Here is a 139,446-nt window from a genome sequence, read left to right on the forward strand (position 1 = left end):
CTGCTTTCAATCTCATCATGCTCTAGCCTTGATTGATCTCTAGGACTGCCCCAACTTAGGGTCAGGATCTTGCAGATGGCTCTGTTGAACCTCCTGAGGTTCTTCTCAGCCACCTCTCCAGGTCCCTCTGGATGCACCCATCCCAACCTCCAGACTTACAACCACACCACTCAGCTTGCTGTCACCTGGAGACTTGCTGAGGGTGCAGCAGCCCCGAAACGGGGCACTGTCACAAAGAGGCTGAGGCAACCCAGGAGAACCACCTGAGCTCTAGACAGAAAAGCCTTCACAAAATCAGGGAGTTCATTTTTTAATGAAAGGAAGAGTCATACAAAAACATCCAACAGCAGACTTTGGGGGAGCAACAGGCACATGCTGCCACAAAAGGGTTCCCTACTGTACAGGTAGCAGCCCTCAGGTCTTTACCATCTCAGCCTGGCTTTGCGCAGTGAAGGCACAACTCAGAGCCCAACAAACCCAACCATCAGTCATCTGAGTTCATGTTTTCCAATAGAAAGAGGGAATTACTTGCTGCTCAAGGCATTCAACCTAGTGCCTGTGCAAAAGGTGCTGTGGAGCTGGTCAGAAGGGAATGTGGTGCAGCATAAATGCCCTCTTTCAAAGCATTATCCTGCAGTAACAGTCTGCAGCATAGCTGTGCTCCGATCAGAGGCAGAGTTGCTCCATCCAGCCTGCACCTCACAGCAGCCACGTTCCCAAGAAGAGCTGCTCATGCTGGAAGGCAGCACATTAACCAACTCCAGGCTTTCAGAACCTCATTTGGGAGCAGACAGCACTTGCTTCACTGGCTGCAGCTATTTGCTGTTTCAAATTATGACCCTTGAGATTAAGCCAAGCCCTTAAACCCTCTCCTGGAAAAGGTCAGCTTCAGTCCAACAACACATTAGGAAAACATTCTGACACCAGGCCCAAGGACCCTTTAGTTGTTAGCTTTTCCAAAGCTATCCTATTAATGAGGAAATCGATTTTGTCTGATGTGTAAAACCAAACCAACCCAGAGAATATGGTACACTAGGCTGCAACTGCTGAGAGCTGCAGGTGGAGAATGCTCCCCCCCTCACTGCTGCCCTCCCTGCCCTTGTGTATTCATTTGTTTGCAACGGCAGAAAGCTGGTCCCGGATCCTTCCCAGACCCTCCAACATAGTGTCCAGGGTTTCTTTGCTCAGCTCCACGGTCAGTGCAGAGACAACAGGGCTGTTCCCACATAAGGCAACATCCTCCTGGACCTGCAAATAGGAATGCAGATGTTAGCTGTCTGAAAAATGAACTCCTGTGTCACTCTGGCAGTGTTTAACACATAAATATTCTCAATTTGGCACCCAGCTCCACCCTAGCCCTCTCCTGCACCCCCGTCAGGTACTGGAAGGTTGCTCTAAGGTCTCCCTGAAGCCTTCTCTTCTGCAGGCTGAACAACCCCAACTCTCCCAGCCAGTCCCCATAGGGGAGGTTCTCCAGCCCTCTGATCATCTTCACAGCCTCTTCTGGACCTGATTCACCAGGTTCCTTGTCTTTCTTGTGCTCGGGGGACCAGAGCTGGACACTGGACTCCTGCTGGGGTTTCACAAGAGCAGAGGGGAGATTCACTTCCCTCAAGTGGCTTCAAATAGAAGAGCTAAGACCTCAGTAATTTATCTTCTCCCTTTCTGCAGTGAACAGGAGCAAATATGCTGCCTTTTTGCATCCTCACAGAAAGAAAACTCTCCCTTACAAGAACTCCCCTCAAAGACGTCACATCCAGGCTCTGTGGTATGACAAAGATCACCCCGGAAAGGCTGCTAATTGCCCAGGAGCAGCAGGCAACAGCAGATGCCTGTCGGAAGCATTTCATAGTGCCACTGCTGTCAGGTGTTGGCCTTGGGTATTTGGGTCCTGCACCCTTCAGGGTCCCTGGCATTACCTTCAGCTGAAGCAGGCAGGTGGGGACTGCCATTCTGCTGATGCTGTCTGAAGATGTCTTGATGTCCACCCTCCAGTCCATGTCAACCAGGCGAGGCAGGGAGACTGCAATGTTAAAAAAACAGAGCAGTGCAGGATGGCAGCAAACTCGAGCACCTGAGACTACCACCATGTACCTGCTTCTCCAGCTCTGGCCCTGGCAAGCACACAACTTCAGTGCTGCTGTGTGGGCTCACATACTTTTTCTCTGCAATAAGCCAATCTCTGAAAGGCCTCCACAGGACACCAAACAGGATTCTCCCATCATAAAACAATCAGAGCAAGGTGGTGGTTGGATGGGACCTCCAGAGTTCATCTAGTCCAAGCAGTGGCACCCACAGCAGGTTGCCCAGAATCACAACACCTAGGTAGGATTTCCTAACCTAACACCATCCATCATTTCCAAGAGGACAGTCCAGTTACCACAGGGTTAAATCTTCATCTAACTAAGACAAAGTCATGAGTGCCGGAGCAGTGTTCCTGTGCTGTGCTCCAAGAGCCATACATCCACCCTTGCTTCTGGGTCATGACAACCAAATTAATGTGTTCCACTGGTCTGTCACTCTTGTTCTCATTCCTTTTAATGCACAAGAGTGTTAATTAAGGGTACAGGGAAAAGCAAGGACTGTCTTGGTTACACCAGGACATGGCTCAGATTAAGCAGCTGCTGCATTTACTGTATTGGCATTAGCTTGGTTGGAAGGGATCTCCAAAGGGCACCCAGTCCAACCCCCCTGCACTCAGCAGGAACATCCTCCACTACAGCAGGTTGCTCACAGGCTTGGCCACCCTAACCCTAAGCACCCCCAGGGATGAGGTTGCAACTCCCTCCCTGGGCAGCCTGTTTCAGCGTCCCAGCACCCTCCTGGTGCAGAACTTGTTCCTCACATCCAATCTCAATCTGCTCTGCTCTCATCTCAAACCACTGCCCTCATCCTATTCCTGCAGGCCTTTGCAAACAGTCCCTCTGCAGCCTTCTTGTAGTCCCTTCAGGTCCTGGCAAGCTGCTCTTAAGTCTGCCTGGTGCCTTCTCCTCTCCAGGCTGAACACCTCTATCTCCCTCAGCCTGTCCTCCTAGCAGAGCCATTCCAGCCACTGATCATCTTCATGGCCTCCTCTGGACCCTCTCCATCAGTCTTTGTCCTTGCTGTGTTGAGGGCTCCAGAGCTGGATGCAGTCCTCCTGGTGAGGTCTTGCTCAACAAGGCTGTGAGCCACCTTCTCTAGTGGAGGCTGTCCCTGCTGACTGCAGGGGGATTGGACTGGATGACCTTTGGAGATCCCTTCCAACCCAAATACCATTCTGTGATTCCATGTGCAAAGATGAACTATTTCTCCATAAAAACGCATCCTTTGTGGTGCACACTTACAGAAATGAACTGCGTGGCCTGCACAGGGAGGTTACAGTGCTTTAGCAATAGTTGCATTCTCTAAGGTACCAGTAGTAGCACAATCTGGAGTTGCTGGAAACAATTTAGCACAAGAGCACCAAGCTGGACACAAGCTTGTTGGTCTGGGCCAAGCTGTGTGCTGACACAACCACACAGCTTCATCCAAGGCAAACAGCTATGCCGTCATGATACGCCAGGAAAAGTGTGTCAGTGCTAAGGTCCAGTGAGCTCAGGAAACACTAACTGCATCAAGGTATCAGCTGTTACTTACTCTGACTTGCTTGTGCTTCATTCCTCCAAGCAGAGCTGTGAAAAAGATGAGCAGAAGAGAAAAACAGTATCAGCAGTGCTTCAGGGTAGCCTGTCCCTAACAGAAGGTCATCAGGCTGTTGTATTAAGTGCAGGACAGAGGCTGCCTGTGCTAGTGAGTGCTGTGGAAAGGCTGTCACTGGTGGGCAACGGTAGGCTATCTGGTGAAGAAATCTTGGTTCCCAGTTTTATCAAAGCAGAGTTTATCTGCCAAGCAGTGAGATGTACAAACATGCAGAGCTGCAGTCCCCTACTGCATATACTGGTGCACACAGAATCACAGCATGGTGGGGGATGGAGGGGACTCCTAGAGATCTAATTCACCTTCTCTGCTAAAGCAAGGTCACCTGCACCAGCTTGCCCAGGATCACAATGTCCAGGTGGCTTTAGAATTCCTCCACAGAAGGAGACTCCACAGCCTCCCTGGGCAGACTATCCCAGGGCTCCAGAACCTTCACACCAAAGTGTTTCTTTATATTAAAGCAAAACCACCTCTGTTCCGGTTTGTGCCCACTGCCCCTTGTCCTGTCACTGAGCACCACTGCAAAGAGCCCAGCCCCAGCCTCTTATAGAATCATAGAATCAACCAGGTTGGAAGAGACCTCCAAGATCATCCAGTCCAACCTATCACCCTGCCCTATCCAATCAACTAGACCATGGCACTAAGTGCCTCATCCAGTCTTTTCTTGAAGACTGACCCCTCCCAGGTCCTTTAGCTCCTTGATTGATCAGATCCCCTCTGGGGCTGCTCTTCTCCAGGCTCAATAGCTCAAGGGCTCTCAGCCTTTCCTCCTCACAGAGCTGCTCCAGGCCCCTCAGCATCCTGGCAGGCTCCACTGCACTCTCTCCAATAGTTCCCCATCTCTTTTGGACGGGAGAGTCCAGAACTGGGTGGAATAGTACAGGTATATTGCCAGGGCATCTGAGCCAAGGCAGTGAAGTGGCTGAGCATCCAGAGCTGTAGCATGTATCTACCACACAGGTGAGCTGTGAGGACAACAGGAGCTTTGCATCATGTGAGTGAGGCCCGCAGACATTCCGCAGGTCTCGGGAGAGGCCTCTGTGCCCATGGCTGTGTTTTGTTTGCCACTCCACTGGCAGAGCACAGGGCACTCAGGTCTGCTCGTCCTCACCTGCGTGAGGCTTTAACTTTCCAGCTGCGAGCACTCACATGTTCTCCAAGATTATCTTAGTGAGGAGGTTTTTCAGGTTTTGGTGGAAGGTTTCTGGGAAGAGAGAGAGGATATCTTCTGCCCTGGTCAGGCCACGGTACACGACATGCCTGGTGAGGCCGTGCAAAGCAGACACCAGCTGCGGGAAAAGGAAGAGAAAGCTGCGGTGGGTCGAAGAGCACCGAACGCAGGACTGAGCGGGCTTCCAACAGCGCCAGGGGCTCGGGCACTGCAGCGCTGCCGGACAGCCTGGGAAGGTAAGGAGCCCTCTCTGTCCTGTGCTCAGGCACAGCAATGCACTGAGCTTCTGCCTCCCCGGGAGGCCCCTCCGGGCCGCGCCCCGGGGGAACGATCGCTTTTACCAAGGCGTTTCTCCAGCCGCAGCGACCGCAGCGACCGCGCTCCCCCAGCGCCCCACGGCTCCGAGCCGCGCCCGGGCCGCACCGCCGCTCCTTCCCGCGCAGTCCCGCCTCTACGCCAACAACGGGAGGGCTCCCCCGGCCCTACCTGCTCTGCTTCTGCGGGGCTGAGGGCGAGGCCGGCAGAGGTGCGCAGCGCCAACGGGCCGAGGCCGGCGGGCGGGCTGGAGAAGCACTCTTGGCACAGCTGCCGCACGGCATCCTTCGAGGGCGCCTGGCGGGGAGCAAAGCGAGGGGGACGCGCTCAGCCGCGGCCCGGGGGAGCGACAGCCCCCGCCGCCCCGGCAGGCAGGCGCCGCGTCCCCGCCAAGCGGGCGGCCGCTCACCTTCAGCAGCCCCTGCAGCGCTGGCAGCTGCGCGGGCCCCGGCGCCGCCATCTTGTGCCGGCGGCGGCTGCGCGGGCCGCCGGGAGCTGTAGTGCCGCCGCCGGGAGCTGTAGTGCCGCCGCCGGCAGACCGGGGGCAGCGCAGCGACAGAGCGGCTTGGCGTGACTCCGCTCTCAAAACCGGGGCTGCCTTACAGGGTGAACGGTGCCCTGCCGCAGCCCGCGGTGCCAGTGAGCCCGAGCCCGCTAGTGTAGCGGTAACACCGCACCCGTGCTGAGGCAGCCCTGAGGCTCTCTCCTTACCCTCTCCCATCTACTGTGTCCAGTTCTGGGCTCCACCACTGAAGAGAGATGTTGAGGTGCTGGAAGGTGTCCAGAGAGGGGCGACGAAGCTGGGGAGGGGCCTGGAGCACAGCCCTGTGAGGAGAGGCTGAGGGAGCTGGGGGTGTGCAGCCTGCAGCAGAGGAGGCTCAGGGCAGAGCTCATTGCTGTCTACAACTACCTGAAGGGAGGCTGTAGCCAGGTGGGGTTGGGCTCTTCTCCCAGGCAAGCAACAACAGAACAAGGGGACACAGCCTCAAGCTGTGCCAGGGGAGGTCTAGGCTGGATGTTGGGAGGAAGTTGTTGTCAGAGAGAGTGATTGGCATTGGAATGGGCTGCCCAGGGAGGTGGTGGAGGCACTGTCCATGGAGGTGTTGAAGCCAAGCCTGGATGGGGCACTTAGTGCCATGGTCTGGTTGCCTGGCCAGGGCTGGGTGCTAGGTTGGACTGGATGATCTTGGAGGTCTCTTCCAACCTGCCTGATTCTGTGATTGTGTGACTGAGAAGCAGAACATCCTGGCAACTGCAAGGTGCAGCAAGATCAAAGGCAGAACATACTCTCAGAGCTGCCAGGACCCGAACTCTGCAATGGCAGCAGGCATGCAGTGGTAAGGATGAGAGAGGTGCTGTCTGGAACTGGAAACAATCAGCACTGTTTTCCAGCTCTCCGGTGGTGCTGTGGGCCACAGAGCTGTGCCGTGCTGCACCGCACCAGCAGCTCTGCTTCTCTGTGGGGTGCAGAGCTGCGGTGGGGACGCTGAGCACACGAGGTGTGAATCCAGCCGTGCTGTGCCAGCAGGGAGTGTCACTGCTCTGACTCTCACGCCCAGCATATGAGGTGTGGCAGCTCTGGTCTGGAGGAGGGCAGGACGATGGCAGGTACCAGCCACCGCCCTGGGCAATGGGACAGAGGCAGCCAGCAGCTGAAGTGTGCTCTGCATTAGCTACTTCCGTCTGGAAGCACGGAGATCTTGGCTTTACATCCTAGGTACTCCCGTGTCCCCGTTACCTTTGGTGACATTTTTCCTTTGGAATTCCCAGCATTTTATGGCTTTGGTGATTGTCCTGGAGTCCTGTACCCCTAAATTCCTCTCCTGCCCGGACTCCGGGGGGAAAGGGGAAAAGCCGCCTGGTTCCCCCCCCCCCTCGCCTGCCCTGCAGCCGTGAAGGGGGCGACTGCCCCATGAGTTCCCGCGCTGGAGCCAGGCTGGGACTGGCCGTGCGCTTTCGCGCCTAAGGTGTGGTAACTCTGCCCTTTGTCTAGCGAAGGTTATAACTATTGGGAGTCTTCCCACCTTTGGGGTTCCCGCTTTGGATTTTGCCCGTGCCTGGACGTATGTGTCTGCCTGAGCTCACACACTCCCCTCGCCTGGACTGCAGAGAGACCAAAGGATTCGCTTTCCTGTTAGGCACACCTTTGTGTGCTTAACGACCCTTAACGACTCCTGCAGCCGCTGGAAAGGAAGAGGAACACAGACCGCAGGAGCCAGCCTGAGTGAGTTATTTGGCTTAGCTTAATTTAGTAAGAAACCGCTATTAATTAATAGCTGAGGCCTTTTCCAACCTCTGACTTCCAAATATAGTCAGATTATTGATGGTATCCTTGTAGATTTAATTCTCATGTAACTGAACCTGTTTATTAAACTAAATTAATCTTTGTATATATAGTTGTGGGGGCAGGTTTTTGGGAAAATAAAAAAATCTCTATTTTTGATAAATTTTCGACTCGGCCACGTATCAATTCTGCCCTCCGCAACAGTGATCTGTGGTTGCTACTGCTCAATAAACTGCAGAACGGAGCTTGCATAAAAAACCTCAGGCCCTTAGGACACGCTGTAGATAATGCTGGAAGACAAGCCCGGAGGCTCCATGTGTGATCTGACTTTCAGCACGCTGAGAAGAGCACCTAAGCACTGGCATCCTTGTTTTGTTTCCTGCTGGCCAGCACACCCGGCACACGGAGTGACTTCATTTCTTGTCCCCATAATGACAGCATTGTACAGTGCCACAGAGCAGTGTCAGCTGGTGCCTCATAGTACCAGAGCCTGAACTGGGATTCACAGAATGGTCTGGGTTGGAAGGGACCTTAAAGCTCATCCTTAAAGCTCCCCCTGCCGCAGATAGGGATACCTTCCATTAGCCCAGGCTACTCAAGGCCTCATCCAGCCTGGCCTTGAACGCCTCCAGGGAGGGGGCATCCACAACCTTCCTGGGCAGCCTGCTGCATGGTTCCAGCACCATCCTGGTGCAGAACTTGTTCCACATATCTAATCTCAACCTGCTCTGCTCTCATTTCAAACCATTGTCTCCCATCCTGTCCCTGCAGGCCTTTGCAAACAGTCCCTCTGCAGCCTTCTTGTAGCCTCCTTCAGGCTCTGTCAGGCTGCTCTTAGCTCTGCCCGGAGCCTTCTCTTCTCCAGGCTGAACATCCCCAGCTCCCTCAGCCTGTCCTCTTAGCAGAGCTGCTCCAGCCCCTGATCATTTTCATGGTGTAATGAGTAAACACATCAACTGCTGCTGGAAATGCAGCCACTTAAGAATGCAACATGTCAGCTGAGTCAGCACACAAAATGACAATGCAGCTCCAGGAAGAGGGTCAGAAAAGGGGAATTGTGTAAGGAATCCCATTTCCTAGGAAAAATCAGCACACTGCATTTCCCATTAGACTTGGAAGAGCATTTGCCTCTGCTTTTAGGATAAGATCCACTGTGACTTTTAAGTTCTTATCTTTCAGTTATATTTTATTGGGAATTAGAGTATAAAAATCGATCACAGAATGTTAGGGGATGGAAGGCACTTCCAGAGATCATCCAGTCCAGTCCTCCTGCCAGAGCAGGAGCACCCAGGGCAGCTCACACAGGAACATAGGCAGGTGGGTTTAGAAAGTCCCCAGAGAGGGAGACTTCATAACCTCTCTGGGCAGCCTGCTCCAGGCCTCCAGCACCCTCACAGTGACAAAGTTTTCCCTTCTGTTCCCATAGCACCTCCTCTGCTCCAGCTGGCACCCAGTGCCTCTTGTCCTGTCCTTGGACACCCCAGAGCAAAGCTTGACTGCATCCTCCCCACACTGCCCTGCACACCTTTAGCAGCAGCAATCAGGGCAGCCCTCAGGCTCCTCTGCTCCAGCCCCAGCTCCCTCAGCCTGGCCTCACAGGAGATGTTCCACTGCCTGCAGCAGCTTGGTGGCTCTGGGCTGGGCTCTCTCAAGCAGTTCCTTGAAGTCATTCTTGAGCTGAGAGGCCCAGAACTGGACACAATATTGTAGATGTGGCCTCAGCAGGGCAGAGTAGAGGGGCAGGAGAACCTTTCTTGAATGCTCTACACTGAGTGATCTGAGGCAGGGGCTTATAGCTAAGCAAACAGAGTACTCAGACCATCCTTGATATTTTCCCTGTTTGCATTTCTAACAAGAAAGGCATTTAGGATGTTAGGGAATGTCATGGCTTGCACTCATCCGTAAATATTACAGAGCCTTTGTAGAAAGTGGGCTGTGAATGAGCCACAAAAAAAGATGTTGCATTTTCCATAGTTCATGCTAAAGGTTTTGTTTGTGGTTTTGTGGAGGCGTTTTGTCTGTTTGCTTGTTTTGGTGGGGGGGGTTCCCCCTTTATTTTCCCCTGGAGAAGGACTAACAGGAAGCAGAACTCTTCCAGTATCACCACTGATTCAGATTTGAAAAATAATTTAAAAAACCTCTTTCCTTCCTGGAACAGGAAATGTTAAATTAGGAATGGTCTACTTCCAAATACTGCTAAAAGAGGTGAGAATATCAGATTTCTTTGACAAGAAAAGAGCACTGCCTTTGTTTTGAAAAGGCAAGTATAGTGGAATTAAGAATCACAGAGTGCCACACTGGAAGGGACCTCATGGATCATCTGCTCCAAGCTTTCCAGGTGGCAGTGCAGCTGAATGGAGCTGGCCCACTAACCCTGTTCAAGCTGAGTAAAAACTGCTTCCCTTGGGAGACAGTTCCAGTGTCCAGCTGTGCTCATGGGGAAGCATTTTCTTCTGCAGTCCCATGGGAACCTGCCCAGCAGTAACTTGTCCCCATCATCCCTTGTCTTTGCCATAGGACTTCTTGGATAAAGGCAGTCTCCATCCTCCTGGTAGCCACCATTTATGTCCTGGCCCATGGCAATAAGGTCTGTCCTGAGCCTTCTCTTCCCCAGGCTGAACAAGCCCAGCTCCCTCAGCCTCTTCTCACAGGGCAGGGCTGCCAGCCCCCTGATCATTCTCCTGGCCCTTCTCTGAATACCTTTCAGCCTGTGCACATAATTTTTTGTGCAGTGGGAACAAACACTGCACTCAGTCCTCCAGGTGCAGTCTGAGCAGTGTGGGAGAATGACTTCTTTGTCTCTGCTCGTGGTGCCATTTTTAATGCAACCCAGCATGCTCTTGGCTTTCTCTGCCCCTGCAGCTCACCATTCATTCACGCCGAGCTTGTCCACCAAGAACCCCAAATCCCTTTCCACAGGGCTACTCTCCAGCCAGGTGGATCCCAGTCTGAGCTGCACTCCTGTGCTGTGTTGTGGAAGACACCAGACACCTCTCCCCTCAGATACTGGGGGGAACAGTCACACCCTGTCTGTTGTGCTGGTTTGTTCCCAATCTTCCATGGCTCTCTATTGCCCAGTGCCCTGTGATTTGATCTGTCTGCCTATTCCAGAGCACATCCTTCTGATGTCCTTTTGCTCCACCCTAAGCCCCATCTGTTTGTTTCTTTATTTCAGACATGAATATATCACTTTCTGAAGTGACATTAGAAACACTAAAGCACACAATGATGCTAACCACCTGGATTTTCACCACTTCTCTTACAGGCTCCAAAACAGTGGAAATCAAAACACTTTGAGGGTTTCACCCCCTCCCAGAAAACTCTTTGGTCTGTTCATCACAAAAAATTGAGAACCACTTTTCTTACAGCCCAGGTGTGGCCTTGAATATTGATTCTCTGTTAGAAACTTCCCTTCATAACCCTCTTTTCTCTTAAAGTCACAGCTTGAGAAAAGGATGCTTTAGTTTTTCACAGTTTGAAGAGAAGCTTCACTTTCACAAGGCTCACTGATCTGAACAGGGAAACCTCAAAAATGATGCAGTTCAAACCTCAGGCATCTTGAAGTGAGAACTTCAGAGTCTAAACATGTCCTTCAGTTGGAGTCATGAGAACTGCTGTGCTGGGACAACCATGCCCATTCCTCAGGAGGAGGTGGCTAGAGAAGAGCTTTGATTTTTTTGTCTGATGCATGGCTGTTGACTTGAGTCACCTTGAACTGAAACACAGAATGCTAAGGGTTGGAAGTGACCTCGAAAGATCATCCAGTCCAACTCTCCTGCCAGAGCAGGGATCACCTAGGACAGGTCACACAGGAACACATCCAGGAAGAGTTTGAAAGTCTCCAAAGAAGGAGGTGCCACAACCCCTCTGGGTAGCTTATTCCAGGAGCCCAAAACTGGACACAGAATTCCAAGTGTGGTCTCCCCAGGACAGAGTAGAGAGAAAGAAGAACCCCCCTGGCCCTGCTGGCCACACTTTTCTTGATGTGCCCCAGATGCCATTGGCTCTCTTGGCCACCAAGGCATATTGGTGTCCCATGGAATGCTTGGAGTTCAGCAGGACTCCAAGGTCTTTCTCTGTGGTGCTGCTTTCCAGCAGGGCAACCCCTAATCTGTACTGGTGCATGGTGTTCCTGCCCAGATGCAAGAGTCCATACTTGTCATTATTGAAGTTCATGAGGTCCAACTCTCCAGCCTGTCCAGGTCACCCTGGATGTGGACACAGCCTGATGGGGTGTCAGCCACCTCCAACAGTTTAGTATCATCAGTGAACTTGCTGATGGTACCCTCAATCCCCTCACCCACATCATTGATGAAGATACTGACCCAAACTGGAACCAGTTCTGATCTGAATGAACCTGCCTCAGAATGCTGAGACCAGCTTTCAGCTAGAGGAGGCAGCTTTCTGCCAGCAGACTTTCTTGGCTAGGCCCAGCAGCCTCCTCCTGCAAGCATGATCTACAGGATTGCTGGAAGCGAGTCAGCACCCCCAGCCCAGGGCACAGGATACAGGAGGATTTTATTGCAAGCTAGGTTTCCTGGAGGGAAGTCCAGCAGAAGGGGAGGCTCACATTCTCCCCAGTCCATTGTTCAGCCAAGCCTGGACTTTGGTCTTTTCTGTTTCTTTATTCAGGCAGTCCAGACTGGATGTGTACAGTGGGCACTGGCAGCGTGCTGCAGTGGCAGTGACTCCTTGCAGCTACAAGAACCCACATCTTCCTGGGGCAGCTGCTCATCTGGGGTCTTTCTGCCCTCTTTTCCCTGGTGCCAGATGCACACAAGAAGGTAGCTGCAGGCAGCCTGTATCCTGTGCACACAGCTGGCATTCCCCTGAGCAGTGCTGTATGCTGGAGCTTCCAGCTCATGATAAAAATACCTTGATGTCAGCAAAATGTCTTTCTTTGTCAGGGGTGGTAGAGGTGACAGACTGCTTATACTGCTTATACTCAACATGTTTATAAGACAGAAAGACGTTTTCTTCAGTTTATTTGACCATCACTGTGTGAGGAGAACATGGAATCAGATAATGGCTAGTTAGGATTGACCTCACCAACTCTGCAGCTCAAGCTGTGGCTACTTATCTGGCAGCAGCTTCAAGGAGAGGTTGAGAGTTGTTCAGCCTGGAGGAGAGAAGGCTTCAGGCAGACCTAATAGCAGCCTGCCAGAGACTGAGGGGGGCTACAAGAAGGCTGCAGAGGGACTGTTTGTGAAGGCCTGCAGGGACAGGACAAGGGACAATCGTTTAAGATGAGAGCAGAGCAGACTGAAATTGGGTGTGAGTAACAAGTTCTGCACCAGTAGGGTGCTGGAACACTGCAACAGGCTGCCCAGGGAGGTGATTGAGGCCCCATGTGTGGAGGTGTTCAAGGTGAGGCTGGACAAGGCTGTGAGCAGCCTGCTCTAGTGGAGGATGTCCCTGAGTGTAGGGGGGGTTGGACTGGATGCCCTCTGGAAGTCCCTTCCAACCCATTCTGTGAAATGACAATGACCTCTTAACCTTTTCCAGCTGCAGCCCTCTGCCCTTGGAAAATTAGTGACAGAATGAGGAAAGCTGTTCAGAAATGATGACAACTCTCCTATTTGTCCCCTTCATAGAGGACTCTGGGGGACTTCTGCCACAACTCATTTCTGGGAAGCTGATGATGCTGAGGACCTCCTGGCTCAGGCAGCTGAAGCAGAGGTGCTATGTTGTGGATGCATCCCATCATGGAATGCATTATGAAGCAAACCAAGAAAAGGTCACATCTGTTAGTCACAGCTCTTGTGGTTTGGCTCTTACTGAACACAAGGCTGTGTGAGAGCAGGAGCTGAGTGTGCTAGGGGCTGCCCTGTTACCAAGCGTGCTGCAGAGAGGATGTGTGGGGTTGAGGCCATGTCAAAAGAAAAGTTAAAGCCCTGGCTGTGTTTCACACAGCAGTCATTGCCTAAGTGTCTGTAGCCAGCATCGTTGGTGGTGTCAGTCTGCCTGCTTTCCAGTTCTCTGAGACCACAGGCATGGAAGAGTGGATTCCTCTCACACAAAGCTCACAGAACTCCATTTGCTTTGGTGCTGAGAGCAGATGTCTGTAAATTACCACTTGTCTGTGCAAGGCAAGGAGCTTTCTTTGCAAACCATAGGCTTCTCTTTTTGCTCTAACCACAGCTAAAAGGGAAAAGGAGCTGTCAAAGGTCACTTTTCTTATCTGTTAATCTAACCAAAACTCTTTCCTCTTCAGATGCCTTTAGCTGCAATCCTGTTCCACTCAGTTAAGCTTAAGGGCAGGATTTCCCTGATCTAGCTTTGAAAGCAGGTGTGCTTTGCATGATCTCAGCTACAGCTAAGTAAAATGAATCCCACCTGAATCCTTTGTCTCTTTCTGCTGGGCCAGCACTTCTAATTGCCAGCCTCCTCGGCCCTGCTGTGTGTTTAAGTCTTTCCAGCACCTATGCTGCTGCATAAAGGGGCCCTCACTCCTGGCACCCTCCTGAGACCACTCCTGGACTATGGCATCCAGTCTTGGGATTCCCAGTTCAAGAGAAACAGGGATCTGCTGGCTGGCGAGTCCAATGGAGAGCTATGAGGATGAGTGGGGGACCAGAGCATCTCTGCTGTGAGTAACGACTGAGCGACCTGAGGCTGTTTAGTCTGGTGAGGAGAAGGCTGAGGTGGGATCTGATCAGTGTCTATAAATATCTGAGGGCTGGGGGTCAAGAAGAATCACAGGATGTTAGGGATTGGAAGGGATCTCTGGAGATCTTCCAGTCCAACCAACTGCCAGAGAAGGACCATAGAATCTAGTACAGGTCACACAGGAACACATCCAGACAGGGCTGGAAAGTCTGCAGAGAAGCAGACTCCATACGCATCTGGGCAGCCTGTGCCAATGCTCTGGGACCCTTGCAGTGAAGAAGTTCTTCCTCATGTCGAGGTGGAACTTCCTGTGCTGCAGTTTCCATCCCTTGCGGGGCACAAGTGAGCAGAGCCTGTCCCTGTCCCTTCTTTCCTGGCCCCCAGTCCTCAGCTTGTGGTAGACATTAATTAGATCCCCTCTCAGCCTTCTCCTCTGCAGACTCAACAGCCCCAGGGCTCTCAGCCTCTCCTCATCAGGCAGTGCTCCAGGCCCTTCAGCATCCTTGTAGCCCTCTGTTGGAATTTCCAGTATATCCCTGTCCCTCTTGAATGGGGAGCCCAAAACTAGATGCAATATTCCAGGTGAGGTCTCACCAGGGCAGAGTAGAGGTGGAGGAGAACCTCCCTCGATCTGCTGGCCACACTCTTCCTAATGTCCCCCAGGACCCCATTTGCCTTTTTGGCCACAAGGGCACATTGCTGCCCCATGGAGAGCTTGGTGCCCACCAGCACTCCCAGGTATTTCTCCACAGGGCTGCTCTCCAACAGATCACCTCCCAACCTGTACTGGTGCAGTTTGTTGTTCCTTCCCGGGTGCAGGACTCTGCATTGATCCTGATGAGGTTCAGCAAGGTTTGTCTCTGCCCAGCTCTCAGTTTGCCCAAGTCTCATTGAATGGCCTCAGGTGTCTCAGCCAAGGCTCTCAGTTTGGTGTCATCAGCAAACTTGCAGACTCTGTCTGTCTCTGCCCTCAATGTAATCGATAAAGATGTTGAACAGGACTGAACCCAGCACTGATCCCTGGGGGACCCCGCTAGTCACAGCTCTCCAGCTGGACCTGGCATCATTGACTTCCACTCTTTGCACTCTATTGTTTAACCAGTTCCTAAGTCATCTCATTCTCTGTTCTTCTATCCCACACCTCCTGAACTTGCCTGTGGGATGTTGTGGGGGACAGTGTCAAAAGCCTTGCTAAGGTCAAGGCAGAATAAATACATTCACTGGTCTGCCTGCATCTACCCATTCAGTTAGGACATCCTAGAATGCTATCAGGTTAGCCAAGCCTGATTTCCTCTGGGTAAATCCATGCTGACTGTTCCTAATAACCTTCTTCTCCATGTGCCCAGACATGACCTCCAGAATGAGCTGCTCCATTGTTTTTCCAAGGATGGAGGTGAGGCTGACTGGTCTGTAGTTGCCTGGAACCTCTCTCTTGCCCTTTTAGAAGACTGGAGTGCCATTGGCTCTCCTCCAGTCCTCAGGCACCTCTCCTGTTTGCCATGATTCTGCAAAAACAATGGAGAGTGACAGAGTGACAACATCAGGCAGTTCTCTCAACACTCTTCAGGGCCCAGGGATTTGTGAATATCCAATTTCTGTAACCCAGTCTCCACTGACTAGTGGAGAGTCTTCCCTCCTCCAGGCTTTCTCTCCTTCATCCAGGGTCTGAAGTTCACAGGGGCTGGTCTGAGGAGTAAAGACTGAAGGAAAGAAGGTATTCAGCAACTCTGCCTTCTCTCCATCCTCAGTTCTCAGGCTGCCTTCTCACTCTGCACTGGGCCCACACTTTCCCTATTACTCCTTTAACTACTGTTGTATTTGAAGAACCCTTCTTGCTCACTTCTACTTCCTTTGCCAGTTTTAGTTCTAAGAGGGCTTTGGCCTTCCCTGTTGCCTTCCCACATGCCCTGACAACTTATCTACAGCTTTCCCAAGTGACAAGCCTATTCCTCCACGATCTGTAATTTTCTTTCTTCCATGATATCTCCTTTGGAAGCTCCTTGCTCATCCATGCAGGTCTCCCAGCACATCTACCTGAGTTTTTACTCAAGGGAGCACACCTATCTTGGGCTTGAAGGAAGTGGCTTTTAAAAACTGACCAACTTTCTTGGGCTCATTTACCCTCCAGAGTCTTAGCCCATGGGATTCCTTAAAGTGCAAAGTTAGCCTGCAGAAGTCCAGGATTGTAATCCTACTTATTGCCCTGCTTCTACCTTGTGTAACTCCACCATGTCATGATCACTGTCCCCAAGGCTGTTCCTGACCTTAACGTCCCCAACCAGTCCTCCTTTGTTGGTTAATACAAGGTCTGGCAATGCATCTCTCCTTGTTGATTCCTCCACTACCTGCATCAAGAAGTTATCACCAATACACTGCAAGAGCCCTTTGGGCATGCCTGGCTGTTGTGAGCTTCCCAACAAATATGAGGATGATTAAAATCATCTTATGAGTACCAAGGAGTGTGTTCTAGAGGATACCTCCAGTTGACTGTACAAGTCCTCATCAACATCTTCTTGGTTTGGTGGTCTTTAGTAGACACCAACAAGAGTTTCACTCCCCTTTAATTCTTACCCACAGGCTTTCAATCTGTTCTACCTGCACCCTTGGGTAGAACTCCACACATTTCAGTTGCTCTTGCACATAGAAAGCATCACCACCACCTTGTCTTGTTGGTCTGTCTTTCCTGAATAGTACACAGCCACTCATGACAACATTCCAGTCATGGGAGCTGTCCTACCATGTTTCAGTGATTGCAATTATGTCATAGCCATGCAACCTCACACAGATCTGCAGCTCCTCCTGCTTATCCCCATACTCTGTGCATTGGTACATAAGCATTTCAGAGAGGGAGGTAAGCCATACTCTTGCTAGGTGGCCATTCCCAGTCACTTCTGTGGTTACCATCTTATTAGTGGGCCCTGTGGTTTTATTGTTGCTTATAACACCATTATCCACCTTGAGTGGGGCAGCAGATTGAAGGCTGTCCTTAGGCTCTTCTCTAGTAAGCCTGGTTTCATCCCCTTTTCCCTTCAACAAGCCTCGCCAACTCCTCTGTGATGATCCTTTTCCCCCGTCAGAAAGGTGCACTCCACCTGCAGCCAGCAGACCAGGTGCCATATAAACTTCCCCATGGTCAAAGAACCCAAAATTCCACTGCTGTCAGCCATGTGCTAAACAGGTGTGTTCTCCACCACCTCCTGGGGGACTGGTGAAAACACCACCTGTGCACCCGAGCCTTCAAACAGTCACTTCCTTCAAGTCCTTTCTAACTGCCTTTAGACTTCTGTCTGCAGCCTCATCATTGCCAGCCTGCATAACTAACAAAGGGTAATAATCAGAAGGCTGCACCAGAGCAGAGAGATTCCTTCTTTACATCTCTAACCCAAGCCCCAGGGAGACAGCAGACCCTGTGGGATGGGGCTGAGCTGCAAATGGGCCTCTCTGTTCCCCTCAGAAGAGTCACCTACCACAATTACCCTCCTTGTCTTCCTCGTTGAAGAAGTTTTAAGGTGTGAGGGTGAATGAGAAGCCCTGGGTGACTCACTGAATGGATGCTTGTCTCCATCTTCGTTCCTCTCTACCTCCAGAGCCTCATACCTATTCTGTAAATGTATCTGAGGTGGGGGTGTAGGAAGGGAAGGGAGATATTTGTGACCCCAAGCAGGAACCTGCTTTCACCTACCCTGATCTTCTTCTTCTATTATTGCCAGCCTGGTGGCAGGAGGGCAGGGAACTCTCTTTTTCTTCATGTGTCTCCCAATGTACCTGCCTCAGGGGCAGTGCAGGGACCCCTCATTCCTGGGTGCTCTGTGGCAGGTGCTCTCATTTCCATTGCAGGCAGGGCAGCGCCTGGCTCCACCACTGTATCTCCATTTCAGCCTCCCTAATGCTCCTAAGCCTTTCCGCATGGTCTTGCAGCCTTTTAACTGCCCCGTGCGGCTGTGCCGCTTGGTTGAGCAGATCACCTCCCTGTTCACACGGCACACAGCCCTCTGCTACCAGAGAGAGGCTACAGCATTCCCTGCAGCCCGTCCCCTGCACCATCACATCCTTCAGCGGGAGCTCACTCTGGGTTCCCAGCTCCATTTCGGACCGCCTAAGGAGCACGGTCATCTTTCGCTGGGTGGAGACCATCGTACTTCAGCGGAGGTAGTGAACTCTATTTATGTTACTCGTGATGCATTTTTCTCAGCACCTGCCTGACTGCTGCCGGTATTTCTTCAGGCTGCCGTTGAGCCCTCTGCAGCCCGGCCCCGGGCGCTGCAGCACTGCAGCTGCTGGCTCACCTCCGCAGGCTCAGCGGCGCTGCCGCCTTCGCCGCCGTTAAATCCCCCGCGCTTCCCGGCAACGCCACCCTCTCCAGCACACACCCGAGCGATGCCTGCCAGTGTGGGCTTCTCCTTTCTTTCCGGGCTTCCCCGCCCGCAGAGCTCACCGCTCCGACGCTGTTGCCTCGCCGGTTGCAATCTGAGCCAGGCTCTTTACGATAGTGCCCACTGACAGGACAAGGAACGACAGATACAAGCTGGAACCCAGGAGGTGCCATAGAATCATAGAATCAACCAGGTTGGAAGAGACCTCCAAGATCATCCAGTCCAACCTAGCACCCAGCCCTAGCCAATCAACCAGACCACGGCACTAAGTGCCTCATCCAGTCTTCTCTTGAACACCTCCAGGGACAGTGCCTCCACCACCTCCCTGGGCAGCCCATTCCAGTGCCAATCACTCTCTCTGCCAACAACTTCCTCCTAACATCCAGCCTAGACCTCCCCTGGCACAACTTGAGACTGTGTCCCCTTGTTCTATTGGTGGTTGCCTGGGAGAAGAGACCAACCTCACCTGGCTACAACCTCCCAGTGTGAGGAGCAACATTTTTATGGTGATGGTGACAGAGCCCTGGAGCAGGCTGCCCAGAGAGGTTGTGGAGTATCCTTCTCAGAGGCTTTCACATGGATGTGCTCCTGTGTGACCTGCCCTGGGTGACCCTGCTCTGGCAGGGGGATCAGATTGGGTAATCTCTGGAGGTGCCTTCCAACCCCCAGCGTTCTCTGGTTCTCTGTGAGTCCTTCCACAGACACCTCACTTTCCAATGAAGTGTGGTGTGGTGGCAGCTCCTTTCATCTCTTTCCTCCCTCCTTTCCCACAAGCAGGAATGCGCCCATACATCAGGAAGGTCACAGTAAGTCTGTGTCATGACAGGGACATCCTTCGGTGGCAGTCCTAAAGCTTGAGAAGCATGGTTAGAGCAAACATCTTCCTGTCTTTTAACTATGGGGGGTGCACAGCTCTGCTTGTGCAGCTCTTTCCCCCACACCTGGAATGTATTGTCAAGCTTTGATTCCTAACCATGGCCGTTACTCTTTCAAACAAGATGCCAGCTTCTGCGCTTGGTTTCTTTAGGAGACCTGAGGATTCCTCTCAGCAGGAGTGTGCCATCTGGTCAGGCCACCAGTCTCTTCACCTGCAGATTCCTCAGGATTTTGGATGGCCCATGGAGAGCACTTCAGTTGTGATAAATCCCATCCTTGTTTCTGCTTTCAGTCTACCCATAGTGGTGACTTCCAGGCTGCATCATGAGCTGTGGATTGAGGCCACCACTCAAATTCCACTTCAGCAGTTCTTGCTCTGTTGTTTGAATAGCATGTGACAAATTAATGACAACAAACCTTTTTAATTGTTAGGACATTAACAGATGCCCCAAAGTGTTATTTGCTGGAATGGTGCCAATTCCCATCATATAAGGCCAAGTCCAAAGTCCTGCACCTAGGTCAGGGCAATCCTAGAGGTCAGTCCAGGCTGGGGGATGATGAGATTGAGAGCAGCCCTGCAGAGGACTTTGGGATACTGGTGGGGGAGAAGCTGGATAGGAGCCAGCAATGGGCACTGAGGCCAAGGGCAGCCTGGGCTGCATCCAAAGCAGCATGGCCAGAGATGGAGAGAGGGGATCCTGCTGAGATATCACCTGCAGGGCTATGTCCAGCTCTGGAGCCCTCAACACAGGAAAGACATGAACCTGATGGAGAGGCTCTAGAAGAGGCCAGGAGGATGATCAGGGAGTTGGAGCAGCTCTGCTATGAGGACAGGCTGATGGAGCTCAGGGTGTTCAGCCTTGAGAAGAGAAGGCTGTGGGGAGAGACTTGAGAATACCCCTCCTTGAAACACATATAGCAAGTGTTCTCATGTCATCTTGCTAGGAGTATCTAAAGAAAAACTCAAAAGTATTAAAAGATCACAACATGGGCTGCTGGGACAGCACACTTGTTCCAGAGAAGAATCAAAGTGGGTGTTGGTCTCTTCTCCCTACTAATGAGTGATAGGATAAGATGAAACGGCTTCAAGTTGCAGCAGGGGAGGTTTAGGTTGGACATTAGAAGAAACATCTTCACTGGAAGAGTTCTAAAGCACTGACAGAGGCTGCCCGTGGAGGTGGTTGAATCCCCATCCTTGGAAGGGTTTCACAATGGAATAGATGTGGTGCTGAGGGACATGGTTGAGCATCAGGCTTGGCAGAGTTAGAGAATGGTTGGACTGGATGATCTTAAAAGGCTTTATCATCTGAAAGAACTCTAGGCTGCTGTGAGCTCTTCTCAAATGCAACCCTGCTCCGAAGTTACCGTCTGGATTTTCTCTACAGGCAGCGCTGATATGTTATGGAGCATTAGCAGCATGAACTAACCCACAAGAGCCAACCGAGCAGCTGTGCTGTCGTGAAGCCTTCTGTGTCCTTTAAAACCCAGAAATCACAGCCCTTTAACCAGTGTCTCTCCCCAAGTCGGCGTCACTGGCTGGGTAACACTTTCCATGCCATTGCTTGTTGATTGCAACTAATTGCAGCTTTTAAATCTCTTTCCGGACTCCGAATTACTGATGATTGTTTTTCTTTTTTCCCCAGCAGTTCCTGATACCTGCTGCAGGCTGTGACAGCTCAGAGAATGAACTGCACTGGGCTGCAGCTGCCAGAAGAACCTTGAACCATGAGATCAGAATAAAACGAGCCCTGCCTTAGAATCATGGAATTGTTTGGAGAAGCCCTCCAAGATTACCCAGTCCAACCATGGACCTAACGCCACCAGGGCCTTTAAACTATTCTCCGAAGTGCCATGTCCACACGTTTCTTGAACACCTCCACGGACGGCGACGCCACCATCTCCCTGGGCAGCCAAAAAAGTATTTAAGCGGCAACCCCCCTGCCCCCGTCCCGTCCCCTTCACATTCCTGTATCTCGCAGAAGGGAGCCGGCGGCAAGCGCAGCGTCTCCCGCCCGAGACCCCGGCGAGACGCCGCGGGGTGGAGCCCGGGCCGGCCGCCCTGTGCCGGGAAGGGCCTCCGCAGCTCCCCTATCCTCTCCCGTCCCTTTCTTGCGCGGAAGGTCGGAAGAATTTAAACTTCCTGACTCTCCCCGACGGGACGGGGAGCGCTTTCCCAGCTAACTACGGAGGCGGGAGGCCCTTGCGAGGGCAGCCCCCAGCTCGGCTGCGCTGTGCTCAGCCGCCTTTTGTCTCTGCTGGGAGGAGCCAGCGAGAGGCAGTTTGTAAACGAGAGAGGCTGGCGGGGCCCGGCAGCGCCGGAGCGCGGCTGGGCGCTGGCCGGGCTGGCGGCATCGCTGCGGAGCGGCAGCGCGGAGGAGAGCGGAGCGGAGCGGAGCAGTCGGCCCGCGCCCGCCCGGCGGGGTGAGTGCGGGGAGACTTCGGTGGGGGCTGGCCCCGCTCGGAGCCGGCTGCGCGGCTCGGCGCCGATGCTGGCAGCCAAGGGGTGCTTGTGGCTGTGCCCGCGGGCATGCTTCCCGCGGTGGGGGCTTGCGGAAGCGAGAGGCTGCTGCTCTCGCCGTGCCTCCGCAGCGAAGCGCAGGCATCGAACCCGGTAAGTTCTGCATCTGAAAATACTAAAAATAGACCCTTCGGCCCCGTCGCGCTGCCGAGTGAGTCATTTCCAAAGCAAATGGCCCGGGCTCAGCCTTCCGCCCCCTTTCAGGAGACACAGCAGTTGTGAAAGAGGAGGTGAAGGGAAAGGGGGTTTTCTCCCCACGCTCTCCAAGTACACCGCATTGGCACGCAGCTGCTGCAGCGGCAGACAAAAGCTGCGAGGAACAGGCCTCTTGCTTTAAAAAGTGTAGCTCCGTGAAATCACAGAATGGTTTTGGGTGGAAAAGACCTCTAAGAGTATCGAGTGCAATCATTCTCTACTTGTACCCAGGCTGGCGCTAGCCCATGGCTCTCAGCACTACCTCTCTGCCTCTGAAACACCTCCAGGGATGGGATTCAGCCACCTCCCTGTGGTGCCATCCCCTTCTCTCTTCCTCTCGTATTTTCTCCATGCAGATGTCACAGGTGTCCCCGCAACCAGCACTCAGAGCCCTGGCAATATTTACAGTGCTTTCCATTTTCACGACTGTCATCTGCCTTCGACCTCTTTGACTGCCAGAATTGTCCCCTGCCTCCTTCCTCTCTGCCAGACAGCCGCAGCCACGTGTCATGCCAGCAGTGACCCCCCCCCGCCCCAGTCAAGGCAGGTTGTGGCTGGCAGTGCTGAAAAAGAATAGCCCAAAGCACAGCTGGTTTTTTTTCCCTGCCCTTTTCCAGTCATATGATGGTTTGGCCGTGGCACTGGGCTGTCTCGATGAGAGATATTTTTGTTTGTCAGCAGCAAGTGTTTCGAAGCAGCACTGCAGTTTGTGGTAGGGGTGGTTTCAGTTGTGCCAGGCTCATGGGCAGCTGCAGTAGCGTGCAAGAGCTGTCTGCAGCTTGCCCCCACCGCTGTGTGTGTTTCACATGGACACCCAGCGGTCTTCATGTGAGGTGCAGAACGTCGAAGCTCAGGTGTTTGCTGCCCAGTGTTTTTTCTAAGGCAGATGACACAGCCCAGGTGTGCAGGGGGCCCTCATGGTATAGGTAGATCAGTGGGATGTGACTATGTGCTTCCCCAAATTATGAAAGTGCCTAGCTAGGGGTAAAATCCTGCCCTCTGACCCCTGTCAAGAACTTTGTTCGTGTTTTGGCAACAAAAAATGACCTGTTGCTGAAAATAAGTGCAGGTAGTTATGCCAGCTGGTTTACAGCCATGGGAGTGAATCATTTCAGTCAGAAAAGACCTGTCAGATTGTCCAGTCCCACCAGTCTCTAGTTCTGCCAAGGCTGTTAGAGTACCATGTCCTTCAGCATCCCATCTCTGCCTCTTTAAAACACCTGCCGTGATGGAGATTTGTCTACCTGAGCAGCCTGTGCTAGCCTTTGAGAACTCTTCCAGTGAAGAAGTTTCTTCTAATGTCCAACCTCTCCTGGTGTACCTTGAGGCCATTTCCTCTCTTTCTATCACTTACTACTAGGGAGAAAAGCCAAATCACCACTGTTTGCAGCCTCCTTTCAGGGAGCTGTAGATAGCCATGAGGTCTCCCCTCAGCCTCCTCTAAACTGAACACCCCCAGCTCCCTCAGCTACTCGTCCCCAGCCCTGTTCTCCAGACCCTTCCTCAGCTTTGTTGCCTTTCTCTGGATCTGCTCCAGCCCCTCAGTGTCCTGGGAGTGAGAGCCCCAAAACTGAACCCAGGACTCAAGGTGTGGCCTCAGCAGTGTGGATTGTGGGGAGACAATTCCTGCCCTGGTCCTGCTTGGCCACACCATTGCTGATCCAGGCGAGGATGTTGGTGGCCTTCATGGCCACGTTAGGTTAGAGATTGTGATCTGTGATAGCAACCCAGATCTAATGGCATTTCTGTGTAGGTAAGTGGGGAATTTTGGTGGCAAAGCATTTGCACTCTTAACCTTGCTGCTCAGATTCAGTTTCTTCTATTAAAGCTATGCATATTTTTTAGACCCAAGAGAGATGATTGTGATTGGTTGGCCTGTCAGAGAAGGTGCAGAGCACTGATTGATACTGCAGAAGGTTTGCCTCTTTACTTTGAGCTGTAACATGTAAGAGATTCGAATCATAGAATGACAGAATGGCTCAGGTTGGAATGCAGCTCAGGGCTCATCTCCTCCCATCTCCTGCCGTGGGCAGGGACTCCTCTCAACTAGACTCAGCTGCTCAAGGCCTCATCCAGCCTGGCCTTCAACACCCCCAGGCAGGAGGCAGCCACAGCCTCCCTGGGCAGCCTGTGCCAGAGTCTCAGCACCCTCCTACTGAAGAACTTCTTCCTCAGCTCTAATCTAATCCTCTCTGTCTCAGCTTCAAACCATTGCCCCTTGTCCTGTCTCTCTAGACACCCTCAGGAAAAGTCCCTCTGCAGCCCTCCTGTAGGATCCCTTCAGTTCTTGGCAGACAGCTCTGAGGTTCCCCTGTAGTCTTCTCCAGGCTGAACACCCCCAGCTCCCTCAGTCTGTCCTCTTAGCTGAGGTGCTCCAGCCCTTGGATCATCTTTGTGGCTTCCTCTGGGCTCTCTCCAGCAGCTCTGTATCCTTCTTATAATTAACAAACTTGAACTACCTGAGTACTGGATGGAAACAACACAAAGGAAAGAGGATTCTCCTGTGTTCCAAAACATAAGAAAAAGCAGACCACACATCCCAAGGCACTGAAGGCTTCACAGTAATCTAAGCCAATGCAGGCTATTGGCACACAGCTCGTTCTTGCCAAGTGGCATGGACTTCTGTGACCCACCAGCAGGAGGAAAACTCTTGTTTTGGGATCAAAAGCAGTTGGTTATTGCTTGAGTCAAGAAGAAACTTTTCCAGCCACAGATTATTCAGTAGTTTTTCTAATGGAGTCATCCTGAAGCTGACTGAAGGAGCTGTCAGGTCAGGTAGGGTGCGTTGCACAGGGTTCTGTGTGGATTGTCCCTCCAGCTGGCAGTTCCAAGAGTGGGCAGGGCAGTCTAGGTGACCTCAGGGCCATAGAAGAGTCTATTTTTTTTTGCTGTTCCAGCTTCATAGCCCTGTTTCCTTGTGACAGTTGACAGCAGTGTTAAGGTGGCAGTTTTGCAGATGTCTTTGGCCTTCAAGATAAAATTCCTTGTCATCGTTTTCCTGTGGTGTGCTCATGAGCTATCTGATGTCAGCTTGAGACTGATAAGGCTCCCAGGGTGCTCTGTCAAAGTCCAGCCAGAGCACAGGTACTGTTTACTGACTCCTCAGTCCCTTTTGAAAGAATTTGATTCCTTGCATTTCCAGTACCCAAAGCCACAGAATGGGTGACCTATTTAATCTCTTCTTTGAGAAGTGCAGGTAGCTTCCATTCTTAAGGGAGGAGTGGGACTCAGGTGCATCACCAGAGGCAGAGAAGGAGCAAGGAAATAAACACCAGAATGCTATCTCTTCTGTAACTCCTTTTCACTGAGTCCAGTTTCTGGGTACCTGTACTGTTTGTGGGGGTTTATCACAAGTACCTGAAAAAGGTTGCAAGAAAGCTGAGAAGGGACTTTTTACAAAGGATTATAGTAATAGGGTGAGGGTCAGTGGCAATAGGATGAGGGTCAGTGGCTTGAAGCTGGAAGAGAGGAAGTTTAGACTTGAGATTAGGAACAAATTCTTCACAGGGAGGGTGCTGAGACACTGGAATAGGTTGCCCAGGGGGTACGCCTCTCTGGAGGTGTTGAAGGCCAGGTGGAGCAACCTGGTCAAGAGAGAGATGTCCCTGCCCGTGGCAGGGTGGTTGGGACTGTGCTGACCTGTAAGATCAGGCATTCTGTGTTTACTCACAACGTCTGGCCTCTGGTACTCCTTTCTGCTAGTGTGAATTCGAGCCTAAGTGCACCTTGACAGAGAACGTACTGGGTTCTATGCAGCAGGGCATAACAACCTGTTCTTAGTGTACAAGATGGAGCTGAGTGCAGCTCAGAGGGTGGAAAATTGTGTTGAGGACCTCAGCAAAAATCCAGTTGTGTTAGAGCTGGCTAAGGCTGGCTCCAGATGTCTAAGCAAAGCACTTAACTGCCATGCTTTGTAGCCCCAGGGTTAAAGACGTTGGGTATGCTTTTGTTTGTAATAGCAACAAGGGGGATGTGAAAACAGAGCAAGGAAAGAAGTGCGAAGAGCAGGGAAGCACAAAGACGGTCTCCTCCAAGGACAGACTGAGGGAGCTGGGGGTGTTCAGCCTGAAGAAGAGAAGGCTCCAGGCAGACCTAAGAGCAGCCTGCCAGGACCTGAAAGGGGCTACAAGAAGGCTGCAGAGGGACTGTTTGCAAAGGCCTGCAGGGACAGGATGAGAGCAATGGTTTGAGATGAGAGCAGAGCAGATTGAGATTGGATGCGAGGAACAAGTTTTGCACCAAGAGAGTAGTGGAACACTGGAAGAAGTTGCCCAGGGAGGGAGCTGAGGCCCCATGCCTGGAAATGTTCAAGGTGAGGCTGGCCAAGGCTGTGAGGAAGCTCTGTAGTGGAGGAGGAGGGTTGGCCTGGATGCCCTTTGCAGGTCCATTCCAATCCAAACCACTCTCTGATTCTAGGACATTACAACATACTTCTTTTTCTGAATGTTCTTTACTACAGCCTGTCCTCTTAGGCCATATCACACAGGCTTGCTCTGTGCCTTGGCTGATTTCTTACGTCTTTTCCTGAGGAACTGTGCTCTTCACAATACAGTTGTGCAGCTCCAGCCTCATTTGTAACTGGCAATCAACTCCAAAGGGTTTGAGTGGTCTGCTAAATACAGAGAAGCTTTTCAGTCCGTGATGCAGAGGTTTTTCCCCATCTTCATTTATTTCCTCTCAGTCTGAGCAGAACTTTGCTCTGAGTTTCAGGTTTGCTTTAACCTCAGGAACTCAAAGCATAACTAAGGGGAAAGCACCGAATTTCTTCTCTTACATGTGAATGTGTTTGAGATGTATTATGAATAAAGGCATGACGTGAGGTCAGTTTGAAGAGAGAGCATGCAAAAAGTGGAGGAGGAAGGCAGGGATGAGAGGATCTCGAATGGGGGTGAGTATGTACGAGGAAGATAAGGAAGGGAAGTTTTGGGAAGTCAAAGAGTAGCAGTAACAGTTTTGGATATGTATAATCACAGAATGCTTTGGGTGGGAAGGGACCTCCAAAGGACATCCAGCCCAACCCCCTGCACTCAGCAGGGACATCCTCCACTACAGCAGCTTGCTCACAGCCTTGGCCAGCCTCACCTTGAACACCTCCTGGGCAACCTGTTGCAGGATTCCAGCCCTCTGCTGGTGCAGAGCTTGTTCCTCACATCCAGTTTCAGTCTCTCTGCTCTCATTTCAAACCACTGCCCCCATCCTGTCCCTGCAGGCCTCCAAAGTGAACGAAGAAGTAGAAGCTGTGGCTTCTACTAAACTCCCACGACCAAAAAATGAAGAAGAAGTCCTATTTTCCCAGAAAGATCTACTAGAAATTTCATCAGAGCCTTTTTAAATCCACGCAGCCAGGCACTGCTCTAAAACACTGCATTTCACTACCCTGCAGGTGTTCCCAAGAGGCAGAGAGGTGGTGCTGAGAGATGTGGGTTAGCCCCAGCCTGGGTAAAGTTAGAGACTGACTGGACTGGAAGATTCTTTGATTGAGAGAGGACAGAATGGATTGGGTTGGAAGGGACACTAAAGAGCAACCAGTTCTGCCCCCTGCCATGGGCAAGGACACCTCTCACTAGACCAGGTCACTCCAGGTCTCATCCAGCCTGGCCTTTCCTCCAGGGAGGGGTTATCCCCAACCTCCCTTGGCAGCTTGTGGAGCACTGCCCTTCTCTCTCTCTCTCTGACTCGAAGCAAAGCCCTCTGCTCTTCAGCAGCAGCCTGCTTTTTGGTTTAATCTACACTGTGTTGAACAGCTTGCAACACTGAAAGCCACTCGAGAGAGAACCCAAGGGAGGCTTCTCCTAATCACAGCCAGATTGCCTCCTGCTTCCTGAAATCCCATCTCCCAGGGGTGTGCAGGCAGTCCCTCTGCAGCCTTCTTGTAGCCCCTCAGGTCCTGGCAGGCTGCTCTTAGCTCTGCCTGGAGCCTTGTCTCCTCCAGGCTGAGCACCCCCAGCTCCTGCAGCCTGTCCTCCTAGCATAGTTGCTCCAACCCCCTGATCATCTTTGTGGCCTCCTCTGGAGCCTCTCCATCAAGTCCATGTTCTTCCTGCAGGTGAGGTCTCAGCAGAGCAGAGCTGAGGGGCAGGGTCCACTCTCTCCATCCCTGGCCATGCTGCATTTTATGGAGTCTTACTATTAGGAGGAGGATACTGCAGATGTGAGGGAGTGTGCTCTGGAAGCCTTTGGGAGGACATTGTCTACTTTTGAACATTTCTGCACAATTCTCTCAGAATTTTCTCAGCAAAATGGAAATTGTTTCTTCCTGTGCTCAGAATTTAGCTCTGTGCTGTTCATTCCCAATAGCTGCAGTGGCCTGAAGAGCACCAGAGCTTCTTACCAACTTGTCACCATGGTCCAGCTCTTCTTACTGCAAGGGCAGCTTGTTGAGGGAAAAAGCCCAAACCTTGCACTGCACAGAACGCAGGCTGTGGGCATGGCCATCAAACTGCAGCTTCCTTGCCAGAGCAAAGCCTTACTGGCAAGACTGCCTTGCTCTGGAGAGAGCTTTGAGTGCCAGTCAGGTGAGAGGGGACAGTCTGGTCTGCTGGAAGCGTTCAGTGGGGTTTAGGTGCTTTGCTGGTATGTTCCCCTTGTGCAGGATCTGCAAACTCATTGTGCCCAAAAACGTTTCTAGTTTTATTGTTGCTCTGCTCCTTTGAGTCTTATGAAACTCAGAAAATAGGCTCTGGGCAGGGGTAGAGTCTCACAGACTTTGGTGTTTGGAACAGGTTGCTCTGGGAGGGAGTTGAGGCCCCATGCCTGCAGCTATGCAAGGTGAGGCTGGCCAAGGCTGTGAGCAGGTTGCTCTAGTGGAGGATGTCCCTGCTGAGTGCAGGGGGATTGGGCTGGATGCCCTTTGGAGGTCCTTTCCAACCCAAACCATTCTATGGTTCCCTGATTTCCAGGTCTGATAAGATGAGGGTCTGCTGTTGGGACATGTGTTCAGTTCTGGGCCCCCCAGTTTAGGAGGGACATTGAGATGCTTGAGCGTGTCCAGAGAAGGGCGACGAGGCTGGGGAGAGGCCTTGAGCACAGCCCTACGAGGAGAGGCTGAGGGAGCTGGGATTGGTTAGCCTGGAGAAGAGGAGGCTCAGGGGTGACCTTATTGCTGAGGGGAGGTTGTGGCCAGGAGGAGGTTGCTCTCTTCTCTCAGGTGGCCAGCACCAGAACAAGAGGACACAGCCTCAGGCTGTGCCAGGGGAGATTTAGGCTGGAGGTGAGGAGAAAGTTCTTCCCTGAGAGAGTCATTGGACACTGGAATGGGCTGCCCGGGGAGGTGGTGGAGTCGCCGTCCCTGGAGCTGTTCAAGGCAGGACTGGACGTGGCACTTGGTGCCATGGTCTGGCCTTGAGCTCTGTGCTAAAGGGTTGGACTTGATGATCTGTGAGGTCTCTTCCAACCTTGGTGATACTGTGATACTGTGACACCATTTGGTGGCTAGCCTGCCTTCAGAGCAGCAGTTGGCGGAAACTGCCATTACCTGCTTAGGTAAGATAGATTTGTATCTCTGAATCCCAAGCAAGTGAAAATAAGAATCTGAATCCCATCCTAAAACTGAAGATCTTGTCCTAAATTCCTGATGAGGCTGACATGACTGTGAGACAGGATTGCAGGCTGGGGTAGGGGGAGGAAGGACAAGGAAGGGTGTCTTATCTGCTCTTTACAGACAAGAGCCTGTTGATTATCTGTCTGAGTGTCTTTAGTAAAGATTGAAGAGATAAAGCTGAGTTTCCATGAGCCTGTTCCTTTGGTAAGATGTGCTCAGGAACTTTGTGCTGAGGCCTTGTGTAATGCCATGGTTCTAGTGCTGTGGAATCAGTCTTGTCAATCCATAGCCCAAGCTCAGCAGACATACACAAGGACATGGACCAGATGGAGAGGGTCCAGAGGAGGCCACAAAGATGATCAGGGGCTGGAGTAGCTCTGCAAGGAGGACAGGCTGAGGGAGCTGGGGGTGTTCAGCATGGAGAAGAGAAGGCTCCAAGCAGAGCTAAGAGCAGCCTGCCAGGACCTGAAGGGGCTACAAGAAGGCTGCAGAGGGACTGTGTGCAAAGGCCTGCAGGGACAGGACAAGGGCAGTGGCTTGAAATGAGAGCAGAACAGATTGAGATTGGATGTGGGGAACAAGTTCTGCACCAGGAGGGTGCTGGACACTGCAACAGGTTGCCCAGGGAGGTGGTTGAGGCCCCATGCCTGGAGGTGTTCAAGGCCAGGCTGGAAAAGTCTGTGAGCAAGCTGCTGTAGTGGAGGATGTCCCTGCTGAGTGCAGGGGAGGTTGAACTAGATTCCCTTTGGAGGTCCCTTCCAACTCAAACCATTCTGTGATGCTGTATGGTGGAAAAGAGAAGGTTTTGCTCTACATCTTTCATGTGCAGTTCAGTTACACTTTTTTTATTTGCTAGGGTACTTTTTCCTCCTCTTTCCTTTTCTTCTGCATCTCCACTCTTCGTACTGCCAGCTCCGTCTGGTCTTTGTAGTTGTCTCTAGGAGGATGAGAGTGCAGTAGGTGTGGTGCAGTAGGTTTGCCAAAGTTGTTTTTTTTTTTCTTTCTTTTCTTCTGGTGGTTTTTATCCAAGTTAACTTCTTCTGTTTCTGTGGTTTCCTTGGGACTCCATATTCACATGGAGATGATGGCCAGAGTGGAAGGTACAAGCAGTTGGTTATGGCCAACAATTACATGACAGAATTATCAGGGCTGGGAGGCACCTCAAGGATCATTCAGTTCCAACCCCCCTGCCATGGGCAGGGACACCTCATACTAGATCAGGTTGCCCAGAGCCACATCCAGCCTGGCCTTAAACACTTTCAGGGACGAGGCTTCCACCACCTCCTTGGGCAACCTGTTCCAGTGTCTTCATGCCAAAGAACTTCTTCTTGACATCTAATCTGAATAGCCCCTCCTCTGGCTTGGATCCATTCGCCCTAGTCCTGTCACTACCTGACACCCTAAAATGCCCCTCCCCAGCTTTCTTGTAGCCCACTTCAGGTACTGGAAGGCCACAGTAAGGTCTCCTCAGAGCCTTGTCTCCTCTGTAGAAATTCTGCAGAGAACTGTAAAGATAGAAGTTTACCCTCAAAATGTCTGCTTGTCAGAACTCCTTTGCAGGAGCTCCCTGTTGTATCCTTTTTGTTCTGGGCTGGTAGAAAGTGGGGTTTATTGTCTTGTACTGCACTTCTCAAACACCACCTTCCCTGCCCCAGCACGCTGTGTTTATTCATCTTCTCTTGCAGTGTTCAGCCTTTGCTTCTTTCTGCTGAACTCATTTCCTTTTTTCCCAGTTTCTACCATTTTATACACCCGAGTGACTTGCTGGAGTTAAAAGTAACTGAAGAGCTTCTGCTAGAGACTCAGGCACCTCCCTTCTTGCATCTCTGCTCATTGCAAAGGAAAAGGGACCATTCGTGTGCATCTGGCTGGTGATGCTGGGTTGTCATTTAATGGATATAGTGGGATAGGAGGCTGCTGTTGAAGAACTCTGGGAGAAAGCTTGCCCAGAGAATGTGGGAGATGCCCTGTCCCTGCACCAAAGTCAGGTTGAATGGGGCTCTGAGTGATGTGGCCTCCTTGAAGGTTCCTTGCTTACTGCTGGCTCCCTTCCAACCCAAAGCATTCTGTGCTAAGGTTTGCCAAATTTGTTCTCAATGGGATAGGATATTTTTCACCCCTCTCTTCTCAGTCTTCCTCTTCTCCTTTCTCATTGCTTTGCAGGGCTGCTTCAATTCCGTCGTCTTGTCACGACCTGGTGCTGGTGAGAACTTGCTAGCCCAAGGCTGGCTGTGCTTTTGCGCTACTCTGAGTCCTTGGGTTTGAAGATTCATTGACATCACTGAGACTGACACTTGGATCTTCAAGAGAAGAGGTTTTCTGACAGCCCTAGCCCACTCCACCTGACCCTATGACTGGAGGGTTCACCGTAGCTCCGTCCTTTGCTCTCCAGTTCCACAAGATGGGCTCCTTCAGAAGGCCCCGACCTCGCTTCATGAGCTCCCCGGTCCTTAGTGACCTGCCACGGTTTCAGGCAGCACGGCAGGCTCTGCAGCTGAGTTCCAACTCTGCCTGGAACAGGTGAGCAGCACCACGCAGGAAAACACATGCCTTACCCCCTCCCAGAGGCCAGCTTCTCGCTGCACGGCAGGCGTTGCTCCGCGTGTCACAGAGCTTTTACCGCAGGCAGGTTCCTCTGACGACTGCTGGGCTTGTGGCTTCCACCAGCACTTCCTACTGACAGCCAAACCCTGCCTGCAGTGATCTCATGCAGCAATGGCAGCTGGAGAAGCGGTGTGAGGGGCAACAAGCAAGGTGTCTTAATCTGATCTAATGGACTGTTGCTGCCAAAAAGTGGCTGTTTCCACCTTCCTCTCTGCTGCCCTGCACCAGCTCTGCACTCTGCATACCCCTCTTGCTTGCTGACCTAGCTTGGCTTAGTGATGACACACAAAAGTAGCTCTCCAGAAACATGATAGCTTGGTGGCAGTGCAGTGAGCTGAGGTCTGTGGGCTGTGCAGATGCCATAACTGGCTCACAAAAGGGAATCAGAGAATCCCAGCATGGTGAGAGCTGGAAGGGACCTCTGGACATCATCTTATCCAATGTCCCTGCGCCAGCAGGGCCACCAACAGACACTTGCTTAGGATCACAGTGTCCAGATGGGTTTTGAATGTCTCCAGAAAAGGAGACTCCACAGCCTCTCTGGGCAGCCTGCTCCAGCACCTTCACAGGACAGAAGGGAATGCCTGCTAAGAGAATGACACCTCCTCTTACTAGCCCAGGCAAGCCTTCAGACCTGCTAAGTTATCTCATGTGCTGTCACTTTGACTCCCTCTCCGACAGTCAGCAAAGTATGAGTTGGAAGAGCCTCTGACAGCATCTTAAAAGCATCAGCAAGGCTTGAAATTGAGGCTGCCTGAGGTGATGCTGGCTGCAGAACATCTTTCAGTGTCCTGCCTGATGCTGCAGATTAGGTGGTTCCTGCTAGCACCAGCAGATAATGCAGTGCGATGTGCTTGGCCGATACTGCCCAAAGTCTGCATCCAGCACACAGCAGAGATCCCCTAAAGACCTCCCTGGTTTGAACATGTTCTTTGTGTCCAGTCCCCCTGGAGCAACTTTCCCTCTCTAGGCACAGCTTCAGGCTGGTTCTGCTCTGCCTCCCATGGCAGATGCAGGTAAATAAGGAAGGGATGATTTTCACAGGGAGAAAAAAGAGTGGAAGTATTTAAGTGCAATTAACCTCTCCACCCCATAATAACCATTCAGCTCTTGTCAGCTGCCTCGCAGTGTGATCTGTGTTGCATCACACTGGTGGCTGTTATTGATGGGTGTTGTACTGTCTTGTTTCTCTTTTTCTTTGGCAGTGTTCAAACAGCAGTGATAAATGTGTTCAAGGGGGGAGGCCTGCAGAACAATGAACTTTACACCCTCAACGAGAACATCAGGTAGGTTGCTGAAATGAACAGGAGTTTTTGCTGCTGTTCCCTTGGTGTTTGTTTGGCTGTGCTCCCCCATAGAACTACAGTTAGGTGTTGGTGGGATGTTGGTGGGAGGAGCAGGAATCAAAGTAATGTTCAAGCACAACTTTGAGGTTTGAGGCTGGCTAACTTTGTGCTTCTCAGAACTGTGGAGTGCTTAAAACGAAACAAACACAGCACTGCATTGAAAAGCTTCATCTTCATATGGCAGTTGCAGAGCAAGGCCTGAAAATACAAATCTCAAAGGCAAAAAACCCTAAAAGCCTCACAAACATTTTCTAACCCTGATTCTGGTCACCACCAGCAGTATTTTTTTGTTGATTCTTCTGTGGTTTCATGTCTGATTATTTGGAAAGTTTGGTTAGCAACAAATAGGGCTGTAGAGTAGATAAAGAACAATTTATTCTTGCCTCATTTCTAAGTGCTGCTAGGAGGACTGTTGTACTTCTCCTCCCTTTGCTTCCCACTGCATCACAGAATCACAGAGTGATGGGGGCTGGAAGTGGCCTCTGGAGATTATCCAATCCACCCCTGCTGCTAGAGCGGCATCACCTAGAGCAGGCCACACAGGAGCACATCCAGATGGGTCTTGAATGTCTCCAGAGAAAGAGACTCCACAACCTCTCCAGCACCCTCACAGTGAAGAACGTTTCCCTTTTGTTTCCCTGGACTCGCTGTGTTCCAGTTTGTGTCCCTTGCCCCTTGTCCTGTCACTAGACAACTCATCCCTGCTCATTCATTGTGAATGCTATCACATAGGTCTCTACTTCTCCTTTAACTTGCCCCCCCCCATGACTGTTGGATTTGTCCTGCATGCCAAAATTCCAGTAGCTATTGAGGCTGAGTGTGTTCTAAGCCAGAGTCAGAACCACCCTTTCCCCTGCTTTCCATATCCAAGCAGCTTGCAAGTCAGGAGCCAGCCCTGCTTGGTCTACTCCCAAAGGTGAAAGTTTAGCAGAATTCCCTTGGAGAGCTGGCTGAGGGCAGTGTCTGTGCTGTGAGGGTAATTTTGTGTGCTCAGGCTGGCAGGCATCAAGAGAAGGCTCCAGGGGGGACCTTATTGTGGGTTTTCAGTACTTAAATGAGGGCAATAAGAGAAACGGGGGCAGAGTTTTGAGCGGGGCCTGTTGTGACAGGACAGAGGGTGATGGTTCAAAACTAAAAGAGGGAGAGCTAGGCTGGGGAGAGAAGGGAGAGTTCTGCTTGGCAGTGAGAGTGACAGAAGCTCCATCTCTGTAAACGTTCCAGATCAGGTCGGATGGGACTCTGAATAACCTGCTCTAGTTGCAGATGTTCCTGTTCGCTGCAGGGGTGTTGGTCTAGATGGCTGCTTCCAATCCAAACTACTCTGTGATTCTGCTGGAGCATCTCCCTGGGGTGAATTTTCTGTACATGAAAAGAAAACCCAATGTCGTGAGACTTTGGAAGTCCCCTTACCCACCACCTGTTGCAGACTTGGGGACCAGCTTTGTGTTTTGTGGCTTACCTGCCAGGCTGTTGCCCACCATGGTGGATGCCAGTAAGCCAGGCAGAATAGCTGCAGTGCCTGGGCTTGACCCCAGTGGCTGGACCATGCTCACTTCATGTTGGTGGATCTGGACTAGCAAGAGCTGGGTGAGGGACAGGAAGTTCTCTGTGAATTGTGTCCATGCATGTGAGCGTTGCTGGCAGTGGGAGGGAAAATGCCATCTTCCTCAGAGTGGCACTGCCAGGCAGCACTTGGAGCCACTCACCTTGAAATACATGATTAATGTTCCTGCAGGTGGCCTGGGCATTGGTTACATCTCCAAATGTCAGCCTCTAAATAGGCCACTTGAACGTTCAAGTAGCTGGTCCCTGTCCATCTAAGGAGCTGAGGACATGCATCTGCCTCTGTGTCTGTTTGCACACCTGCAGTGTGACACTTGTCACTTGCAGTAGCTCCCAACACGTTAGTTCCCTGTGCTTGAGGTGAAGCCCTTGCTTGACACTGGGCATCAAGCCAGACCTGTCAGCCAGCCAACTCTCCTGGTGCATCTTCCTTGTTCAGAGCTCTCCACTCTGCTCCTGGGTGGAAGCTGGCGAGTGCAGGGCTTGAAGAGGCTGCCAGGCTTTGCAGGAGGTGGCAGTGACAGGAGCAGGGGGTGACATTCTGTGCTGCCACCAGGCTTTCGTCTTGCTGTTATTTGATATCTTCTGAGTGGAATCTGCTCTGACAGTCACTTGTCACAGTCAAAGGAAATGTCAGGAGCACCACTGGAGCTGGGGGTGTTCAGCCTGGAGGAGACAAGGCTCCAGGCAGAGCTAAGAGCAGCCTGCCAGGACCTGAGGGGCTACAAGAAGGCTGCAGAGGGACTGCCTGCACACCCCTGGGAGATGGGATTTCAGGAAGCAGGAGGCAATCTGGCTGTGATTAGGAGAAGCCTCCCTTGGGTTCTCTCTCGAGTGGCTTTCAGTGTTGCAAGCTGTTCAACAGAGTGTAGATTAAACCAAAAAGCAGGCTGCTGCTGAAGAGCAGAGGGCTTTGCTTCGAGTCAGAGAGAGAGAGAGAAGGGCAGTGCTCCACAAGCTGCCAAGGGAGGTTGGGGATAACCCCTCCCTGGAGGAAAGGCCAGGCTGGATGAGACCTGGAGTGACCTGGTCTAGTGAGAGGTGTCCTTGCCCATGGCAGGGGGCAGAACTGGTTGCTCTTTAGTGTCCCCTCCAACCCAATCCATTCTGTCCTCTCTCAATCAAAGAATCTTCCAGGCCAGTCAGTCTCTAACTTTACCCAGGCTGGGGCTAACCCACATCTCTCAGCACCACCTCTCTGCCTCTTGGGAACACCTGCAGGGTAGTGGAATGCAGTGTTTTAGAGCAGTGCCTGGCTGCGTGGATTTAAAAAGGCTCTGATGAAATTTCTAGTAGATCTTTCTGGGAAAATAGGACTTCTTCTTCATTTTTTGGTCGTGGGAGTTTAGTAGAAGCCACAGCTTCTACTTCTTCGTTCACTTTGGAGGCCTGCAGGGACAGGATGGGGGCAGTGGTTTGAAATGAGAGCAGAGAGACTGAAACTGAATGTGAGGAACAAGCTCCGCACCAGCAGAGGGCTGGAATCCTGCAACAGGTTGCCCAGGAGGTGGTTGAGGCCCCACCCATGGAGGTGTTTGAGGTGAGGCTGGCCAAGGCTGTGAGCAAGCTGATGTAGTGGAGGATGTCCCTGCTGAGTGCAGGGGGTTGGGCTGGATGCCCTTTGGAGGTCCCTTCCCACCTAAAGCATTCTGTGATTCGTTGCTCCTCTCGTTATCCTCCTAACTCGTATTTCCAGGAGCAAAGGCAGTGCAGCCTTAGAGACACAGGCTGCTGCCAGTGAAGTGAGTGGGTGTTTGATAAAAAAGAATACATCAGGAATTACCAAGTAAATCATTTCAAGTCCTCTCTCCAGATTTCTGTGCCTTCAGGGGCATAAATGCTAGGCTCTTTGTTCATTTGGCTGGCTGGTTTTGGTTTGGGCTTTTTGCTTCTCCTAGATGTATGTCTTATAACTAGAGGACTCCATTCCTGTTTCATGTGACTTCATGAAACTTACACTGCTGCCTTCAGTCATCATTCGAGAACAGCCTCTGTGGGCACTTTTAAAGTACTTCCCTAAAGGTAAAGGCAGTGTAGCTGTGGCCAGAGTGACAAAATAACCAACCCTTTGTGGTGTGCTGGGCAGCAAATTGTGATTGTACCTGTAAGAAATGACCAGCACCAGCTGTTACTTCATGGCTGCCTTCCTTCTGTCTACAGACGGCTGCTGAAGAGTGAACTGGGATCCTTCATCACAGATTACTTTCAGGTATTACATGATTTGCTCACTTCCTTTTCAGGGTTGCTGCCTTCAGTTTTTTTACCCTATTAACAGTAAACAAATAAAGAAGAGGAGCCCTTTTTGCATGCATATAGGCAACATGCTTCAGTTGTGTCCCTCAGGGTCTGTACTGAGACCAGTGCTGTTCAGTATCTTCATCAGTGCTATAGACTGTGAGACTGGGGCATCCTGAGAGGCTGCAGGTGACACCAGGCTAAGTGGTGTGGTTGAGAAGTCTGAAAGATGGGATGGGTGCATCCAGAGGGACCAGGACAGGCTGGAGAAGTGACTGGGGAAAACCTCAGCAGGTTCAACAAGGCCAAGTGCAAGGTCCTGCACCTAGGTTGGGACAATCCTAAAGATCCATTCAGGCTGGGGGATGATTGAGAGCAGTGCTGTAGAGAAGGACCTGGGATGCTGGGGTAGGGTAGAAGCTGGACAGGAGCCAGCAATGGGCAGTGGCAGCCCAGAAAGCCAGTGGCAGCCTGGGCTGCATCCAAAGCAGCGTGACCAGAAATGAAGAGAGGGGATCCTGCCCCTCTGCTCTGATCTGGTGAGACCTCACCTGCAGGGCTGTGTCCTGCTCTGAAGCCCTCAACACAGGAAGGACGTGGACCTGATGGAGAGGCTCCAGAGGAGGCTACGAAGATGATCAGGGGGCTGGAGTAGCTCTGCAAGGACAGGCTGAGGGAGCTGGAGGTGTTCAGCCTGGAGGAGAGAAGGCTCCAGGCAGACCTAAGAGCAGCCTGCCAGGACCTGAAAGGGCTGCAAGAAGGCTGCAGAGGGACTGTTTGCAAAGGCCTGCAGGGACAGGATGAGGTCAGTGGTTTGAAATGAGAGCAGAGCAGATTGAGATTGGATGTGAGGAACAAGTTCTGCACCAGGAGGGTGCTGGGACACTGCAACAGGTTGCCCAGGGAGGTGGTTGAGGGCCCATCCTGGAGATGCTGAAGACTGGGTTAGATAAGGCCTTGAGCAGCCTGCTGTAGTGGAGGATGTCCCTGCTGGATGTCCCATTCTGTGTTTCAGTTTTTTGTCTGCAGCAGCTGATGGTGGCAGTGGGCTTTTTTAGTGCAGGACAGGTAGCCTCAGTAGCCATCCCAATTCTGGGTGTTTGTGCTCAATGAAGGATGTTCTTCCTCAGGCTGCTGGGACCCTGTCACGGTCCTGTAAAGAAAATGGGACACCTCTTCATAGTTTTCTTTCACCTTGTTTCTTTAGCACAGAGAATTCAGGAGTAGGTTTCCTGCCACAGGGCTAAGCAAAGGGGAAGAGATAACAGCCTTCAGCTTGGGGAGGGAGGGGAGAAAAGGAAGTTCCCTATCAGCAGGAAGTCAACCTGGCTACTGTTCGCCTTCTTTCAGCCCCATGGATTTAGATGCAGTCTGTGAAAAAGTGAAAGATGAAGGATGAGGGAAGACCTGGTCGATCACCACTGTGATTAAGTGTCCTTACCTCCTGCTGAGACTGTCCAGATAGGCCAAGCTCCAGATGTAACCACATCAAAGTGTGATGGGTGATTCTGAGAGCATTTGGTGTTGGAACTTGTTCAGTGTAGCGTTGATTAAAAGCAAGAAGAGGAGGCTGCTGGAAACGAGGTATTTGCTTTCCTCTGAGTAAAAGAGAAAGGTTTCAGCAGTTGCTGAAGCAGCTCCTGCTGCTGTGCACTGTGTTTAGGAAGGGGAAACAGAAGACTGGTGGTGTTTGTTTCCTATTTACTGGACAGAGGCAGGTGCTGGTTCTTAGGTAATGAGTGGGGCCTGGGGGCAGCCCAGCAGAAAGGCTGTCAGCCCATAGCACAAAGTGCCTGGCTGCAGCTGGGAAGCTGCTGGTGCTCCTGCTGACTTCAAACTGCCATTGAGAGTTTGGGCTAAATCATAGAATCAACCAGATTGGAAGAGACCTCCAAGATCATCCACTCCAACCTAGCACCCAGCCCTAGCCAGCCACCCAGACCATGGCACTAAGTGCCCCATCCAGGCTTTTCTTGAACACCTCCAGGGACAGTGCCTCCACCACCTCCCTGGGCAGCCCATTCCAATGCCAATCACTCTCTCTGTGAAGAACTGGTGACTTGGCATTGGGAAGGTCTTGATCAGGTACCCCGGTGCTACAGCAGTGGGCATGGTGTGCAGAGGTGGAGTGAGCAGGAAGGGTCACTGAATCCTGGGATCCTTTTGGCTGAACCTTTAAGATGATCAAGTCCAGCCATTAACTCAGCACTGCTGCCAGGTCACCACTACACTGTGCAGAGGCAACTTCATGCACCCATAAGCCTCAACAGGCACAAACCCGAGCTGGATCTTGAGAGGTGTGAGGCACTGTTGTGTGGCTGTGGCCTGGCTCTGAAAGTACAGCGTGGGCAGAATGAGGCAGGGGTGGGTTCCAGAACTGAGTGCCACAGCAGCCTTGTGTCACTGAGGAAGGGCAGCCAGCCGCTGCTGGGGACCCGATGGGTCTCAGCACTGCCATCTGGATGTGCTCTTCTCTTACAGCCTGCTGTCCAGCCCTGCTGCAGAGCCCTCCTGCCCTCTAACAGATCCACACGTGCACCTGACTTGGTCTTGTCTGCAAACTCTCTGATGGTGTCCCCCTGTGCTCAGGCCACACCTTGAGTCCTGGCTTCAGTTTTGGGGCCCTCACTACAAGAGGGACATTGAGGGGCTGGAGCGGGTCCAGAGGAGGGCAACAAAGCTGGTCTGGAGAACAGGGCTGGTGAGGAGCAGCTGAGTGAGCTGGGGGTGTTTAGTATGGAGAAGAGGAGGCTGAGGGGAGACCACCAAGGGCAGGCTGACAGGTCTGTAGTTTCCCAGATCCTCCTTTCTTTCTTATAGGCAAGTGTCACATTTGCTACCCTCCAGCCCACTGGCACCTCCCCAATTATCCAGGGCCTTGGGTAAATAATGGAGGTCAGCTTGATGAGCACATCTGCCAGCTCCTCAGCACCCTTGGGTGCAGCCCATCCAGCCCCACACACCTGTGTGGGTCTAAGTGGCGTAGCAGATCACTGACCTCTGCCTCATTTGTTTTGGTGACTTTGTTCTGATTCCCCTCCCTGGGGGGCAACACAAGCAAAGCCTTTCTAACCAGGTGTTCTGACCAAAAATGTTTAAGACCAGACAGGAGCAGCACTTTTGTAGCAGAGCAGATCTACCTTTGTCCTCTTCTGCAACACTCATGCAGATTGCCAGTTTCTGGCTGCTGAAGACGCTGAGGGAGCGTTAGGATACAGGTGGGGTTTAGGCAGTCTCTGTCTCTGCTGCCAAACCATCACTGTACCAGTGCTTTGTGTTTGAAAGAGAGAAGTCACTCACAGAGTCACAGGAGTGAAGGGCCTAGAGGAGTCTACTGAAGAGCAGCTGAGAGAAATGGGACTGGTTAGTGTGAGGAGGAGGAGGAGACTGATGGAGACCTTTTGACCCTCTGCAACTACCTGAGAGCACAACATTGAGAGTTTGGTGTTCTCTTCTCACAGGTCATTGGTGACAGAACCAGAGGGAACAGCCTCAGGCTGCACATGGGGAGGTTTAGGCTGGACTTCTTTCCACTGCAGGAGTGGTGAAGCACTGGAACAGGCTGCTCAGGGAAGTGGAGGAGTCACCGCCCCTGGAGGTGTTTAAAGGTCCTTTAGCTGTGGTGCTTAGCGATGTGGTTTAGTGGTGACCTTGGCAGAGCAGGGTTAGTGGTTGGCCCTGATCATCTCAGGGGTCTTTCCCAGCCTGCATGATAATATGATTCTATGGAAGAGCCTAACTCCCCTGCTAGAGCAGGGTACTCAGAGTCAATCACACAGGAACACATCCAGGCAAATTTGGAGTTTCTCCAGGGGAGACTCCACAACCACTCTGAGCAGCATGGTGCAGGGCTCCAGCACCCTCAAAGTGAAGAACTCTTTCTTTGTGTTTGCAGGGAACCTCCTGGGAGGGTTCTGGTGAGAACTCAGTTGTTCCCTTCTGAAGGAGATGTGTGTTTATAAAGCTGGTGTTTATAAGCCCTGTCATGTACATGAGCCATCTCCTTGGATCCCAGGCAGAGTGCAATGCCAGATAGCTGGGACTTGCAGTCCTTGCTGCAGAGCTGCCTTGAAGCAGTGCTGCATGCTCTGGGTTTTCCAGTACTCTGCAGCAAGGATGTATCTGTTCCTTACTCTGCCTTAACAGACTGAGCTCTTTAAGTCTGTCACTCCAAGTAGCATTTATTGCAGCTTAATTACTTCTGGAAGCTCTGCATGGAACCTTGCTGGTGCCCTTCAGCTCTCTGTGACCTGCCTGATGTCGTCAGCAGAGGCAGCATAATTTTCCTCCTGGATATTCACCTGTTGTAGTAAACTTGTTAGGGAGAATTTTCCCACAGATTTGGATAGCTAGAAAAGGAAGCAGCAGCAGTGAGGCAAGCCTGGATCCATATGAAGACTGCTTGTTGTCCTCTCTCTTTAGAGCAATCTGGAGTGGGACTGGTGAAGCTTGCTGTCATCAAGGTTTTTGTTGCTGGGGGGGGGACGGGGAAATGTGCACTCCTCCCTTCACTCTGGCACCCTAAAACTGTTGTTTAAGTCCCTGCTGCATGTCCTTCTGGGACATGTCTTTCTGGGTGACATGACAAGGGGTAATGGGCACAAACCAGAACCCAGGAGGTTTCACTTAAACATCAAGAGAAACATCTTTGATGTGAGGGTGCTGGAGTCCTGGAGCAGGCTGCTCAGAGGCTGTGGCGTCTTCTTCTCTGGAGATATTCCAAGCCCACCTGGGTGTGTTCCTGTGCAGCTTACTCTGGGTGAACATTCTAGAGCAAAGAGGTTGGTGCTAGATGATCCTTGGAGGTCCCTTCCAACCCCCACCAATCTGTGATTCTGTGAATCCAGCACCTCCCATGACACTCTCCATTTATCCCCTGCTGCTTTGTAAAGCCATCCTAACAGCTGAAACGATCCCCTGCCTCCCTTTCCTGCCTGCTCAAAGACAGGTGTGACATTTCTTTCCTTGGCACCAGGTTTCTGCTTCTAGCTGTGTAGGTTGTTGGGGTGATAGTTGGTGCTGGCTGAAGGCAGTGCTAGCCTTCCTCTGGACAAGTGCTGTCTCATGCCTGCAGCAAGGACTGCAGCAGCCCAGCTGCTGCACAAGGGGACAGAATTCACTCTTGTGTGACTTGCAGAACTGGGCCATATGGCTGAGTTCCTCTTCTGGGTCAAGCTGCTCTTGATTATTGTATTTCTCTCCTCACTGGCTGGGAACCCATGTTCATGCAGGTCTGCTAATTATTTCTGCTTCGTTTGGCACTTTATAGGACTGAGCATTCATGGAGCAGCTCCAGAGACTCCATGGCAACTGCCCAGCTTCATTATCACACAAAACATCAACTGTCAGCTCAGCCCTGTTACTGTGAGCCCAGCAGAGGACCTACTCCTGGGTGGCAGCAGCAGATACACCTTCTTTGAGGCTCTGCATGCATCTTCTCTGCCAATGTGCATGATTCACCTGAAATAGTGCCCTGGTGCCACTGTTCAAAGCATAGCTTGGAATGAGTGCAGAGCCAGGAGGCCCAGCTGTGAGATTTTCTCACACCTGCTGCCATGCTGGCTCCTCACAGGGGCATTGGTTTGGAGAAGACCTTTCAGACTGAGTCCAGCCAGCACCCTCCTGGTGCAGAACTTGTTCCTCATATCCAATCTCAATCTGCTCTGCTCTCATCTCAAACCATTGTCCTCGTCCTGTCCCTGCAGGCCTTTGCAAACAGTCCCTCTGCAACCTGCTTGTAGCCCCTTCAGGTCCTGGCAGGCTGCTCTTAGCTCTGCCTGGAGCCTTCCCTCTTCCAGGCTGAACACCCCCAGCTCCCTCAGCCTGTCCTCCTAGCAGAGCTGCTCCAGCCTCCTGATCATAGTCTCCTCTGGACCCTCTCCATCAGGTGAATATCCTTTCTGTGGTGAGGGCTCCAGAGCTGGACACAGTCCTGCAAGTGAGATCTCAGCAGAGTAGGAGGACAGGATCCCCTCGCTCCATCTCTGGCCATGCTGCTTTGGATGCAGCCCAGACTGCCATTGGCCTTCTGGGCTGCCAGTGCCAGTTGCTGGCTTGTGTCAGGTGTTTGTGTGCAACTGGCAATACCTTCAGAGAAAATATTAGCCAGCTAAGCTTTAGTGATGCTTTTTCAGTTGTTGTGACCCACGTGCAGCACCTAGCACTTGGTCTTGTTGACTCTCACGCAGTTGACCTCAGCCCATGGATCCATCCTGTCCAGATCCCTCTGTAGAACCTTCCTGTGCTCAAGCTGGTCAACACTCCCTCTCAGCTTCATGTCATCTGCATTTGCCTGGGGACACAGAGAAAACTGGCTTGGGTATAGGAGGAATTAGTAGCCTCCTCAGGCACCCAGTTCAGCTGTAACTGCAAAGAGATGGAAGGTGGCAACTAAACTTCTTTCAAGTGACTGTGCCCTTCAGACTCATTTGCTCTGCCTTCATCTGGGCTTGCTTGTGAATAAAAAAATTTCCCCTCTCCCCTCTGTGTTGCCTCTAGCAGCCAGGGAGAAAGCAGTAAAATGAGACTTGTAATCTAGACAAGATCTGATAGACAGCTGCACCATGGGCTGCCTTTATTGGATTGTATTGATTTGTCAGCAGACCCCGTGGGCTTTGGAAATGAAAGTGTAGCTGTCTGGCTTCATCCAAGAGGGCAGTGTTCAGGCTGAATCCATTTCTATGCCTGTGGTTGAGAAGGTTACATTTCCAGATGTTTTTAAGATGGGGACAGGGGAAAGGAAGTGTGGTTGGTGGATTGTTTGGTATATTTATTCTTTACAAAGTTTCTCTGTTCCATTGGAAAAGGGAAAAATCAGAGAGGAGAGCTGAAACATCTGCAGTAACTTTGTGGCTTTCCTGTACTTATTTAAACTCTTAAGGATGAGGTAATGCAATCTGTTTAGCAGGGCACGTTGCTGATAACACATTCATGGGAGGTAATGATTCCTGTTGTCTGGTTTTAATAGGTAGCACTGTGCTGCCCAGGAATCCACAGAGGAGAGCTGTAAACCAGAGCTGTAAACCAGAGCTGCCCCTCTCTCAAAACAGAAGCCATCAGTAATAGGCATTTCTCAGTAACAGTCATTTCTGAGCAAAGTAGCTGGGAAACTCCAGTGCCCAGGAAGGTTGTGTAAGTTCATTCAGTCGTGGATTCATTCAGAGAATACAATGGCTTGGGTTGGGAGGGACCTTCAAGATCATCCAGGTTCAACCCCACTGCCATCGGCAGCAAGTGGTACCTTCCACTAGACCAGGTTGCACCAGCCTGGCCTTGACCACCTCTAGGGAGGGGGCATCCACAGCCTCCCTGGGCAGCCTGTTCCAGTGTTTACCCACTCTTACTGTCAGGAATTTCTTCCCAATTAGAGTCTGCTCTCCTCAAACTTAAAGCTGTTCCCTCTCATCCTTGGGTTCCTGTCTCCACGTGGTCACCTGTGTTCAGAGCAGTGACTTCAGTGCACAGGACTGGTCAAGGCAGCTCGGATTCCTATACTGAAATTCCTAGGGTTGATTAACAGTGGAGCATTCATATTTGTTTGCAGCTTGGTTGGAGGGAGTCCAGAGGAGGCCACAAAGATGATCAGGGGATTGGAGCAGCTCTGCTAGGAGGACAGGCTGAGGGAGCTGGGAGTGTTCAGCCTGGAGAAGAGAAGGCTCCAGGCAGAGCTAAGAGCAGGACCTGAAGGGGCTACAAGAAGGCTGCAGAGGGACTGTTTGCAAAGGCCTGCAGGGACAGGACAAGGGCAGTGGTTTGAAACTGGATCAGGGCATATTTAGGTTAGACATTAGGAGGAAGTTCTTCTCAAGGAGAGTGGTGAGACATTGGAACAGGTTGCCCAGGGAAGGAGTTGAGTCTGGAGGCATTCAAGATCAGGCTTGATGTGGCCCTGGGCAGCCTGCTCTAGTTGGAGCTGTCCATGCTGCCTGCAGGGGCATTCAACAAGATGACCTTTGAGGGTCCTTTCCAAGATGATGCAACCTGTGAATCTGTGAGCTGTGTAGATAAGATGACTTCTGCATTCTGCTTGAGCTAGGAAAGGTCAGTCTTGTGCCTTGGATGGATGGGTTAAACAATGCTGTTCCATCCTGCCTGTTGCTCTTAATATGCTCTGTGACTCATTTGAAAGGAACCTACATGTTGTGTTATTTGGGGATCAGACCCTGCATTTTTGGGGTCAAGTTCTGGAAACAAACCAGTCACCTAGCAGGACCAAATTACCTTAATTACAAACCTGGCCATTAGTTATTTCTGCCTTGCAAGCACTACACAGGATTTAACTCTTACTACCTGACTTAGTGCAGGTGAGTGGTGTGTCCACGCCTTACATCATGAAGCTCTGGGTGCATATGAGGCTTGGATGCAGACCATCTCCATCAGAGCTTACACCTGGCTCATTTGCTCTGGGTGCAGATGAGGTTTGGATGCAGACCATCTCCATCAGAGCTTACACCTGGCTCATTTGCTCTGGGTGCAGGTGAGGTTTGGATGCAGACCATCTCCATCAGAGCTTACACCTGGCTTATTTAAGACAAGCAAGCCATTGTACCAAGACATGTAGCAAGACAGTTTCTTGCAGCAAGGTAACCTTAACTGCCTTGCCATGGGCCTCAGACAACATGACTGCACCTCTGCATCTCCTGTAATAGAAGTCTTTGCAGAAGGGACTCTTGAGGGTCCCCAGTTCAGTCTTCAGCTCACAGAATAACTGATCAACAGGAGCAGCATTGGGTGTAAACCCCCAAGAGCAGGTATGCTCCACCCCTCTGATGGCCTATCCCAGTTTGCTGGTGTCAGCTTAGTTTTGTGGTGACACACAGCCAGCATAAATCAACATTGAATGAACCTCTCTACAACCCCAGATTTTGGGTTTTAAGGTGAAATTGCATTAAATACCGTAGGGAGGAGATGGTTTGTACTCAACACTGGTGAAGTCACCTCACCTGCAGTGCTGTAAGCAACCTGCTGTAGTGGAGGGTATCCCTGCTCAGTGCAGGGTGGTTGGACAGGATGGCCTTTGGCATGGGCTAGAAGGAACCTTCATTCTATGGTCTGAGATCCCTTCCAACCTAAACCATCCTCTGAATCTCTTAGTCTGCATTTTGCATCATCTGGTCTGTGACAGTTCTCTCAAAGGACTTGCTCCTGCTGCCTCTTCTGGGGACTGCTCAATGCAGCAATAAAATAGCCTCATACAAAGAGAATAGATAGGACAAGAGAAATAAGGATTAGGGAGGTGAGCTGTGTAATTGTGCAGTCAGGCAAGCCCTGAGCTAGTGCAAAAGAAGAAGAGAGTGGGATGTTGTGGTGGCATTTGGCCTCTGATCACCTCCATCCTGTGAGTAAGGTACAGCTTCCAGGGCTGCCTCTTATGGTAAGAGCTGTTTTGTTTTCTTGACTCCCTCCCCATGAGCCAGGACAGATCCATTCTTCCCATTTCTGGCAACAGTGTTTCAGCTTTCTGCCCTGCCGGTGTCTGGCTGAATGAGGAGGAAAGGTAACAGATGCAGAGCACTCATAGCGAGGCCAGGTCTGATGGTGGTGCTGAGCGAAAGTGCTGCGGTGTGACTCATCTTTACATCTCTGCCTGCAGGGTAGATAACGTCTAACACAAACACCGCTCTGCTTCGCTGACTTCAAACCTCAGCAAAGGCAAACTCACGTCTCTCTTCTCTCTTGGCAGAACCAACTCCTTGCCAAAGGCTTGCTGTTTATAGAGGAGAAGGTTAAGCTGTGTGAAGGCAAGTACAGTCACGATCCCATTCTGAAAGGGAGCTGTGCCTTGGTGTTCGGCCAGCCAAGGGGCTTGGCATGCCTGGAAAGCACACAGCCCTTTCTGCTGCTGCCTCGCAGTGTGCACAGCCCCTGGGGAGCCAGCCTGTGCTGCAGCCCTTGTGAGGCTCAGGGGCAGCGCTGCTCGGGCGGCCGCACAGCTGCACCCCTCCCGCCAGCCACCTCTGTGGGGAGAGGAGGAGCGGGAGCTGTGCAGGGCGAACCCTTCTGGAGGAGTGATCTTGACCCCTCCCCAGGGGTGGGTCTGAACACTGCCAGGTGATGGTGGTTAGCCCACTCCCCCTTCCTAAGATCCATAAAAGCAGGGGGACTTCTATTCTTGCTCTCTCGCCCTGCCTCCCTGCCTGCCAGCATCACCATTCCTGTTTCCTGCTTCCCTTTGGTTTTACCACCTGGCCAGCACCCACGAGGGGACAAGCCCCACTGCCACCAGATCTGCTTGTATATTTACCTATTTTGTGTCTTGTTTTCCCTTCCCTATAGCTTTGTAACTTCCCTACCTCATTTTATTTACTGGTAAACTTTGCTTCTTTTAACTTCCAAATCACAGTCAGGTTATTTGTTTGGCTCTGCATGTCTTTCCCCTCTCTCCATCTAATTCCTTTTCTTTTGGGAAAGAAGGGGGAAGAGGGAAGGGCATCCTATAAATTGTTCTTGGTTCTGTCAACTATATTTGAGTCTCTGGGAAATTTAAGTCAGAACCAAGACAGGAGCTTAGGTGGCAGCTGAACCTGAGCTCATAGCAGTTCGGGGCCAAACGTGGATCCTGTTGCAGAACTGCTGAGAGCTGCCTTCTGCCTTCCATTTCAGCTCAGTGTAAGCACAGCTTACTGGGGTGTGCTTCTGGATGCTGAGCTAACAGGTGTGTATAAATGTAAAGGAAAAACAGGCATTTGAGTGGGAAGGAAATCCTTCAGGGAGGCAGCTGAGCACACATGAAACTGTTTTATGCTCCTGGGGTGCAGAAACTTGGTGCTGCAGAGCCTGTGGGTAAAGGGCAGTATGGCACAGCAGCTCTCAAGCTTTGGCTGTGGCAGGGAGGTAGTGACATGTCACAGAAACTAGGGGTTGGAAGGCAGAGATCATCCACTCCAACTCCCCTGCCAGAGTAGGATCACACAGAAGTGTCTCCTTGTGTGGCACCTTCTGGGTTCCAGCTTGTACCTGTCCTGTCACTGGGCACCACCAAACAGAGCCTGGCACCTTCATCCTAACACCCACCCCTCAGGTGTTTGTAGACATTGATCAGATCCCTCTCAGCCTTCTCTTTCAGCAGCCTGCCGAAGCAGAGTGAGCTATCTCCAGCACAGGTCTTTATTCTGGGCTAGGCTGCAGTTTGATTGGACCCAGTTTGGGAGCTTACAGGGCAGACCTCTTGCCAATCACCATCCTGCTGGATCTGGGCCCTTAAACACCAACAGTCACTCACTGTGTTGTGTCATTGTTGGTGCTGGATTCTTCTGCACTGTCCTTCACCAGGTGACTTCTCCACTCAGCCAGCAGGCTGAAGGACTCGGAGCCTGAAGGATTTGGGCAGTTGGCAGCCTCCTGCTTGAGGTATGCTTCTTCAGCATGCCCTGTAAGGGAGGAGCAGAGGCAGACTTGTGTGAGTACCTGCCTTGCCTCTGCCAGCTCTTTGCAAGGAGTGCTGTGCAGTTCGTTGAAGGATTTAGGTTCTGTAGCCATTGCATTATAGAACAGCTGTATAGAACAGTTGGGTCCCACCCAACTCATCTGGTCCACCACCATGCAGTCAGCAGGGCCATACTCAACTAGAGCAGCTTGCTCAGAGACCTGTTCAACTTGACCTGCAGTGGTCCCAGGGATGGGGCTTCTACCACCTCTCTGGGCAGCCTGGGCTGAGGTCTCAGCACCCTCAGAGTAAAGAGTTTTCTGCTTCAAATCTCCCTTCCTTTAGCTTTAAACCATCGTCCCTTGTCCTGTGACAGCAGGCCCTGTCCCCATCTTTCTAGAGGCCCTCTCTATGGATGTAAAGCTATTCCAGCAGCTAGTTTAGCAGAGTGAAAGTTGAGTTCCAGTCTGCAACAAGCTGAGAGCTGCCTGGCAGTAGTTTGCAGCTGCTCAAGGGGTTTGGGTTCGGTGACATTTACCAGACAGCAAACCCTCTTCCTGTGCCTTGCTTTTTTTCCTCCCTAGTTTGAAGTGACATTGGAGCCACTTTGCCCATGCTGGCTGGAATCCCTGCAGGAGATGATTCATGGACACCTTTCTTTCATAATGTGCAGGCTCCTTGCAGGTCTTGTGGCCACAGCAAGAACTTCTTGTGCATGCTTCTTGGTTAGCTCTGTCTTCCTGGAAAATTTCTGCTGCCCCAGTACTGAGAGGCAGAACAAAGTTCCTGCTGCAGGGCATGGCAACGTTTTACTGTGCCTGCTTTTCAGCTCCCAGCCTTTTACTCTGATGTGACTTTTCTTCACACAGGTTGTCACAGGCTCTTTAGTCCCTGTGAGATTCATGTTTTCTTGGAGAAACAAACCATGCTCCTTCTCTCTTCAGAAGGAGAAGTGATCTGTGACACTTTATTCTGCCCCCACACACCAAAGCCTCACAGTTGTGGGGAGGAGACAGAGGAGTGACAACTTTAAGCATTCAAAGAGTCCATTTCCTGTTGTCTTTTTCACTTACAACTGGCAGTCTCCGGTAATGGGGAGCTGCTGTGGAGGTGTTGGGCAGGTAGTCACCTGCCTGCCAGTTTTGAAGCCAGCATCATACCTGACACCATGAAGCCTCCCTCTGAACCTGCTGTGGCCATCAGTGGGTTCTCTGCTTAACAGGAGACATCTGCAGGATCTGATCTTGCTGGGTTTCTGCTCTCTGGCTGTGTCCTAAGTAGCACACTCCAAGAACAAGCATAGTGAAAAGCCACATGAAAGTCTTCAGATGGGGAAAGCTCTTCAGTACCTGGTGATGAGGCTCCTTTGAGTGGCTATTCCATGTGTGTCCCAGACTCTCATCAAACCATAGAGTTGGTTGGCTTGGAAAGGACCTCCAAAGGCCACCCAGTCCAACCCCCTTGCACTCAGCAGGGACATCCTCCACTACAGCAGCTTGCTCAAGGCCTTGTCCAGCCTCACCTTGAACACCTCCAGCCATGAGGCCTCAACCACGTCCTGGGGCAACCTGTTGCAGCATCCCAGCCAGCACCCTCCTGGTGCAGAACTTGTTCCCCACATCCAATCTCAATCTGCTCTGCTCTCTTTTCAAACCATTGCTCTCATCCTGTCCCTGCAGGCCTTTGCAAACAGTCTCTCTGCAGCCTTCTTGTAGCCCCTTCAGGTCCTGGCAGGCTGCTCTTAGCTCTGCCTGGAGCCTTCTCTTCTCCAGGCTGAACACCCCCAGCTCCCTCAGCCTGTCCTCCTAGCAGAGCTGCTCCAGTCCCCTGATCATCTTTGTGGCCTCCTCTGGGCCCTCTCCATCAGGTCCATGTCCTTCTTGCAGGTGAGGCCTCACTTGGAGGCAGGATCCCCTCTCTCCGTCTCTGGCCACGCTGCTCTGGATGCAGCCCAGGCTGCCACTAGCTTCTGGGCTGCCAGTGCCCATTACTGGCTCCTGTCCAAATTCTTCCCCACCAGCACCCCCAGTTCCTGTTCTGCAGGACTGCTCTCAATCTCATCAACTCCTAGCCTGGATTGAGATTTGGGATTGCCCCAACCTAGGTGCAGGACAGAGGCTTTGAAGTTTGTCAGGATCCCCATTGCTGTGTTTGTGCTTGGGAGATGCCAGAGTGGGCTCAGCTGCTGTAAGTGGTCTCCCTGTTGCTGTTGCTGCAGGGCATTTGATGTTGGCTGTGACCTTGTAATGGTGGTAAGGTGCAAGAGATGTTATTTTTTCAGGATCAGTATTGTTTATTAATGTTGCTACTCAGGACTCTGACTATCAGCCACGATTTTTAGTAACAACAGCTTCTTTGCAGTGGCCATGAAAAGCATTACACAGATGAGAAGGCAGGATCTAGAAGACTTAAGAAATAACTAGCAATAATACAACACACATTAAACTGGACTGGAAAAGCAGTTCTTGGGGCCAACTATACCACTTGCCCAGGAGAGGAACTCCAGAAGCTCCATTCTGCTTAAGGCAGAGGGCTTGGGTTCCATTAGAGAATTTACAAAGGTTTGCCAAAGAGGCTTTTCAGGTGTTGATTCACAAGAAATTATATCTCCAGACTCCTGGGGCTAGCTACAGTTTCAGACAGTACCCAAATACTTGTAGGGAGTTCTGTTGATGTCTTGATAGCCACTGAGGCTTCTGATTCTATCCAGGCTCTACAGGAGTGCCAGGGAGAGGCAGACAATCTCTGACCTGGTCCTGGTTCCTCTTGGACTCCAGATTCAGCACAGAGCTTTGCAGGGAGGCAGGAAGGATGTGTGGCAGATGTGCAGACAGGCACAGTGTCACACTGGCTAAGCAAGCCTATGGAGTCATAGAATCAAGCAGGTTGGAAGAGACCTCCAGGATCATCCACTCCAACCTAGCACCCAGCCCTGTCCAGCCAACCAGACCATGGCACTAAGTGCCTCAGCCAGGCTTTTCTTGAACACCCCCAGGGATGGGGACTCCACCACCTCCCTGGGCAGCCCATTCCAATGCCAATCACTCTCTCTGCCAACAACTTCCTCCTAACATCCAGCCTAGACCTGCCCTGGCACAACTTGAGGCTGTGTCCCTTTGTTCTGTTGCTGCTTGCCTGGGAGAAGAGCCCAACCCCACCTGGCTACAGCCTCCCTTCAGGTAGTTGCAGACAGCAATGAGCTCTGCCCTGAGCCTCCTCTGCTGCAGGCTGCACACCCCCAGCTCCCTCAGCCTCTCCTCACAGGGTTTGTGTTCCAGGCCCCTCAGCAGCCTTGTTGCCCTTCTCTGGACACCTTCCAGCACCTCAACAACGGTGTGGGGCAATTGTTGCCAAAGACAGTTTCTAGGCAGACAAACCCAGAGCACCAGGGCTTGCTGTTGTGTAGCAGAGGTAGCTTTGACAGAGCGTGGCAGGATGCAGCAGCAGTGAGGTGGAGCAGGATGAGCCAGAAGCACTGCTGGGAGGAGAGGGCCTGCTGTCTTTGCCTGCTCATCTCCTCCTGTCAGTGCATCCCCAGACTAATGGCCCTGTGGCCACAAAGCCAATCAGAATGGCACTTTGCCAGAACACACCAGATCAGCTAAACTCAGGGCTTGCTTACCCTTATTTGGGCAGAACACAAACAAGTGCAGAAACACAGTGTCCTCACATGTTTGCAAGTTTGGAAGGAGAGGAGACCTGGAGGCATCAGGGCCCTTTGTCTTGCTTCCCCCAACAGCAGGAGCGGGGAGAGCAGAAAAGCTGTCTGGGCAAGCCAGGACATGCTTAGGCCTACTTTGACCTTCCATGACAGACCTGCTGGGTTTCATATTCAGCTTCTCACATGCAGCTGTGCCCCTGTACATTGGAGCTCTGAGATTACACAACCTTTCATGGCAGAGTTGAAGCCTCCAGTGCAAGCGGGGCCTTACTCCACAGCTGAAACGAGCCTCCTGTTGTGCACAGAGCTGTATCCTTCCCAGCATACAGCAATTTATCATCACAACCTTGTGTCTTCATCAGTTAAGGCCACGTTTAGCTGAGTGATGTCCAGTTTGGGGCAGAATTGTGACTGCAAAGGGTGGGTTTGTGTTCCTTACTAGGGAATTAGAGTGAAACAGGAAAACTCAACTTGATTTTCAGTGGCCCTGTCACTAATGCTCTTGATCCTGCTCTGTTTTCACAGGTGAGGATCGCATTGATGTCCTGTCTGAGATCTGGGATCACTATTTTACAGAGACTCTCCCTACACTCCAGGCAATATTCTACCCAGTCCAGGTAATCTCAGTCTTATAATTCAGTCTTCAGTCATCTGAGGCAATGCTACTGCTAATGCCATGTGGAACCTTCTGTTCCAGCAATGCTGTTTGACCAGTGGCTAACTGGTCACAAAATCTTTAAGCTAAAGCTGTGGGGAAGCAGAGTTTGCCCAAGTCAATGTTAACTCTGTATGAAGGGCTGCTAAGATCTACTGGGCAAGCATGCTGCTTTGGGCTGGCTTTATTCCCACTTGTCTACCCCTCTGTCAGTGCTTAGCTAAGCTTAAAACACTGAAGCTGTTGCACTGTGACTTGTCTAGGCTGACACTCTGAGTATTTGTGTTCCTAGTTCTTCCATTTCTAAAGGCTTTGGACTGCTGACAGCTTGTCTTCAGAAGGATGAATCTGAAAACTAGATCAGAAGCCAATGTGTTTTAACTCACCCTGACTACTTAGGGAGGGTTTATCTCCCCCTCGTGCCTTTGGAGAATCTTCTGCTGGGACTTCTTTGAAGCTTTTAGTAAGGGGACAGGTAAATAACTGTGTGGAAGATGAAGGAACAACTCTGTGGAAGCCCTGCTTGCCCAGGGTATTTTGAGAGCTGTGTATTCCATCAGCAGTGTTGAGCTGAAGTGGTTTCTAATGTACTTTTAGTCAGGTTTTCCATACAAGCAGTCTTGTTCCCTCCCTCTCCTATTCTCATCCCCTCCCGTCAGAGGAAAAGTAAAATGCACCACAGGAGGAGACTGAGAGTCTTGGACATGCTACCCTGCTCCTCTTGACTTTTGCCTCTTCCACAAGACATACTTTCCAGAGCCTCTAAGAGTTCTTTTTCCCTTGTATGATTTGAAAGGGAGCAGGTAGAGCTCAAAGGTTGCTCTTTTCCTCTGCTCCTGTTAAAGCTGGCGTTTCCTGACAGACTCCTTGCACTGGCAGACACTAACCTCTCTACTGTGTTTGTTTTTTTCTCTCCTTGCTGCAGATGCTCCAAGGTAGGTGCTTGGCAGGTAAAAAAATGCACAATTATAATATCATCTCTGTCTCCTTTTGCACCTCATTCTCGGTCAGGGAGTGACCTTAATCTCGTTAAGCAGGGGTTGGTCTGCACTGCAGCTATCTGTGCTTTGGGGAAACAGCTGAGCTAGCTGATGCTAATAGACCCACCACTCAGCAGAAAATCTCCTCCTCTGCTCTTCAGTACCCCTGGTTAGAAAAGGAACAAAAATCACTGCACAGTGGCTGCAGCTTTTGGCAGTAACTCGGTGGTAGTGGTGAAAGCATGACAGTGAAACACAGATTGTTTGAAAGCCTAACTTTGTTACTGTGGGTCTCTGGTTTTGGTGCCTCAGTCACTCAAAATCATTTCAGAGAAGCTGTGGAGTAAGGGAAGTATTGACAGTTCATAGATGAAGAACTGAAAGGCAATGGACAGCATATTTAAAGCTCTATAGGCACCCAAATCCTACACAAATGGATTTAAACCACCAGCTCCAGGCTGAAGAGAAGAGGAGGCTCCAGGCAGACCTAAGAGCAGCCTGCCAGGACCTGAAGGGGGTACAGAAAGGCTGCAGAGGGACTGTTTGCAAAGGCCTGCAGGGACAGGATGGGGGCAGTGGTTTGAGATGAGAGCAGAGCAGATTGAGATTGGATGTGAGAAACAAGGAGGATGCTGGAACACTGCAACAGGTTGCCCAGGGAGGTGGTTGAGGCCCCATGCCTAGAGATGTTCAACCTTTAAAACACACAAGCTGCAGTATATGTGACAAACACTCCCAGTTCCTCCAGAATTATGTTTATCATGAACTTGATGAATCTCCTTTGGGCTCATACTTCTGCCCTGTAGCACTGCACATTGATTCTGCAGGTCACTTTGATATCTAGAGTTCCTCTGCATAAGCACAACACTTGGACACGCCAGAAAACCCTGAGAGAAACGGGCAGGAAGGTAGCAGGAGCTGTAATGTCCTCCTGCAGCTCCACATTACAAGCTTGTGGGAAATCATGTCATTTCTAACCAGCTTCATGAGCATTTGCAGCTGAGCCTTGCCACTTCTCAGGCCACCATCTCAAGGGCTGGACAAGGCCTTGAGCAAGCTGCTGTAGTGGAGGATGTCCCTGCTGAGTGCAGGGGGTTTGGACTGGATGCCCTTTGGAGGTCCCTTCCAACCCAATCCGTTCTGTGATTCTAAATGCTGCCAAGACTTTGGGCTCCAAGAGAGAAAAGGAAGAAGTAAGTAACTGCTCTTATGCCAGGCCAGTCCCCTAGTAACGAGACTGGGCTCTTCCTACACATGTGCCTATCTACGTGGTGTGTCCCCACGTGTGGAGAGAGCTCACCTTGCAGATCTCTCTTACCCAATTTTAGTTCCTCGTGCACTGGTTTGCTGGATGGGAAATTCAGCTTGTTGTTGGTTGCTCATCCTTTGCTGGAAATGTCACCATGATGATTTATCTGTGCTCTTCTGTGATCCCTCCAGTTGCCCATTCAGAATGAAAGTAAGTCAGCCAGAGCGTGTGAGCACCTCACCAAAGCTGGCAGCTGCAAGTATCACAGAATCACAGAACTGTCAGGGCTGGAAGGGACCTCAAGGATCATCCTGTTCCAACCCCCTGCAATGGGCAGAGATACCTCACACTAGATCAGGTTGCCCAGAGCCACATCCAGCCTGGCCTTAAACACTTCCAGGGATGAGGCTTTCACTACCTCCCTGTGCAACCTGTGCTGCTGTTTCACCACCCTCATACTAAAGAACTTTTCCCTAACACCCAATCTGAATCTACCCACTTCAAGTTTTGCTCCATTCCTACCAGTCCTGTCACTACCTGACACCATAGAAGTCCCTCCCCAGCTTTCCTGTAGCCCCTTCAGATACTGGAAGGTCACAAGAAAGTCTACTTTGAGCCTTCCCTTCTCCAGACTGCACAACCCCAACTCTCTCAGCCTGTCCCCATAGCAGAGCAGCTCCAGCCCTCTGATCATCTTTGTGGCCCTTCTCTGGACACCGTCCAGCACCTCCAGACCTTTCCTGTCCCAGGGGCTCCAGAACTGGGCACAGTGCTCCAGGTGGGGTCTCAGCAGAGCGGTGCAGAGGGGCAGGATCCCCTCCCTTGCCCTGCTGGCCACACTTCTCTTGCTGCAGCCCAGGCTCTGCTTGGCTCTCTGGGCTGCAAGTGCACACTGCTGGCTCATGTTGAGCTTCTCATCCACCAGCACCCCCAAGTCCCTTTCCTCAGGACTGCTCTCAAGCCAGGCACTGCCCAGCCTGTATTAGTGTCTGGGATTGCCCTGACCCAGATGCAGGACCTTGCACTTGGTCTAAGTAACTTCCTTGCTCAGCTGAGTCCAAACCTCAGGCTCCAAGCTGCTGCAGAAATATGACCTTTAAGTTGGTTAAATTGCTGTACAGAGGGAAACTATGTAAACAGGTCACTGGCTTTTATATAGCTGCAGCTGTTGATGTGAGTAGTTGGTGTGGAAAAAGTCTTGTTTTGTTTGGCACAGGGGGAGACTGCATTTGGAAATGGGGTATGAAGTTAATGGCACTAAGCTGCATGATAGGAGTAAAAAGCATGCAGCTGCTTCAAGAGAGCTTAGGGACTTGCACCAGGCTTTTCTGCACCTCCACATTGCTAACCACACAGCAAACATGCAAAGTGCTTTTACTTATGGCCAAGCTGCTCTCCAGACCATTGCCCTTAATTCGTATTTATGTATTGATGATGCTGCTAATTAGGACATTAAACCCATTATGATTTAATGATTAACTGCAGTTAATCCCTTCCAGCTAAATATTTCCATGTTGAGTGTGTTAGGGAGACCATAAAATGGTCCCTAAACAAACTGTGGGGCAGAGATTAACATGCTGGGAAGAAAAAGGGTAACTCTTCAGGCTGGCAAGCTCTGGGCAGGGCTGAGGAGGAAAATTCCTGCTATTAAGCTACACTGGGGTAAAGGAAAGTCATGGAAACATTTAGCATAGCAGGGGAAAAGATGGGAACACTTGAATGTCAAATGGAGTCCAACTGTGTTTAAATGTGTTTAAATCATAGAATCAGAGAATGCCTTAGGTTGGAAGGGACCTTAGAAATTGTGTTTGGATAGGTGTTTAAATAGGAGTGTGCCCAGAGACTGAGAGAGGGGATCCTGCCCCTCTGCTCTACTCTGCTGAGACCTCACCTGCAGGGCTGTGTCCAGCTGTGAAGCCCTCAACACAGGAAGGACATGGACCTGATGGAGAGGTCCAGAGGAGGCCACGATGATGATCAGGAGGTTGCAGCAGCTCTGCTAGGAGGACAGGCTGAGGGAGCTGGGGGTGTTCAGCCTGGAGGAGAGAAGGCTTCAGGCAGAGCTAAGAGCAGCCTGCCAGGACCTGAAGGGGCTACAAGAAGGACTGTTTGCAAAGGCCTGCAGGGACAGGACAAGGGCAATGGTTTGATTGGATGTGAGGAACAAGTTCGCACCAGGAGGGTGCTGGGACACTGCAGCAGGGAGGAAGTTGAGGCCCCATGCCTGGAGATCTTCAAGGCCATGCTGGACAAGGCTGTGAGGAAGCTGCTGTAGTGGAGGATGTCCCTGCTGAGTGCAGAGGACTTGGACTAGATGCCCTTCAGCGGTCCCTTCCAACCCAAACCAGTCTATAGTTCTGTGAATAAGGGATCCAACACAGACCAGGGACAGACCTAGGAGTATGCTATCCCAGCCTCTTTTCCCTGCCCAACCCTCCTTGGCTTCTCAACTCTGTGTGGCAAAAAACCCATGCCCCGAATCCATGATGGGCTTTGGAGGCTTGTGACTGAATTGGATGGCAGTTGGGCTTATGATTTCAGACTCTCTTGGTGAAATACAGGCCCACTCTGACTTCATTCCAAACTAGCGGTGCCTAAGATGAGATGTTACTCATCCCAGAGCTAGTGTGAGACAGAGATTGAGGAGAGCAAGCAAAGAGTGCCATGAATCCTCAGCCTGAGCTTTAAGACAGCAGCAAGGGTCTGTTGGTATGATGCTTGCGTGTCCCATTTACCAACTCTTGGATTCTGCCTTCTGTGTTTCAGGGTCAGGAGCTGACTATCCGTCAGATTGCTCTTCTTGGCTTCAGAGACTTGGTCCTGCTGAAAGTGAAGTTGGAAGAAATTCTCCCCCTGGTCCAGACAAAGCTCCCAGCTTCCATTGTCCAGATGCTGTTAATTCTGCAGGTGGGGAGTCTCTTCTGTCCTTCATCTGACTCATCACCTTGATCCCAGGCAACCAGCAACAGAACAAGGGGACACAGCCTCAAGTTGTGCCAGGGCAGGTCTAGGCTGGATGTTAGGAGGAAGTTGCTGGCAGAGAGAGTGATTGGCATTGGAATGGGCTGCCCAGGGAGGTGGTGGAGGCACCATCCCTGGAGGTGTTGAAGCAAAGCCTGGCTGGGGCACTTAGTGCCATGGTCTGGTTGACTGGCCAGGGCTGGGTGCTAGGTTGGACTGGATGAGCTTGGAGGTCTCTTCCAACCTGGCTGATTCAATGATCTAAACCCTGGAGAATGGGGAGGGTAGAAGGTGTGTTGAAGACAGGACCTGTACTTATTTGAGCAGAAAATGTAGAGCTGAGAGCTGTGTTTGAATGTGCTGAGCTTTTGTGGGAACAGGGAGGATGCCCCTGTGGAAGGTGTGGTTTCTGCTCTGCAACGTTTGTGTCACATTTTCCTGGTACCTCTGCTCCCTAGCTGGGAATAGTCCCAGGACTCCTTTTTCTCACACAAACTTTCATCCCCCGGCTTCTATGAATGCCCCTTTGTGCCCCAGTTCTCCTGGCTTCTCAGCTTTGCAATAACAGGATGAGTTTCCATCAGAGTGGACTTTGGAATTTGAAGGAGCTGTACTGCTGAGTGCCACAGGAGCGTCTCCTTGGCTGCCTGCGAGGCTGAGCAGTGCCTGTAAGAGGAGAAATACCTTCTAGAAGGAAGCAGAATGCAGTACACCTTCCAAAGGCCTCTCCCAAGAGACACAGACCTTCCTGAGGACTGTCCTCTTTACCCACACCTTAAGAGAATGTTTTCCAAGCCTCCCAAATGCAGCCAAGTACACAAGCTGCTTTGGGTTTGGACACTGCCCAGCCTAACAGGCCTGCAAAACATCATACTGCAGGCAACTCTTTGGGCTCCTCTCAATTTGATCTCTTCTCTGCTATACCTTATGAAGAGTGGTGAGGAATCAGACTCACAGGATGTTAAAGGTTAGAAGGCACTTCTAGAGGCACTCCAGTCCAGCCCTCCTGCCAGAGCAGGAGTACCCAGGGCAGGTCACACAGGAACACTTCCAGGTGAGTTTGGAATGTCCCCAGAGAAGGAGACTTAATAACCTCTCTGGGCAGCCTGCTCCAGGCCTCCAGCACCCTCACAGTGACAAAGTTTTCCCTTCTGTTCCCCTGGCACCTCTCCTCCTCCAGCTGGCACCCAGTGCCCCTTGTCCTGTCATTGGACACCCCTGAGCAGAACCTGGTTTCATCCTTCTGACACTGCCCTGCACATCTTTAGCAGCAGCAACGAGGGCAGCCTCCAGGCTACTCTGTGCTAAGCTCCAAGCCCCAGCTCCCTCAGCCTGGCCTCAGAAGAACGAAGCTTTCTGAAGCAGGCTGAGATTTGCTCTGTAGCTGAGCTGATCTGTCCGTATGAGTGCTCACTGCTCCGATGTCCCCAAGTTGCAGAGCTCCATTTCCTTGAAATGTTTGAATCAAAGCAGGTCTCAGAGCAACAGGTTGAAGGAAGAAAAGCTTCCTGAGGCTTTGCAGGAAGTGGAGGCTGTGCACATCTGCTGAAATGACTGCTGCATGGATTGGTGTTATCTGCCATCTTCACAGCCCGAAGCTCAACTGCAGAGCCTGCTGTTCCTGCATGCCTACCTGGGGAAAGAGCAGGGCTCTGTCCAGGTGGTGCAAAGGCTGTGCTGGAAAGAGACATTTCCTCCTAGAGCTGCCCTGCTGGAATGACAATGCTGTAGGCATCAGCACAGCAACAGAGTAATGACAAATCCTCAGTGAGGTCCTACCTTGTACCTTCCTACCTCCTGATTGGTAACAAAAGACAGCTTAACTGCCCAACGTTCACAGAGTTCTGGCTCTGACTTGAACAAGGAGGTGGACCTGGATGGCCCCTGAACCTCTCATCAGGCTTCTCAGCTGTGCTCATCCAGGTGCTCTGCTGATACAAGAAAGAAATGTTGGTCCTGGAGCATATCCAAAGAAGGGCAACAAAGCTGGGGAAGGGTCTGGAGAACAGGGCTGGTGAGAGGCAGCTGAGGGAACTGGGGGTGTTTAGTCTGGAGAGGAGGCGGCTGAGGGGAGAGCTCATTGCACTTTACAGTTGCCTGAAAGGAGGCTGGAGCCAGGTGGGGGTTGGTCTCTTCTCCTTATTAACATGTGATGCAAAGAGAAGCATGGTTTAGGCCCAGCTTTGGCAGCCCTAGAGAATGGTCAAACTCAATGACCATAACCATCTTCTCCAAGCAAACCAAATCTCTGACTCTGTGATATGGCTGGGATGCTGCAGTGCAGGGATGCTCGCCAGTCCTCAGGCCTCACTCAGAACTACGGAGGGATGGTGTTGATTTTTTTCTGTTTGGATTTCAGAGTGTCCATGAACCCAGCGGCCCCACCAAGGGCTACCTACAGCTGGAAGAGCTGGTCAAGCAAGTGGTCTCACCATACCTGGGGTTGTGTGAGGATCACAGCTGCTCTGGCAGCACCTGCTTGCTTGGTAAGACACGCGCAGCGCAGAGGAGCTGTTGTTGAGTGACTGGTGACTGAGGGAACTGTGGCTGCCCCAGCGCTGCACGCACAGGCACAAAGCCTCCCCTCTCACTGGAGACAGCCTGGGTGTTAGAGCTGCCTGGGCTCGTGTGTGCTGGGGGAGAAGCTGGACAGGAGCCAGCAGTGGGCATTGGCAGCCCAGAAGGCAAATGGCAGCTTGGGCTGCATCCAAAGCAGCATGGCCAGAGATAGAGGGCATCCTGTCCCTCTGCTCTGCTCCACTGAGACCTCACCAGCAGGGCTAGGTCCAGCTCTGGAGCCCTCAACAGAGGAAGGACATGGACCTGATGGAGAGACTCCAGAGGAGGCTACAAAGACGATCAGGGAGCTTGAGCAGCTCTGCTAGGAGGACAGGTCAAGGGAGCTGATCTAGTGGGGGATGTCCCTGCTGACTGCTGGGAAGTTAGACCTTTGGAGATCCCTTCCTGGCCTAACCATTCTGTCATTCCAGCTTGCTGTGGCTCAAGCTGCAGATGGCTTCTCAAGGGTATGGTTACCATTATCAGCCTGAGAAATTCTTTGCACATCCTGCTGAGCACCAAATGAGCCATTCTGGGTGAATGTGTTCCTGGCAGAAGCAAGCTGAAGTGTTGTCATAGCTTGGCTGCTGCCAGTGGTGGAGTTTTGGCTGCTCCCCAGACCCTGCCTGCAACAATCTAGTTTGTTTGCTGCTTTTCTGACTGATGCAAGCTTCCAAAAGTCTTTTATCACCCTCGGTGATGAGTGCTTTGTGTTGTGTTTCTCTGTTTCTTATGGTCTGCATAGAATCACAGAAACACAGAATCAGTCTGGTTGGAGAAGTCCTTTGGATCATCCAGTCCAACCATTCTCTAACTCTACCAAGGCTCTCTGAAACACCTCTGGGGTGGGGATTCAACCACCTCCCTGCGCAGCCTCTTCCAGTGCTTTCTTCTGATATCCAGCCTAAACCTCCCCTGCTGCAACTTGAAGACAACTCCTCTCATCCCGTTACTTGCAGCTAGGGAGAATGGACCAGGCCCCACTTGGCTCCAGCCTCCCTTCAGGGAGCTGTAGGGACCCAGAATTGCTCCCCTCAGCCTCCTTTTCTCCACACTAAACACCCCCAGCTCCCTCAGCTGCTCCTCCCCGGCCCTGTTCTCCAGCCCCTTCACCAGCTTCATTTCCCTTCTCTGGACTTGCTTCAGCCCCTCAGTGTCCTTCTGAGAGTGAGGGTCCCAAATCTGAATCCAGTACTCAAGCTGTGGCCTCACCATTGCTGAGTACAGGGGCAGTCATGGTGAAAATATTTAGGGTTGGCCCAGATATTTTCTGTGATTCTGCAAGGGCTTTTGACTTTGATATGAGCCCCTGCTCTTCTTTGAGGGTGAAGAGAAGCAGAGAGGTAGGGAACAGCTTTATCAGCTGCTCCAAGATAGATCACACCAGGTGTTCAGCACCATCTGCCAAGGCTGCATAGAGGGAGAGAGCAGGTGAGTAGTAATGCTGCCTGCTTGCCCCTGCAGCAAGGCAAGCCACAGCCTCAGCTCCTCTCTGTTCTTAAAGCTCTCAGTGTCAGATGGAGATGGTGCTTGGTGACCCGGGGCTGGAGAATGCATCTGCCTGCACAGTTTAAAGCCAGACATGTTTTCCCCTTCATCTTTCCACCACCCATCCACTAAGCATCCAAGACCCTACATCCTTCAATGCTGTGTCACCACCTTCACCCGTGCTCTGCAAGCACTGCCTTCCCCTTTGCAGCCCTTCACTGGGCTGTTGGGTGTCTAGTCCCAAAGCCAGACATGTGTTAGAGTGGGTCGTGCTGCAGCAGCATCAGGAATTTGCTGTTGGTGCCAGCTAGTGGCATCTCCTGGGAGACAATTTCCAGAGAAAGGGAGGGGAGCTCAAGTCCTCACTGAATGTTTCTTTGGGGATTTGTGTGACTTCAGTGTCACTGATATTAGTGAACTTGCACGACAGACATCCTACTCAGCTCTCACTCTCCTGGGCAAGAGAATCATAGAATCATAGAATCATAGGACCAGCCAGGTTGGAAGAGAGCTCCAAGATCATCCAGTCCAACCTAGCACCCAGCCCTGTCCAATCAACCAGACTATGGCACTAAGTGCCTCATCCAGGCTTTGCTTCAAGACCTCCAGGCACAGTGACTCCACCGCCTCCCTGGGCAGCCCATTCCAATGCCAATCACTCTCTCTGCCAACAACTTCCTCCTAACATCCAGCCTAGACCTGCCCTGGCACAACTTGAGACTGTGTCCCCTTGTTCTGTTGCTGGTTGGCTGGCAGAAGAGACCAACTCCACCTGGCTACAGCCTCCCTTCAGATAGTTGTAGACAGCAATGAGCTCTGCCCTGAGCCTCCTCTTCTGCAGGCTACACACCCCCAGCTCCCTCAGCCACTCTTCACAGGGCTCTGCTCCAGGCCCCTCACCAGCTTCATTGCCCTTCTCTGGATACATTCCAGTACCTCAAGGTCTCTCTTGAGTTGAGGAGCCCAGAACTGGACACGGCACTCAAGGTGTGGCCTGACCAGTGCTGAGTAGAGAGGCAGAATAACCTCCCTTGTCCTGCTGCCCACACTGCTCCTGATGCAGGCCAGGATGCCACTGGCTCTCTTGGCCACCTGGGCACACTGCTGGCTCAGCTTCAGCTGCTGTCTACCAGTACCCCCAGGTCCCTTTCTGCCTGGCTGCTCTCCAGCCATTTTATCCCCAACCCGTGGCACTGCTTGGGGAGCAGTAACTATCAGGATGCTGAAGGAAGTTCCTTTGCTGTGCTCATTACTTTTCGGCTCACTTCTCTTGTGAGCAGCTGCACCGTCGCCTTACAGCAGGATGGGAAGTGGCTCCTTGCTGGGGCAGAGGCAGAACTCCTTTCCAAATCCCCTGGCAGGGTGAACATCTGGTGGTACTTTGTGTTCCCCAGGGCCAGCCCAGCAGTTCAGCCAATGCTCTGCCAGCGCCCTGCTGCTGACCGCTGCTTTCTTTCTCTTGCAGAGAGGCGGCACTCCAGGTCCCGCCCGAAGACCGGAGCGCTGAGTTACTCATCCCAGGTGGTGTCCAGCAGGCAGCCCAGCGAGACGCCCCTGACCCCACTGACAGAGCAGGAGGGGGAGGCCTACCTGGAGAAGTGTGGCAGCATCCGTCGCCACACCGTCGCTAACGCCCATTCGGACATCCAGCTGCTGGCCGTGGCCTCCATGATGCACACGGGAATGGTGGCCGAGGAGCCGGACAGCGCCGACAAACGCCTCCTCCTGCAGCCCGGTTTTAGCCACAGGCAGTGCTCCAGCGAGCCCAGTATTGCTGATGGGCCAGAGGCAGGCCTGGCAGCAGGCAGGCAGGAGCCCGCGGAGCTGAGCTGCACGTTGGTCAGCTAGAAGAAGGCTCGAGAGGAGAGAGCTGGGCAGTGCCGTGTCGTCGCTGCTGGGAAGGGAAGACAAGTGGGAGCTCTGCTCGTGTCGGTGAAATGGCTGGGGAGGACCTCATGTCTTCTGGGCAGTGCTCTCCAGATTTCTTTTTCTTGCCTGTTTGGGCTCATTCTTGGTGTGGAGATACCAGGCTGCTCCTGAAGGCGAGCTGAGGGCTGCAAAGGTTCCACTGTTGAATAGCACATGTTGAATAGCCTTCTGTGAGCTTTCTTCCTCCACTGCTGCAAACACAGCCTCAGGTTTTTCTCTGGTTCCTTGGTAGGATGCAAATTGGCCTCTTTCTGCTTTTCTCTGCCTTTCCCAGCTTTCTGCTGCTTGTTTGCTCTTGGTTCCTGTCGCAGAGAGCTGGGTGCTAGACATTCTCTTTGCTTCTGGGGCGGTTGTGGCGGAGGGGACTGCATTTTTCTCTTGCAGTGGAACTCAGGGAGGAAAGCATTTGCATCCTGCTCAGGTGGCTTGTGAGAGAAGATCCTTGGGTTTGTCCTCCCACCGACATGGATGAAAAGTCCAAATCTAAAGAAATCAGACTTGGTTTTGTTGCCCAGACCTGAAGAGGACTGAGTACATGTGGGGTTCCCGATGAGGACTTCATATGTGTTTCATTTGGTTGCAGTCATCTTTAGTGGGGGGCATTGTGTAAATGGGGTGCAAAAGGAGGGGTGGGGTTTTAAATGGAGGACAAAATACAGTCCTATGCATCCTTGCGTTTGGCACCAATTCGCTTTCAGTTCTTCAGTGGTGGTAGACTGCAGCGAAAGGAAAAGTCTCGATGGATTCCCTTGGGAAGGAGACTCCAGGCAAAGTCTGCAGCTGTGCAGGAGACATCAAGGTGCTTCTTAGCACTGGGCTGTCACAATTCCAGATGGGAGGTGCCAAGCAGGGTTTCATCCTTGGGCTGTTCTGGTACTTCTAGCACTTGTGCATTTCATAAAACCATAGAATGGTTTGGGTTGGAAAGGACCTCCAAAGGTCATTCAGTCCTACTCCTCTGCACTCAGCAGGGACATCTTCCCCTAGAGCAGGTTGCTCACAGCTTTATCCAGCCTCACCTTGCAGATCTCCAGGCATGGGACCTCAACTCCCTCCCTAGGAAACCTGTTGCAGTGTCCCAGCACCCTCCTGGTGCAGAACTTGTTCCTCACATCCGATCTCAATCTGCTCTGCTCTCATTTCAAACCATTTCAAGGCCAGGTTCTGCCGCCCAGGCGTGCTTGTGTTGAAAAGCAGAGATTGAGTTGTGCTGGCTGCCTGCTCCTTGGAGTCCAGCAGAGGCCAGGGAGATGCAGCTTCAAGCAGTCTTTCCTTCAGGTGGACTCCAGGACAAGTTCCCCTCCTATTCATAAGCTGGACTGACCAGGCCAACTCATTCATTGCCATCTGCCCCAGGGCAGCTGTGGATCCTGGTGGAGCTTCAGAATCACTCTGGTAGACAGCCAGAGCTAGCAGACCATGCTGGTCTCATCTTGGCACAGGACCTCTGTGTGGGGCAGATGATGGCAGCCTGCTCAAGAGGCATTTCTTGCAGAATCACAGAATGGTTTGGGTTGGTTGGAAAGCCCTTTCAGATAGAGTCCAACCTTTAACTCTACCCGGGCTGGTGCTAACCCATAGCCCTCAGCACCAACACCTCTGCCTCTTGGAAACACCTCCAGGGACAGGGATTCAACCACCTCCCTGGGCAGGTTGAGAACCCTTTTCAGCAGCCCCTTGCAGTGATCTAAAGCCTTGCCTTGGTCACAGTGGGGCCTGTGACCTTTCTTGATTACACATTTTAAAGGGTTTTAAGGAAGTGACCAACCTGCAGCATTTCAGTTTGCTCTCATGAGTGCTCTTCTTCCTGTTCTGTAACCCATCTGCTTGCTGCAGGTACTCCAACATGTGCCTTAGTGAGCAGTGCCCTCTATCAGAGGGAAAGTTAGAAGGATTTCTTTATTTCCTGACCTGTTCTTGCATGGTCTTTAGAGCTGACAGGCATCCAGCCCTGGTTTTAACTTGAATTTCTGTTGTGGATGTATCATTGGAATTATTTGGATTTTGTGTCTGTTCTTTCACAAAACTTTGCACTGAGCCTCTCCAAACCATGCACTTCCCAAGATGTTTTGGGTTTGAAGGAGAATTAAAGCTGCTGACCTAACTTTTGTTAACTGAAGGGAAAAGAAAATAGCCTCTTCTGTAAACCACACACTGAAGGTCTAGGTCATGAGCATCATTTTTACAGACCTAGAGGGCCACTCTCTGCTGCTGCTGTTCTTTGCTTGCCAAGGTTTAGGCCACTGGAAGTGAAGAGTAAAATCTCTGTCCCCAGGGCAGAGCTGCAGTGTGAGACACATTTGGATTTTTGTAGAGTTATAGAATAGTTTTGGTTGGAAAAGACCTCCAAGTGCAACCATTGACCCAACACCACCACAGCCATCAAACCATGTTCCCAAGTGCCACACCCAGAGGTTTCTTGAACACTTGCAGGCATGGTGACTTCACCACCTCCCTCCCTGGTCAGCCTCTTCCGATCCCTGACCACTTTCATAGCAAAGATTTTTTTTCCTCATCTCCAGCCTAACCCTCCCCTGGCATAATTTCAGGCCATCTCCTCTTGTCCTGTCACCTGATGCTAGGGAGAAGCTGCCCTGCCTTGGCTGTCTGCACTTGAGGCAGAGAAGAAGCTTTGTGAACAGAGGTGCCACATGCACTGAACAGACCTTCTCTAGGGCACTGGCCAGAGTAACACAAGGTGATGGCATCCTTGCTGAGCAGGTCCTTGGCAAAGGGTTGAGACTCCTGGGAATGCAGTAGGATGAAGCCCCAAGCTCTTTCCAGGTGCATCTCCAGCAGTGTTGGCCTCACATCCAGACAATGCTGACCCGCACAGATTCTGCCTTGAAATGGCACCAGCCTGTTCTGTGTTTCACCTTGTGCTCATCACGAGTGTCCCTAGTGCCCCAGGATCCAGAGCCACAGCAGCCTTCCAGCTAAGCTGCAGCAGAGGCTGACTCTGTTCCCACCTCTTGATGCTGCTCACCAGGGCACTTTTTCTACCTCTGTCTGACTCTCTGCCCTGCTGTTACCACCTGAAAAGGAGATGATGATATTCTGGGTTCTAGTCTGGGGTTTCACCTCTGCACTGCTCACCATGTCACATAGCCATGACAGAGGCACAGGGCAGCTCTAATCTCATGGGCATCTGAGGTCTAACACCCCTCATGGTCATCTGCTTGAGAAGACCTCCTGGGAGAGCTGTCAGAGGGGCAGAAGAGATCTCTCTGGCCACCTCCCCAAGTCTGTTGCCTTTGAATTGAGAAGTACCAAAGGGAGTCCCTGTCCAGCACCCCGAGTCTCTCTGCAGTCTCCTCAAGGTCAGGGATCAATTGCCCAGGCCTGTACACTTCTGCCTGGCACTTCCCGAGGGGGCCTGAGCACAAAACTGCCCTTTCCCCTACATCCCCCATAGGTATGCAGCAAGTTTGCAGTGCCAGCAAGAAGAGTTTCCGCAGTTTCCAGCTAGGTGGGAAGCAACCTGGGTGATTTTTTTTGTCTTCTGTCATAGCCAACTGCCTCTGCTCTGCCTTGGTGTGGCCACACCTGGAGTATTCCATCCAGTTCTGGGCTCTCCAGTTCAAGACAGATGGGCAACTACTGGAGAGAGTCCAGTGGAGGCTCCAAAGATGCTGAGGGGCTTGGAGCATCTCTGTGACCAGGAAAGGCTGAGAGCCCTGGGGCTGCTGAGGCTGGAGAAGGGCAGCCTGAGAGGGCATCTGAGCAATGCTCAGCAAGAGATAAAGGACCTGTGGGGTCAAGAGGCTGGGGCCAGGCTCTTTTCATTAGTACCCAGCAACAAGATAAAGGGCAATAGGCACAAAGTGGAACATAGGAGGTGTCTCTTAGACACGAGAGAAACTCCTGTACTTTGATAGTGCCAGAGCTCTGGAGTAGGCTGCCCAGAGAGGTTGTGGAGTCTCCTTCTCTGGAGCCTTTCCAAACTCAGGGATTCACAGCTTGCATGTCTTCGAAAGGACTCTGCTGGAAGCAAGTCAAACCTGTTTTGCCACTACCGTTTGCCTCCCCCGTTACAGGGTCCAGAGTGAGGCGAGGGAGCAGACAGTGCAGGTAAGTCTGGCTGGGGGTGGAAGAATCAAGCCCCATGCCTCACATAACCCAAGACATGTCACTGCCTTTTGGGGAATGTATCTGCAGCTTACCTGCTGCACAGCACTTTGATTGGCTACACTCCTGATGCTTTCTGCCAGTGGACAGTTTTGTTTTCATGACAGAATGAAGGGAGGATGATTGGGAGCAGTGCACAGTTGGATAGTGGGTTCCTGACTGCGGCCAGAACGCGTTCCCGTCCTGCGTGCAGCGGCGACAGCCCTAGTTCACAGCGGCCGCCTGCTTTCAGCAGCGCAGCTCATCACAGCTCCACAGCTCTTTCTCCCTTTCCCTCTGTTTGGACTGCCGCTTACCATTGTGGGTTTTTTCCCTTGGGATTACCAACGGTGGTTTCGGAAGCATCTTCATACAGGGGCAGTTCCTCTGGGTGGCGGCGCAGTGGTCTGCCCGAGTTCATTTCGGCTACTTCTCCGCTGGCTTAGATGGGGTTTAGCAGTGCTCAGTGAGGTCGAGGGGTCCGCCTTGTGACCAAATGCGGTACTGCACCTTCCGCGGTCATGCTGCTGTCTGTTGTTCCCCCAGATCTCCCAGTTCTGTTTTTCCCTAGATTGGGTACTACTGTGTTATAAACACCCTTTGTGTAAATACTTACCATCTACCGGACACACGAACCAAATGAATAAGCTCCGAGGAGGGGGGGAGGGAGGGGAAATGCTATTTAATGAATAACAATTCATATTTAAGTTCCTTTCTTCTGCTTATTAATTTTCATAAACCGTAGCATTTCAAGTACCCTCAAATATCACCTTGTCCAACCCTCCCTGCAGTCATCAGGAACACCTGCACCTCGATTAGGCTGCGGGAGGAAGGAGCAGAGCAGACATCAGCACCCAGTGCCTGCAGAGACCCCCAGGGAGTCCCGTGCAGACCATGCTAGCCCCACCCATCTCGTTCCCTAGCCAGGAGCTGCAGGTGAGGCAGAGCTGGGAGCTGCTGCTCAGGAAGGCTTCAGGTGCCTCCACCATGCTCCTGTCCCTGGTGCAGAGCAGGGCCACCACTGCGCGGCTGGTGCCGGCCCCACCCGCTCTGGCCAGCACGGCGCTGTCGGTGCCGAGCGCAGCGCAAGCCGAGCACGGCGCTGCTGCTGCCGTGCCGCCGCCAGTGCGCCACTGCCAGCCTGCCTGCGGCCCTCCGGGCGCCGCTCCCCGGCTCCCTGCGCTGCCGTGGCTCTTGGTGGTCCCCCTGGGGAGTGGAAGCAGGGAGGGAGTTTGCGTACTGTGAGCCACAGCTGCTGCCAGCTCCCAGCGAGAAAGCCGCTGCGAGCCAGGCGGGGCTGTCCTTGCGTGCCCTGGGGCTGCAGCCGCCGGCTCCCGCAGCCGCCGGCTCCCGCAGCCGAGAGCCGCTGGCGGGCAGAGCCTCGTTTCGGGTGCTGCCCCGCATCAGCTCTGCCCTGCTGCCTGACCGGGTCTGGTCCGGCTGTTTCAAGGCCTTGGCAAAGGGCGCTTTGCCCACCCGCTCCCAGGGACAGAGGGCAGGGCTGGAAAGTGTTGTAGTGCTGGACACTGCAGTGGGACCGGAGGGCCTGGCTGACAGCAGGTAGAGCTGGGGCTTCTTGAGCCTGGGTGGCTGAAATGAGCCCCTGCTAATGCTCATGACTAGTGGGGACCTCTTGAGTGCTTCAGCTTGGAATTTGCGCGGTCCTAACTTCTGCTGCCGTGTGTGCTGGTGTGGTCTGCCAGCCCCGGGCTTGGCTGTGCTCAGCCCAGAGTCTGGTAACGGCGGGTGGAGATCAGCCTGGAGCTGAAATACAGGAGCTGTGTAAGGGATGCAGGGAGAGGAGCTATGGAGAAAAGGGCTGTGGAGTAAAGGCATGAGCATGGCAAAACCTCTGCCTGTTTGTTCCTGGCCATCACGTTTGAGCTCCCCTGACCCAGGCTTCTCCTGTGCAACGAACTCTGCTTTGCCTTGGAATGGCCCTGTGCTGCCTGCACTGGGTACAGTGCCTGAGATCTCTCTGGGTCTTGCTCTAGAAGGGAAAATAGAGTGAAATAATCACATGGGAATGTCTCCCTGGAAAAATGGGGGGGTGAGCAAGTTGGTCTTTGCTGATGTGAGGCTGGTGAAGGGGAGTGGTGGCTGGGAAGAGCTGCAGGTCACCACCTTGCCCTGCCATTCCCTCTCTCAGTTCATTACTGTCCCAGCTATGTAGCAACGTAAGGTACATAAGGAAGAAAACAATCAGCAATGAGGTAAAAAAGTAGGGTGAGAGGAGGATGAGCCCAGGTGGTGCTCATGCTGAAGGCACCCCTGAGGTGGAAGGTCCAAATTATACCTAGAATACATATCTATCAAATGCCCTAAACTCCTACCTGAGTACCCACCTTGGTGTGCTCTCCCCCCCACTCTGCTGCTTCTTCCCAGGTGGAAGAAGTGCAGGAGAGTGGACAAAAGCCATGTGGCCTCTCAGTCTATCACAGACACCATACTTGGCCTTGTTTTGCAGCCTGCTTTGTGTTTTGGTAAGCACAGGTCACAGATGCTGGGCATGTGCATCTCCCTTTTTTTGAGAAATAACTGAGGGTTGGTTCTAGGAATGTATTTATCTGTTGCTGTTGGTCAAAGATGCTCATCAAAATGCTTACGACCTACCAAACTTGTTTGTTTGCTGCTGCTGCTGCCTTACTTTTGTTTGCTATCTGTTTGCCTTTGGTGCCATGACACTTTGCAGGGCACATAGCTGGAGAACTGCCTCCCCACAGCCCTGACTGTGGAACTAGTATGTTTGCAGATGACACCAAGCTAGGAGCAGCTGTGGATCTGTTGGAGGGCAGGAGAGCCCTGCAGAGGGACCTGGCCAGGCTGGATGGGCGGGCAGAGGCCAATGGGATGAGATTGAACAAGGCCAAGTGCAGGGTTCTGCACTTTGGCCACAACAACCCCAAGCAGCACTACAGGCTGGGGCCAGAGTGGCTGAGAGCAGCCAGAGAAAAAGGGACCTGGGGGTGCTGATAGAGAGTAGCTGAAGCTGAGCCAGCAGTGTGCCCAGGTGGCCAAGAGAGCCAATGGCATCCTGGCCTGCATCAGGAGCAGTGTGGGCAGCAGGACAAGGGAGGTTATTCTGCCCCTGTACTCAGCACTGCTCAGGCCACACCTTGAGTGCCGTGTCCAGTTCTGGGCCCCTCAATTCAAGGGAGATGCTGAGGTGCTGGAAGGTGTCCAGAGAAGGGCAACAAAGCTGGTGAGGGGCCTGGAGCATAAACCCTATGAGGAGAGGCTGAGGGAGCTGGGGGTGTGCAGCCTGGAGGAGGCTCAGGGCAGAGCTCATTGCTGTCTACAGCTACCTGAAGGGAGGCTGTAGCCAGGTGGGGTTGGGCTCTTCTGCCAGGCAACCAGCGACAGAACAAGGGGACACAGTCTCAAGCTGTGCCAGGGGAGGTCTGGGCTGGATGTTAGGAGGAAGTTGTTGGCAGAGAGAGTGATTGGCATTGGAATGGGCTGCCCAGGGAGGTGGTGGAGTCACCATCCCTGGAGGTATTCAAGCAAAGCCTGGCTGGGGCACTTAGTGCCATGGTCTGGTTGACTGGACAGGGCTGGATGCTAGGTTGGGCTGGATGATCTTGGAAGTCTCTTCCAACCTGGTTGATTCTATGATCAAAGAGAAGCCAAACAACTGGGGCCTCTATCAAGAGATGGGGCTGTCGATAAAGAACTGGGGAGGCTTGGTGGCACATAGACACCTTGGACCCACCTTATTGCCTCCATTACCACTCCAAAGAGGACATGATTTACCACCCTCTAAAGTGGGCAACTATGGAGCAGGGGATTATATGTGTTTTAAGGCAAATGGCTGTGCAAAAAGTAACTTATGGCAATGGCCAACTGCCTTTTGGGCCCTGATGATGTACATATGAAACCAGCTCTCTTAAAGAACCTCACTCAAGGTGCCCCTTCTACACACACCCCCACACCGGGTAGAGATAGTAGGAATTACTATGATTGATGGACTCAAAGTGAATCAAGTTTTATTCAGGGGACAGGAAGCAAGCAAACAACGCGTTGGGTGCTGTGAAGAGAAATCTCCCCCTACAAGCACGAGTTAGATTCTTAGTGCCAAGCTTTATACTACACTTCTCTATATATGTGCATTAGCTATTCCAAGAAAAGCATACATATTCATTAACTATTCCAAGAAAGGGCAATCTTATGCTAATTATTTATTTGAACAGGCAAAAATGCAGGGGTCTCTTCTTTCCCTTTGTTGTTTCTTTTGGAGACACAAAGCCAGAGTCATCCTGCTGTATACATAGAATCATAGAATCAAGCAGGCTGGAAGAGACCTCCAAGCTCAGCCAGTCCAACCTAGCACCCAGCCCTGTCCAGTCACCCAGACCATGGCACTAAGTGCCTCATCCAGGCTTTGCTTGAATACCTCCAGGGATGGTGCCTCCACCACCTCCCTGGGCAGCCCATTCCAATGCCAATCACTCTCTCTGCCAACAACTTCCTCCTAACATCCAGCCTAGGCCTCCCCTGGCACAATTTGAGACTCTGTCCCCTTGTTCTGCTGCTGGTTGCCTGATAGAAGAGCCCAACCCCACCTGGCTACAACCTCCCTTCTTCAGTATCCCCTCTGTTCTCATGGTGTAAGTTCAGCATTCCTTGTAAAAGTTTTGTTACATAGTTAGCAGTACATGGTCAGCAGTCTGCTCTCTACGAGTTTGTTCTAGTACTGATTCTCAACAAGTGCTCCTTGTCTTTTCACAGGTTTCTCTGGAGGCTCTTTATTGTGTAAGAATAACTCTTTGCAGGTTCCTGCAAAAGCATTTCACAACTTTCTGGATTCACAGCAGTTAGGCTTGTTCATTGTCCTTTATTTTCTCACTGATGTGAATCTAGTCCCAGTTTATCACAGAATCTTCCAACCATTCACTAATTTTTTTAATGGTCTAAGGCACTTGGAAGATAGTGTCTCTTGCAAAGCAATGGTGGCAGCCCTAGAAACCCTGACTCGAGACATGAGTGAGCTTAAAGCCTCTGTGTCTGAACTGAAGAAAGGGGATGACACTTGTCCTTTGCCTTCCACATGGATCTCCACCCTCAGAAATACACATCCTCCTCCCCCTCCTCTTAGGAAACCAGCTTAAGCTAGGCAGGGGACATCCCAAGGGCCACTGTGGCAAACACTCTGTGAGGAAGGACATGGACAGATGGCATGGCCAGCCCACCTCAGATCTCTGGGCAAGAGTATGGGAACTGCAAGGTGGCAACACCAGTATTAATTCCCTCTCTCACCCAGGGGGTGGTTCTGCCAGTAACTCAGGCCCATGTGCAGTGTGTGGGACAGGCTGCCCTGGGAGAGAGCTGGGACCAAGAAGGACTTGGAATGTGAACTCTGATGTTCATCACTCTGGCCCCCAGGCTGCAAGTGCACACTGCTGGCTCACTGTGATGGTTTGGGTGTTCCCCGCCCCCCACACTTTAGCAATCAGCCAGACTGGGCTCAGCTGGCTCTGGGAATATGAAAGAAGCTTTTATTTACAGCTAGCACCATATACAAGCAGATAGTTACAGTATATACAGTTATAGACAGACATAGACAAGGGAAAAGCAACACAGAAACACAACTCCCCTCCCAGAGACCTGAGTCCCCAGGAGGGGCTGCCAACCACCCCTGCACCTTCCCCCTGCCCCTCTCAACCTTACCCCAGTCCCAAAGAAGAATGGAGGTTGGATGTGGCACTTGGTGCCATGGTCTAGCCTTGGGCACTGTGGTAAAGGGTTGGACTTGATGATCTGTGAGGTCTCTTCCAACCTTGGTGATACTGTGACACTGTGAGGTGCAGCCAAGAGGTGACCTTGGTGGCCAGCTGCGCCACGTGGAGAAGCAGTGTGCGCCTGGCTAATGAGAAATCAAGGCGTGATGTGTGTGAAAGCCTGGGTTGTTCTTGCCTAGAGCATGCTAATGTGTGTGGTCTGTGCTCAAGGCTATATACATGGAGTCAGAACAAACATGAAAGGGCTCCGGTGGGATCCACATGGAACCGTGTGGAGTCCCTCTGGTATCCCTCACCAACAGGTGGTGACCTGCGCCGTGTTCCTGTAGGAAGATTGTGGTTAACAGGGACCAAAACAGAACAAAAAGAGATTTTTCTGAAGGGAAAACCAAAATCTACCATCTTTGGAAACTCTCTGCAGTAGAAAAGTGGAGGAAACTTGCACCTTGATCAATGAAAATTCACCCTCAAGCCGACTGGCTTTGGAAAGCTCTGTTTAATACCTGCATGTTTAAGTTTAAATGTGGTGAGGCTAGACTCAGACTGCAAACATTATTCACAGACTCATAGAATTAACCAGGCTGGAAGAGACCTCCAAGATCATCCAGTCCAACCAAACCCCCCTACCTTATTTTACCGTATTTACCCTGAGCATCCAGCTATCAGCAATAAATTCCCTGATCCCCAGGAGAATTCGGTGCCTCCACAAAGCTCCTAAACAAGACAAGTTGGCTCCAGAGGGTTGTGAAACTCCTGCAACTGGCTTTGTTTCTTGAGCTTCCACTGGAGGTCAGTGCAGCATTACAGTTCCGCCTGGAATGAGGCGTCCTTTTCACTCTGACCTAGCACTACAGCTAAACACAAACCCCTGTAGAGCTGGCTTTAAACTAGATATGTGTAGTAACAAATATGGGTTTAAGAACTGTGTTTTGAGAAGTGTGGGCAGCAGGTCCATGGAGGTGACTCTTCCCCTCTACTCCGCTCTGCTGAGACCCCACCTGGAGTACTGCATCCAGTTCTGGAGCCCCTGGGACAAGAGGGATGTGGAGATGCTGGAGAGTGTCCAGAGAAGGGCCAGGAGGATGCTCAGAGGCTGCAGCAGCTCTGCTGTGAGCACAGACTGAAAGAGTTGGGGCTGTGCAGGCTGGAGCAGAGGAGGCTCCCAGGTGGCCTTATTGTGCCTTTCCAGCATCTGAAGGGGGCTACAAAAAAGCTGGGGAGGGACTTTTGAGGCTGTCAGGGAGTGGCAGGGGTGGGGGGAATGGAACAAAGCTGGAGGTGAGGAGGTTCAGAGTGGATGAGAGGAGGAAGTTGTTGAGCAGGAGAGTGGTGAGAGGCTGGAATGGGTTGCCCAGGGAGGTGGTTGAGGCCCCATGGCTGGAGGTATCAGAGTATCACAGTATCACACAGTATCACAGTATCATCAGGGTTGGAAGAGACCTCACAGATCATTAAGTCCAACCCTTTACCACAGAGCTCAAGGCCAGACCATGGCACCAAGTGCCACGTCCAGTCCTGCCTTGAACAGCTCCAGGGACGGCGACTCCACCACCTCCCCGGGCAGCCCATTCCAGTGTCCAGGTGTTTCAGGCCAGGCTGGATGAGGCTCTGGGCAGCCTGCTCTAGGGTAGGGTGTCCCTGGGCATGGCAGGCAGGTTGGAACTGGCTGCTCCTTGTGGTACCTGCCTGATTCTGTGATTTGGAATATCCCAACAGGGGTGTGAGAAGCTGAACTTGTTTGGGTTTGGGATGGTTTTGTGGGTTTGGTTTGGTTGGTTTTCGTTTCTGTTTTTTCTTTCCTGTGGCAGCTGTTTTTCAGGAGTTTAGGGTATTTCTTTTTCTGTGCAAAGTAAAATGACTTGGAATACAAAAGGAACAGATTCCCTGACATGTGTTCACAGCTGCAGAGAAATCATTATCTTCCAGTTCCTAGTCTCTCAGAAGAACAGAGACAAGCATGGTGCAGCACATGACCCATGGACTTGGGAGCCTTGGACCATGGCATTGTTTTTATGGTCAGGTAAACATGGACTTGCTCAAGTCTGAGCTTTCCTCTCTTATCTTTGTCCCCTCTCTGGTAGTAGGACATCAACACTTGCACTCACTCCTCTTGGCTGTGGCTTGCATGGAAAGGGGCAGATATACCTGAGTGGGATCCAAACTATTCCCTTTGGCTTATGGCCCTCAACATAGAGATTGAAATAATATACAAAGTGCCAGCAAAATCTGAGGTAAGTGGTGTAAATTTAGCCCAGACAATCTGCTTAGGCTGTGGGTGAACCCTTAGGGCTTGTCACATCTTTAGCTTTCTGGGGAACATGCAGCTCCTCTGCTATGAGCACAAGCTTCCAGGAGGATCTCCTGTTGCCTGCGTGGCTGGAGCACAACAGATGCTCAGACCTACAGCCCTGTTCTCCTACTGGCCATCAGAGACAGACCCTCTAACATGTAAGAGCAGAGAAGAACGAAGAAGGGAAACTTGGGCCCTGGATGCTACAACAGCTGTTTGACATAAATGCTGGCTGCAGGTGGGATGCGCTGCGGGAGGGAGGGAGGGCAGCAGCACTGAGTGGGCATCATTGCAGGAAAGAAAACTCCTAGCCAAACACCACAGGGCTCCAACAGTATCACAGTATCACAGTATCATTAGGGTTGGAAGAGACCTCACAGATCATCAAGTCCAACCCTTTACCACAGAGCTCAAGGCTAGACCATGGCACCAAGTGCCACGTCCAACCTTGCCTTGAAGTGCCCCAGAGACGGCGACTCCACCACCTCCCCGGGCAGCCCATTCCAGTGTCCAATGACTCTCTCAGTGAAGAACTTTCTCCTCACCTCCAGCCTAAATCTCCCCTGGTGCAGCCTGAGGCTGTGTCCTCTCGTTCTGGAGCTGGCCACCTGAGAGAAGAGAGCAACCTCCTCCTGGCCACAACCACCCCTCAGGTAGTTGCAGACAGCAATAAGGTCTCCCCTGAGCCTCCTCTTCTCCAGGCTAAACAACCCCAGCTCCCTCAGCCTCTCCTCGTAGGGCTGTGCTCAAGGCCTCTCCCCAGCCTCATCGCCCTTCTCTGGACATGCTCAAGCATCTCAGCATCCCTTTTAAACTGGGGAGCCCAGAACTGAACACAGTACTCAAGGTGTGGTCTAACCAGTGCACAGTACAGGGGCAGAATGACCTCCCTGCTCCTGCTGGCCACACCATTCCTGATGCAGGCCAGGATGCCACTGGCTCTCTTGGCCACCTGGGCACACTGCTGGCTCATGTTCAGGTGGGTATCAATCAGTACCCCCAGATCCCTCTCTGTTTGGCTGCTCTCAGCCACTCCGACCCCAGCCTGTATCTCTGCATGGGGTTGTTGTAGCCAAAGTGCAGCACCCTGCACTTGGAGCTATTGAAGCCATCCCCTTGGACTCTGCCCATCTGTGCAGGCGGTCAAGGTCCTGCTGCAGAGCCCTTCTGCCCTCCAACTCAGTCACATCTGCCCCCAGCTTGGTGTCATCTGCAAACTTGCTGATGACTGACTCGATGCCCTCATCCAGATCATCTATGAAGATGTTAAAGAGGATGGGGCCCAGCACAGATCCCTGAGGGACACCACTAGTGACAGCTACCAGCTGGATGTGGCACCATTCACCACCACTCTCTGGGCTTGTCCCTCCAGCCAGTTCCTAACCCAGCACTGAGTGTTGCCATCCAAGCCGCGGGCTGACAGCTTAGCCAGCAGTTTGCTGTGGGGGACAGTGTCAAAGGCCTTGCTGCAGTCCAGACAGACCACATCCACAGGTCTCCCCACAGCCACCAAGCAGTCACCTGATCATAGAAGGAGATCAGGTTAGAAAGGCAGGATCTGCCCTTCCTATACCCATGCTGGCTGGACCTGAGCCCTTTGCCATCCCTTAGGTGCGCTCTTATCACCCCCAAGATAACCTGCTCCATCAGTTTCCCTGGCACTGAGGTCAGGCTGACAGGTATGCCCCATCAGTGACTAGTGTCAGCTAGTCCAGCCAGTTTGCTTCAGGAAGAAGCAGGCATCACCAGCCAGGTGATACAGGGCCTGTCTACCCGACTTTGGTATGACAGTAGGAGTCTTGCTCGGACACATCAGTGGTCTGCCCAGAGGCTGTCTGCCTGCTGGCCAGGTGAAAACTAAAGGGGGAGGCTGGAGGATGCAGTTCATGTTCTGATCTCAGCTGCTGTCTGGGAGCAGCCTCAGCACAAAAGCAGCGTGCAGAGAGCAGGATGTTTCTGCCCTTGGGGTCTTCAGGCAGTTTCCAAATCCAGAGTTTCACTGTGTCTGTTCAGGTATGTTGTTCCTGCTCATTGATTCGGTTTCCAGCTATGCTGGCCAGAGAGCTCATCAGGAGAAGGAGTTGCAAACATCAGTTTCCTCCTCACCCTCTTGAAGTAAATGCTTCAAATTTCACTTTTGCATCCCTCCTCCCCCTTCAAGGGGAGGTGCTAGAGGCTGGTCTGGCTGTAAAGGACACTGTGCAGGGTTTTCAGGTTTCAGTGTAATTCAGGGTACATATATCTGGGTCAGAGCCACATTGGCAGAGCATTAGGTATAAGAGAGGCTGAACCTCCACTAAGCACTCAAACACAGATATTTTAGACCTGGCCATTTAGACCATGGAAGGTTTCTGGTCTTGGACCAATCTCATTAAAAACCACCTGACAGCTGTATCTGCTGCTAGTTTAAACCCCACCTTGTTTACAGGAGACTGCTCAATGTTCACGGGGGTCTGGAGAGGGCTTCAGTGGTCAGCAAGTGTCTGTCAAAGGTCTCCTAAAGCTCTGCATGGGTCTTTTAAAGGTCTGCAGGAGTCTGTACCTGTCTGCAGGTGTGCTGGTTTGAGGCTAAGTGGAATACTTTAGTGAGACCAATGAGATGGTAGGCTGTGAAAAAAAAACAGTGGTGACATCTGCTTCACTCATAGGCTTGCTGAGATGTGTGAGAACACAAACACAGATAGGAGACTCTGTCGGTGTGTGCTGGTGTCTGTGTTTCTTCTTCTCCTCAGGCTTTTGCCCTTCTGCTTGGATCTGTGTAATCATCCTGCTTCTAACCCCCTTGCTGATCCTCCCAGCTCACCTTGCATGTAAGGGATAAGGCAGGGGGGGGGGGAAAGAAGGCGGAAGGGTGGTTGGAAGCCTCTCCTGGGCACTCTGGTTTCTGGGAGGGCTGCTGTGTCTCTGTATTGCTTTTATCTTGAGTGTTCCTGCATACAGCTGTAAGCAGTTGTAATGTATTGGAAACATCTGCTCGTGTCTTGTGCTAAGCTGTGAAGAGAAAGCTTCATTCCTTAACTTCCAGCTGGCTGAGCCTAGTCCAGGTGAATTCATTCTAGGGCAGGGGCAGGTAGCTCCCAAACCATCACAGCAGAGGTCTCCAGAGGTCTCTAGGTGTATGCAGGTGCCTGTAGATGTCTGTACAGGTCTGTATGTAGCTGGAGGGATCTGTAGATGTCTCTGGGGGTCTGTAGACATTTACAGGGGTCTGCTAAACGTTTGTAGGTGTCTGTAGAGGGCTCTTAAAGGTCTGTAGAGGTCTGTCTGGGTCTTAAATGTGAGCAAGGATCTGGACATGGACATGTCTGTAAGTGCTTTTTAACTGTCTGCAGGGGTCTGTAGAGGTCTGTAAATACCTTTTAGGGGTCTGATATGTGGAGGGGTCCGTAGGTGTCTGTAAGGGTCTGCAGGTATGTCTTAAAGGTCCCTAGGGGGTCTGTGGAGGTCTGCAGGTTTCTATGAAGGTCTTTAGGGGCATTCAGGGGTCTGCAGAAGTCTGTAAAGGTCTGTCTGGGTCTGTAGAGGTGTGCAGGGGCCTGTAGAGGTGTGCAGGGGTCTGTAGAGGTGTGCAGGGGCATTCAGGGGTTTGCAGAGGTCTGTAAAGGTCTGTCTGGGTCTGTAGAGGTGTGCAGGGGTCTGTAGAGGTGTACAGGGGCATTCAGGGGTTTGCAGAGGTCTGTAAAGGTCTGTCTGGGTCTGTAGAGGTGTGCAGGGGTCTGTAGAGGTGTGCAGGGGTCTGTAGAGGTGTACAGGGGCATTCAGGGGTTTGCAGAGGTCTGTAAAGGTCTGTCTGGGTCTGTAGAGGTGTGCAGGGGTCTGTAGAGGTGTGCAGGGGTCTGTAGAGGTGTGCAGGGGCATTCAGGGGTTTGCAGAGGTCTGTAAAGGTCTGTCTGGGTCTGCAGGGTTCTGTAGGGGTCTGCAGCAGTCTGGAGAGGTGTGTATGTGCCTTATGAAGGGGTTACAGGAGTCTGGAGGGTTCTGGAGGTACCTTTTATCACATTATCACACAGTATCATCAGGGTTGGAAGAGACCTCACAGATCATCAAGTCCAACCCTTTACCACAGAGCTCAAGGCCAGACCATGGCACCAAGTGCCACGTCCAGTCCTGCCTTGAACAGCTCCAGGGACGGCGACTCCACCACCTCCCCGGGCAGCCCATTCCAGTGTCCAATGACTCTCTCAGGGAAGAACTTTCTCCTCACCTCCAGCCTAAATCTCCCCTGGCACAGCCTGAGGCTGTGTCCTCTTGTTCTGGTGCTGGCCACCTGAGAGAAGAGAGCAACCTCCTCCTGGCCACAGCCACCCCTCAGGTAGTTGCAGACAGCAATAGGAGCCTGCATGGGTCTGCAGAGGTCTCTGGAGGACTGCAGGGGTCTGCACGGGTCTGTAGGGGTCTGCAGACATCTACAGGGGTCAGCTAAATGTTCGTGGATGTCTGTAGGGGTCTCTTAAAGGTCTGTCAGGGCCTGCTGGGATCTTAGATGTGTGCAAGGACCTGGAGGTGTCTGTAGATGCCTTTTAAATGTCAACAGGTGTCTGCAGGGGTCTGGAGATATCTGCAGGGTCTGGAGAGGTCTGCACATTTCTCCAGGGCTCTGCAGTGGGGGTCTGCCCGGCTCTACAGAGGTGTGCCAGGCTTGGAGGTGTTTGCCAGAGTCCATAGGGTCCTGCTGGGGTCTGCAGGGGCCTGCTGGGGTCTGCAAGGGTCTGCAGGAATCTGGAGGGGGCTCTAGGTGCATTTGAAAGCTATGCAGTGGTCTGCTGAGGTCTACTGGGGTCTGTAGAGGTCTCTGTGGGTCTCTAGGGGTCTCCTGAAGGTCTGCAGGGGTCTGTTGGTGTCTGCAGGTGTCTGTAAAGGTCGTCAGGACTCTGTGGGGGCCTTTCAAATGTCTGGAGGGGGTCTATAAGCATCTGCAGGGGACTACAGGTGTCTGGAGGAGTCTCTGGGTGTCCACAGACATCTGTAGGGGTCTGCAGTGGTCCTTGGAGGGCTGCAGGGCACTCCAGGGTTCTTTAGGAGTTTGTAAAGTTCTTCTGCAGGGGTCTGCTAAATGTCCAGAGGGGTCTGCTGGGGTTTGTAGAGGTCTGGGGGGGGCTGAAGGGTTTTAGAGAGGGCAATAAAGGTCTGTAGATTTCTGTAGGGGTCTGTTCAATGTCTCAAGGGGTCTGTAGAGGTCTTTAGGGTTCTGCAGGGATCTGTTGAGTTCTCTATGTGTCTGTAGGGATCTCTTAAAGGTCTCTAGAGGTCTATAGCATCCTGCAGGTGTCTCTAGGGTTCTGTAGCAGTCTGCAGGGGTCTGTTAACATCTGCAGGGATTTGGAGGGGTCTGTACAGGTCTGTTAAACATCTGCAGTGGGCCATAGAGATCTGTAAAGCTCTGCAGAGGTATCTGGAGGCCCACAATGGTCTGTAGCAACCCCCATGGTGTATTAAAAGTGAGCAGGGGTCTGTAGAGGTCTGGAGGAGTCTGTAGAGGTCTGTAAGGTTCTGGAGGGGTCTGGAGGTATCTGTAGACGTCTCTGTTGTGGTCCATCAGGGTATGAAGGTGTCTGTAGGGGTCTGTAGATGTCTGCAGGGGTATCTTAAAATACTGCAGGGGTCTGTAGATGTCTGAATTAGTCTGTAAGTATTCTCTTAGGAGTCTGTAGGTGTCTGCAGGTGTCAAAGTTCTGTATGGGTCTGCAGGGGTATGATGAAGATCTAGAGTTGTCTGTGGGAGGTCTGCAGAAGTCTGCAGGGCTGTAATAAGTGTCTAGAGAGGTCTCTATGAGTCCCTAGGGGGTCTATGTGGTTTTAGAGGGCTGTGTAGGTGCCTCCTAATGAGTCTGTGGAGGTCTGGAGGGGTCTGTAGAGTTCTGTAGTGGGCTGCAGGGGTCTGTAGGTGTCTGCATTCCATTAAGGAACTCTTCGACTTCAGGACAGTTTTGTCTAATATCTCTTAACTGTGATGGTACCAAGAGAGACTGTGGGCACCCCCAGCAGGTTTGCAGGTGGCCTCAGGCTGAGTGGTGCTGTGGATAAGGCAAAGGGGCAGGATGGCATCCAGAAAACACCTGGGCAGGCAGGAGAGCTGGGCCCAGGTGAAGCTGCTGAGCTGCATCAAGAACAAGTGGAGGGTCCTGCAGCTGGGTGGGAGCAAGCCTGGCTGGCACTGCCGGCTGGGGGAGGAGGGGATGAAAAGCAGCCCTGAGGAAAGGGCTGTGAGGGTGCTTGGCAGAAGCTGGGCATAAGCAGAAAGTCTGGAGGAGTCTGTGCAGGTTGAGGTTTGGCAAGTGGGTGACTGGGTTTAACCTTGTAAACCCAAAATTCTACTTTGGTGTTGCAGAATACAACTCATAGTAAAAGAGTACAGCAGTAGATGCTGAGGGGCCTGGAGCACCTACTCTGAGGGGCCTGGAGCACCTACTCTGCCCAAGTAAGGCCACAGATGGAGGACTGGGGCTAGTTCTGGGCTCTCCACTGCAAAGATGCTGAGGGGCCTGGAGCATCTGTGAGGAGGAAAGGCTGAGAGCCCTGGGGCTGTTGAGCCTGGAGAAGAGCAGCCCCAGAGCAGATGTGACCAAAACTCAGCAAGACCTAAAGGCTGGAGGGCAAGAGGATGGGGTCAGAGTCTTTATAGTGGTGCCCAGTGACAGAACAAGGGGGCAATGTGCACAGACTGGAACCCAGAAGGATCCACCTGAACATGAGGAGAAACACATCCAGACAGGGCTTGCAAGTCTCCAGAGAAGAAGACTCCACAACTTCTCTGGACAGCCTGCTCCAGTGCTCTGCCAACCTCAAAATAAAGAAGTTTCTCCTCATGTTTAGGTGGAACTTGTTATGCTCAGGTTTATGTCTGTTGCCTTTAATCATTTGATATTTCAGTACCTGCCAGTATCTGAGTCAGCATCACTGGGTGGATGCAAAGCCATGTCAATGTGGTGCTTAGTGACATGGTGGACTTTGCAGTGCTGGGTTAATGGTTTGGACTGCATGGTCTTAAAGGTCTTTTCCAACCTAAACAATCCTGTGATTCTGTAGTGGCATCTGCTTCAGAGGAGATCAGGGCAGTACCAATGCTGGTGCCCCAGCAGCAAGCCCCAGGTCCCATTCCATAACCAGGATGTCCTGTGCCTGCAGAAACCCAGAGTGTTTCTTCTCAAGCACTTCCCCTTGGAACGTTTCAAAGTCATTCTGACCAGAGGAGCAACCTCCTGGGCATGGTTTAGTGTAGGCAAATCTGTCTTTAAACAAACAAAAACTCAGAATCATAGAATGGTTTGGGTTGGAAGGGATCTCAGAGATCACCTAGTTCCAAGCCCTGTGCTGTGGGCAGGGACTCCTTCCACTGGACCAGGTCGCTCAAGGCCACATCCAGCCTGGCCCTGAACACCTCCAGGAAGGGAGCATCCACAACCTCCCTGGGCAACCTGTTCCGGTGTCTCACCACCCTCACTGTGAAGGCTTTTTCCCCCTTATGTCCAGTCTAAATCTTCATCTGAAGGGGAAAAAAAGGTGTGTGTGGGGGAAGCCCCAAAGCTGTGTGGAAGCCTCCTTAGAAACTCTTCAGAAGAGAAGCTAGGACAATCCCCTTCTATGCTGACTGTAGCTTGTCAGTGCCAGCTGGAGGAGTAAAGCCTGCCCATTAGCTGCATGAATGCAGGGACAGAGCTGTTGTTTTCCTTCCACATTTTCCTTTACTGTCTCAGCCCTGGGCTTCCAGGGGGTTGTTTTTGCCTTTTGGCAGTTGTGGTCCTTTCAGCCTGGCTAGCATGTCAGGTTGCTGTGATCTGTCTGCTCAACATACAGCCTCTTGAGTGGGGGGGAGGAAAGAACAACAAGGCTTCTTAATCTTGTCAGCATGGCACTGGAAAGCTTGAGGGGACTGAGAATCATGGATGAATTTACAGCAGGAGTTTAAAAGTTGGTGTTCAGTAGAGTGGACAGAGTGGGCAACATGGAAATGAGTTCAGCCCAGTGACCTGCCAACAGAACCCCTGACCTCCCACCTTGTACCCTTCTTGCAGCCAACTCCTGAAGTCTCCAGTGAAATACTTACTGAGAGACACAGCTTGGGTTTGGGGGAGACTACCAACAGATCATAGAATCCCAGCACGGCAGGGGTTGGAAAACACCTCTGGAGTACAACCTCCTCTGCTACAGCAGGGTCACTCACAGCTTGCCCAGGATCACAGTGGCCAGAGGGGTTTGGAATCTCTCCGGGCAAGGAGACTCCACAGCCTCTCTGGGCAGCCTGCTCCAGGGTTCCAGCACCCTCACAACAAAGAAGTTTCTCCTCATGTTGAGGTGGAACCTCCTTGGTTCCAGTGCGTGCCCATTGCCCCTTGTCCTGTCACTGGGCACCACTGAAAAGAGCCTGGCCCCAGCCTCTTGCCCCTCACCCTTTAGCTGTTGCTGAGCATTGCTCAGATCCCCTCTGGGGCTCAGATCCCCCTCTGCAGGCTCAGCAGCCCCAGGGCTCTCAGCCTTTCCTGCTCGCAGAGATGCTCCAGGCCCCTCAGCATCTTTGCAGCCTCTGCTGGATTCTCTCCAGTAGTTTCCTGTCTGTCAGAACTGGCCCCAGGACTCCAGGTGTGGCCTCACCAGTGCACAGTAAAAGGGGAGAAGAACCTCCCTTGACCTGCTGACCACAGTTCTTAATGCACTCCAGAGGACCAATGGCCTCACATTGCTGGTTCATGGTGCACTTGTTGCTCACCAGCATTCCCAGGAGCTGTGGAGCTGCTTCCTGGCAGGTCACTCCTCACCTCTGCTGATGCAGGGGGTGGTTCCTCCCCAGTGAGCATTACTCTTTCTTGGGTTTATTGCTCCTAGGATCCTCCCTTACTCACAGCACAACGGCTTATTCTCAGGGCCGTGGCGGCCAGCTGCAGGTCTCAGGCACCCACAGTCTCCTGTACCCTGTGTCACACAGCCCTGTCCCCTCTGCCAGCACTGCTGCTAGCTCTGAGCAACCTGAGGAGACAGTGAAGGTTGAAGGAGGATGGGGCTCTGGAAGGGAACCAAGCAGTGGCAGCTGTCAGCCTCCAAGTGCTTCCCATGTTCCTTACCGTCTCCTCCAGCCTCTCAGAGCTGCTGTGTGGGAGGAAAGAGCAGCACCAGCAGCTGGAGGAAGGTGGGAGGAGTGGGAGGAAGAAGAGGGAAAAGCACCTGGGGGCTGAGAGCCAGCCTGGCTGTCTGGTCCCTTTCACAGCCCCCACTGAGTAGCCAGAGGGGCTGAGGAGCAGGTCGTGGTGTGAGCAGTGGCTGGTGGGGCAGTCCCCCCACTTCCTTCACCCTTTCTGTTATCCTGCCTTTCTCCATGCCAGCAGAAGAGCCACTGCTAGTACTGGACCACTCCAGCACCATCACTGCCTTGTTCCCTGTGCCTCCAAGTTAGTGATGGGGCCACGAAGCGAAGGTGGGAAGTGCCTAAGGACAGCATCATCTGTTGCCTCATCGCAGGACATCTTTGGGCTTGGACTGATGGTCTGTTCTGCTAGAAGAAGGTAAGACTTGTCCTGTGCCAGCACACCCATCCTGTCCCACAGCCTGTCCTGGTGTCTTCCCTGGGGAATCCGTGCAAGGAGAGGACCTCGAAGGTCTGCAACCCACCTGGGAGACTCGGGTGTGCTGAGCTGCAGTCATGCTCCATGTCCCTCTCCTGTGCCACCACCGACCTGGTGCCCACTGACCGAATGGTGTTCCTCAGGCCACCAGCTGCTTTGGGTGCCAGCACTGGCCCTGGGGCAAGGTGGCAGACAGCTTTGCGCCCACATTCCTCCATCGCTGGAGCCTCCACAGTGTCCCACTTGCCCACCCTCCAGCTGAACCTCTCGCCGCGGCTTCACAGCTCCTCTGCCTTTCTTTCCCGGGGTCTTCCAGTTGCCCCCGGCGGGGGCAGCGTTGGCCACCGGGGCGACCCCTCGCCCGCTCCCAGCACACCGACTTTCGGGTTTGACTCGCCGCCTGGGTAGCTCCTTTCTAGCTGGGGAGGGAGCAGGTGCTGGGGAGGGGGCCAGCGGCCCCTCTCCGGGGGCGGCAGCGGGGGGCGCTCGGGCAGGCCCGGCCGGAGCCGCCTTGCTGCGCCGCTGCCGGCAGGTGGCAGCCGCAGCCCGGCCAGAGCGCGGCGCGGCCAGCGGCGGGGCACGGCGGAGGCGCCGAGGGGAGCGGGACCCCGAGATGTCACCTGGCACAGCCCCCCCGCAGGCAGCAGGGACATCCGCAACTGGAGCTGGCTGCTCGGAGCCACAAACGGCCGGACCTGCAGTGTCCCCTGGATGGGGCTTCTGCCGCCTCCCTGGGCACCCTGCACCAGGGTCCCACCACTCTCAGCATCCATTTCTTCCTTCTGTCCAGTGCAGATCTCCCTCTTTTAGGACATCACTCCTTGTCCTGTCACAACAGGCCCTGGTCAAAACCCTGTCTCCACTTTTAAGTATCTATTCCCCTTTAAGCACTAAAAAGCCACCAAAAGGTCTCCCTGGAGCATTTTCTTCTCCAGGCTGAACAACCCCAACTCTGCTAGCCTGGCTGCGAGCCCTCCCATCACTGCTGCGTCCTCCTCTGGCCCCCATCCAACAGGTCCCTGTCTCTGCTGTGCAGGACACCTGCCCCAGCACTGCAGGTGGAGTCTCATCAGAGCAAAGCAGAGGGCAGGATCCCTTCCCTCCACCTGCTGCCCACACTGCTGGAGATCAGCCCAGGACACAGCTGGGTCCGGGCTGTCCTTACAGGGTCTCTCAGCAGCCTCCAGGGTTGGGTCCAGGCTGGGTCATGAAGCATGTGGTGATGCTCACCACTGCAGTCACCGTGCCCGTAATGGAGCAGAAGGAGAGAGATGTGCTAGGGAAGCAGGACCAGGGACTGGAGAGGGCAGCCCTTGCTCCCCTCTGTGATCGAGGTGCTGACACCTGTGGGGTCCCTATGTCAGCTCTTGCATTTTGGGCTCAAGGAGCGCGAGGGGGCTGAGAAACCGGAACGCTGAGCTCCGGGGAAACCTTCTGCCTTGGCTTCAGGTGTGGCCACAGGGCCCCGGAGGGCTGGTGAGGAACCTCTCCCCTCTTCTTGCACTTCTGCAAACCAGGATGCTTCAGGGTGGGGGCTGTAGGACCTGGAGTGCCAGGGGTGGGCAGCTGGAGGTGGTGCACTGTTCCTGGCACTGTGTTTCTGGGGGCTTTTCCCACCTGGGGAAGCTCTACCCCTCAGGAGGTGTATCCTGGTCTGCATTCTGCCAGGGGAAGCTCTGACCCTCAGGAGATGCCTGCTGGCCACCCCACTAGCCCCCCCTGCCATGCTGCTCTGTGCAGCCTCCTGCCAGCCTGGGCTGCACTCTGCAGTTCCCTCTCCTTTTCGCAGTGGGTTGTTGTTGTGGCCCCAAACCTTAGTCACGACTGGGCTAATCTATATATATCCCACGGATTTCACGATCTTTCCTTTGGAGCTGACCCTCCTCGGCTCCTTTGGCAGGTTGGTCCCTCACTTCTGCATGCCCTCCAGTTTCTCCCTCCCCAGAGCTATTTGCAGGGAGTTCCCTGCTCACCTTTTCTGCCTCTGGAGGAGGCAGAGGCATCATTATCCAGCAACTGCATCGGTCCTGAAATGTCTGTAATTCAGACCAGAAGCCACCTCAGGCTCTGTCAGCTCCCAACCTTTCAGGCTGGATTCCTGGGCAGAGAATGATGACACCACTTTTCTTCCAAACTGATTTAAATTCAGCCCCAAAAAAAACCTCCCAACAACCAAAAAAATCAAACCCAAGAGTCACGCTCAGGGCTGGGCTTGGCTCAGGACCTGGCAGTGAGACACTGTGGCTTTTCAGCTCTTGGTCACCATTCCACACTGCCTGTTTGGAGACCCTTGAGGGGCTAGAGCTGGTACCCACCGACATCCCCACCTCAGGTCCTGTTATGGTTTTATTAATCCCTTTGCATCCCTTGGGGAGTGGATCCTGCAGGGTGTGGCACAGGCACTTCAAAGGCTGAAGGACGCAAGCTGTGGCCGTGGTTAGGGACTTGTCCTGCCTGTGTCTGTGATGTCCTTTAATACCTTTAGGCTATGAATGGCACTGCAGGTTAACAGGGTTCTCGCTCTGCCCCTCATTTGCCAGCTTGAAATGCTCTTAAAAAATTTATTAAAGAGGAAAACAACCAAACCCAAACACTACTAAATGCAAAGAAATCATGAAAAAACAACAAGGAACAAAAGCTCTCAATCCTAGCTGAGCACTGCACAGACAGGAACCTGCTCTGACGTACATGAGCACCCCATAGGGATTAACTCTCTCCTGCCCAACCAAGCCAGCCTTCTAGTTTCTACTTTGCAGCACATTTCGTGAGCTATAAATGTAGTTAATCTGAGCCAGATAGGGAGATTAAAAGAGGTACAGGCTTAGTACCTAGCTGCAGCTGCCTCCACCTGGAAAACAAAACAAAACGAACCCCCACAACAAAGCCACTTCCAACCCTGGGCCAGGATTTGCCTGCCTGTATGACAGAGCCAAAGAAGCAGACCCTTCTGAAGCAGACACAAGGAACAGGCAGCACAAGTCTCAAGCAAAGCAAAAAGGAGAACCTCTCATTTTCCCCTTGGCTTTCCTGTAGTGCACACAGAGAAGGGAGACTCTTGCACGTCCACTGCCTGCTAATTCAGATTTTGCTGCCCTCACCTCTTAGCTGAGGTTCCTAAAGTCCTCTCCATCTCCTGCTTTGTTTATTCTGAGGTTCCTAAAGCCCCTTCTAGCTCCTGCTTCATTTATCCTGAGGTTCCTAAAGTCCTTTCTAGCTCCTTTCTCCTTTGGTTTCAGGTTCCCACCACCACCTAGGAGATAAATGGTGTTTATTAACCCCTTTGTAGAAAAAGCCCCCCGGGGGTGATGACCTGTTTGAAGCCACCTTACAGCCAATACCTGGAGCAGAAATTAGGGTGTGGGATTCTCTTGTTTGACTTCAGCCTTGACATCAGGTTTCCTCCTGTTCCCAAGCCTGCAGTGCCAGACCACTGCAGTATTGAACCTGCAAACAGTACCCTCCATCTTCTTGCCATCCTTGGTACCACATCAGAGTGTAGCCCGCAGAGCCTTGCCTGCCTTTCTAGGAGCAAAGCTGGGCTAAGTCATGCATGCTTTGGGCTAGCTGCACATCCTTCACTCCTGTAATGGAGCTGAGGAGGGAATTGCACCGAAATGCCTCTCTCCAGCTCCTGTGTCACAGCATCTATCTCAAATGGGAAGATCTGGTGTTTTTCCTGAGGTACCACACTTCCAGTTCGTGGGGGTTTGAGGGGATTTTGCCTCTTGCATCTGTGGGCAAGTCAAAAGTATCACCACAGAGCCACCTGCACAGGGGTACAGCCCATAGAAGGTGTCAGCTGGGAATATCAGGGACAGTGTGGAAGGATGTTTCCATTGCTATGAAAATTAAGGCACAGTGTTGCCTCAGTGTCCTTCTGACCACCAGCAGCAATTTTTGAGCTCTTTTTAATTGAATTTCAGGTCTGACTGGATGCCACTAGCACCTTGGAGTGCCTGGCTGGTGTCTGCCTGGGAGATGTGTAGACATCACTGCTCTCTTTCCCTGAGAACCAGTTGCCATGGCATGGCACAGGACTTGAGCAAGTGGCTCCACTGCATCTGAGACTGCTGTGCCAGAGGGAAGATCATTTGAGGCAGGTAGGTGGTAGATATGGTTCTGAATCTTTGGGTTCCTCCTAAAATGAGGTAGCATGAGGTAGCATGAGGTAAAACGAGGTAGCAATGTCCAGTTAATGCTGCAGGGATGCAGTCTGAGATGTTCAGGAGTTACATGGTGTGAAAAGTCAGGTGGCCCTCAAAAGTGAGTTCCAAAGCATGCCAGCAACCTTCTGGCTTCATCTTGGTGATCAGTTTGCTTTGGGTTTCTTGTGTTGGTGCCCTCCCCACATCAGTGCAGTGTGCAAGTGTTGGGGCAAGCACCCATAGGTGACATCCTGGGCTTTTCTGAGCCTCTTCTTGACGGTGCCAAAGTTCCTTGCCCTCTGCAAGGACCTGTCTCAGAGAGTGGTTTGCCATTGGGATGGGCTGCCCAGGGAGGTGGTGGAGTCACCGTCCCTGGAGGTGTTCAAGCCAAGCCTGTCTGGGGCACTCAGTGCCATGGTCGGGTTGACTGGCCAGGGCTGGGTGCTAGGTTGGGCTGGCTGAGCTTGGAGGTCTCTTCCAACCTGGTTGATTCTGTGACTTGGCAGTGCTGGGTTAGAGGTTAGACTTGATGACCTTTGGAGGTCTTTTCCTACCGAAACATTTCTATGATGACCTTAAATGTCTCTTCCAACCAAAATGATTATCCCATTCTATTGTGGCATGAGATGGGGGAGGAGGGCAAGTGGGAGAAAGCTGCAGCTCCACTAATTTCAGGCTTCTCTTGCTCCAAAGCTACTGTTCAGTGGCTTTTGACCAGAAGTGAGAGCTGCTCAGCAAAGATCAAGCAGACATCAGTGTGGTTCAATGTTTCTTGAAGGCTGTACAGGGAGGCTTAAAGTCCCTTTAGAGCTCCTAATTGCCTAACACATATCTAGCCCTAGAAAGCCCAGCAAGGACTGGTTCTCATCACAGTTTAACTGTCCCAAAACTCAAGCTTGAAACATAAAACCTTCCTCATCCCGTGGCCCATCCTCTTTGTGATGAGATAGGAGCATCACAGATCCTAAGTTAAACCTACTTTTCTTCCAGTGCTGCTCCTCTTCTCTCCATTTGCTAATCGTAAGCATGGAAACTTGATAGCCACAGACCTCCTGCTAGAGCCTTGCAGATCTCCAGATTACACAGCCATAATTAAATTGAGGAGAGCAGAAAGAAAGGAATTAATATTTTTTGGGGGGAGGAACATAAGAAGGAGGAGAAGGATGAGAACAACAACCTCACCCCCAGCAATCCAATCCATGACAATGAGTTTCAATGTATGGTGCGTGGCCAGTGACATATGAGTCACTTGAGCCCATCTTTGTAAGGGTAGCAATGTACGAGTAAAGCACCCAGCTGGCATGGTGCCACTGGCCCTCTAGATCTAGCAGAGCATTACAGCAGCCTGCCTTGGCAGCTAAAGCCTTCTTGTCATCGAGGCCAAGAGAAATCGTCATCCTGGTGCTGGGGTAAGAGTCATCTTGCACCTCAGCTTCCATTCCTGAGTCTTCTGTGGAGCAGTCTTCCATTTAATTTTTTTTAAATTGGCCACAACAACCCCAAGCAGCACTACAGGCTGGGGGCAGAGTGGCTGAGAGCAGCCAGGAGGAAAGGGGCCTGGGGGAACTGGTAGAGAGTAGGCTGAAGATGAGCCAGCAGTGTGCCCAGGTGGCCAGGAGAGCCAATGGCATCCTGGGCTGGCTCAGGAGCAGTGTGGCCAGCAGGACAAGGGAGGTTATTCTTCCCCTGTACTCAGCACTGCTCAGGCCACACCTTGAGTGCTGTGTCCAGTTCTGGGCTCCTCAATTCAAGAGAGATGTTGAGGTGCTGGAAGGTGTCCAGAAGAGAAGGGTGACAAAGCTGGTGAGGGGCCTGGAACACAAACCCTATGAGGAGAGGCTGAGGGAGCTGGGGGTGTGCAGCCTGCAGAAGAGGAGGCTCAGGGGTGATCTTATTACTGTCTACAACTACCTGAAGGGGGCCTGTAGGCAGGTGGGGTTGGGCTCTTCTGCCAGGCAAGCAGCAACAGAACAAGGGGACACAGCCTCAAGCTGTGCCAGGGGAGGTCTAGGCTGGATGTTAGGAGGAAACTGTTGGCAGAGAGAGTGATTGGCATTGGAATGGGCTGCCCAGGGAGGTGGTGGAGTCCCCATCCCTGGGGGTGTTGAAGCCAAGCCTGGCTGAGGCACTTAGTGCCATGGTCTGGTTGATTGGCCAGGGCTGGGTGCTAGGTTGGACTGGATGATCCTGGAGGTCTCTTTCAAGCTGGTTGATTCTGTGATTTTTGCTTCCTTGCTTTCACACCCTCCTTCAGTTTCTGTGATCCCAAGAAAGTTTGCAGCAGAAGTGATAGCAGCTACCCAAGTCTCTTCACAGACTCACAGAATGCATCAGGTTGGAAGGGACCTTTAGAAGGTCATCTTCACAGAAACATGGTTTGGGTTGGAAGGCACCTTTTGAAGATCATCTAGTTCCAACCACCATGTACTGGGCAGGGACGTCTCCAACTAGATCAGATTGTTCAATTGACCCTGAGTGTCTCCAGGGATGGGATCCCCACTACCTTTCTGGGTTACCTGTTCCAGTACCTCACCACCCTCACTGCAAAGAGCTTTCTCCTCATGTCCAACCTAAATCCCCTGCTCCGCTTTGAAACTCTGAGCTCTGTGGTAAAGGGTTGGACTTGATGATCTGTGAGGTCTCTTCCAACCTTGGTGATACTGTGATACTGTGAAACCATTGCCCCTCGTCCTATCACTCCAAGCCCTTCTACATAGTCCCTCCCCAGCCTTCCTGTAGGTCTTCTTCAGATATTGAAATGCTGCTATAGGGTGTCCCTCCAGGCTGAACAAGCCCCATTTCTTTCAGCCTGTCTTCATAGGAGAGGTGCTTCAGCCCTCTGATCACCTTTGTGCCCCTTCTCTGGACCCGCTCCAGCAGGTCCATGTCTTGTGTTGGGGACCCCAGAGCTGGACACAGTACTCCAGATGGGGTCTCACCAGACCAGAGTGGCAGAACCATCTCTATCTGCTTTCGTGGTTAGGTTGCCCACAACTCTTCAGGTTAAACCTCCACTTGGCTTCATGTTTCTGGGCTGAGGGAGTGGCTGGTTGCTGCCTGTTAGGGTTAGCAACCCACTTCCAGCCATAAAGTCTCTTTGATGTGGTGTGACCACAGACATCAGGCAGGCCTATACAGGGTCTCCATTTGGTGACCTGCATGTGACCAATGCTGAGCCATTACTCTCTGCAGTGAAATGGGGATTGTGGCTTGGTGGACAACGGTGAAGCCTTTGAAAAGGCTGGACTGACATCTCTCAGAAATTATACTGGTTACAGTAAGGCTGCTCCAGCTAGCAGGATAGATAAAATAGGCAATACAGGTGGCCACCAGCTCTGCTGCTTCGTGAGTAGCTTCCACAATCACTATCTTGATAAGCCAGCACAACTGAAACATAAAGAGGAGGCAGAAGCCTTCTGTGGTTTGGGAAGAGAGCTCATGGTAAATTAGTGTACTCCAGACTTGTGACTGTGAAGATACAGGAGCATCACAAATGGGCAGAGAGGAACCTCGGGAAGGTCAAAAAGGTCAAGCGTAGAGTTCTGCGTCTGGGGAGGAACGACTCCAGTACAGGGGAGGGATGGATCTGCTGGAAAGCAGCTCTGCAGAGAAGGACCTGGGAGTGCTGGTGGATAACAAGTTTATCCAGCAGTGTGCCCTCGTAGCCAAGAAGGACAATGGTCTTGTGAGGTTCATGAAGAGAAGCGTGGACAGCAGATCAAGGGAGGTTTTCCTGCCCCGCTGCTCGACTAAGGTCACAGCTAGAGGACTGGGGCTAGTTCTGGGCTCCCCACTTCAAAAGAGACAGGGAACTACTGGAGAGTCCAGTGGAGGTTATAAAGATACTGAGGGGCCAGGGGCATCTCTGTGAAGAGGAAAGGCTGAGAGCCCTGGGGCTGCTGAGCCTGGAGAAGAGCAGCCTGACAGGGAATCTGAGCAATGCTTAGCAAGATATAAAGGATAAGGGGCAAGAAGATGGGTCCAGACTCTTTTCAGTGGTGCCCAGTGACAGCACAAGGGGCAATGGGCATGTTCCACCTGAACATGAGGAGAAACTTCTTTGTGATGAGGAGCAGGCTGCCCAGAGAGGTTGTGGAGTCTCCTTACCTGGAGAAATTCCAAACCTACGTGGCCATTGTGATCCTGGGCAAACTGTTGTGGGTGTCCCTGCTTCAGCAGGTGGGCTGGGCTAAACGATCTCCAGAGGTCCCTTCTAATCACCACCTTGCTGGGATTCTCTAGTTGAGTGAAATTCCAAAGGGCAGAGCTGCCTTTTTCCCTGGGGAGGAAAGCCTGGACTAAGGAAGAGTTTGTGCGAGGTGCCCAATGGATGGTGAGAGCACAGGGTCAACTACATAGCCTGAGCATCTGTCTTCAGATCATCTTCCCCAAGAGATGGAGTGTCTTCTTACTGCCTCCAAATGGGAGTAACACATAAATCCCCAAAGGAGTGAGGGAATGATGCAATCAAGAGACAACTGATCTCATGTTTGTAGCATTGGGAAGGAGAGGAGTCCTCCCCCACATCTTAGCCGAGCAGACAGAGTGGGGTTTCCTCGATGGAAATCCCTCCACTGCTTCTCCAAATCCTGAGCTCCTGTGTGTGGGGGGTGTGCATCAGGCAGGAGAACAAGGCTGCCAACTGATTCTCCACTCAGTAGGCTCAGATGAAGACAGATTTGAACTCCACACAGATATCGAAAGGGAAGTTCTTCTCAGCAAGTGTAGTAGACTTGGCCTCAAGTGTCCACCTTTGCCCATCCCTCTCCCTTCTGGGGAAAGGAGGAAGCTCACTTCTGTTGCCTCTCACTACAGCTGTTTGTAAGAGGTTTTAGAAGGGAAAGGCTCAAGTATGTGGGCTAAGCACTGCAAGTTAAAAAATAAGCCAAAAAACCCCACCAGTATCTTTCACAAGTAGGCTGACAGCTTGAGGTTCACCCCAGAGTTGGTGAAGACCAAGACCTTCCTGGCTTTGTCCTTTCTTGGTAGCATTGTGCATGTGTGTGCAGGGCAAGTTAAGAAGTTCTCTAACTGGGAGCTCCTCCATGGTCCCAACCTTCTCAGCATCTTCCACCACATAACTGTCGCTGTGGGAGTCAGGCTTTTCTCCCAGACAATAGGATGAGAAGAAATGGCTTCAAGTTGCAGCAGGGAAGGTTTAGGTTGGAAATGGGGAACAATTTCTTCCCCAAAAGTGTTGTCAAGCCCTGGAACAGGCTGCCCAAGGCAGTGGTGGAGTCCTCGTCCCTGGAGGGGATTGAAAAGTTCTATAGATGTGGTGTTGAGGGGCATGGTTTAGTGGTGCCTTGGCAGCGCTGGGTTAATGGTTGGACTTGATGACCTTGAAGGTCTCTCTCAACCAAAACAGTTCTTAGGATTCTGCTCAGAAGCAGTTACAAGTCGTTGAATAATCTCACCCTGTGGCTGCCCCAGCACTGTCCTGTTGGGGAAGAAGCAAGAGAAACCTGAGGAGCATCTTCTCCCTTTGCTTTCCTACTTGCCAGGCCATGCCTGTTCTCTCTGCACCTGAGTGTGAGGAATCTTGGTGCCTGAATAGGTTTTGCCAGGAGGTAGAGGTGTGTTTGCATGTGTAATTCTGATCATTAACTACCTACCATAGATGGTCAGGGCTGCCTCCATCCTAAGAGTCCCCAGAGAACAGTGGCCATTCTTAGCTGATGTAGCCAGGGAGCAGGGACTGAGCCCTGGCCAGGAGGTGGGGATGGAGGACACCCTGTGGCTCTTCCAGAGTGGAATTCCCCAGTATCACAAAGACACCTCGCTGGGAAAAGGGCTACAGCCCCCACAGTGAGGCTGGAGCCTCCCCTGCTCTCACCTCTCCAGGGGTGAGAGATCTTTGGGCCAGTGCTGTCTCGGCTTGAGGGGTTCAGCAGTGGAGACACCCTACCAGCACCACATGTGACTGTAGGCATCAGCTACCCTGACCCTCTGGGTGCACCTGCCTGCTTGGAGGGACCTTGAAGGCTGCTTTGGATGAGGTGGCCTGAAGTGGGGAGGGCAGCTCCAACTAGTCCATGTCTCTCCATGAGAGAGCAGTAGGAAAATTCCTGGGGTTTCTGCTTCTCTAAAGCATCCTGCCAGCAAAACAGCCAGGCAGAAACATCTAGGAGGGGAAAAATATTTATATATATATATATAAAACCCCCCCATACAGATAGATGTACATACAAAATATACACATAAACCCCACAAACAGATACATAAATACACACATACATTTATGTACATGCATACAAAGAGAGCATCTTCTTGGTCATGTGAAGGATGAGGTGGAGAAGCTGGCTTTGTGTCCTGGCAGTGCCACAGGCTCCTTGGGTGAGTCACTCAACCTCCTCTTACCCAGCTCTAGACTTTAGAGGGTTCTTGTTTCCCTTTTGTCTTGATTCTTTTCCTGTTCTTCTCCTCTTCTCACATGTGCAGCTCCTTGGGCATTCTCTTCCTGTGTAGCTCCTGCAGATCTTGCTCAGCTGTTTACCTCCTCCCACAACATCAGTGACAATTCACTATTCAAATCCCTGTTGGAATACTGAGCATTGGGAGATATTATTTTTGGGAAGGGCAGGATGGAGGGGGGAGTAAGTGAGGGTAAAAGGCATTTTGTGCAAATGCAGAAATGCATCCACTGCCCTTTCCAAACCAGGCTGGAGCACCTCAGAATTAGGTAATAAATGTTACTTTTTGATGTGTCCAGCCCTGCTTTCAGCCATTCTAAGCTGAACCTTTTCTGCTGCAGCATCTTTTCTATCATCAATTAAAGGGAAAAAAAATAAGGGGGGGGAACCAAACTAAAAACTCAAACTACCTCCCTAATAATTCCTCTCCCACTGCCTGAATCTCTGCACCAGGGAGTTGTGAATAATCTCCTGGTGCAAGCAGCACACACACACACACACACATCTCCCTTCTCCCTACCACCACCCATGTAAAAATAGCGACAGAGCCACAAACTTCAGAGTAATCACTGCTTGATTTCAAAATATTTGCTGTGCTCCTGCCCTGTACTTTATCTCTCAGGCCTCTATATGTCACTAAAGCAACATCCGACAGCACCACGCCAGCTTCTGCCGGCTCCAGTGTGCTCCGCCATTATTAATGGCAACAAGCTCCATCCCAGAGGATTTAAAAACATACCCTCTTCTAAATATAGGCAAAGCTGCCTAACTACTACAGGGCAGAGGGAGAGGGACCAAAATATTGACACCCACTGGGTGTGGATAATTTGTTTTGATTTCTGCTCTTCTCCCCTATCTCCCCTCTTCATATGCCAACCTGTATGTTCCCCACACACCTTGGTGGCAAATCTCCTCTTATTTAGCGTGAGGAAATGTGACTGCAGCTCCAAAAGGAGTCTCCTTTGTTTATTTTTCCAGTCTGTGTCCAAAGGGTGTCAATGAGAGCAGAGCTTATGCAGCTATTTATAGCCTCTCACCAGGCTGCACCTTGCCAGCAGCAGCAGAAGCCCCACCCCGAGGTTGGGGAGGATATGGTGGGGCAAGGTCCTCTGGGGAAGGAAATGAGTGCAGGGGGTAGGCTGGAGGGTAAGTAGAGGCAGGGAGGGGAGTGGAGGAGGTTGACAAAGCAAGGGGCATGGGAGAGGGGAGGAGAGGCACTTGGCAAGGGATGGCAGCTGGGAGCATCAAAAATTATTTGGGGAGATATTCAAGGAGGGAGGTGGAAGCATCCTGGGACTACCCTTGCCTGGGACCTGGGGATGCTTGTGGGGCTGGAGACAGGGAGCTCTGCCTCTTGTGAAGTGGATTTGCGGGCTGCAGGAACATCCTATCTCACCCAGTAAAGCAGGAGAGCTGAAAAAGGAGCAGTATTGGCATCAGACCTGAGAGGAGGGAGTGACTGGCTCCAGAGAGAGCCTTAACTGGGACTGGAAGGCTCTGGGCCACAGGCGATGGGGTGCATGGTGTGTTCCCCACTATCTGGGGGAACCCCCTAGTCTGGGGTGCAGGAACAGACAGGCAGAATCGTTCCCTGTGTGCAGCAACCCCAGAGGGTTTCAGCATCTCCCCCTCAGCTCTTGCCCTTGCTCCCCTCCCCACCACTGGTCTCTCTCCCTGGGGCTCCTGCCTGCATACTGCATCCCACTGGGGACACGTCCCCTCTGCCCACGGGTGGGTTTGATTCATGCCTGGCTTTTATCTGCAGGGGCGGGGTGGGAGCACCTCCCTGAAAGGGGGTGAGGGCAAGGTACGTGATACTGGAGTGGGGCTGGGAAGCAGAGGAGGGGTGAGATCCAGAGGCCGGCTGTGGGGCTGGGAAGCAGAGGAGGGGTGGGAAGCAGAGGCAGGCTCTGGGGATGGGCTGTGTTCTGTTGTTGTTAGCATCGAGAAGCTTGCCCTTGGTGCAGTCTGCAGGGCTTGAGGTGCTGACTAAGGAGCAAAACCCTGAGGGTGGGGGAGAAGAGGGGGGAGCAGGGAAGGGATCCCGCATTTGGGAGCGTGTGTGTGCGTGCCTGCTCTCCCCTGGGTAGGTGCTCAGAGCTTAGGGCCACCCCATTCTCCTAAGGGGGTGCAGGGAAGAAGCTGCAGCTTTGTGCCCGAGGTACTGCTTGAGCTGGCAGGGAGAGCTGGGCTGTCCAGATGGAGGGATGAGAGGGAGGCAGGGCTGGGAGGGAGGGGGGAGCAGGGAGCTAGACACCTACGCAAACACAGAGTGAGAGGAGATCCTTGGATGCAAACACAGACACAGGCGTCCTCCTCCTCCTCCTCACATGCCCCTGATTCATTTCCACATGCCGTACACGTGACATGCTAATTCAGGGCTACTACAGAACTCCAGGGCGAGAGAGAGAACAGCAGACAGAAAGAGAACCCAGGCAGGCACCAAACTGCAGATTTTTTGAGAGGGGGAGAGAATAGGGGGATTTGGAGCAGCTCAGCTGTATCCCCCCTGCCCAACCCCGCGCTCCCTCCATGAATGGCCAAGAGCAGCAGTCCTCACCAGCAAGCCCTTTCCACCTCCACACGCCCCCGTACACCCACCCCCGCACCACCGGCAGCGGCAGCAGCAGCACCTTGTGGGAGCAGCTCCACGTGCCCCCAGCACGATGCCAGCACACATCCCACCCTTCCCTGGGACACGGGGTTCCAGCAGCTGCAGGCTCCCCGTGGGCTTGGGGCAGAGTGAGCTCCCTGCCTCCTCCTTGGATGAGCTCGAGTTCTATATTTAAACACAGGCGCATCAAGCTCTACGTGCTGCTGCTGGGGTGAGGAAGCTCCAAGCATCCCCCTTGCAAACCCCAGGGATCCCCAAGGTGAATGCAGTTCTTTGGCAGTGGGGTGGGAAGTGCACTCCACAAAGAAATGAAGGTAGCCCTCACCACTGCCTCCCAGTGCTTGGTGCCCCTGACTCTTCCTGAGCCACCACAAGCCACCTGCCCTCCCCAGCTCCAACAGTCACATCCCCACTGTGCCAAGGATATGATAAAGAGGGGAAAGAGAGCAGCCCTAAATGCAGCCCTGGTTGTCAGTGGGGATGAGATAGGTGTGGCAATCCCACCACTACAACCCTACCAGGGCACAGGAGAGCACAGGTTGATCCTCTCTATTTACACCTTCACTCAATTTTATGTGGCACCTTCCACTCCTGCTATGCCGGGTCCAAAGTGACTGACCCCCCTTGGACTCCTCGTTTCTAGCATGCAGAAATAACGTCACCACAAAGAGCTCTGCAGCTTGTTGCCAGCCGGCTTCCTCCCACCCCTTCTTTAAGGCTGCAAAGACCTGAAGAGCTTCACCTCCTCAGGTGCAACCAGCTGTGCCAGGGCCATGTGCAGGTGGAAACAAATCTCTTTCTTCAGAGCACCTTTGCCTCAGCATGGGTGGGTGGGTACTCTCATCTCAGCCATCCTGGGTGAACCAAAGGAGGGGAGCAGGTGCCTGGTCCCCCTCAGAGCAGGTGTAGTGAGCATGAGTTGTGCTTGGGAGTGGTGGTGACTAGCAGCAGCAGGGCTAAACCTGTCCCCAGCAAACAACCCCTGATGATGGGTGGGGCTTCTAGCACCCTTTGGATTTAACCTCGAGCCCCTCCCTGCTCCCATTTCAGTAGGTCAGTGGTGATGGTGTAGTCAAACCAGCAGAGAAAAGAAACCCGGGTAAGGAGATGCTATTTGCTCCCAAGGGGCAGGTTATTGTGTCTGGGCAGCAGAGGGGAAAATCCCTAAACCTCTCTTTTACTCCTGCATTTCTGTGGCTAGGGAAGGGTACTGGCAACATCAGTGAGGAATTACATCTCAGCAGAGGCTTCTTTGTGTAATGTCTTCACTAATTTAGTGGCCATGAGACAAAGGATTGAGTGGAGTCGATCTCTTTCTGTATTATCAAGCACCTTTGGGGCTGTAGTGGAACCTTAGGATGCTTTTGCTCGCTGGAGTAACCCTTCAGATGTCTCTAACAGGAGCTTTACCTTCTCTTGGATGGAATCTTAGACTGGATATCAGAAAGAGTTCTTCATAGTAAGGGTGGTGAGACACTGGAACTGCTTGCTTAGGAGGTTGTGGATGCCCCCTCCCTGGAAATATTCAAATCCAGGTTGGATGAGGTCTTGAGCAACCTGGTGAAATGTGTCCTTGGCCATGGCAGGGGGGTTGGTCCCTTCCAACCCAAATCAGTCTACGATCTTGTAAGTTGTGACTTTCAAAAGCACAAGGGAGAAATGTGGGGTGTAGTCCTGGTGGTTTTCTCCTGTGAGCAGGCAGTGGTTATGATTTTCTGTTTTCTCCAAGTGTTGACTCTCCTCATTTTGGGAGCTAGAGGAGCTGGGTCTTGCCCCAAGAAAGACATCTTAGCATGCTACTTTCTCCTTCCTGCATTCCTGAGGAGGAAAGAGAGATGATCTAGTTTTCTGGCTGCTCTAGGGAGTGAAGGGGATTTCTCTGCAAGACTGAATATTTTGAACCAAGACCTGGGAGGGCTGAGTATCTTGAAGCAAGAACCTGAACACAGATTCTCAGCAACCTGATTTAGCTGCCAGAGTGTTTGATTGGAGACACTCTGCTTGCTCAGGAGAAGAAACCTGCATCAGTTCATGCAGAGAGAGGAGAGGGGAAGGTGGAGAGTGCTCAAGTTAGATATTCCATCTGAGTATTCTGAACTGACAGCCATGTGAAGTAAAACAGAAAATCCCACAAGCTACCTAAGGCTGGCTGGAAAACAAAGCTTTCTCTCCAAGGCAGAAGCAGCAAAGGTCACTCAGAACACCCACCACAGTGTGTATTTTTAAACCCTGTGATGTCCATTCTCAGGGGCTCTAATCATCATCAGGGCTTCCCTTTAGCAGAGAGGCTTGGACTAGATGATCCTCAGAGGTCCCTACCCAACCCCACCATGCTGAGATTCTGCCAGCAATCTCATTGTGTGTTATGGACAGACAGGTAAGGGGCCAACCCCAAAATGCTTCTAATGATGTAGACAGGGAGTTGCATGGGAAGGGTTCACAAATACACACACACACACACAAGTGTGGGGGGGTGTTATTTGATGTCTAGCATCCTGTCTCCTGATAGCATTGCCCTGCAGTGATAGATGTTCCCCAAACCCAAGGAGGAAATCCCTGACCAAAGAATGTGGAACTACAAATGAAGGTGATCTGCGTGCTCAGGCTGAGCGTAACGAGGTACCCCACACACATTCTGGGGAGCTGTGCCTCTCCTTGCCTCTGGTAGCAACCAGATTGCACCTTTGCCTATCTTTGCAGGAACAAAGATCTTGGGTTTGTGTTGTGACTCTATTAATAACCTGCCCTTCCCTCATGCCAGCAATTTGGTTGATTTCTTGTTTATTGCTTTTTCACCTCCTCCCATCAATAATCCAGCCACAGAGCCCCCAGGAGTTGGAGAACCAACTACTCGTCTTGCCTAGGAAAGCAGTGATGGGAGCCCCAGCCTTCCCAGGTTCTCACCCCAGTTACAATCCTGGGGACAGCAATCACACAGCCAGCCTGTCACAGCAGGGCCATCCACTGGCTTTGGGAGGTCCATTCTGGCTTCTGTCTCCTTGGGGGTTTGCTACAGAGACCAGCTGCAGGATGGGCACCTGTTAGTGAGGGCCATGGGTAGGTTCTGCACTGTGGCTCTTGCCTCTTCTCCTCCATTGGATTTGCACTTTCCAAATCAAAGTGTTGCAGCTGGGATGTCTCAGGTGGATTAGGTCAAAGAATCATAGAACCACAAACTCACAGAATAGTTTGGGTTGGAGGGGACCTTAATGATCATCTAGTTCCAATCACCCCCGCCATGGACAGGGACACCTTCTGCTGGACCCGGTTGGCATGGGGTTCTTTTTGCCTCTCAGTCCTTCTTGCCATTAACCTGTGACCCCAGAAAATTCCACATCAGGGACTTGGAAAGGGTGAGAAGAGAGAAAAGGCCACGAAGAACCATCTTTACCCATGCTCTCCAGCCATATAGGTCAGGCAGAAGCAATTTCCCATGCTCTACCTGTCCCAGGGATGAGCTGAGCTGCATTCTGCGTCCATCTCAGCGTCCTTGCTCAGTTCCATTAGCTAAACCTTTCTTGAACATCTCCAGTTCCTGCCCCCTCCCTCCCTCCTTCGCAAAACAGCCCTGCCTTGGTTTTACGTGTGCTTCGTTTTCTCCATGCTGTCCTTCCCGCTCATCCCGACCCCCCCCCCCCCCCCCCCCCCCCCCCACTGTTTGGGGGTTTTAAAGCCCCTGGGAAGGTTGAAACAAAACCTTTTCTTGCCGGAGCGCTTTGTTTGCCAGGAGGGTGAAGTGGAGGGAGGGCGGGGGGTGTTCGGCAGGGAGCAGGGAGCGGAGCGAGGCCAGCAGGGGGCCGGGGCTGGGTTTGATTCATAAATCCGCGGCGGCTCCATTGACAAAAGCACGGCGCAGGAGCTGCTGAATGGGGCGCGCCGCTCCCACCGGCGCGGGCTGCGCGGCGGGGCAAGGAGGGCTCGGAGGTGGCCCTGCGCTCTCTTTAACGAGGTGGGGGAGGGGAGGGAGAGGTGCAGAAACTGCTTCAGCTCCCAAAGGCTGCGCGAAGCTGTCAGAGAAGCTTTGGATCGCAGAAGCTCGGAATTAGAGAATCCTAGAGTCAGAGCATCCCAGAATCCTAGAACCCTTGAATCAAAAGATCTTGGAGTCCTAGAGTTAGGGAAGCCCAAACCCCTTGACTCACACAACCAGAGAATCCTTGAGTCATAGGATCTCAGGACTCTAGAATCCCAGAGTCACGAAATCCCAGAGTCCTGGAATCCTAGAATCACTGAATTCTGGAATCTTGGAATCCTCCAATAATAGAATCCCAGAATCCCTGAGTCCTTGACTCATAGACTCACAGGATCTTGGAGTACCAGAGTCCTAGAATCCTTGAGTTTTAGAATCCTAGAATCCCATAATCATAAAATCATCCGATCCCAGAAACCTCGACTCAGACTCATAGGAGCTCAGAATCCTGGCGTTATAGAATCACAGAATCCTAGAATCATGGAATGCCAGAATCAGCAAATCTTAGAATCTCAGACTCCTCAAATCCTAGAATCCTATAATTCCAGAGCCACGGTATCCTAGAGACCCAGACTCCCATAAACCTATCATTCCAGCAAGCTGGAAGGGAACTTTGAAGGCAATGACAGCAGCCGTGCCAAAGCCATCTTTGCATTATTGTCCTCATTAATTTAGTCAGCCATGAGACAAAGAGCTTAGTGGAGCTGATCTTTCTGATGGAACCCCAGCATGGTGGGATTGGAGATCATCCAGTCCAACCCCCCTGCTAAAGCAGAGGCACCCACATCATCTTGCCCAGGATCACAATGGCCGGCTGGGTTTAGAATCTCTCCAGAGAAGGAGACTCTGCAGCCTCTCTGGGCAGCCTGCTCCAGCACAGCACAGAGAGCTGGAAGTATCTGGGGGTCTGTTGGATGCTGAGGATACTTCTGCTCACTGCAGTAACCATACAGACATCTCTGTGAGGGCAAAAAGCATCTTTGCCTTCTCCTGGACAGCATCTTTTGACCCTGGGGGCTGTTCAGTGAGGGCAAGGCAGGAGGTTTCTCCAAAGCTGGATGCCACCCCCTCCTTCCCGCTCTCCTCCTCCCATCCCAAACCATAACCCAAATTTCTCCTCCAGATTTTAAAGGTACAACACCCAAGATGCTGCTGTGGGGTGTATCTGGAGGTGCCTTGTAGCAAAGTTCCGCTGCTGATGGCTGAAGTCTTGCTCTCAAACAGATTTCCCAATGTGAGTGAGAAAGGAAAGTATGAGGGAAGCAGAAGCTTTCCTCACCAGGCAACTCTCAGGAAATGGTTGTTGCATTGGGTTTTTGGGGTCTTATCTTCCCAATCCAAAATGGAGCCAGATGTGGTGGGAGGCAGGTTAAAACTTCACAGTCAGACCTTATAGAATCACAGAATCATTTAGGTTGGAAAAGACCTTTAGGATCATCCAGTCCACTCCTTTTCTAACTCTACTTCAAGTCAGGTGCTGAACCATGTCCCTCAGCACCTGTGTCTTTGTAACACCTGCCATGATGGGGATTCAACCACCTCCCTGAGCAAGCTGTTCCAGTGTTTGAGAACCCTTTCAGTAAAGAAGTTTCTTCTAATATCCAACCTAAACCTCTCCTGGTGCAATTTCAGGCCATTTCTGCTCATCCCATTACTTGTTCCTTGGAAGAAGAGACCAACACCCACCTGGCTCCAGCCTCCTTTCAGTGAGTTGTAGAAACCCAGAAGGTCTCCCCTCTCAGCCCTCTATTCTCCATACTAATCATCTCCAGTTCTCTCAGCTGCTTCTCACCATGATGTTTGAGGTAGTAGAGCAAATGCTGTAGTTTAGCCCTGAATATGGGCTGAAGCAGACAGTGGGATGCAGGCTGGATGCCTTTCACTGTGGTACCAGTCTGGCAAGGCTTTGATAGTGCCAGAGATGCTCATGACTTTGCTTTTGTTAAATTCCAGATAAATCCCCCCCACCCTTGAGTTTCCTGTGCTCTGTGCAGTGACTTTTCCCTTTGGAGTTCAAGTTGTGAGGGTAACTCTTCTTCACATGGAGAGGAGGGGAAAAAGTCATCTTCCTTTGATCTACTCCTCTCTGATGAGACCCTACCTTGAGTAGTGTGTCCAGCTTTGGAGCCCCTGTTACAGGGCAGGTAAGGATGTGCTGGAGTGTGTCCACAGAAGGGCCCCGAGGATGCTCAGAGGGCTGGAGCTGCTCTCCTTGTGAGGATAGGCTGAGAGAGTTGGAGTTGTTCAGTCTGGAGAGGAGAAGGCTCTGAGGAGACCTTCTTGTGGCCTTCCAGTATCTGAAGGGGGCTACAAGAAAGCTGGGGAGGGACTTTTCAGGGTGTCAGGTAGTGATAGGACTGGGGGAAATGGAGCAAAACTAGAAGTGAGTAGATTCAGATTGGATGTTAGGAGGAAGTTCTTCACTGTGAGCGTGCTGAGACACTGGCACAGGATGCCCAAGGAGGTGGTGGAAGCCTCATCCCTGGAGGTTTTTAAGCCCACACTGGATGTGTCTCTGGGCAGCCTGATCTAGTGTGAAGTGTCCCTGCCCATGACAGGGGGATTAGAACCGGATGATCCTTGAGGTCCCTTTCAGCCCTGACAATTCTGTGATTCTGTGACCTGGGGCTAAACACGGCCCTTAGTTTGTGTACTCTGCTACCTGGGTCACATGTGGTCTCTGCTGCTCCTAAACCCAGGAGCTGGGCAGCCTATCCAGCCTGCAAATCTCTTGGTGGTTCTTCCAAGAACTGAACCTTCTGCAGTCATTCTTGGCAGTCTTTAAGCACAGGATTTGATTAAAACAGCTGAGCAGAGCAAGACATGTCAGTCTCACCTACAGTTATGTTTGGTGACTTACCTTGGCCATCCCTCCCTCCCCATTCCTAACTGTTCTTAGCCTGCTGTCTTCTTGCAGGCTCTGCTCTACTTGACCCCGAAGTGCTGCATGCAGCAAGCTGCCTCCTTTCCCCGTCTTTTAGGTGCTCAGAAGGTTTGTTGCTGCACAGGTAGCATGGTGCCTCCCTCTTCTAGAAAACTCCAATATTTGCCAGACTGCAACACTTGGGAAGACAGCAAGAGAACACTGAGAGAAACATCACTTCTCAACACTATCTTAAGGGTGTCCTGCTGGCATTGGCTCCTGGGAATGGCACAGTAACAAGTGAGGAGCCTCATAAATAGACCTGAGGCACTTTCTTTGGGTGTGCTATAATTAGAACCACAGGCAACAAATTGGAAACCCAGCATTTATCTGCATCTCTTCTGAGGGTGGTGGCTGTGGTGGCTGTAGCTGTATTGATTAGCTGTTGGAGCAGCTTGGGGAAGCTGACATCATGATACAGGACAAAAGATGGAGTGTAGAGTGTTTAGTTTCACAGGATCCTGGCATGGTGGGAGTTGGAAGGGACAAACAGAGATCACCCAGTCCAACTCTCCTGCTAAAGCAGGTGCCCTGCAGCAGCTTGCCCAGGATTGCATTGTCCAGGTCAGTTTGGAATCTCTCCAGAGGAGGAGATCCCCATGACCCCTGTGCTGGGCACTGGTGAGGCTGCTCTTCAAATACTGGGTTTGAATTTGGACCCTCACTACAAAAAGGACATTGAAGTGCTGGAGTGGATCCAGAGAAGGACAATGAAACTGGTGAAGAGTCTGAAGAACAAGGCTGGAGAGAAGCGGCTGAGGGAACTGGGGGTGTTCAGCCTGGAGTCGAGGAGGCTGAGGGGAGACCTCATTGCCCTCTGCAACTCTCTGAAAGAAGGCTGGAGTGAAGTGAGGGTTGTCTCTCCTCCTTAGCATTAGAATGTAGAGAGGAAATGTTGTGAAATTGTGCCAGGAGAAGTTTAGGTTGGAGATGAGGAAAAATTTCTTTGCTTCAAGAGTGGTCAGGGATTGGCACAGGCTGCCCAGAGAGGTGGTAGAGTCACCATCCCCAGGGGTGTTTCAAGAAACCTGTGGACATGGCACTTGGGGACATAGTTTGATGGCCATAATGGTGCGGGGTTGAAGGCTGGAACTCTTGGAGATCTTTTCTATCCAAAACAATTCTATCATTCTATGTCTGCCTGTCTCAGAGCCCAGGATTCTTACTGCAACTATTGCACAAAATGAACCTTTGCCTCTCTCCAGTGCCCCAGTAAGGACCTGTACTGACACAGCTTCAGAAAGTTCAGACAGTGAAATTGTTTAATTTATGAGAGCAACATATACAACAGGCTTGGGATTGCTGGTGATAAAGGCACTGACTGCAAGATGATTGATCTCAGAATTAATAAATCCTGGGTAACATCTGGCACAGCTGGAGACACAAACCTTTGCCATAGCTCCAGAAATGCAGCCAGAGTTCAGCCATCTTCTCACCAAGAAAGATGTCCCTGTCTTGGGTGGAGGAGAAGGAGCACAGCCCATTGATTGTCCTCATCTCTGTCTTTCTGCTGCTGCACCTTTTGCTGCTGGCCCTAGTGCCCCTGCACCCTAAGAGATGTTCCTCTTGGGGGTTTTTATACCATAGCCCTATCTGTCCCTCCTTCCAAGGTGGTGCTCAGCATGATTTGGGTGAAGGAGTAATGTTGTCATCTCAGTTTGGCTCATTAGCATACCAAGGACAGTTAACTTTGATATTAAAACTCCATTTAATTAGGCAAAGGTTTTTGCTTGGGCACCCTGGCCCTCAAAAAGTGCTTTGAAATTGGGTGATTATGTTATTTGAGCCCTGCTTCATCAGTTTTAGCCAAAACAGGGCCAACTTATCTCCACAAGACTCCCTTCTTCAGCTCTTTGGCAGCCAGCTTCACAGATCTTCATTTAACACAAACACCTGCTGATGGCAAATTACCTTGGTCCCCAAGCTTGCCTTCAGCTTGCCTTCTCTCCTGGGAAGCTGGGCACTTAGCCCACCAGACTTCACAACCTCTCTGAGCAACCTGGCCCCATCCTCTTGCCCCTCATCAAGTATCTCTTGCTGAGCATTGCTCAGATCCCCTCTCAGGCTGCTCTTCTCCAGGCTCTACAGCCCCAGGGCTCTCAGCCTTTCCTCCTCACAGAGATGCTCCAGGCTCCTCAGCATCTTTGCAGCCTCCAATGGACTCTCTCCAGTAGTTTCCTGTTTCTCTTGGACTGGAAAGCACAGATCTGGACTCAGTGTTACAGGTGTGGCCTCACTAGGGCAGAGTAAGGATGAATGAGAACCTCCCTTGACCTTCTGGCCACACTCTTCTGAACAGCAACAGAGCTTTTGCTGTTGTGTTTGTAGGAATGGCAGGAATTGACAGTAGCCTGATGGTCTACATCTCTGTTGTCTCCTGCTTATTGGAACAGGTGAGTAAGGCCATCTGGCAGAAGGAATCTGGGGAAAAAAGGGATAAGTCAGGATAACTTTTAGCATGATGTGTGTAAGATCATTACTTGAACACAGGCCACACCTAGTTTGCACCCTTTTGCTGTGTGTGGCTTTCCCTGCAGTCCTCCATGCTTGTTTCCAGTGTGCCTACTGATGTGCATGGAGGTGGGTGCTGGTGTGCAGGTGAGTGCCTCGCAGTGGCACAGAGCCCAGAGGGCAGGCTGGAAGCTGCATTGCAAACAGCATATGCAACACAGTTTTCTATCTCCAGGGTTTCCATGCTTGCTTTCAGCCAGTCTCTGTTTCCCTGCTTCCTGAAAGGAAATTTAATTCCCTCTGAGTGAGGTTCTGGAACATCCTGTCTTCCTCTGCTCATACCGTACCCCCCCAGAACATAGAATCACACAATGCTTTGGGTTGGAGGGGACCTGGAAGATCATCTAGGTCCAACCTCAATGACATGGGCAGGGACATCTTCTACTAGACCAGGTTGCTGTCTTTGAACAGCTCCAGGGAGAGGGCATCCAGTTGTGGTGTCTCGCTTGCCCCGGGTCCTTACACTGCATTTGGTTCACTCTTGTACTTCCCTCTCCTTTCTCCTCCTGTGTTTGCGAGGACCAGCATGGAGCCCCAGAGAACAGCTGGGGAAGATCTGGGGAGGACAAACATGAAGGGAACATGCACAATGAGCAGGACACCTGAAACACAGCACTCCAAACCTTGGTTGTGAAGTCTGTGAAGACCATCGCTAAGCTTCTTCCATTCCTCCTCACTGCTTTTCATCCACTCCCTTCCTTCTGGCTCTTTCTTTTCCAGTGCTCCAGCTTCCCTGAAGTCCCCTCCATTACTTTGTACCTCCATGTCTTCTGACAGCTTCCTTTTCTTCTCCATGCACTGTTTGTAGTTATCCTTCCTCTTTTTCTCCTGGGCCATCTCAGCTTTACCCTTCTTCTCACCCCACACTCCAAGGTAACTTCAGAGGCAAGGAGAAGCATGGCAGTGTTTGAGTCCTGGTTGAATGAAAATGCCATACAAAGGGAAAGCTTCAAGTGGCTCTGGTCAGAGCTGGGAATGGTGCCCATCAGAAGGGCAGTGAGATGGACTACATTATGCTTACATGGAGGGAAGGGAGGGAGTTTTTCTAGGTTGTTTTCATCACTGCCTACCCACCCTTCATCCTTCACCAAGTCTCTCACCACATCTCTGGGCCAGGGCCCCAAGTCTTTTCCCTTCCCTTTCATCTCCTGACACCTTTCAGCCCCCCTCCCTCTGACCTCTCCACAGCTCTGACCTCTCCTGCAGACTCTTCTCTCTGCACCCACCCTGCTTATCCAACACACTTGCCCCAAAGCCTTCCCTTTGTTCACCACCATCGCCCCCAAAACGGCAAATATGTGGAAACTCCACAAGGGTTTGTGTTGAGGAGGCTTTGGATCAGTGACTTACTGAGGCAGTTGACCAGGTTGCTTGTTTTGCTTTGACTTCCCTTGATCCAGGTAACCTAATCCTCATTTGTTTTCATTGTTGGTTTTTTTTCATCTGTCTCCTATCTTCCCTCCATGAGTCATGACCAGTTTTTCCTGACTGCTTCTGTTTCTAAACCAACACTGGCCTATTTGTTTTGGAGCATTCACCAGCCCTGGTTTTAAGCCAGAGATAGAGGGATCTGGAAAAAGGTGGCCTTGTAAAGCATAAGTTGCATCGACACTGTTCCCTTCCCAAAAGCTGTTGGTAGAAGTCACCTGTTCCGGGCACAGGTGCGACTCAGATGCAGCCAGAGTCACCTGGAATCACCTGGAAACCTTCTGGCCTCAGCACATGTCTTACGGCTCAGAAATAAGGATGGAGCCCCTGCTTATACCAGTGCTAGACATGGAGTCACCAGCAGGCTGCAGATGCACCCATATCTGTGTGGTTGTTCAGCCCGAAGACAGCTGTGGGGAGACCTTGGAGCAACCTGCCAGTGTTGAAGTGGGCTACAGGAGAGCTACAGAGGGACTTTTATAGTTGCATGTGCAACAGGACATGTGGTGATGGCTTCAAACTGGAAGAAGCTGAATGTAGATAAGCTATTGGGAAGGAATTCTTCCCCATGAGGGTGGTGAGGCACTGGAACATGCTGCCCGGAGAAGTTGTGGAGGCTGTGATAAGCCTGGTGGTGCTCAAAGCCAGGCTGATTGGAGCCTTGAGTAACCTAATCTGGTAGGAGATGTCCCTGCCTAGAGCAGAGAGTTGGAATTAGGTAATCTTTAAGGCCCCTTCCAACCCAAACCATTCTGTGATGACATGAAATAAAGGGACTTGTGAGATGCCCAGCTGAGGATGCTTCTTGCTCAAACCCCTCTGAATTTGCCCCAAGTGGCATTATGCCAGGGAGGCTTCATCAGCATCATGACAATCACCTCAAGGCCACTTTCAGCATCTGGGTGTGTTTTGTATTTCCTCATTAAGCAGATGATGATGATGATGATGATGCTTGTTCCTCACCAGAGCAGAGCAACCGAGGTTCCCCAGGTTGGACCTGGACACACCCGGTGCTGAGGTGCCTCCACTGGTGCTGAGCTGTGGCAGTGATTAATCATCTAGGCCCTGCTCCTCCAAACAGGCATGAGTTGGATGTTACTCCTCTGAGTAATCCCTTCAGTTTCCAAATGGATTAGTCACAGCCTCAACGCCTGGCACGTGAATGATGTTTGCAGGGCGAGAGCCCTACTTATGGCCTGCTCTTCCAAATTATTGGTGTCTAGCCTGGTGCCTCTGTTCCTCAACAGCTTCACCCATGCTTGGAGGAGAGAATAAAAAAGTCTTCAGCACTCCCTTGGACTGTGAAGGTTGCAGAACAAGGTGTGGTGTGAACACATGGCTTATCTGTTAGGGCCAAGGAGCTGGTGAGGGGATTGGAGGTCTTATGAGGAGAGGCTGTAGGAGCTGGGACTGTGCAGTCTGAAGATGAGGAGGCTGAGGGGAGACCTCATTGCTCTCAACAGTTACCTGAAAGGAGGTTGGAGTGAGGCTGATGTTGGACTCTTCTCCCAGGCAACTAATGACAGGATGAGAGGAAAGGGCCTCAAGCTGTGCCAGGGGAGGTTTAGGTTGGCTATTAGGAAGGATTTCTTTTCTGCAAGAGTGGTCAGGCTGCCCAGGGAGGTAATGGAGTCACCATCTCTGGAGGTGTTCAAGAAATGAGCAGATGTAGCACTTTGAGACATGGTCTAGTGGTCACAGAGGTGTTGGGCTTTTCCAGCTTTGATGATGCTGTCTCTATGATGTATAGTGTAGACCATGGAGGGACACAACTGCATCGTGCCATGGGTATGGACCTGCTTCAGGTTTCCAAGCTCAGTGCTGTCAACAGCTTTTACCATTAGAATCATTAAGGTTGGAAAATACAAGGTCATCAAGCCAAACCATGCCCCTGCTTCCCAGCAAGGTGGTTGAATCCCTATCCATGGAGGTGTTTAGAAGACATAGAGATGTGGTGCTGAGGGACATGGTTTAGCACCAGCTTTGGTAGAGTTAGAGAATGGTTGGACTTGAGGATCTTAAAGGTCATTTCTAACCAAAACCGTTCTATGGCTCCATGATCTGAAAGGTCTTTCCAACCAAAATTGTTCTGTGATCTGGGAGGTCTTCTCCAACCAAGACCTTTCTATGGCTCTATGATCTGAAAGGTCTTTCCAACCAAAATTGTTCTGTGATCTGGGAGGTCTTCTCCAACCAAGACCTTTCTATGGCTCTATGCTCTGAAAGGTCTTTCCAACCAAAATAGTTCTGTGATCTGGGAGGTCTTCTCCAACCAAAACCATTCTATGGCTCCATGATCTGAAAGGTCTTTTGCAACCCAAATGATTCTACGTTTCTGAGATCCATCTTGCATCAAGCAGTGTAAATGGGGGTGGTGGGTTGGGTTTTTTCCTCCCTCTCCTCCTCTTTCTTTCTGCAGATTAAATCAGTTTTGCCAGGTGAAGACAAGATGGAGCCCCAGTAAGCAGCTTGTGGATTTAAAATCCCCCAGCCTTTAATGAAATTCCTGCGGGCTGCTGTGTCCTTCCCTTGTGAGCTGAAGCTGCAGGCACGCAGGCCGGGGCCACCACAGTTGTGAATGTGCCATCGCCGCGCATTACCGCCGCTCTGCTGCATCGCTGTGGCATGAATGGGGGGTGACATGTGCATGCCCACAGGTCCACGTGAGAGAGGTGGGGGTGAGGAAGGGAGGATATTTTTAAACCTGAATGTAAGAGGAGTGTGTGTGGAAAAATAAAAAAGGGGAAAAAACCCACAACAAACCAGAAAAACCCAAAGTGGAAGCTGCTATCCTAAAATAACCTCTTGTCTCCTGCCCGCCCACCCCACTGCCCCCACCCCCAAAAGAGGAAAATCATCAAATTACAAACTGAATGTCTGGCTGTTGGCATTTAGCATTCATTCTGGTTGCCCCCCTCCTGCCCCCCACCCCAGAGGGTATCAGTGGATTGATATCTTCTGATCTCTGGCGGGCTACCCTTCGGTGGCTGATGCTTGGGCTAAAAACAGAAAGATGCAACACAAAAGATACCGCAGTCAGCTCGAGCAGGGGGGATATTTTTAGATCAGAAAAGGGAAAGGAGGGGAGAGAGAGAGAGAGAGAGAGAGAGAGAAGAGAGGCTGGGCTTGGGTTTGCAATCTAATTTGGTCTCTCTCTTCTCCCCCCAGCCCCCCCTTCCCCTCCTAGTTCTCTCTTTTTATTTTTTTCCCCTCTCTCTGTTTTTGCTGCTGCTCCATCGGTGGTATTTTCCATACAGCCTGATTCCTCGGCCAGGGGTTTGCTGGAGGGGTGGGTTTGGGGAGGGGGATGATGGAAGGGGTATGGGGGGGGGTGGGGGGGAAAGGACCAGTAAAGCCAAAGCCAAGCTGAAGATTCTGGAGTTTTATGGCTCATTCCAGCTAGTGGCTTCTCTCTGCCAGTTGAATTAATTTGATACTATTTTTGAAAGTCAGTGTTTCTAAGGGAGACCTAATGACGCAATGACGTCAATGCAGGTCAATAGCACACACTGGAGGCACTGACTGTGCTACTGGGAGCCAAGGGCTCCAGCAGCCACAGCCGTTCCCCCCCCCCGCCTCCCCGTCCCCAAACCATCACAAGCGCCCCCCCCACCCCTCCCCATTACCCACCCCCTGGGTTGTTTGCACCTTGCCCCCCGCACCCCCCCAAAAAAAACCCCCAAAAACAAGCAACCAAAAAAACCCAGTAGAAAATATCCACGGTGAGACGCAGTGCAGTGGAAAATAAACCATTAAACCCCCTTCTCTAACTGGGCACTGAAAGGGGGGGGACACGCAGAGGCAAGCAGGGACACGCGTGGGGCTGCAGCCGGGATGGAAATAGCTGCGTGGGTGACGGGGAGCGGGAGGGTGTCCCGCGTGTGTGTCTATGTGTGCGTGCCCCTCCATCGGTCCGAGCATCGCCGGGGGCGCTGGGGGGTGATGAGTGGGTGTCTCCCCCAACCCTGCAGCAGCTGAGGCTGGGGGCGGTAGGGACCCAGTGGGTGTCCCCTACCCTCCATATTACCGGAGAGAGCCGAGCGGGGGCTGAGCGGATCCCCCCCGCAGCAGCGGGGCTGGGTTGGGGGGGATGCGGGGGCGGCAGGCGTGGGCGGCAGGCGGGGGCTGAAGGAGGGAGGAGGGAGGGGGCTGCTTCTCCCTGTCTCCAAGTCAGCCTCTGAACACCGACTGGCTGCCTTTTTTTTTTTTTTTTTCTCTCTTTCTCCCGGCTCTTTTTTTTTTTTTTTTAAACTCTTTTATTTTTTTTCCCTTTCCCTTCTTTTTTCTTTTTTTCTTTTTACCTTTTTTGGCTCCTTTTATTTTTTCTTCTTTTTTCCTCTCTTTTTATTTTTGTCTCTTTCTTTTTTGCTTCTTTTTTTTTTCCCCCCTCTTTTTTCGTCTCTTTTTCCTCTTCTATTTTTTTGACCTCTTCTATTTTTTTCCCCACTCTTTTTTTTCCTGCCTCTTTTTTTTGCCTTGCCTCTGTCGCTCTCCTTTTTTTTTTTTTTTAATTGCCTGCCTTTTCTTTTTTTTTTTTTTTCCCTCCCTCTCCAGCCTTTTATTTATTTAATTTTATTTTTCCTCCCCTCTGCCTTTCTCCTGGACGAGTGCAGGCAACACATTACGCGAAACCCTTTTGCGATCCACAGCTCTTAAAACAAACGCTCTGGTTTCTTTAGACAGCTCCTTCCCAGCCTTTTAGCTCTTCCTTCCCCAGCCCCAGATTCCCTAGAAAACCATCTGAGGTGGAGGGGGGGGAAAGAAGGGAAAAGCTCTTTTTTCTTTTGGAAGGGAGGGAATCGTTCTCTTTTGGTTTTGTTTGGGGATTGTTTTTGCTTTGGGGGACTTCTTTTTGTATTTATTTTGGTTTTGGGGTCTTTTTGCATACAAAACTAAGTGAAGAAGATTTGGCAAGGTAGGTTGCTCTCTCCGTCTGTGTGGTGTGTGTGTGTGTGTGAAGGTGATTTTTTTCCCTTTGGCTTTTGGCAAAGTTTTGTTCTCCCGTTTCAGTTGTTTAGATGGTTTTGTTGTTGTTGTTTTTGTCGTTGTCATTCCCACCGAGTAGACTTTTCAGGCTGTGTCTTCTGCTTTGTGAAAAGGGGCCAACGTTTCATCCACATACCCCCCACAACCCCATCCTTCCTTCTCCTCAAGAGTTTGTGTCGTGTGTCTTGTGTGTTCCATGCTCACACAAAAGGCATGTGAGGTGCTGAGCTCCAAGATTTAAGACCTCAGCACCACCACCACTTTTTTTGCAGCAGTTTTCACTCTGTCACATTTTGAGGTGGGGGGGGGGGGGGGGTGCAGAAGGAAGGGATCCACTTGCTAACAAGCTGACAAATGAAACTTTAATTGCAGAAAGAGTCTAAAGGTGGAGGAGGGTGGACGGGACTTGATGGTGACTGCAGAGAGGATTTGCTTCCGCGGGACTAGGATTATAGTGGAGTTTGGGGGTGAGTGGGCTGGGGGTAGGGTGACACACACAGAGACTAAATAATAAGAAAGTAAATGATGAGAGAAAATGCTAATTAAAGTGCTGCAGGCAAGTGAGAGGCTGTTGCAAGCTCAAGCCACCTGTAGAGGGAAATCTTTATACATAGTAATTTCTGATCGCTGATCTATGGAGGAACTCAAATTGCAGCTTCGGAACTTTGCCGCTTGGCGAGGTGGAAGGTGAGACGCTGAGCTGCTCCAGCCCTTCTCAGAGGGGTGGTGGTGGGGTGGGATTCGGGAGCTGCAGAGCTTGTCAGCTCCGGAAGAACCAGAGTTTAGCAGCTCCTGAGGCTCAGTCTCCACCTTGGCTGCAGCCATCTGTGGTGCATCTTCGAGGCTGCTGCACTCAGCGTGGTGGTTACCAACAGATGTCTTGGCTGAGAGGAGTGGGTTGGGTTTGTTGCTAGTTTCAAGCAAGTTTCTCAACCAGGAGATGTTGGGAGGTCTTTACTTCATGGCTGAGGGGATCCCAAAGGACCGGCTGGTCTGAAGAGCTCCTGTGCAAAGAGCAGTAATGAACAGCTCATGCTAACTGTCTCAGGGCACCGTGGGAGGCAAGCACCACGCCTTGTGCTCTGCCTTCTCCTCTGATGAGCCTCAGCCTGACCTCAGAGGGGGCTCAAAGTGCAACTGTGGGGTGATGGCCTCAAAAGCATGGTGGCACTGGAAAGCAAAGCTGTGGCAGGCGGTGCAGAGTCCAAAGTGGGGTGGTTTGGAGGTGGTACTGACCCTGCTTGCGTGCTCATCCACTGACTTGGCCCACTGCAGTGAAGGAATGTAGGCCTACCAGGAATGGGATGAGGGTTGTAAAGCCCTCATCTCTTTGTTCTCTTGCCTGTTGCACCATGGGTCCACTTGTTCTGCAGAAAGGTGGAGATCTTAAGTTAGCTTGGCCTTGAGTCACCTCTGCAGCCATCTGTTCACCCCCTCAGCTGTCATTTGCCTACCCAGCTGAGAGAAGGTGGAGATGCTGTGGTTTGTTGCTGTGAATCTTGATGCGTACGTCATAGGGGTCAGCTGATGAGTGAGAGCTGCAGGAGGCAACACACCATGGGGTGATGACACACCATGGGGCAGAGCCGCTTCTTACCTCTGCATAGCGCTCCAACAGCTGGAGTCCATCACCTCTTTTAGGTCCAACCTGTGCCCTCAGAATATGATCTCTGGTTTGATGACCTTTATCCTCTCCTGCCAAAAAAAGCAAGTTGTTCCCAGCCTGTCATTTTCTGAGGTTTTGGATCTTCGTCTGTTTTCTTTTCGCTATTCCTGGCCCCCATTCTCAAATCTTTTGACTGATCTGAGTGGTTTGCAATGGCACCAGGTTTAAAGAGCTTCAGGAGCTCCTTGCTTGCCACTTCAAGGGTACAGCCTGTGACAGGGTGAACTCTTTATAATGAGTTTTCATTAATTCCTTGCGCTTCCCTTTCTCTGGGAACTTCTGAGGTCCTACACATGGTCTTCTCAGTACAAACTCTCTTTAACCCAGATCCTCTCACATCCACTTCACCTATGAGTCACTGCACTTTCTAGTCTACAATTACATTTGCATAGCTTGTGCAACAGAGGGAATTCTCCAGCTTGCACACAGCTCATCCACCTTCTGCAGCCTTCCAGATGCTGGCTCTTTTCATGTCAGATGTGTGTAAAAGGCTAACCACCACCACCACCACCTCTTTTTTTCCCCCTGTCCTGTCCTTTCTCTCTACTCCCATTCCCTTCTAGTCCAACAACTTGCATCAATGCAGGACCTTGCCCTGAAAGTGCTTATCTAAGTTTAGAAGCTTATGCTGAAGATTATTCCTCATTAAGGTTCCTTCTGCTTTGCACGTTCCTGTGCTTGTCTTGATTTTCCTCCTGCCAATCTATGTCCTGTGATGCCACTTCTCTCAAGGAGGCTACATATGCTTATGAAATTATTGTTCAAGGGATGGTAGCAAATGTCACCATGTTAAGAGTGAAAAACCATGTAGATGGGGTCATTTCCTCATTTCTCTGTTTCTTCTCTGGACTGTCTTCAGTAGTTGCATAGTGCTTGTAGAGGTCTAGATATGGTCTTCTTCACAGCAAATGGGCAGCTGAGCTAGCACTTACTTATGAAAAACCTTTGAAGAGTACACCCCACATTACCTTCTCTACTCCACAAATAAGAAAACAACCCTCTCTTCTACTTAACTGTGCATGTAGTAGAAGGACCAGATGGAAAAGTCCATGCTGGTGATGTAGAACTATGTTTTGTTGGACATCTTCTGCTATTTTATGACCAGAGATTAATTAGGCTTCAGTTGTGCTAAATACCCGTGCTTTATGAGTGGTTACAGGGAAAAACAAAGCAGATTATGGCTTGGGCTGACTTTGAGTTGATAGAATAATGAAGGAGAGGGCACAAGACCACCAACCATCTGGCAGAAGTGTTGCTCTCTCTGTTTCATTGCAGACCTCTCTGAAAGACAATACAGACTTCGTGGCCACCCACATGCAGTCTCACTGCCAGGTTAGTGCACCCTTTTTCTCATTTCAGAGTGCTGGGCCATCTCATTTAAACTCTACTAGTACCTAGAAAGGATGGACCCAGATGATCCTTGAGGTCCTTTTCAATCTGGTATTCTGTGATTCCAATGGACTCGATGATCTGAGAGGTCTTTTCCAGATTAAACAGTTCTATGATCATACGATTTGTAAAGCTTGTATCAAGCCAAGGCAAGTGGCTCCACTCATCTGTATACACCACAGAGGATTTTGGATGCTCCATGATGGTTTTCCCCTTGAAACATGAGGATCACCAATAAGGTTGTGAGGTTATCTCACCTTGTTGTGATGCAGATTTGTATTGTATAAGAAGCTTCTTCTGCTGTTCAAGCATAGTCATCAGCTTCTCTTTGGCTGCTGAAGCTAATGACTATGCTTGTGGTTGAGGCCTCATCCCTGAAGACATTCAAGGTCAGACTTAGTGGGGCCCCAAGCAACCTATCCAGTTGGAGCTGTCCCTGTTCACTGCCAGGCGTTTGGACAAGATGACCTTCGAGGGTCCCCTTCACCCTCTGCATTTTGTGATTCTGTGACTCCCACTGGGAATGTGAGGCCGCACATCTTGCTCTTGCCACTCATGATCTTCCACTCTTCTTTGTTCTACTCAAATGTGGAACTGGATGATCTTTAAGGTTCCTTCCAACCCAAGCCATTGTATGATTCTGTAAGACCTCCTTTCTATCTACTTCTATCTCTCACTGAGATCTCATGAAGTGATCTTTCTGCCACTTGAGCCTTTCCGCTCCCCTTTGTTCTAACCAAGATCTCCTTCCTATCATCTTTTGTCTGTTTGTTAACCATGGTCTTACCAGAATGATCTGCCTAGCTGGAACATTCTTCTGCAAATTCAATCTTTCCAGGTCTCTACAAAACCATGAGTCACTTTGTTCTGTTCTTCATGGGACTGTGACTTTGTTCTATGCCCTTCCACTTGCATTGCAACCTTGTGGGGCAATGTCTCTGCTCCATTGTTTTGTGCAGTACCAACCACATCGTGGGTGGCAATAATCTGTGGTTATTAATTCTTTTCTTCCCCCCTCAGTGAGGATCATCTTTATTTTAATGCCACAACCTCTGTTTTCAGGAGTTGTCTCCCAGCAAGAGTGTTCCATGCAATTGCTTTTTGACGCCGCGTCCAACAGAACAGGAGCTTCACCCAGGATTGCCAATAGCTTATTATAATAACAACCAATACCTTCTCATAGTAATTATGTAATTAATGTTATATAACAATTGCAATAATAATCTTGTAAGACTCATGTTGAGAATTTTAACTCATGACATGTGTTGCTAATGTAAGGAACAATCAGGTAGGACAATCATCAAATCACAGAATGTGAGAAGCTTGACTCCAAGCTCCCAGCCAAAGCAAGGTCACCTAAGCCAGGTGACACAGGACTGCATCCAGAGAAGGAGGCTCTCTGGGCAGCCTGCTCCAGGGCTCTGCCACCCTCACAATAAAGATGTTTCTCCTCATATTGAGGTGGGACTTCCTGGGTTCCAGTTTGTATTCTTTGTCCCTTGTCCTATCACAGGACACCAGCACAAGGAGCCTGGCACCTCTTTCTTAACACCCACCCTTCAGATATTTATAAATATTAATAAGATCTTCACTCAGTCTTCTCTTTTCCCAACTAAACATCCCCAGGTCTCTCATCCTTTCCTCATCAGACAGATGTTCCAGTTCCTTCATCATCCTGACAGGCTCCATTGGAAACTCTGTAGTAGACCCCTGTCCCTCTTGAAGTGGGGAGCCCAGACAGATGTGGTCTCACCAGGGCAGAGTAGAGGGGGAGGAGAACCTCCCTTGACCTGCTGGCCACATTTTTCTTGATGCACCCCAGGAGTCCATTGTCCTTCTTGCCCACAAGGGCACATTGCTGTCCTATGGGTAATTTACTGTCCACTAGGACTTCCCAGATTCTTTCTCCATGGAGTTGCTTTCCAGGAGGTCAACTTCTCACCTGTATTGGTGCATGGTATTCCTCCCCAGGTGCAGAGCTCTACACTTACTCATATTAAAGACAAAAAGAATTAGGAGCTTTCAAAGCTGAGGGCTCAGCATCAACCCTGAGCAACTACTCCAGAGTGGTTTCTGTGTGCAAACCTTGAACCCCTCAGCACATCATGGCACAGAATGTCCCTGCCTACACAGCCCTGCAATAATTGCACTCACTGCAAAAGCAGCACCAAAGTGTTGATCTCTGAGGGGTGTGCAGAAGTTTGTATCTCATCAGCTGGATCTGCAGCACGTACTTAGAGCAATCTGGTCATAGCCTGTGCATCTCTGGTGTTCATCTGTAGCCTGGATCAACAGTAGTGGGGGCAGCAGTAGCAGGGAAGTGACCCTGCTTCTGTAAGGGGCACTGGTGAGGCTGCACCTAAGTTCAATTTTGGGCCACTCTCTCCACCAAGGATATTGAGCTGCTGGAGCAGGTCCAGAGAAGGGCAACAAAACTGGTGAAGGGTCTAGAGAACAGGGCTGGTGAGGAGCAGCTGAGGGAACTGGACATGTTTAGTCTAGAGAAGAGGAGGCTGAGGAGAGACCTCATTGCTCTGTACAACTCCCTGAAAGGAAGTTGCAGTGCAGTGGGGTTTGGTCTCTTCTCCCTAATATCAGGTGATAGGACAAGAGGAAATGTTGTGAGATTGTGCCAGGAGAAGCTGAAGTTGGAGATTAGGAAAAAAATTCTTTGCTACAGGAGTGGTCAGTGCTTGGAACAGGCTGCCCAGGGAGGGACTGGAGTCACTGTCCCTGGAGGTATTCAAGAAACACATGGATGTGGCACTCTGGGACATGGTTTAATGTCCATAGTGGTGTTGGGTTGAATGTCAAATTCTGTGACCTCAGAGCTTTCCCAGCTAAAACAATTCTATGATTCTGTGATCTCCAGATACTCTGCTAATACTCTGTGAGTTATGTGTGATGCTTTCTTCGCTATCCAGTTCACATCATGAGCTGGGTAAGTATGAATACACATCCCATGACGTTGAGAGAGTGTCAATGTAGCCACCACAGCAAGGAAGAGAGAAGCAGCTGCTACCTGCCCTTTGCTTTGGTGGGCCTGCTGGGGAGGCACTTGGATGATGATAGTGATGTCACCAGCTGGCTGCCATGCAGTGTTGTTCCTGAAGACCATCTTGAAGGGCTTGTACTCTTCCAGTATTGAAGTGTGTCCTTCCTCCTGTTCATTTTATGGCATGTCTTTGTCTTCTTGGTGATAGCTGTTTGGTCCAGTTGCTGTCACAGTTTTCCTTAGGGAAACTGAAGCGTGTCTTCACCTTGTAGATGTTTCCACTCCCATGCCCAGTGACATGAATTACCTCCTCCTGATTCATGATCCAGCAGTGCCATGTACCAACAGCCATAGTCACTGAGCTGGCAAAGTTAGAGGAAGAGAAGGATTCTAAGTTCCTAGAGCAAAGATTCATCAGCTGGGACAGTAAAAGCCATTGATTCATGGCCAGCTGTTCCTCATGGGACTTCCACAAGCTCTATGCAAGCTGATGGTTTGTCAGTCATAGTCAAGGAACTAGTGGCTTCATTTGCAAAGACATTTCAGATCTTGCAAAGACCCCTCAGATCCAAACAGAAACAGCTGGGACCCAGATAGAAACATCTCAGATCCAAACAGACCCAGCTCTGACCTCAGTGCCGTTTCTAGGGCTGAACTTGCTGTTAGTGGATGCAGATTAGCTGGTGGTGAAAAGAGAAGTTCAAGCAAAAAGTCATGTGTGGTCTAGACCTCATGGTCCAGCTGTGTTTTAATTCTCCTTGGTACTGGAAATCACTGTGCCAGATGTTTCTGCCCTACTGAATGGGGCTGTCTGGAGCCTTGGGCTGTAGGTGTGAGGTCAATCATAACTGTAACTGGAGAAGTGGCTGATATAATCACTCTGCCATCCTGGTTTGACTCTCCCATCCATTGGATTTCCTGGCTGAGCAGTGATCTTATGTTGCCATTTTCCATAGCCAGAACTACCTTCACAGACTTATAGGATGGTAGGGGCTGAAAGGGACCTCTGGAAGTCATCGAGCCCCAATCTCCTGACAGAGTAGAGTCAGCTAAAGCAAATCACATAGAAACACATCCAGGTGGGTTTTGAATGCCTCCGGAGATGAAGACTCCACCACCACTCCGGGCAGCCTGTTCTGATGTTCTGTAACTCTCAAAGTAAAGAAGTTCCTTCTGATGTTTAGATGAAGCTTCTGTGGTCAAGCTCATGCCCATTACCTCTTGTCCATTATAAGGAGGAACACATCAAAAGCAACAAATGAGAGAAGAGCAGAGTTACAGGAGCATTTAGGGTAGGTTAAGAGTTCACAACACCGTGTCTTCACAACCCTGGGCATCTCACCTTGTCTTTCACCTCAGCTCAACAAATGTATTTTCTTTTTTCACCCCACTGTCTTCTTCCTTGAGAGAACTTGATTACTTTGAATGGATCCTTTGGCTTCATGTTCTATCATCTCAGTTAACAAGTGCTTCCTAAGTTAATACCGCCCCACTCCATACCCCACTGGCTAGCTTGAGGTAAAGATTGACACAGATTTCTTCATTGCTTCCTTCTCTCTCTTTTTTTCCCCTACCAGCACAAGACCATGTGTAATGCACCTTGAAGTGTGCATTACAGACCTGTAATGCCAGGCGTGGGCACGTTACGTTAAAGATCATGGGTCTTATTGGTGAGGAGTTCCATCATGAGCTTTCAGAAAGAACACTCTGAAGCTTGATGGAAAAATGAAATCTTGGCAGAAAGACTCATAGCAGAACTCCTCAAAGGTTGTGCTCCCTGCTTCTGAAGTGTGATGCCTGCTCACTGTCTTTCTTCCATAGGTTCAACTCGTATGGTACGATTTGCTTTTGGCTTCATCCTCAGCCTTGAGGCCATAGTCCTCCACCAGCTTCATTGTGTTAATGATTCTCTCCCTTTCATCCCTGTTGCACAGAAGTATGTCTCTGGGGTCTGACTTGGTAGCCATTGGAGGAAGACTCAGTTTCTCTCTTTTCCATGGTGTTTCTCTGTAATGCAAAGGGGAAGGCTAAAGCCACCAGACAAACTGTTGTTTCAATCCAAAACTGCTGCAAGTGTTTCACGCCATTGGTGTCAGAGGACCTTAGCACATGAGTTGCCTGGTTTTGATGGGGTCCTGGTCTATGCATCAAGATTCTCCAAGAGTCCCACATATGAAGGTCCAAGTCTTAATAAGTCCCTGATCTTCTGACCCAGGTGAGACTTTCTTTACTGATCTAACTTGCACAGCCTCTTGTTCTTTTGGTGGAGGAGAAGCACTCTTCACCTCCTTCTGCTTCCTTGTATGCTTTGGTCTCTCTGATGATTTCTATTACTGTCCTCTGATGACTTTGATTGATTACCTCAATGCTGTAGATACCTTCAAGAACATCCTGGTTAGGTAAGTAGGCCTCATCTTGTCTTCATTGCATGGGTTGGTAAAGCAAGCGTAAAAACGTGGGCGCTTCACCTAAAGTTTGAGGAGAACCTCAAAGCTATCCAAGGGAAAAACAAAACAGAACAACTTTCCATGAGGCATTCCAGCATTACTTGTGATAGAAGAGGAGGAGCTAGCTCCTGATCACCTGTTTTAACTAGCAATTACTCTTCTTTGGGTCTTTTCTAGCTTATACTTTGCCACCTCTGACAGCCAATAGATGCTTGTAGAGAGCTTGCTCTAATGTATTTGTTTCTTTGTGGTTGTTCTTTCCTGTGGGCACTCTGTTTTCCTCTAACAAGAGTTAACTAGTATAAGTTATTGATTGACCTGACACAAGGTGAGTTATATTCAAAACACTGAGAGGTTTTGTGAGTTCCTGGTCTATCTTGGTGGCACTTGACTCTGTTTCTGGTTGTCTTCTGCTCTCTTTATGTTTGGAATGTAGCACGTGTCACACAGCTGCCTCAGTTGAACTAGGTCAAGACTGTTTGTGGGAGTAAGACTGGGTTAGGAGAGTATGTTAAGAGTGATCACAGACATGAATCAGCCTCTGGTTTACAGGTCAGAAGAAATCCAAGGTTCTGAGGAGATAACACTTGAAATGCTGATAGGCTCTTCCCCCCCCCATTTTGCCATGCTCCATCTGGCTGATTTTTGTCTTGAAGAGAGAAAGTGAAAGCCATCTTCCAGAACAAAAGGAAAGAGGTGGAGCCTTGATCTTGCTGGATCGGAGCTCCAAATGAGGACTTGCAAACTGAACTCCTTTGTGGTGGATCATAGTTTTGTTGAGCAGCAGTTTTGTGCAGGCTAACATTGTACTGTTAATAATGATAGTAGGATGTATCAAAAGTGGTGGGAGGGCTGGAAGCCTTCTGCTGTGAGGCCAGACAGAGAGTTGGGGTTGGTCAACCTGGAGAAGAGAAGGATCTCGGGACACCTTCTAGTGGTCTTTTGGTACTGAAAGGGACCAAGCAGAAATCTAGGGACAGACTTTTTAGCAGGGCCTGATATGATAGGATAAGGGGTAATGGTTTGAACTAAAGAGGGAGATGCACACCCGAGAGAAGTAAGAAAATTTTCACTCTAAGGGTGATAAGACCCTGGCCCAGGTTGGTAGAAGCCCCATCCCTGGTACCATTCCAAGTCAGGTAGTTCAAACCTGCTCTAGTTGCAGATGTCCATGCTGACTGCAAACTGATGATATTTAAAGGTCTCTTCCCACCCAACCCATTCTATGTTTGTAGCACCCTAGTGTGTGCTGTTGATCCATTAGGGCAGAGTCTGGAAGGGAAATTTCCAAGGGCAAAGACAGCCCAATATGCAGATGGTGTGTCAGAGACTGAGCTCTCCTTGGTCATCCCCAGAAGATCTAGGTGAGCTCTAGATTCACATATCTGCAGCTGGTGGGCTGCACTGCTTCAATCTTAGAATCATAGAATCAGCTAGGTTGGAAGAGACCTCCAAGATCATCCATTCCAACCTAGCATCCAGCCCTGTCCAATCAACCAGACCATGGCACTAAGTGCCTCATCCAGGCTTTGCTTCAACACCTCCAGGACAGAACAAGGGGACAGAGTCCCAAGCTGCAGCAGGGGAGGCACAGGCTGGATGTTAGGAAGAGTGATTGGCATTAGAACAGGCTGCCCAGGGAGATGGTGGGTCACCGTCCCTGGAGTCATAGACTCAACCAGGTTGGAAGAGACCTCAAGATCATCCAGTCTGACCTATGACAGTGTTTAAAGAGACTGGATATGACACTTGGTGCCACAGTGTAGTTCATTAGATGGTGCTGGGTGATAGGTTGGGCTTGGCCTCAAAGGTCCTTTCCATGCTGATTAATTCTATGACTCTGTGATTTTGGTTCCCTCTGCCCTGTGCTTGCTGCCCCTCCACATCCTTCCTTGTAAATGCTAAGAAACTGCTGTGCCTTCTGCTTTCCCTCCAGGTTCCCATCAATTTAAGCATAGGTTAGTGGAGGGTCCTCAGAAAAAAGCCAACTGCAGTTTGAGTGACTTCCAAATGACAACTTGCAGGCTGCTTCGCTGGCCCGTGGGTACAAGCACAAGTTCAGCCAACAGCTTTTGGCCCATGGAGCCTTTCACCTTGCAGGCAGTCCAACAGAGCACCCAAAGGAACAGCAGAACCACCACAGAGGTTTGGTTTATCTGGCCAGCCTAGCTCCAGGAACAGATCAGCAGTCTGAGAAGGTTAGCAAACCTTAGTAGACTACAGGGGAGCTGTGTTTAAACCAAGACACTGAAATGTTTTCTTTCCAGTGGTATTTTCACCTGTGAGATTTGCAGGATACCCTTAGCAGGAAATTTAAAGTCTTCTCAGTTAACCAGATAATCAGGGGGGAAATCTCCCAAGTATCTCCCTGGCTGGCTGGATGGCCCAAGACTGCTCCTGATGCATGGTCTGACTCAGCAGGCAGAAACCATCTCAACATGCCTGGCCAGACTCAGCCAAGCCCTTCCCTCAGCCTAGAGAGGACATTCTGGGAGAATATCGTGGAATCAGCTAGTTTGGAAGAGAGCTCCAAGCTCATCCAGCCCAACCTAGCACCCAGCCCTGGCCAATCAACCAGACCATGGCACTAAGTGCCTCAGCCAGGCTTTGCTTGAACACCTACAGGGACAGCGACTCCACCACCTCCCTGGGCAGCCCATTCCAATGCCAATCACTCTCTCTGCCAACAACTTCCTCCTAACATCCAGCCTAGACCTCCCCTGGCACAACTTGAGCATGTGTCCCCTTGTTCTGTTGCTGGTTGCCTGGCAGAAGAGCCCAACCCCACCTGGCTACAGCCTCCCTTCAGATAGTTGGTGGCAGCAATGAAATCAGAATGACAGAATTGTCAGGGCTGGAAGGGACCTCAAAGATCATCTAGCTCAAATCCCACTGCCATGGGTAGGGGCACCACACACTACATCAGGTTGCTTACAGCCACATCCAGTCTGGCCCTAAAAACTTCCAGGGATGGGGCTTCTACCACCACCCTGGGCAACCTGTGCCAGTTTCTCATCACACTCATGGTGAAGAACTAATTCCTAACATCCAATCTGAATCTACCCACTTTTAATTTTGCTCCATTTCCCCACTACCTGACACCCTAAAAAGTTCCTCCCCAGCTTTCTTGCAGGCTCCCTGCAGTTGCTGGAAGGCCACAATAAGGTCTCCTTGGAGCCCTCTCCTCTCCAAACCGAACGTCCCCAACTGTCTCAGTCTGTCTCCATAGGAGAGGTATCACTGACACAACCTTTCAATGGAGGGGAAAATAGAAGATCCCTCACTTTCATTAAGATCTCCTTGGTAGAGAGGCTTAATTCTTTGGAAATAAGGAGATTGCTGATAACTAAAATATCAAGATAGAAGACAATTTTTCCTTTTAGTGATCAGGAGAATTGGGAACTGCTGTTGGGTGCAGGATCATCTGCCAAACGCTCTTTCCAGTTTGGATGGTTTCCATTTCTTAGGGGCTTTTTTAAAACCAGAGATTCCCTGGGCACTGGACTTTGCTGTAACCAAGCCTTCAGCAGCAGACAAGCAAGACAGGGGCTGGAGGTGACACATTTGGGTGGAGGTGCAGAGGAGGAGGCAGGCTGCTTTTGTGAAGTTTAAGCTGAAAGGTAGAATCATTAAGGTTGGAAAGTACCTTCAAAGTCACTGAGTCCAAGGAGTTTTTTCTTTGCTCCCCACCCTTTAGCTCTTGCTGAGCATTGCTCAGATCCCTCTCCCAGGCTATCTTCTCCAGGCTAAATAGCCCCAGGCCTTTCAGCCTTTCTTCCTCACAAAGCTGCTCCAGGGCCCTCAGCATCTTTGCATCCAACAGGTTTTCTCCTGTGTTCAGATGGAACGTCCTGAGTTCCAGTTAGTGCACTCATCACCACCAATCCTACAGATGGCCCTGTGGCTTCCAGAAGATGTCAAACCCTTTGGTAGAAAGAAGCCTTCTACTTACTCTTTGGTAGGGAGAAATCTCAGGCGAGACTTTAGGGGAAAAAAGCAAAACAAACAATCAAAACCCAAACAACCAAAACAAAACCAACAACAATGCCAGGCGTGTGACTGCAAGGAAATGCTCAGGCTGGGAAACAGAGAGGGAATTCCAGGCATCTGCCTGGCTGGGGAGATGCTGAGGTCCAGGAGCTGCAAGGCTTGCCAGTGCACTCCTGACCTGCCACTGAGATCCTTCTTTGTACACGACCATGTAGATATCTTTTCTTTGCAAGACAGAAAAGCTAAGGCTAAACAGCCTTTCTCTGTCCACGTGCACAGAAGAAAAGGATGTGCTGCAGAGACACACAAAGCTCTTGGTATATCTGCAAGGGGGAAGAGAGAAGATAGGCATCCCCTCCCTCTCTGTTAGGCTGTGGGTTCACAGAATCACAGACTGGTAAGGGTAAGAAGGGACCTCTGGAGATCATCCAGTCCAACCCCCTGCTAAAGCAGGAACACCCACAGCAGCTTGCCCAGGCTTACAGTAGCCAGGAGTGTTTGGAATCTCTCCAGACAAGGAGACTCCACAGCCTCTCTGGGCACCCTGCTCCCAGGGCTGCATCAATCTCACATCAAACAATTTTTTCATCGTATTCAGATGGACCCTCCTGGGTTCTAGTTTGTGCTTATTGTCCCTTGACTTGTTGCTGGGCACCACTGACTAGAGTCTGACCCCATCCTCTTGCTCCCCCACCTCTTTAGCTCTTGCTGAGCATTGCTCAGATCCCCTCTCAGGCTGCTCTTCTCCAGGCCCAAGTCTCTCAGCCTTTTCTCCTCACAAGGATGCTCCAATACTCTCAGCATCTTTGTAGCCTGCACCGGACTCTCTCCAGTAGGTCTCCATCTTTCTTGAGCTGGGGTGCCCAGATCTGGACTGTGTACTCTAAATGTGACTTCAGTAGGGCAGTGCAGAGGTGGAGGAAAACTTCTCTTCTTCATACGCCCCAGGAGACCTTTGGCCTTCTTGGCCACAAGAGGACATTGCTGACTCATGGTGAACTTGCTGTCACTAGAGCAGATTCTCAAATCCTTTTGTGTCTGAGTTAGCAGAAGATAGTTTAGATGTGCCTTAAACTCTTCTGTGGCCTGCCACTTTCATTCATCCAGGATGATCTTTACAGCAGTTCTTCAAAGGAATTGGGTCTTGTGTCTGGCTCTTTATCTGGGGCCTTGAGGTGACAAAACCTGTCCTTGGGATAAGGTCTTTTCCTACTGTAGTGTTTTTAAGTGTCCTGCCAGGCTATCACTGCTATAAAGGCCACCTTTCCAAGTGTCTGTGGTGAAATCAGGGTTTAAGCTGGGTTTATCTTCCAGACCTGAGAAGCAGCATCTCTCCCAGTCCTGGGAAGATGGTTTGATGGCTGGTGTGTGTGGAGATGTGTGAATGACAATGTGTCTGCTCGTTCCTACCAAGGGGTGTGTGTAGTCATTTGAAGTGCCTCATCTATCTCCCTGGGCTTGGCAACGCCTAAAATGTGATCTCAGGAGGTGTGTGATGCCCTCATCCCCAGGAGATGCTCCACTGGTTGCAGTTGTTGGCAGCGGCATCGTCTGGCTCCAACTGAGAGAGAGCGAGAGAGGGAGAAGAGAGGAGAAACAGCCTTACCTCATTGATTGCGGTTTATTACCGTTAGGGAATTCATTGTCTGCAAGAGAAGTTGGTAATAATTAAGAGAGTTAATAAATAAAGGATGTGTGGGTACGGATTAGGCAGTAAATAATGCACCAGCGTCGTGACTGCCCCAGCACCTTGCTCTGCTCCCTCTCTGTGCAAGGCGTGAAACGAGCTGGTGGTGATGGGCAGAGCACAGGAGAGGGATTCTCCATTCTCACCTGAGGATCAGACGGTCCCACCAACCTTGGCTGCCTTTTCCTCTGTGTCTCAGCCTGTCCTCCCCCGCCCAGGGTGGGGTGGCAGGGAGATTGTTTAATGCTTTTAGTGCCATTTTCTGACAAATGAGAGATGTGTTTAAAAATAGCAACAGCCCTTTGCGCTTGCCTCTCTGGATTAGGCATTTTAAGAAAGAGCTGTGTCCCTTTGTCTGGCTGAGGGGGAAGACAACCTGGTCTTCAAGGTCCTCTGGGAGTGGGGAAGGGCTTCTTGTGTTCCCCCACCCCGGGCTGCATGGGTTAGCTGTCCCCTTCTTTGCACACTCCATGGCAAACCAGGGGTTAAGTGTCCCACTCTTCCCATGCTCCGTGGCAAGCCAGGTTATCTCACAGATGTATGTTTTACTTAATGGGATCTGGGAAAGGTGCGGTACCTAAAGGAAATCCCTCTCCTGGCCAGATGAACATCACCCCCCCACTCCCACCCCCAGCAAGACAATTCTCTTTTGTCTGCTTGTTGTTGCTGCCCAGGTTTGGGACATGGGGCTTGGCTGGGGGGTCAGGGAGGAGGGCAGGGAATCTGTGGCTGCAGGTGCCACTCTTTCAGCTCAGGTTTAGCTCTTTGCATCCAGGCTGTAGCAGCATTCTAATTGTTAATTGCAATTCCATTTGTTATTCTCTGCCTTTCCACCCCCACCCCCCACCCCACTCCTCCCTCTCTCTCTCTCTCTCTCTCTCTCTCTCTCTCTCTCTCTAATCTGGATCATTGCTCTCTGTAGCTGATTCCGTGGGAGACCAAGCAGAGTGCGTGGGTGCAGAATATAGAAAGCCAGAGCCATAGAATCTGTTATTTGCGTCATTCTAGGAGACAGAGCTGTTTGCCTGACAAATATACAGAATTAATCCCGGGTTTATCAATATCTGTCTTGTGCCACAGTAGCCAAATACAAGTGGAAGGTGGTAGGGGGGACTATATGCTGCTGTCTGTGGTCATATTGGGGAGGGGGTGTGTGGTGTGGTGGGACACACACATGGTTTTGGGGAGAGGAAAAAGGAAGGATGCTGTGAAAGAAAGGGTGCTAAAAAGAAAAGGATGCCAAAATACATCCAGCTCCTTCCCCCACCCCCCCATCCCCCCCACCCCATGCTCTTTTCTTTACAAATATCCCCAACCCTGAGAATTTATTTTTTTATCCAAACTGTTAACCCCAAGAAAAGGGATGGGGTGAGGGAAAAGATGCTCTTGCAAGGGTTGACTATGCAGCTTGTTCTGCTTCTGCATGGGATATGGGGGGGAGGGTGAAAGGGTGTGGGGGGTGTTAAGGAATATCTCCTTGTCCCCAGGAGAGGGGTTGTGAGGAAGAGGAGAAGGGATTTAAAGAAGAGGAGAGGGGTTTTAAGGAAGAGGAGGAGGTTTGTGGGTTGGGGTTTTTTTTTCTCCTCCCCCCCCTCTCCCCCTCCCCTTACAAAACGGGATTTTAGTGCAACTGTAGGGAGAGCTGCAGAAAGCAGAATGTGGGGCTGGCTAATTAACTCCTTTCCTCGAATTGAAGTGCTCCGCTGCAAGCACAAAGCTCCCTAGCACAGACATCTTTTATGATGAACTAGAAGCCTCTGAAGAGGAGAATCTGAACGTGACGTCAATAGCTGATAACTGACGCAGCCTTGCAAAGGAGTCTCAGGCTGGCTCCTTGCAGCCTGCAAGCCCTAATGATTCTATTTTTTCCTCAAGTCGTCCCCCCCACATAGTGAATTACTAGAACGCAAACACACACACACACCTTTTTTTTACTTCTTATATATATTTATAGATCCTTTATTCTCCAAACAAAGGATTTGATTTATTTTTTTAAGATAATGTGTGGTGGGAGAAAGGCACTGGGCGGGGAGGAGAGCATTTCAACAAGAAAAACAACCGACCCTTCTTTCTGATGGGTGGAATTCACTCTGTGAAACCACCTCTGCCGCTTGGTTTCCTTGCCTGGAAACCCACACTTTGATAGCAAACTGGTGCATGGTAGTGCTTGTGTGTTGTTTTTGTTGTGGGTTTTTTTTCCTCTCTCTCCCCCCCCCTTCCCTCCCAAGCCCACTTCATAAAGACACTGCAAGAAGACAAGACACAGGCAGCAACAGGCAGAGAGGCACAGAGACAAACCCACCCCAGCTGTGGATGGAGGGGGCTGTGCAGCAGGACAGCACGGAAGGCAGACAGTTTGGGTCGTCTGGTGTCGTTAGTGTCTTGGTTGGGGTTTTTTTTTTTTACATTCTCTGCAACGATGCACGTAAAAGCAGCTGTGGTGCAGAAAGAAGCCGGGGTAGGAGTTTGGTGTTTTGGGGTCTTTTTCTTGAGGGGCTGTCTGGTTAAGGGGGGGCGGGGGGGCAGACTTAATGCACGTTGAGTGTTTTGGAGGTAGCGTTCCAGCAAAATGCCTTTTGTGTGTGGATTTTTTTTCCCCCTCTCCTTTTTTGCCCAGTACCTGCTAAAAATAGCAGCAGGGTTTTGATCGCGTTCCAGAAATAGACAGAGGGTTGCACTTGTATAAAAAGCGAGCGCGGGTGGAAGAAAACCTGGACATCACCGCAGTATATTTCCCGCCCCCCCCTCCCAACTCCTGTCTGGAAATTAATTGTTGGATCCCCCCCCCGCTCCCAACACACACACACCCCTCTGCTTTCCTCACAGCCCCCACCCCCATTCCTCCCCTAAGCAAGGAGTTCCCGTTTGGGTAAGTAGTGATCTCTCCCGTGCATGGTGCAGAGAGTGCCTGTGAGTCTTGTTTTTCTTCTCTGCATGACTGGATTCTTTTTTTCCTTTCTTTCTTTTTCCTCCTTTTCCTTTCTACTTTTCACCCGGCGCGGGATGGGGGGAAAGCGGGGGAGGGGGCTCGTCTCCGTCAGGAATTTGGTGCATGCCCGGAGCCCAGAGACAGGGAATTCTTGCAGGAAGGGGAATCACCCTTTCGGTAAATCGATAGCGCGCTGCAACTCTGGCTGTCTCTCAGTCGGCGCTGTTGAGCCCCTCTCCTTCCCACCCCCCCCACCCCCCCATTTTCGGGGGGGCGCGGCAGGGCAGGGGCCGGAGGGGGCGGCGGCGGAATCTCTCCGCGCCCCGGTGCTGAACCTGCCGCTGCCGTCGCAGTAGCCGCCGGCGGGACCCGTGGAGGCAGTAGTGAGGGCCGGGAGCTGTCCGCGCCCCGGTTCTGAACCCGCCGTCCGCCCGCCTGCCCGGGAGCGCTGCTCCCCCGCAGAGGCTTCCCCGCTACCCGCCCTTCCCTTTCTTTCTCGTCTTTTCCCCTTCCCCTTCTTTCCCGTCTTTTCCCCTTCCCTTCCTCTCTTTCTCCCTACGCTCTCTCTCCTTTTCCCTTCCCATCCTCTCCTCTTCCCGCCCGTGCATTTGAAAGAGCCTGTACCTGATGATGGTGCTCGGCAAAATAAGAGGCTATAGGTTGCTTTATTTGGACTCACCCCTTCTCCTCCCACCTCGTTTCTCCCCTCGCACCTTCTGCAGATTGTGTGTGTGTGTCTGTTTTTATTATTGCCCGTCCTTCACGTCCTTAGTCATATCCTCAGCAGATGAGTTGGTGGAATGACTGAATTAGAGGCAAAGTAGCGGGGGATTGTTGTGGTGTGTACGGAGTAGGGGAATGTGGGGTTACCTCGGTGCTGCAAAAACCCCCGTCATGCCCTCAGCCGCTTCTGGGAGCCGGGGGAAGTTCTGGCTAGGCAATGAGCATGCAGGTTTGATGGGCATTCCGGCTAGCAAAGACATGTCATCAGATTGCATTAAGAGAGAGACACGGAAACCCCGGCTGGCACTCACCACCACGCTCACCATGCACCACCCCGTTATCCCACGCCACGCTGTCCCTCCGTGCAAGGGGGGCTCAGCCGCAGCCTCGGACCTGCAAGAGGCTGGCAAAGCCACCGGGCAAACAATAGCCGAGGCAGCAGCTTTTTTTTTCCGTCCCCCCAGTCAACACACAGCACCTCGCCGAGCCCCGAGCACGTTGAGCCAGAGCCTCACCGCAAAAGCAAGCTTAGAAAATGGTGCACCTACCATACAAAGCCCAGCAAACAATTGCGGATCCCGCAGACAATGGCATGATGCAGCCATGAGCACTAGGATAACACCGGGGTGGGGTGGGGGGTGTGAAGGAGAGCAACCTCCTGGCCAAACCCCGATTGTAACGGGGGACTCTCATCTCGGCAGACAAAAGACAGCATTTCATGCAATTAATCACAGACACACACACCCCACCAGCAGCAGTAGCAGCAGCAGCAGCAGCAGCAGCAGCGCTTGAATTCACAGCACGGTCCTCCACCCACCACGGCTGCCCTCAATGTCTACACGGTCTTTTCTCCGAGCTTGCGTGGTGGTCGTATTTACCAGCAGCCCCCCAGCGTCTAGTTTTGTTGGTTGGGGTCGGGTTGTTTGTTGTTACACCAAGAAAAAAAAAGAAAAAGAAAGATATATCACCCCCCTTAACCAGCACGTGGAGCCAATCATCACAAACTCTTAATATCTCCCTCTAAAACAGTCATTAGAAAGAAGAAATGCCCTCCTTCCTCCCCCCCTTCCCCCCCCCCCCACCCCCCCCCCCCCCCGCCTCGCCAACCCTCCTCCTCCTCCCCTCCGAGCTCGTTGCCTCTCCTGGCACAATGCATAAAGATTACCCTGAACTGGATCCTATTAAATAATTCAATGGTGGCGGTGTAATTTTGGGGTGGAAACCGCACGGATTTCCAAGTCGTGACTGTAAAAAGTGAGTAATGTGCGCTGGCTGCGTCATGGCTCCAGTCACAGATGGTTCCAAACTGAGGAGAAATCGTGACTTCGACTTGAGACGTCCCCTTCCCTTCCCTGGGAAAAAAAGAGAGAGGGAGAGAGAGAGAGAGACCATCCAATCGCAACGGCGTCGAGGGGGCAGCCGGACTCGGTGGAGCTCGATTCTCCTGTCCGTCCGTCCATCCGTCCGTCCGCCTGCGTCTGTGCCTGCCTCTCCCTCCGTGTGCGTGTGTGTGCGCGTTGTGTGCATAAAGTCCTCAACAAGTTGCAGAAGGGGAAAGGGAGAAGGAGGGGTTAATCCTGGGGAATCTTCTGCACCTAGCGAGATCGTGACCCTCCCACACAGTACAGTAACTTATATACATACCTGGAGAAAGGGACGCTTCGCTTTTCAGGGCTTTCTCTTAAAAAAAAACCCACCACCACAACAACAAACCCAAACAAAAAAAACAAACCACCAACCAACCCCAGACACACACCAAAAAACACTCCTGGTGATGCTTGTACCCCACGCGGGACCTCCCCGGAGCTGCCAGGGACTCCCCCCTCCAGGTAAGTGCTGAGGGTCTTACAAACTTCTCCCCGCTCCCACCGGGAAGGTACGGGGAGGAAAGCGCGGTGGTTGCGGGCTTTGCGGGAAGGGGGGTGTCCGCGGAAGGATGGCGGGGGGGGGGGGGGGGGGGGAGGGGGGAGTGTCTCGCGTGGGTTTTGTCCGCCGATGGGCAAAGAGGCTTGGGAGAAGTTGTGGAGTTTGGGCCGAGGTGGGAGTCCCCACCACGGTGTGTCCCGTTCCCACCACCACCCCCCTACAGGAGGGTCTCTGCCCCGAGGCGTGGGGGAGGGAGTGGATACGCGGCGTGGAGGTGGCCGTGGAAGATTGGAAGTGTGTTTGCTTTGCTCCTGGGAAGGTGTTGGTTCCCCGTGGGCTTTCAGAAGAAGAGCTCTTGGAGTTCTGTGACATGTCCTGGAAACTTTTAGCGAGCGGGACGCGGTGGCTGAGTGCCTCCGCTCTCGGGACGGTGTGGCAGGTGCTGATGGCGACCGGGGTGTCCCGCGTATTGCCCCCCTCCTTCACCCCGGAATGGTGACCCGCCGGGGATGGCCGCTCGGGAGGCGGGGGAACAGGTTGTGCGGCAGAGTCGTGTCCCCACTCCGTGTCCCCAACTGCCCGCCGGGCGGCGGCGATCGGCCCAGGGCCACCCCGCTGATTTGAGGACGGGGTGGGGGGGGGTTGAGTGGGGTGGGCAGATCAGCCGCGCCGCGCCGGCGCCCTCCTCCCCTCCCAACAGCGGGACTTAGGGGAAGATGCTTCTTGGTGTGAGTGAGGGGCAGGCGACAGGGGCCAGGAGAGGTCTGCTGTGCGGCTGGACGTGCTCTTGTCGCGGGTTTGGTGGCTGGTTAGAGAGCGGCGTCTGGTTTCCTTTTTTATTTTTCCTTCACCACCCCCCCCCCCTTTTTTTTTTTTTCCTTTTCCTTCCTCCTTTTCTTCCCTTCCTTCCCTCCCGTTTTCCTTTTCTCTCCTCGTCTTTCCCTTCTCTCTCCTCTCTCCTCCTTTCGGGAAAAAGAAAAAAAAAAAAAAAGGAAAAAAAAAAAAAAAGGGAAAAAAAAGGCGAAGTAGGCAATGTGAGGAGCCTCCTGATTGGTGGGTGACGATTTTAGCCCGCACCAATGAGCTGCCTGCCTGCTCTCTATTTATTTAGGGCTCAGGGGGGAGAGTTTTCTCTTTACGCAGCGCCCGTGTCCAGCGCCGGAGCCTCCGCGCAGAGCGGGGCCGCGGACACGCCGCGCTCCGCCACGCTCCCGCGGCCCCGGACCCGCCGGGGAGGGAGATGATGATGGGGGGGGGGGGAGGTGATGGGGACCCCTCCTCCTCCTTCCCCTCCCTCCCTTCCTTCCTCCTCCTCCTCCCACCGCCGCCGCCTCGCCCAGGCGGGGTGCTGGGTTTTGGGAGCGGGACTCGATGATGATGCTGGGGGGGGGAACGGACACACAAGCCGGCGTGGCGGAGGGGATGGCGAAGCCGCTGGGCCGTGGGTTTTTGTGGATGTCGTGTTGGCAGCCGGCTGGATGTGATGTGAGGAAGCCGCGGGAGACTTTGTCCTTCGCGAATCTTTTTGCGGTCTGGGCTTGCTGTACATAACTACCTACCCGGGAAGCCCTTACCCCAAAAAGCATTCGCGGAGGGCGCATTCGCCGAAGGAGCAGCAGCTGCGGTCGCCGAGCCTTGGACTTTAATCTATCTAGACTCGGAGCTTCTATTATTAATTCCTGGCACCTTTCCCTCCCCCCCCCCCACACCCCCCCCCCGTTCCCCACACCCCCCATGCTGTGAGTGTATATATGTGTCTCTCTAGATATATATGTAGTGAGGGAAATAAACACCCTTTCCCTCCCACGTCTCCATCCATCACCACCACCCCCGCCCCTGAACCACCTTCCGACTCCGCTTGGTGTATGTGTCCCCCCACCCCTCCAAACGTTCCAACAGTCTCCTACCCTAACTTTTTTTGGTTTTAAATCCACTTTTGCCTAACGGAGCAGATCGCACCTTTATTTGGCTAAACTGTACCGTGGTTGGGTTTGGGTTTTGGTTGGTTTAGGTTTGTTGGTGGGTTTTTGTTTTTTTTTTTTGGTAATAGAAAAATAAACATAGAATAAAACTTCCAAAAAAGTTCTCCTACCAGCACCTTTCCCCCCTCCTCCTTCCCTTCCCCCCTCACTCCACGGCATAACCTTGTTTAAGGGGGGGGGGGGGGGGGGGGGGGGGGGGGGGGGGGGGGAATATGGGTGTCCTGGTTGATCGGGATTAATTCATAAATATCTTTGGAGCGATTCATTAAATGCTCCGTAATGGGAAGCCTCGGCTTCTTTCGAGGTGGGGAGGGTGGGATTTACTGGGATCACCCCATAAATAATAGGGAGGGAGGAGGAGGGGGAGGCGCCCGGCACCGCCGCGGTTTGGGGGAGACCCCAGTTAGCAGGAGATGCACCATGGAAGCGCTTGCCAAAGGCGCCTCCCTCTCCCCCCCCTGCCCACTTACAACCTGATTTTAAGCAACTTGCAGTCCAGCGAACCCTCCTCTCCCTCTTTCCTTACAAGCTACTGCCCTGAAAAGGGTAAAAAAAGGCAGGAGCCGGGGGGAAAACCCAGCCGAGGCGATGCTTTTTTTGGACGAGGGTGATTGCCAAGCGAGCAGAGCAGCCTCAGCACCAGCCTCCCTGGTTCTGAACATTGCCTTGTAGCATGCACATAGCTCTGAGAGAAGCTTTTCCAGGCAAGAGTTGGGAGAAAGCTGCGTTTTCCCCTCTCTTTGCAGTGGCTTACCCAGCCCGGATTCCCGTGGGCAAGAAACAGCGAGCAAAAAACAACCCTCCCCCTTCGCTTGCCGCCCCCCCCCAAAAAAAAGAAGGAGCCGATGAAAGAGCAGATCTGTCCGTGCAGATCAGCTTCGTGAGGGAAAGACAAGATCTGAGCAGCAAGTTGGTAGCAGAGTGGCCGCTTTGACGCGACACAGGGGCCTATGCTTTGTAAAAGAGAAAAAGAGGTGGGGGGACGAGCCGGCGGCTCAACTGTTCCAAACTCGGAGGGTTCTCCCCTTTGCTCCCTGCAGCGGCAGGGAGGAAGATCCGCCTGAGAAAGGGCTGATGTTGCATTTCAGGGAAGGCTGCACTGGAGAGAGATCAGGCGAGGACCACAGGCGAGGCTCAGAGTTGGTGTTTCTCGAGAGATAAAAGAGATTTTGGAGACCTGCCTGCACTTTGGGAAAGAGTAAAAGGCCGACTAAGGGCTAAGCAAGGGAAAGAGGTGAAGGGAAAGCACCTTGGTGCTTCCTCTCCCTCCTTTTCTTCTTGCTCAGGACACGTAGATGGCTTGATGCAAACACAGGTGGAAGGGTCACAATATCTTTCAAGTAGACTCATGTTTTCCTAATTATTTATCCTCTTCTATTTAAGGGGGGGGGGGGAAGGCAAACAAGTGACGTGTTTGCCCTTTCTGATGTCTAGCAAACCTCTTGATGGGGGGTGTGTGTGTTTATTCATGGGAGAGTATTTTAAAGGGAGAGGCAAGGGAACTTGGGGGAAATCAGAAAAGAGGTGTCGTAAGAGGCATCAACCAAGCTCAGGCTAAGAAAGCATCTTCTCTCTTCCCTGTCTATTGCCATCCTTCCTGAGGGTTGAAACCAGGAGTGATTTGTTTGTCTTTTTTTAGTGGGGGGGGGCTATTTGTGGAAGCAGCTCGAGTGACAATCTGAGCCTCGACGGTGGCACTTGGACATCTCTTTCCCTCACTAGCAAACTGTTGCTCCTGTGCTAAGGGACTTGGGAAGGGGAGCAGTCAGAGTGGGAACCGGGGAGGAGGGAGAGATGAGGAGCTTCCCCCAGATGGACTCCACTGGGCAGTTCCTCTCCCTGCCCTGCCTCTCTCCCTGTCCTCTCACCTCCAAGGTTTTTATCCACAGCATGGAAAATTGAATACATCGAGGTGGGGGGTTGGAATTTGTGCCAAACATCCGTTCCCAGGGTTTGTTTTTGGGTTTGGGTTGGTTTTATTTTTGTTTTGTTTTGTTTTTTTCTGGGGGGGGGGGGCTTCCCTGGCCCTCTTCTCCTCCTTTTTCTCTCACCAGGACTGGGGGAGAAGGGCTGCTGGGCTGGATTTGAAGACCCTCCAGCTGTAGAGCGTTTTCATGATGGGGTTGAGTGTGTGTCTGTCAGCCAGGTGAGCCAGGGAGGAGCAGAGAATTCCCCCCCACCCCACCCCGCAAGCATTTAACCCTCTTCTCCCTTTCTTTTGCTCCCTTTGTTCCCTCAGGTACGACTGAGCTGTTGAGGTCTGGAGCTGCTGCAGGAGCAATGAAGACTGCAGGGCAGGTGAGAGAAGCGATGGAACCGGTTTTACCCACACACGTGACCCTAAAGGGATGTCACACAGGCTGGGGGGTGAGAGTCCCTTCCCTCATCACCCAAACAGGTGCCCAGGGAGGAGAGCTGTAGCCCCCAGCCTGGCTCCCCTTTTCTCACCCCTTCCATGTGCTGATTGCAGGCAGGCTCAGCCTAACCCTAGCGACCCCCAGCCCAAACACTGGTTCCCCCGCACAGGACAAAGAGGTCAGGACATGAAAATAACACAGGGGGAAAAAGAAATCCCCCCAAAACTTGGCTTAGATTCTGTGTGGCATTGACGTGGAGAGGAACCAGTTCCTGTGTGGAGGGGCTGGAGATGGCAAAACATTGCCCGGCTTTGCCGAAAAGGGCCTTTTTCACCTCATTCCTCTGTCTTTGTTCACTGTGTGACACTCTCTCCCCCTGCACAACTCGGCATCTGCAGTCCTGCTAGTTTTTATCTTGTAGTTTGTTCTTATTTTGGTGCTTTGGTTTGGGTGGTTTTTTTAACCCACGACACGCAGCACAATTTTTTGCCTACCACACATAGCAAACTGAGAGAGGAAATGAAGTTATAACTCAGGGCTTAAAAACCAAAAGGCCTCATCTCATTCAAAAACCAAACCCCA

General features: G+C 51.6%; 2 protein-coding genes and 3 long non-coding RNA genes across 8 annotated transcripts in view; 3 read left to right on the forward strand and 2 right to left on the reverse strand.

Annotated features, from left to right (window-relative positions):
• Window positions 1-294: 294 nt before the first annotated feature.
• Window positions 295-5,697, reverse strand: COMMD9 (COMM domain containing 9). The gene is made up of 6 exons (XM_064152407.1): window positions 5,574-5,697; window positions 5,336-5,461; window positions 4,828-4,967; window positions 3,619-3,653; window positions 1,920-2,023; window positions 295-1,248 (listed from the first exon to the last, which is right to left on the reverse strand). Exons 1-6 carry the CDS (start codon window positions 5,622-5,624, stop codon window positions 1,108-1,110), a joined length of 597 nt encoding a protein of 198 aa, XP_064008477.1. The 5' UTR covers window positions 5,625-5,697; the 3' UTR covers window positions 295-1,107.
• Window positions 5,698-21,663: 15,966 nt separating this feature from the next.
• Window positions 21,664-66,308, forward strand: PRR5L (proline rich 5 like). 4 transcript variants are annotated; one of them, XM_064152376.1, is made up of 10 exons: window positions 21,664-21,727; window positions 31,723-31,873; window positions 31,952-32,079; window positions 33,369-33,449; window positions 37,233-37,281; window positions 46,990-47,047; window positions 52,859-52,950; window positions 57,984-58,124; window positions 60,538-60,664; window positions 63,691-66,308. In XM_064152376.1, exons 3-10 carry the CDS (start codon window positions 31,961-31,963, stop codon window positions 64,071-64,073), a joined length of 1,050 nt encoding a protein of 349 aa, XP_064008446.1. In that variant the 5' UTR covers window positions 21,664-21,727; window positions 31,723-31,873; window positions 31,952-31,960; the 3' UTR covers window positions 64,074-66,308. The 4 variants fall into 4 exon arrangements, with proteins under 4 accessions (XP_064008446.1, XP_064008440.1, XP_064008463.1 ...); XM_064152370.1 differs by having other exon boundaries at window positions 31,723-32,079; XM_064152393.1 differs by lacking the exon at window positions 60,538-60,664 and having other exon boundaries at window positions 31,723-32,079; window positions 63,691-63,820.
• A 33,765-nt stretch (window positions 66,309-100,073) lies between these two features.
• Window positions 100,074-112,583, forward strand: LOC135180964 (uncharacterized). The gene is made up of 3 exons (XR_010304622.1): window positions 100,074-100,114; window positions 104,109-104,219; window positions 112,267-112,583. It is a non-coding gene; the product is annotated as an uncharacterized LOC135180964 (long non-coding RNA).
• Window positions 112,584-114,444: 1,861 nt separating this feature from the next.
• The window catches only part of LOC135180146 (uncharacterized), a 31,192-nt gene continuing 6,190 nt past the window's right edge, over window positions 114,445-139,446 (forward strand). Inside the window, exons 1-5 of the long non-coding RNA XR_010304295.1 lie at window positions 114,445-114,762; window positions 120,761-120,829; window positions 122,818-123,098; window positions 133,949-134,488; window positions 138,747-138,805. This is a non-coding gene — a long non-coding RNA (uncharacterized LOC135180146). The remainder of the gene's footprint in view (window positions 114,763-120,760; window positions 120,830-122,817; window positions 123,099-133,948; window positions 134,489-138,746; window positions 138,806-139,446) is intronic.
• On the reverse strand, window positions 132,583-133,976 carry LOC135180154 (uncharacterized). The gene is made up of 2 exons (XR_010304300.1): window positions 133,825-133,976; window positions 132,583-133,554 (listed from the first exon to the last, which is right to left on the reverse strand). It is a non-coding gene; the product is annotated as an uncharacterized LOC135180154 (long non-coding RNA).

The sequence above is a fragment of the Pogoniulus pusillus genome, chromosome 1 (genome assembly GCF_015220805.1).
Source record: "Pogoniulus pusillus isolate bPogPus1 chromosome 1, bPogPus1.pri, whole genome shotgun sequence".
NCBI classification, from domain to species: domain Eukaryota; kingdom Metazoa; phylum Chordata; class Aves; order Piciformes; family Lybiidae; genus Pogoniulus; species Pogoniulus pusillus.

Excerpts from the sequence above, each read along its gene's own strand:
- COMMD9 (XM_064152407.1), bottom strand. The coding sequence starts at position 5,624 with ATGGCGGCGCCGGGGCCCGCGCAGCTGCCAGCGCTGCAGGGGCTGCTG. Across the intron at positions 2,024-3,618 it reads TGAAGCACAAGCAAGTCAGA|TCTCCCTGCCTCGCCTGGTT; the intron begins GTAAGTAACAGC and ends TTAACATTGCAG. Across the intron at positions 1,249-1,919 it reads CCTGCCTGCTTCAGCTGAAG|GTCCAGGAGGATGTTGCCTT; the intron begins GTAATGCCAGGG and ends TCCTATTTGCAG.
- PRR5L (XM_064152370.1), top strand. The coding sequence starts at position 31,910 with ATGACTGGAGGGTTCACCGTAGCTCCGTCCTTTGCTCTCCAGTTCCAC. Across the intron at positions 32,080-33,368 it reads TCCAACTCTGCCTGGAACAG|TGTTCAAACAGCAGTGATAA; the intron begins GTGAGCAGCACC and ends TTTCTTTGGCAG. Across the intron at positions 52,951-57,983 it reads CAATATTCTACCCAGTCCAG|GGTCAGGAGCTGACTATCCG; the intron begins GTAATCTCAGTC and ends TCTGTGTTTCAG.